The sequence below is a fragment of the Erinaceus europaeus genome, chromosome 17, assembly GCF_950295315.1.
Source record: "Erinaceus europaeus chromosome 17, mEriEur2.1, whole genome shotgun sequence".
NCBI lineage: Eukaryota > Metazoa > Chordata > Mammalia > Eulipotyphla > Erinaceidae > Erinaceus > Erinaceus europaeus.
In genome coordinates, this window is record NC_080178.1 from 15,261,584 (window position 1) to 15,384,879 (window position 123,296).

Here is a 123,296-nt window from a genome sequence, read left to right on the forward strand (position 1 = left end):
CATCTTATTTATTTATTTTACCAGAACCCATTATTTTTACCAGAGTACTGCTTGACTCTGGCTAATGCCGGTGCTGAGGATCAAACCTGGGACCTCTACAGCATCAGGCAGGAAGTCTTTTGTATAACCACTATGCTGCCTCCCCAGACCAACGCAACTGTACTTATAAGAATTACACTGGGGAGTCGGGCGGGTTAAGCGCACGTGGCGCAAAGCGCAAGGACCGGCGTAAGGATCCCGGTTCGAGCCCCCGGCTCCCCACCTGCAGGGGAGTCGCCTCACAGGCGGTGAAGCAGGTCTGCAGGTGTCTGTCTTTCTCTCCCCATCTCTGTCTGCCCCTCCTCTCTCCATTTCTCTCTGTCCTATCCAACAACAACGACGACATCAATAACAATAGAAACAATAAAAACAAAAAGGGCAACTAAAGGGAAAATAAATTTAGTAAAAAAAGAATGCAAGGTTTAAAAAAATAAAAAATAAATAAATTAAAAAAAAAAAAGAATTACACTGAAGAATTCACAAAAGATGAAATGAGCAAAGTACTAACAATCACTGTTTACACAGTAGAGATCGCTTTAGCCTTCTCAATTTCTGTGTTTAATTCCTTAATACGTGGAAGCTAGTAAATAAATAAATGGTCCAAAAAGGATAGTCTCCATGTTTTCTCCAATAAACAAGACTACACCTACCCTCTCAGCTTTTTACTTTCTATTTAAATATTTAATACAAAATAAAAAAATTTTTTAATCTTTATTTGCTGGAAATTGAGAGGTCAAGGGGGTGATAGAGAGGGAGAGAGACAGAGAGACACCTAGACACCTTCGGCACTGTTTCACCAGTTGTGAAGCTTTCCCCCTGCAGGTGAGGGCCAGGGGCTCGAACCTGGGTCCTTGCACACTGTAACATGTGTGCTCAACCAGGTGCGCCACCACCTGGCCCTTATTTAAATATTTTTATTGCCACCAGGATTACTGCTGGCATCCTTCTTCTTTTTGACAGAAACAGAAAAATTGAGAGGGATGGGGGAAGATAAGAGACACCTGCAGCACTGTTTCACCACTCCTGAAGCTGCCTCCCTGCAGGTGGGGGCCAGGGGCTTGAACGGGGGTCCTTGCACATGGTAATGGGTGTGCCCTACAGGGTGCACCACTGCTCAGCCACTGTGCTTTGTACAGGGCCAAGAGCAGCTCTTTGTGAAAATGGTTATGGAAGGCTTCCAGCGTTCTGTCAGACCAGCGTTAACACCACCACGGGTACAAAGCTGAGTACCCCCTTTCTTCAGGGTGCAAACCCTCTAGCCTCCAGAAAAGCATTCTCCTTGAAACTCTCCAGGACCAGTGGGGACCATGCAACTAGCACACAGGAAGTGGTCAAGAAATGTTTTGTCAGGTGAGTGCTTCTGTTTCTCTGCATTTCTGCTACCACCCCATTCCCAACCACCTCGGTGTCCTCCAAGTTGACTTCCCCACAACTGCACTCCACCTGCCAATCCATTCTCCAATGGTATGATGTTGGTGCCAGGGACCTGAACCCAGAACCACATAGGAGCAAAGCCTTTCCTCTACCACTGAACCATGGAGCCATGACCCCAGTGTGGGACTATGTGATAGCTTGGTAGCGCATAGGGGAGCTCTCCCATCCTTGGAGGTCTGGATAGACACCCCACTTGTAAGTCTCTCTCGTCATAGAGGTGAGCCAAGAGGGAAAAAGTCTCCCAGACTAAGCTTGCCTTGTTAGTCTCTCAAGCCCACAGAAACCCCAATACTTCTCTCCATTAACTGCAGGCCACATGGCCGCCTACCTGAAGATTCACTTACTCAAAGTTCACAGAGGAGAACACACCTTATCACACACTCCTAGCAGTGCCCTTTGATGTCCTTAATTTGCTTATCTTCTATCTTGCTTTAACTGGTTCAACCCCTCCCCTCCCATCAAATGCCTTTGGGTAATTAAATGCCTGCATCAGGAGACTAATTATCTTGACCTTTATGTATCTGCATCAGTTCTTGTCATACCAGCCCCCTACCATAGGGGCAAGCTGACCTTTAAGAAACCTGTAATTTCTGACATATTTGAATAATGTTCCTTGTTTGGTTTTCTATTTAAACCCTTGCCCACCTGCTAATAAATGAGATCTGAGGTCTGAGCACGCTGCAGTCTCCCCAGTGCCTTTTACTTCGTGTCGTCCCTTGCGTGAGTGAGAAAGGACGGGTCCGTTACCTTTCTCCTGGAGATCACCCCACCAGAGACCCCGACACCCTAGCCCCTCTACTAGTCTCTTCAAACACAAATCTGATGAGGTCAACCCTGCTCAAACCTCCTCAGAAAGCTCTTCAGTGTCCTAAGAACAAGGCAGGCCTAGTGATCTGGTCTCCCCCACTCGTCATCCTCTGCTCCAGTCCTGCTGGACTTAGTTGCTCACACCCCACTGTGCTCCCCACATGGAGTTCCTCATGGCCGCCCCCCCCCCCAACCACCACTACCCAAAACCATCTATCCGGTCATAGCTGAAATGAGGGGCCTCGGAGAACAGAGGGTGGACCCTAACCCTAGTGCTGGGCTATGTGTATTTACTTATTTATTTACCAGAATACTGATCAGTTCTGGCTGATGATGGTGCAGGGGACTAAACCTGGGGCTTTGGAGCCTCAGAGCATAAGTCTCTTTGCATAACCATTATGCCATCTACCCTGGCCCTGAGCTATGTGTTTTTGAGTCTCAGCCCTGCTGTCTGGTTTAGTTGTCTTGGATAGGACATTTGAAGACCAGTACCCATCTCACAGGGTTGCTATGAAAGGGACGAAAAAAAGTGTGTGGGGGGGTGTCAGGTAGTGGCACACTTGGTTAAGCACTCACATTATAGTGTGCAAGGACCCAGGTTCAAGGCCCTGGTCCCCACTTATAGGGGGAAAGCTTCACGAGAGGTAAAGCAGAGCTGCAGGAGTTTCTCTGAAAGGGAAGAAACACACACACATTCGCATAGTCACAGGGCTGGGTGGTGGCACACCTAGTAGAGCTCATGTTACAGTGCCCAAGAATTCAAATTCAAGCCTCTGGCCCCCACCTGTAGGTGGAAAACTTCATAAGTAGTGAAGCAGTGCCACAAGGCTCTCTCCTCCCTATCTCCCCTTTTCCTTTTGACTTCTGCCTCTATTAAATAAATAAATATTTTTTAAGAAATAATAAACTCAAATAAAGGATTGGTGAAGGGGGTTGGGCGGTGGTGCACTGCGTTGAGTGCACATAGTACAAAGTGCAAGGATCCCGGTTCAAGCCCCTGGCTCCCCACCTGCGGGGGGAGGGTCACCTCACAAGCAGTGAAGTAGGTCTGCAGGTGTCTCCTTTTAAAAAAAAAAAATAGAGACACCTGCAGCACTGCGTCACCAACTGTGAAGCTTTCCCCTAGTAAATGGGGACTGGGAGTTCGAACCCTGGTCCTTGAGCATTGTAACGTGCACTCAACCAGGTGCGCCACCACCCAGCGCCCTCTCTCACTGTCTCCCCTCCCCTATCAAATAAAATGGAAGAAATGGCCGTCAGGAGCAGTGAATCTGTAGAACCAGCACCAAGTCCCAGTGATAACCCTGGAGGCAAAAACAAACAAACAAACAAGTAAGACTGGTGAATAAGAGTTGATTGTTTACTATCGCCATTCCTCCTTGGGGAACACCTGACCTAGAGACCCCATCCACAAGCTCCATTTGGTCATAGCTGTACCTCAGGGACCCCATACAGTCTAGACCCACAAAACCCACACAGATGGATTGCCCACTCCTTCCTGGAACAGGACCGCCCGCCTATCGGTGTGGCCCCAGGTGCCTCTCAGGAGGCTGACGTCCTTCAGTGCAGCATCACCGACTTCACAGCCTTCAGCTGGTGAGAAAAGACGCCAAAATAACCTACAGCCGGAATTAGCAATGTGTGAGCTACGAGCCTGGCTTAGCCACTATTTTTTTTAACCCTTGAGAATCATCCCATTTGCTCCCAGATACAAGAGCGCGTCCTTCAGGTCTACAGTATCACCACCAGCTACCCCACGACCTCCCTGGCCAGGGTCACTTCCACAGCATTCACGGAACAGGCACCTGTGTAACCCCCAGGGAGACAGGCAGAACAGGCTCTCCTGGAGCTGAGTCAAAAGGCCTTAAATCCCAGAGAGGTTTCTCAGGCGACTATTTGACGGTTTCTGAGCAGGAAGGGAAGTCCTTGACCTGCTCCTCACAGTGGACTCAAACCTCCACCAGGCAGCCCAGAGAGGAAGAAGGTGTAGACATCTAGCCATTGGCAAGCACAGGACTAGAACCCCACAGGGGCAGGAGGGGTCAGGTGCCTGACTCCACCTCCACCACTTCCACCCAGGTGCTAAAGCCCATGTCCTTCCGGATGAGCACCAGGCTGGGGCCAGGGCCGGGCTCCTCTGGCACCACAAAGCACTTCTGGCTCTCAGAACCAGTGACCTGGAAGATGTCCCGGGGGAGGCGAGAGGTCCTGCCGGCTGCCTGCATCCAGCAGCTCTGGCTCAGTCTGCAGCAGCACCACGGTGGGCTGGGCAGCGGCCAGAGGCTCGCAGGGTTGCCGGGGCTGGTGGCTGAGCTGGTGGCGCTTGAGGCTCTGGGGGAGGGTGTAGCCCATGCCACAGACGGGGCAGTGGTAGGGCTTGTCTGCCAAGTGGGACTTGAGGTGGCGCCTCAGCTTGGTAGCCAGCGTGTAGGCGCGGCCACACTGCGGGCAGGGGAAGGGCCTCTCCCCCGAGTGCAGGCGCTCGTGGGCGCGCAGGGTGTGGGGGTCTCGGAGTGCCTTCCCGCACACGGGGCACAGGTGGGCCTCCCCCGTGTGGGAGATGAGGTGGCGCCGCAGCTCGGGCAGCTGGGGGAAGGACTCGGTGCAGTGTGGGCAGCGGTAAGGGCGCTCGCCGGTGTGCAGCCGCAGGTGCCCACGCAGGTTGCCACGGTGGCGGAAGGCCCGGCCGCAGTGCGGGCACAGGAAGGGCTTCTCCCCTGTGTGGAGGCGCATGTGGTTCCGCAGGGAGCCCTGGCTGGCCAGGGGCCGTCCGCACACGGGGCAGGGGCAGGGGCACGCGGCGGGGGCAGCTGGCACCTGATGGGTTTTGCGATGCAGCCGCAGGGAAGGCCGGCGGGAGAAGGCCTTGCCGCACTGCTCACAGGCAAAGGGCCGGGCGCCCGAGTGTACCACCTGGTGCTCTCGGAGGTCTCGCCGGGTGCCGTAGGCCTTGTCGCACTGTGCGCAGGGGAAGGGCCGCACGCCTCGGTGGCCCAGAGTGTGAGCTTTGAAGCTCTCCTCAGAGCTGTAGCTCTTGCCGCACTCGGTGCAGAGGAAGGGCTTGTGGCCCGTGTGCACAAACGTGTGTTTCTTCAGGTGGCACAGCTGTCCGAAGGCCTTGCCACACTCCCCACACCTGTACCGGCGCCCCTGTGTTGGGGGGTTTCCTGGTGGGCCAGGAGGGCTGTGAAAGAGTGCAGGGCGGCCAGGGTGCTGGCGCTCCCCAGCCTGCTGGGCGCCAGGCTCTGAGGTCTTTGCTCTGGGTGGGCACTGGGCACTGGGAGCGTGCGACTCCTGGAGCAGGTCAGAATGCAGCTGGGTGTCCTGTGCCGAAGCCGGGGCCCTGCTCTCCGGGCGAGGTGGTGTCTGCGTCTGGACTGGGCCTTCCTTGTTCCCACTGCCATCCTGAGGTGACGGATCAAAGGGTTGACTCTCCTCAGAAAGTTGCTCCTGGATTTGGGTCTTAAGACCAGGGCCCAGCACCCTCTCTTCCCGGCTGCTGTGGGGTGACTGGTGAACAGGATCTGCAAGGTAAGAGCGGGGCACTGGGGTTAGCACAGCCGACTAATTTTAGACATTTATTTGATTGTTTTCATCAGTAATGTAAATCGCCTTAGACATTTATAATTCTGAACAGAAAAATGTTTAAAATTAATAAATGTTTAGTACAGCCTACTAACCCCAGTGGAGCAGCTGCTGCTGCTGGTGGTGGTGCCAGGGATCTGTGGGAATATGTCTCCTGCTCAGTCTTCGAGCAAGGACACTCATCTGTTCCCTGGAGTGAGTCTTGCTCTTGGCTACATTCCCATCTAGTCCGGGTCCTGAACATCTGGAGAACCCCTGGACTCAGTCCCCTTACCTTCCTTCTAGAGACACATGCTAAGGGTGAGTGGAGACCGTTTTTCACCTTTGCGCACTGGTAATACTGGGGACATGGCTCGGTGGTAGAGCACATCCCTTGGATTTGCTCCTCAGCACGCTACTGGGGAAGGAAAGGGGGGAAGGCAGGGGCTTCTGGTGAAAGGGCCAAAGGGAGTGCTGGCAGGAACTGTGTCAGGCTATGCAGGTGAAGAAGCTCCAGAAACAGCCTGAGAAGCAGGCCAAGGAGGTAGATGAGGGAACAAAGCAAAAACAGAAATATGAGCCATGGACATTTGAGAGGCAAACTGCAAAGCCACACTGCAGGGCAGGGTCCCCTGGTCACAGAGAAGATGAAGAAAACCAGCAAAAAATCGGGGGGATTTTGTGCCTGAGATGATGCCGATAGTAAGTTCCATTCCTCTCTAAATACACATTTTTAATCTTTTTTTCTACTTTTTATTGATTATTGGATAGAGACAGATAAATTGAGAGAGGAAGAGGAGATAGGGAAAGAGACAGACACCTGCATCCCTGCTGTACCCATTTGTGAAGCTTTCCCTCTGCAGGTGGGGATCAAGGGCTTGAACCCGGGTCTTTGCACACTACCGCCTGGCCCCACTCTAAATATTTACATCCCCTGCCATAACCACTGGCTGCCACCAATACATGGCAGCTTGTTGTAAATTCAAGAATAAACTTTAGGGCTGGGGAGACAGCATAATGGTTATGCAAAAGCCTTTCAAGCCTGAGGCTCTGAGGTTCCAGGTTCAATCCCCAGCACCAACATAAGCCAGAGCTGAGCAGTGTTCTGGTAAAATAAATAAATAAATAAAAATAAACTTTAAAAAGTTATTTTATTTATTTCATGAGACAGAGAGGCCAGAGCATATGTGGTGCCTGGGACTGACCTTAGGACCTCATGCTCCAAAGACCAAAAATCTATGCCCCAAGGCAGGGCAGTGATGCACCTGGTTGAGCACACATTACCATGCGCAAGGACCCAGGTTCAAGCTCCTGTTCCCCACCTGCAGAAAGGATGCTTCACAAGTGGGGGAAGCAGGTCTGCAGGTGTCTCTTTTTCTATCTCTATCTTCCCCCCTCAATTTCTCTCTAATAAATAAAAATAAATAGATCTATGGTCCCACCCCACTGTCTACAAAAGTAAATGTTCTGTAGGGGGAGTGGATTCACAGGCAGTGAAGCAGGTCTGCAGGTGTCTATCTTTCTCTCCCGTCTCTATCTTCCCTTCCTCTTTCCCCTATCCAACAACAATAATAACTACAACAACAATAAAAAACAAGGGCAACAAAAGGGAAAATAAATAAATAAATAAAAATTTAGTTATTATCTATGAAAGAGAGTCTTAATATGAGGTAGAGAGAGAGAGACAAGCCAGTCCTCTGTATATGCAGCACCAGGGACCAAACCAGGACCCTCAGCTAAGTAAACATGATGCTCTACCAGTCAAACTATTCCCCTGGCCGCAAGAATCAGCTAAGGGCCAGGCAGTGGCACACCTGGTTAAGCACACACATTACAGTGTGCAAGGATGCAAATTCAAGCCCCTTGTCTCTATCTGCAGGGGGGAAGCTTCACGAATGGTGAAGCAGGGCTGCATGTGTCTCTATTTCCCCTTCCTCTCTCAATTTCTCTCTGTCCCTATCCAATAATAATAAAATATATATATATATTAACATTTTAATTTTAATTATGAGAGACAAAGAGAGCCCAAGCATCACTCTGTCTGTCATATGTGGTGCTGAGGATGGAACTTTGGACCCTCGCATGCAACTCTGACACTCTACCTGCTGACCACCACCCAAGCTGCAAAAATAAACTTTCTTCTTCTTCTTTCCTTTTTTGCCTCCAGGGTTATCACTAGGGCTCAGTGCCAGCACTACAAATCTAGTGCTCCTGACGGCCATTTTTTCCATTTGTATTGGATAGGACAGAGAGAAATTGAGAGGAGGGAGTGATAGAGAGGGGGAGTGAGAAAGACAGACACCTGCAGCCCTGCTTCGCCACTTGTTAAGTGTCTCCCCTGCAGGTGGGGACCTGGGGGCTCAAACTTTGACCCCGCATTTAGTACAGGGTGCACTTAACTAGGTGCACCACCACCCAGCCCCTCTTCTACATTTTTTTAAGGAGGGTTGGGAGATAGCATAATGGTTATACATGACGCTCCAAATCTTAGGTTCAACCCCTGGCACCACCATAAGCAAGAGCTGAATAGTGCTCTGGTGAGGGGGAAAAAAAAAAAAAGGAATCCTTTTCTCATTACAGTTATATAGACTGTAAGAAATGAGAAACCTTAGGGAGCCGGGCGGTAGCACAGTGGGTTAAGGACACGTGGCGCAAAGCGCAAGGACTTGCGTAAGGATCCCAGTTCGAGCCCCGGCTCCCCACCTGCAGGGGAGTCGCTTCACAGGTGGTGAAGCAGGTCTGCAAGTGTCTTGTCTTTCTCTCCCCCTCTGTCTTTCCCTCCTCTCTCCATTTCTCTCTGTCCTATCCAACAACGACGACAACAATAATAACTACAACAATAAAACAACAAGGGCAACAAAAGGGAAAGTAAATAAATAAATATTTAAAAAAAAAAAAGAAATGAGAAACCTCTCTTCATTGTCAAAAACTTTTATCAGGAAGATAAAAGGCACAAACATCTTACAGCTTGGGAAATAATAGTTTAGCTAGTAAAGCCCAGTACTTGCATGCCTGAGGCTTCTGGCTAGATCCCTGGCACTGCATGAACCAGAATGCTACTCTGACACCTCTCTTTCTCTCTCTCTCTCTCACGAAGCGCTATCTCGTGTGAAACAAATCTTTTAACAAATTACAAATATCTCCATTGTTTGCTCATTCCATGGAAAATAACCATCACTCTGCAATCCAGGAAGTGGTACAGTGGATAAAGCACTGGACTCTCTAACAGGAGGCCCTGAGTTTGATCCCTGGCATTTAACGCGCCAGAGTTAAATTAAAGGTTTTATTTATTTATTTATTTATTAATGACAATGATAAGAGGAGAGAGGAAGAAGCAGACATCACTCAGTGTTGCCGGGGACGGAACTCAAGAGCTCATGCTTGAGCGCCTAATGCAGCATCCACTGCACCACCTCCTGGACCACTATTCCAGGTCTCACTACCCCCGCCTCCAAAAGATAGCTATTGAAAAATAATCATCACTCTTCAACTGAAGACATCAAGTGAATTTATACCCCAGAACTCTGTGAAACTTTTCTCTTCCTGAAAAATTCTAGCCTTGCAGGAGGAGGGTAGATAGCATGATGTTTATGCAAAGAGACTGCCATGCCTGAGGCTCTAAAGTCCCAGGTTTAATCCCCCACACCATTACCAGAGCTGAGAAACGCTCTGGTAAAAAAACGAAAGAAAAATTCTAGCCTTGTTGAGTCCATCAGTCCTTTCCCATAGCACCATCTTCATCTGTCCTAATCAAACCCCATCCTTTACTCCACACCGAGAGATCCTTTTTACATCAAACTTCCACTGCCCCACCTTCCAAGCCGCCAGACTTCACGCTTTGTCTTTCTCCCTTAAAAAAGCTTACACCCTGTAGTCTTGGCCCCTTAAATCTTCTTGATCCATAAGCTCTGTTATGTCTCAGCAGTGGGATGTCTTGGTGACAATGTGGGAGCCGGCATTTATCTGACACATACCTGCGCAGGGGTCTTGTGTATCCGCCTCAGGAGAAGCCACTTCCTGTTGTAAGGGGAACTCCTCTTCCTCTAGCCTGGGCTGGGCAGGGCTCAGGCCTTCAGAGGGAGGCCCAGACCCCAACAGCAGTTCAAAGCCCGGTAGCACAACCCGATACACCTGCAGGTGGAGCCTGTCGCTTATCCTCACGAGGGTCACATTTCCCTCATCCTCCTGTCTGCTGTGCTGCACTAAACTGCAAAGCAGAGGAAGAGTGAGCTCAGGAGACCTCCCTGAAACCGCCCCCCCCCCCAGTGGGATCTTCGGGCAGGAAGAAGAGATACACTGAGGCTCTCAAACAGGAAGGAACGTTTATGCCAGCGGACCCAGCCAGACTCGTGTCCAAAAACTGGGTTGTAAGCACTGTGTAGTTTTGCTTTATCTTTTTTCTCATAGTCATCAGCTTAAACAGTTAATTTCTTTTCTTCTTCTTCTTTTTTTTTTTTACCTCCAGGGTTATCACTGGAGCTCAGTGCCCGCGCTATGAATCCAGTGCTCCTGATGGCTATCTTTTCCGTTTTATTGGATAGGACAGAGAGCAATTGAGAGGGGAGGGGAAGATAGATAGGAAAAGAAAAAGACCTGTAGACCTGCTTCCCTGCTTGTGAGGTGTGCCACCTGCAGGTGGGGAGCGGGGGATTCTTGCGCTGTGTACTATATATGCTTAACTGGGTATGCCCCTCACGGGGGGGGGGGGGGGAGGGGGGAGGTAATTTCTTCTTGACAAGAAGAGAGTACACTTTGTTTTGCTTATCAGTGGAGTTTGCTAACAGACCCTTCTAGCAGGCAGGATAGAAGATTCTCAGGCCGCTGTCCAAGGTCAAGTTGATTACTTTTAACAGATGGTCAATCCCTCTATGCTGAGGGGAGAGGGGGGTTACCTCCAGCTGTGTTCTCATTCAGCTTCAGAAGTTAACTCTTAGCTTCTCTCTTGACATTTAGCTTTGCTTGCCTCACGGGACACTGCAAGTTCTATTGGATCTGTAAACATTCTCTGCAAAATATCTAGTGGGGAATTATGCCTAGCCTCTATTTCTTTTTTTTTTTTTTTTTGCCTCCAGGGTTATTGCTGGGCTCGGTGCCTGCACCATGAATCCACTGGAGGCCATTTCCCCCCTTTTGTTGCCCTTGTTGTAGTCTTGTTGTGGTTATTATTGTTACTGTTGATGTCGTTCGTTGTTGGATAGGACAGAGAAATGGAGAGAGAAGGAGAAGACAGAGAGGGGAAGAGAAAGACAGACGCCTGCAGACCTGCCTCACCACCTGTAAAGCGACTCCCCTGCAGGTGGGGAGCCGGGGGCTCGAACTGGGATCTTCCCTCCAGTCCTTGTTTTTCATGCCACGTGCGCTTAACCCACTGCGCTACCGCCTGACCCCCCTAGCCTCTATTTCTATCTCAAGTCACAATAGACAGCCTTAAAGAATCATCCCCAATACATGGGCTTTTGTAACTTACCTGGTCCAGCCTGAACTCTGCTCACAAGCATGCACATCTCCCCACGGACCTCGTGATATATCCTGAAATAAGCCAATAAAAATTGATCCCACATGTTATCATGCATAAGGACCTGGGTTCAAGCTCCCAGTCCCCACATGGGGGGAAGCTTCATGAGCAATGAAGCAGCTCTGCAGGTATCTCTTCGTCTCTAACCCCCACTCAATTTCTCTGTCCAATCAAATCAAATAAAAGTTTTTCTGTCATGTGTTTAAGGGGGGGAGGTGGGGGAAAAAACCAAAAAACAGATGAGACCACTCTGGAAAAAGCTCTAAGATGAAGTCCTCGGGTGGTTAGTGATCTCTGCTTTGGCCTCTAGAGCACCATGCTCTGTGCAATTCCACTCAGTAAAAGACCAAAAGGCCTGTACCCACATTTCCCTCCCAAGGCCATGAAGAATTACTAAATCAAACACACCACTGCTTTCCAGTAAGCAGTAAACAGAAAAACGCCCTAAGAGGTATAAGGGTTTTTGTACTGACTATGAAACAAAATGCTGGAGTCACTTCATCTATTCCTCTAAACAATTCCAGAGGGATAAAATAAGGGGGGAAAGCCATGACAGTTAAATAGAGAAGAACATAAGCCGAATGGGGCAATGTCACTATTAACTAGCTAAGTGACAGGACTGGGATTTAATTCTGCTTTTAAATCTCAAAAACTTTAGGTCACGGTCTTGCTCAAAGCTGTCACTAAACTGCCCCCACTTCTAATAACTTTCTGCACCATGATTCCTAGGAAGAAGGACCAAAGCCATTTGTCACTTGAAATACCCTGCTTCTCCTAACAAACTGGAGAGCCCTACACAATGGATCCAACCTATTATAAAATTTTAATCTCAGGTGGGGGTAGATAGCATAATGGTTATGCAAGAGACTCTCATGCCTGAAGCTTCAAAGTCCCAGGTTCAATCCACTACACCACCATAAGCCAGAGCTGAGCAGTGCTCTGGTAAAATAAACAAACAAAATTTTAATCACGGATAGGGGACATAGCCCTTAATACCTGCTCCTTTTGTGGTTTCACTATCTCACACTGGGACTGGGAGACAGACTCCTCTTGCAGCGGCCCCCAGAGTAGTCCTGGCTGCAGGGGCTCCCCGACACACCAGATCCCCAAGCGTTGCTCCTCGACGAGGGAGGGGCCGAGTGCCAAACCACGGGGGAGGCTCTTTAGAGCGAAGGTGGTGAGGGTAGGCCCGATGGGGAAGTCTTTGCTGCTCCCTGCACAGCCTTCTCCTGATGGGCTCCATCCTGGATCCCGGTCCAGGTGCGGTTCTGGGGCTGCAGGCAGAACAGGAGGCAATGAGGGCGCGACCCAAGAAGAAACCACAGGTCCAACTGGGCCCACGAGAAGAGGGATCTATAAGGGAGGGGGCAGGTTCTTTTTTTTTAAAATGTTTTATTAGTGACTTAATGACTGACATGATTGTTTAAAGATAACAGGAGTATAATTCCATATAGTTCCCACCACCAAAGTTGTGTCCTATCCCTTCCATTGGAAGCTTCTCTACTTTAAAAAAATTTATTTATTGGATAGAGACAGCCAGAAATCAAGAGGGAAGGGGTATATAGATATAAATAGATCTGCAGCAAAGCTTTCTCTCTGCAGGTGGGGACCCGGATTTTAAACCTGGGTCCTTAAACACTGTAACATATGCTCTCAACCAGGTTCGCCACCATCAGGCCCGGAAACTTTGTTATTCTGTATCCCTCTGGGAATACGACTAAAATTCTACCTTTTTTTTTTTTTTTTTAAACCAGTCCACTGATCAGCTTTGATTTATAGGGAATTGAACCTGGGACTTCAGAGCCTCAAGCATGAATCTCTTTGCAGAACCATTATGCTATCCACGCCTACCCAGGACCAAAATTCTTTTTTTTTTTACCAGAGCACTGCTCACCTCTGGTTTATGGTGATGCGGGGGATTGAACCTGGGATTTCGGAGCCTCAGGCTTACAGTCTCTATGCATAACCACTATGCAAAGAGACTACCCCCGCCCCCAAATTATTTTTTAATATTTATTTATTTATTCCCTTTTGTTGCTCTTATTTTATTGTTGTAGTTATTATTGTGGTTATTGATGTCATCGTTGTTGGGTAGGACAGAGAGAAGTGGAGAGAGGAGGGGAAGACAGAGAGGGGGAGAGAGACACCTGCAGACCTGCTTCAACACCTGTGAAGCGACTCCCCTTGCAGGTGGGGAGCCGGGGCTCGAACCGGGATCCTTCAGCCGGTCCTTGCGCTTTGCACCACCTGCGCTTAACCCGCTGCGCTACCGTCCGACTCCCCCCGTCCGAAATTCTTTATGGGGTGCAGAAGGTAGTTCTTCTGAAGTGTCTAGACACCCAGAGGGCACCGGAGAAGGATTCCGGGCTCCGGAAGGAAAGGGTCGTAGAGAGTTGACCAGAGAACATCAGGGATATCTGGGCCAGGGCCAAGGGTGGAGAAACCTCACAGATCACTCACCCAACTGCAGCCTGTGCCTCTCCAAGAACTGGTCCCCCGCCTCCTCCATTCCAGATTGGGAAAAGCTCCCCCTGCCGGAAGTGAGCATGGTCTTCTCAGCTCCCCCCGGAAACAGTGTTAAGTTTTAAATTTCCTCTCAGGAAAGAAGTGTAACAGTCAGAGCTCACTGGGGCACAGGACCGGGGGTTTGAGAGGAGTGGTGGAAGCAAAGCTCTGCCCCGGAACAATAAGGACCTAGGGTCCAGGAACTCCTTTCGAGACTCAGGTGAGGCGGAACTAAAGGTTCTCACCCCCTGCTTTCCGGATGCATAAGTCGGACAGTTGTGCTTGCTCTCCTCCCGGCGTGTACTCGGGTAAACAGTCACAAGAAGCGGGCGGAGCACCTCAAAAGGCCATGTTTGGTCCTGGCAGAGGGCCGGAAGTGGGATGGAGGTGTGGCGGAAGTGGTTAAGGAGCGAAGCAACAGGGAGGGGGCGGTTCCCGTTCCACCGCGCAGCCGGATGTTATCCGAGCTTTGACAGGCGTGGCCGTGGGAGCGCTGCCCGAGCGCTGTGAGCTGCTGGGCGCGGGGTCTTCCTGGTGGTGCTGGGCGAGTGGAAAAAACTGGTAAGATCCCTTGGAATGGAAGGTTGAGGCCCTGATGGGGACACCAGAGCAGACCCGAGGACCGGAGCAAGGGTGGACTGGGGCCTGGGAGCTCGGCCTTCCCACTGTGACTCTGCTCCACTCCCGGGTCTGTAATGAGAGGACTTCTGCTCCTCCACTGCCCCCCTTCTCTCCTCTCCAGAGCAGAATCCTGGTCAGACTCTGCTGTTGAACTGACCCGTGGGGAGGGGAAATCGGGGTTCGATCTGACGAAGCACAGAGAACAAGAACACTCCACCGTGCCAGGCTTTCATCTCTTTTCCCTCTCCCTCCTCCTCCCCCTCCCTCTCTCCCTCCTCCTTTCCCTCTCTCTCTTCCTAATTTGTGAAGTGGGGATAGCGACACCCAGTCAGGGGCTTAGAAACTCCACGCAAACAATGTGATTGTAGTTGTAAGTCTTGTTGTATTTTGGAGGTTTGTGTTTCCCCAGTTCTGGACTCCAGATCGCAGAGCAAACCCAAATACCATTTCAGGTTTTCTCAGTTTTCCAAAAGAAGTGAAGGGAGAAGCTTTACCATGCTCTTTGATAGCACCTCTCTGGAGCTTGAGAACCTGCTAGCGTGATTTAGAGAGCGCCCAGGGATTGACCTGCACCAAGAGAGAGCCTCAGATAAACTCAGATTCAAATCTTGGCTCTGCTGTATGGCCCTAGGCAATTTGCTGATTTTTCCTGTCTCTCACTTCCCTCAAAAGGTAAAACGGGCTCACAGTGCATACCTCACTGGTGTTGTTGTGAAATTAAAAGATAAGTTGTGTCCAGCTAATGGTACTGCGCAGGCCATCAGCCAGTGTTGCTCCTTTCTCCACTTAGGAGATGAATTGATTCGTTCATACTACAGGTGACTGAACTGAATGCGCAGAATCAATTAGAGATTCTTACAGAGGGATTCTCAGAGGGCGTGTGGGCCCTAACCCCGTTAAAACTGCATGCAAGATTTTGTGCATGTGCTAATGTTTCTTTAGGAAAACAATCCACAGATGCCGTCAGCATCATACAGGGTTCCAAGAGTTTCCAAAGTCAAAGCTTTATTTTTGGTAGTGGCAGGGGAGCAGGCCCAGCAATACCTTGTATGTGTGAGGCTCTAACGTCACATGAAATGTAGAAGCAATCTGGTCTCTGTCTCGTTTGCTAAGTTACTAATACTACTACTACTTCTCCTCCTTAATTTAGTTATCTTTCTACCAGAGTTATTGATTGGGCTGGGTGCCTGCACAATAATTTCACCACTCCTAGATGCCATTTTTTTCTTTTTTTTTCCTTTCCTTTTTTTTCTTTCTTTCTTTTTTTCTTTTTTGCCTCCAGGGTTATTGTTGGGGCTCAGAGCTGGCACTATGAATCCATTGCTCCTTGATGCTGTTTTTCCCACTTTGTTGCCCATTTTGTTGCCCTTGTTGTGGTTGTTATTGTTATAATTGTTGTTGGATAGGACAGAGAGAAATCGAGAGAGGAGGAGAAGACAGAGAGGAGGAGAAAAAGATAGACACCTGCAGACCTGCTTCACCGCTTGTGAAGGGATCCCCTGCAGGTGGGGAGCTGGGGGCTTGCCTTTTGCACCACGTGTCTTAAACCCGCTGTGCTACCACCCAGGACCCCCCCACACACACACCTTTCCCCTTCTCTTTTATTTGATAGGACAGAGAGAAATTGAGAGGGGAGGTGCAGAGGGAGAGAGAAAGAAAAATACCTGCAGCATTACTTCACTGCTTATGATGCTCCCTCCTTGCAGATGGTCCTTGTGCATGGTAATGTTTGCACTCAACCAGTATCCCACCTCTCAGTCCCGCCTTGCTTGTTTAAGTGTCTGGGGAAACAGCTCAGCTAGCAGAGAATCAGACTCTCACAGCAGAAGTCCCCAGTTCCATCCCTGGCATCACATGTACTAAGTGGTACGCTGGCTTCTTTTTGTCTCTCTCTTCTCTGCTGCATGTGAAGCTCATGAGTTCTCTTTAAAAAATGTTTTAAAACAAGCCTTTAGCAAAGGTAGGTGTTTGACTGACCATGAAGGGAAAACTCTGAGCTCCGAGCAGAGTATTTTGCACTGAGTGGAGCAGAGTTTATAGATGCCTGTGGTCCCAGCAGCCAGGGTAGTTTGTCTTCATGACTTTTTGTTCGAATTTCCCTGCACTAGCTGCCCTTGGACTTCCTTGTGCTCGCTTCTCTTGCCCTCCCACTGAATGGAAGCTAAGCTTCTGGGTTCACAGGGGCAACAGCTGTGCTTGCTGGGTAACAACTGTGTCCTAGAGGCTGGTGAAAGGCCTCTGGCTGGAAGGTGAGGACAACTGTGATTAGTTATACTGCAAATGGGGTTATGGGGTGGGGGAAGGGTCAGCTCCAGAATTGACAGACTAGAGAAGTTGTCCCTGGAAAAAGAGGTGGAGTTCAAGTATGGCTCCCTTTGAGAGGGTGTCCTGACCCCTCCTCCACACATTCTTCAGCTCCCAGCTGCTCTTTCTAATCCTGTTGTTTGCTTCAGCACAAGTATTTTAGAATGCGGGCAAATTACATTTCTGGGAGGAGTCCGTGCCACTATACATGAGGAAATTTTGGCCCAGTTAAGAAAAGGACTTGGGGTGGTCTGGGAGGTGGTGCAGTGGATAAAGCACTGGGTTCTCAAGCATGAGGTCCCAAGTTTAATCCCCGGCAGCACGTGTACCAGAGTGATATCTGGTTCTTTCTCTCTCTCCTCCTATCTTTCTCATTAATAAATAAGTAAAAATCTTTAAAAAAGAAAAGGACTTTGGTTAGCATCTTTGCAACTCCTGGTTTAGGCAGGACCATAACCCAGTCCTTCACTGTCCCCCTCCCCATGTTTTTCATCAGATCCAGCCCCCAGTGTGTGCAGTGAGGCTCCTGAGGTGGCTGCTGGCAGGGCCAAAGGAGCACCTGGTGCCTGGTGGCAGAGTAGAAGGGACAGGGAGAGAAGGCTCCCACCTGGAGGGGGTCACACCTTTCCCAGCTTGGGATGTGATGAGAGGTCTCAAAAGCGAGTCAAGGTCATTCCCCAATGCTGCCTGCTTTGGAGGGCTGAAAGCGAATGAGGGAGCCTGGTCAGGGACACTGAGAGAAATGCATTTTCTGCTCGGAGAGGGTCCTTAAATTTTTAAGGGTAAGCAGACATCTTGATGAGGGTAGCAGATAAGGTCAGAGAGGAGGAAGAGGAAGAAGATATTATGTGTGTGGAGTGGCCATTTAGTGGTTCGGCTTTGACTCTTCAAACAATTTTTGCCAGTGAATCAGTGTGGTTGCCCTGGTAACAGGGTGGTTGTTGCTAGGTACAGGGAGCCAGTCTACCATCCAGTGGCCTCAGCTGTGACTTATGCAGGAGGTTGTCACATTCACTCAGAGCCCAGACATGTTCAGGGTCTGGATCCCAGCTGGCAGCGCAACCACTACCCCCCACGCCGCTTCCCACAGGCTCCTGGGTCTCATCTACACTCCTCTTATCTGCCCTGCCAATTCTCTGACCATATATGTCAATTTTGGGGCTTTAGGAATGCAGCTGGCTTCAAGCAGCAAATCGCACCTCCCCTCCCTCACCCATGAGGGGAGCTCTGATGGGAGGCCCCAGTAGGGCTAACGGTAGAGGGTGCTGCTGCAGTCTGTGTCAGCCAGGTCCTTAAGAGACTTCAGGGGGCCGAGGGTAGACAGCATAATGGTTATGCAAACAGACTCTTATGCCTGAGGTTCTCAAGTCCCAGGTTCAATCCTCCACACCACCATAAGCCAGAGCTGAACTGTGCTCTGGCTAAAAAAAAAAAAAAAAAAAAAAAAAAACCTAGTGGTCCGGGAGGTGGCACAGTAATAAAGCTTTGGACTCTCAAGCATGACGTCTTGAGTTCGATCCTTGGCAGCACATGTGCCAGAGTGATGTCTGGTTCTTTCTCTCTCCTCCTATCTTTCTCATAAATAAATAAAAACTCTTTAAAAAAAAAGAGAGAGACTTCAGAGCTGAGTGAACCTGGTTTCAGCGCCTGGCTCTTATCCCTCCCCACCTGCTGTGACAATCCTTTCCACTTCCTGTTTCTCAGCTTTCTGGATGTCCTGGGCTTCCCTCCACCCCTTCTTCATATGTGCCCTTTGACCCTTAGCGTAGGGTAGTAGTCAGTTGGCCTCTCCCACTTGGGAACCCATGTCAGGGGTTTCCCACAGATTGGAGTGGACTTGGGGAGCTTCGGGAACCCTCAGGAGCTGGCAGGCAGATTCCATGCTCTGCTTCTGGTTCCTGGAAACCCAGCCAGGCCTCTCAGCCATGGCCTTTTTTCTGGGATCCTGTGGTCTCTGGCCACCTCCTCTTCCTTGGACCAGTGGGCAGGGATGGAGTAGCTGAGCCCCTTCTCAGGCTAGGTGTGGAGCAGCCCTGGTGTGGAGCAGCCCCAGGGATTCCTGGTGCTTGCAGTGCCTCTCCTCTACAACATCCATAACTGACCAGCTGGGTGATGGGCCGCAGGGGGCCTGGCACGGCTCTTCCCTTTCCAGCTGGAGAACCTACAGGCAGGCACTGAGCTGTGCTAGCCTCTGCCCCAGCTGCCATCTCTGGCAGCAGGCCAGACATCTGGGACCAGGAGAAACAGCTGCGTGGAGCCCTTGGCAGGATGAGACTCACAGAGTGAGGGACCAAGGAACCTGGAGGTTGGGGGTAGGCAGGAGGGCTCATGGGAGAAGATAAAGTCGAAGGAAGGCGTGTCACTAAGCTGCTCCTTCCCCCCCCCCCCCCAGGTTTCTCTTCAAGTTCTGCAGGGTGAGGCTGTGCGGGACAGGCGTGGCCATGGACCCGCTCTCAGAGCTGCAGGATGATCTGGCCGTGGAGGACACCAGCCAGGCTCTGAAGCAGCTGAAGCTAGCCTCTATCGACGAAAAGAACTGGCCCTCAGATGACATGCCTGACTTCCCCAAGTCAGGTGGGCAGTGCCTAAGGGACCCTCAGAAGGGCGGGATAGGGGGAAACCTAACCTTCCCCCACCCTGGGGTGGGGCGCTGGGAGCATCAGCCTGAGGACAGGGAGGGCCAAAGAGTCCCCCAAACTGTCCCCTGACTTGGCCATGTTCTGCAGATGACTCCAAAAGCAGCTCCCCAGAACCCATCACACACCTCAAGTGGGACGACCCTTACTACGACATCGCCCGACACCAGATTGTGGAGGTGGCAGGTGAGCACGCCTGGAAATGCAATTCCTGGTTTAAGGAAGCCAGCTCCTCCCCACCCTTCATGACCGTAAAGGGAGGGGCAGTGCCCACTCCGTGGCTGACCCCTGACCCTGGGGCCGCAGGTGTCCTCTAAAACCACAGGTTCACTTGGGGTGGTCCCTGGGTCTGTCCACTTACAACCTCACCCCAGCCCGTGACCCCCCCCCCACACACTTGTCTCCACGCCCAGGGCATGTAGGGGGAAGTGTGGTCTCCTATGACCTTTTGAAGTCAAAGCTGTGGGTTTGATTCCCAGTTCTGCTCTCTGCTCTCACTTTCTCCTCACAGGGAAGTGGAGCCAGCACAGAGTTGACCCAGAATAAGTGCTTGTTTACTTCCTTTCTCTCTGTTTGATGAGAGAAACTTTTGTACCCCGGGAATTACTGTGGGACTGGGAGGTGCCTGTCCCTGGGAAACCCTCCCTCCATGGGAGTAGGAATGGCAGAGCCTCCTTCCAGAAGTTAGGGACCGCATGAACCCAAGAGCAGTGGGTTCCTTGTAGATGGCCCTCTCTAGTGAGAATGTCACTTGGGTCTCAGTGAGTGCCCACGCTTCTGTGTAGCCAGAGCTCAGAAGACCCCAGCAGCAGGGGTGCTGCTGCCCTGGTTGTTGCCTTCAGGCTCCTGCTGCTCCAAGAGAACATTGAATTTCTAGGCTGTCTTTTCCTTCATGCTTGTCTGAGGGCAGGGCTGATTGTGGGGGCAAGGGGAACTCAGCCTAGTGCTGACTGAGGTGCCCGACAATAAGGGGGCATCTCCTGCTGACTGCTGAGCTCAGAGCAGAAGAACGGCATTGCCCTGAACCTCAGAGATGTTTGCATGGCTGCATGTGTGCGCCTGGAACCTGTCTCCGTCTGCTTGGGTGCCTCTGACAGAGGCCAGGCAGAAAGTGCTTTTCTGGTCTGGCTCCGACCCTCTCTGATCACTCCCAGAGATGACCCTAATCAGTGTGTGTGTGTGTGTGTGTGTGTGTGTGTGTCTGTGTGTGTGTCTGTGTGTGTGTGTGTCTGTGTGTGTGTCTGTGTGTGTGTGTCTGTGTGTGTGTGTGTCTGTGTGTGTGTGTGTCTGTCTGTGTGTGTCTGTCTGTGTGTGTGTGTGTCTGTGTGTGTGTCTGTGTGTCTGTGTCTGTGTGTGTCTGTGTGTGTGTCTGTGTGTCTGTGTGTGTCTGTGTGTGTGTGTCTGTGTGTGTGTGTGTATCTGTGTGTGTGTCTGTGTGTCTGTCTGTGTGTGTGTCTGTGTGTCTGTGTGTGTGCGTCTGTGTGTGTCTATGTGTGTCTATGTCAGGGGGTCTAATAGGAAGGAACCTCTGTCCTGACTTTCCTCTGTTCTATGTGACTAACCCCCAAGGCAGTGCTCAGGTGCCCTCTGCCCTCCTCACCCCAGGCAGAGCTGCAATCTGTTTCTGTTTCCCCAGGGTGTGATGAGCCTGAGGGGGCCCAGCCAGGTAGGTGTCCTTGCTGGCTCTCTTTGTGTGCCCTGTGCGTGCCCTCTCTGGACTGAACTGTAAATTAGGAGGGGCTCTTGGTGGAGGCCGGGGGGTGGTGGGGGCAGCTTAATTGCAGCCCCACTCTTGGAGCTGGCCTTGGCGGTGCCTGGGAGCCGGAAGTAGTGAAGGACTTAGGGGTGGGGTGATGGGAAGGACACATCTAAAGCCCAAAGGGAAAGGGACCCCAGGGGCGGGAAAGGGGAGTGAAAAGCACTGGAGAGGCACCAGGCCTGATGCTAGTTCAGAGCCCTTCTGGCAGGGTGTTCCCACGTGTGTGCCTCTGACCACTGAGAGAAGTTAGTAGAAACAGGCCCATTTGGAAAGGAAGGTGGGATATCCTCCCCCAACTCCTCTGCAGCCTATGTACCTCCTGACCCCCCCCCCACCCCACAGTATTGGTTATCACATTCCAGTGTCAAATTTGACCCCGTCCAAGTGTTCTTCCCAACTGGTATGCCAGCAGACATTGAAACCCAGCTATTACTTGCAGATCTGCAACTTCTACAGCAGATTTCAGGCCTCCAGCATGCTGTCAGCCAGCATGCGATATCCCAGACAGGTTAGCCAGTGTGCAAGCCAGCTCCTGCAGGCTGCCCAGCCCCCACTGCCTTCTCTGGGGCTACCCTGCAGGTTGTGGGAGGGACAGGCTCCCAGAATGCCCTGCGAAATCCAAGGAGCTGCACTGTTTCTGATTAACACCCTGGCCACCCCAGAGGGGAGTTTAGTATCTGGGGAATGCAGAGGCCACATTCCCAGGCGGCTAGGCTTTTCTCAGTGCCTTCCACAAACCCTGTGCCTCTTCTCACTGAGACAACACAGCTTCTCTGCCTCCAGACAGAAGCCTGATCTCTTCTGAGATCAAGAGAATTCTGGGCCTTTTTAAAATACACTCCCTGTCACAGAATCTTCCCACCTGCTAGCCAATGCCTGAGCCACCCAAAAACCTGGGTGTCGGTACTCTACCCCAGGAAGGGCAGGGCAAGGGCTTAGGGCTAGGGTTGCCTGTGCCTCATTCCCTGTCTGGGAGTTGTGTCCCCCAGTCACAGCCTGGCTCCATTCAGCTTGCAGCGTGGAGCAAGTCCTGCAATCAGTTTTAAAGGTTCAAGGAGGAAAAACACCTCGCCTCCTTCAAGGAGTCATCAGTCAGTCCCATAAAATGGTTCTTCATGTGGTCTGGGAGGTGGTGCAGTGGATAAAGCATTGGACTCTCAAGCATGAGGTCCTGAGTTCAATCCCTGGCAGCACATGTACCAGAGTGATGTCTGGCTCTTTGTCTTTCCTCCTATGTTTCTCATTAACAAATAAATAAAATCTTTAAAAAAAAAAAGTTTCTTCAAACTGGTCATAGTCCTCTCTGAGAATACAAGAGGTCTGGCCCTCTCCCTGTAGGAAAAAATAAATGTGTGTGCATTGGCAGTATTTTCTTTTTTTTTAATTTATTTGGCAGTATTTTCATATAACATCATGCCATTGGAGAACCTTCTGAGGCCCATCGGTGGAGCCATGGCTGAACACCCAAAGCAGAGAGAGGGAAACCAGCCCTGACCCCTCACTCCATTACTCGCTTAACCAGTTAGTTACCTGCTCTCCACATTCCAGCCTGTGAGCTCCGACTTTCTGCCCCATCTAAGTCCTCAGCCCCACCCACCCACCTGCCCTGGCAGGGATGGAAAGAATCTTTTGGAGTCCCTCATTCTTTTCCCCAAGCCCCCCTCCCACATCCTGGGTATTTTCTCCCCTGTGAGAGGCAGAGGCAGAGACAGAAACTGCTCCCACCCTCACAGACTGGCAGTAGGAAGCCAGGGGGTGTGGAGACTCCAGGTTGTTCATGTGGTGTGAGGTAGAGTTGGCCAGCCTGACCCTTCGTTCCTGCACCCTACCAGTGTTCTCTTCAATCTGTCAGAGCCTACGGGTGAATCAGGACAGGTCCCAAAGCTGAATGCTGCTGGCCTGTGGGGTCCCAGGATGTTGGGACCTAGGCAGGGACTAGGAAAAAAGCAGGGAGCAATTGCTCCTTCAGAAGTAAGCCTGTTGCCGGAGGCAGCTGGACTTTTACCGTAGACAGATTTGCCGAGGGATCTCTGCTTATACAACTGGAGGAATTCTGCCTTGGGCTTTGGGAAAACTACTGTCTAAAGCACTTTGGGCACCTAGCTATCTCTGTGAACATTCTGGAACAGATCTGTGCAGACCATGTGGTGCTGACCTGTGACTTTGATCAGCCTATCAGCATCTGTTGCTCAGCCACCCCGTGCTGGGCTCTGCGCCAGTGTGAGAAATCCAGAGACGGAGGAGACACCCTCTCATCCAGCCACTCACAGCCAGTTGGAGACAAGCCCATAACCAGTTACACTGAAACGTCATGACAGAGATGAATAACAGCTCCTGCTGAGAGCATTAAAAGGGGCAGCTAACCTGTCTAGGAGGAAGAGAATGCACAGGCTCCTGGGAAGAGATTCTGTGGAATGACTCTTATGGGAGTCAAAGGTGTGAACCCAGAGCCATCTAGAGCAGAAGGCTCTAGGGAAAGTGGTGTGTGGCCTGAGAAACAGCAGAAGCTCAGAGCAGCCTGTCATGGACAGGAGTGCCAGCGTGGCTGTGTCGTGGGCGTGTAGCCTGTGGCCCTTGAGCCTGTCTGAGGGACATTCACCAGGCTCTGGACCCTAGAGCAGATCTGGGGCTGGGTTTAGGAGGAAAAGAAAACTCAAGACAGGGGTCTTGGGTGTGTGTGTGTAGGTGGGTATGAACATACAGTTCTCTAGGGCTAGAAGTTGGGGCAGTCTAGAGAGAACAGCCTCACCGTAGGCTTGGTGGGCTGACCTTCAGAGCTTCAGCAAGGGAGTCCCAGAGGGACCTTCTAGGGCCAGTAGAAATCAGACAGTGCATGGGGTGGAGATGGGAGGGACGGAGGGCTTATTCAAGAGGCTGGACATGGTAGTTAGGTCGCTGGGGAGTAAGATACTAAGTGGGACCAAAACAGGGACCGAGGCCACATCCATCCATATTCCAGAAGCCTCTTTCAGTCCCCTTCCTTACCCCAGGCCCAGAGAAAAGGATCAGAGAACATCTTTGGAAGAGCACTGGCTCCTGGCTAAGAAGTGGCAAGATGATGTCTTTGTTCAGTGAGGGCGTGGGGGTCCTCAGGCAGAGGTAGGGCCAGCCCACTGCATCTCACAGGCTGTGTAAATTCTTTCTGTTTGCCTCTGACGTAGTGAGGGTTAGCTAAGTGTGGCGTGGTTTCTTGGGAGAGGCCTGAGGGTAGAGATGGAGAGCAGACCACTGGGGCGTGGTGGAGTGGGGACCAGCCTGTCCCCATTGTTCTCTGCTCAGGGTCCCTGATCCATGATGACCCTGGAAGGACATCTCTCCTTGGAGGGGGGCAATACTATCTGTCTCAGGAGCTCCCCAGTTTTATGACAAAGTCAGGTGGTCAGACCATCAGAGAGGGACTAGTTTGTTTTGTTTTTGAGTCACTAGTTTTGGACAAAGATTCCTGAGAGATTATACCCAAAGCAATACAAATTCCTCATTCTTTAGAATATCCTTAATGAGAAATCATGTGATATATATATTTTAGAAATATCCAAAAGTCATCTGAACCAAGTGTAATAAAACCAGAAAGTTTTTCCAGTCATCCAAACTGAGGGAGTTGGGTTAAGCACAGGTGGTGCAAAGTGCAAGGACCGGCTTAAGGATCCCAGTTCGAGCCTTCGGCTCCCCACCTGTAGGGGTGTCACTTCACAAGTGGTGAAGCAGGTCTGCAGCTGTCTGTCTTTCTCTCCCCCTCTCTGTCTTCCCCTCCTCTCTCCATTTCTCTCTGTCCTATCCAACAACGAGGACATCAGTAACTACAACACTAAGACGACAAGGGCAACAAAAGGGAATAAATAAATAAATATTTAAAATAAGTAAATAAATAAAACTGAGACTTGAGCAGTTGAGGAGGCAGCTCAGGAATGCAGGACAGGAATTGTACATGGGTTCGATCCCCGGCACCGCACATGCCAGAATGATGCTCTAGTTCTCTCTCCTTCTCTCTTTCATTAAATAAATAGATAACTAAATCTTTTTAAAAAATGAATCATGACCAGGGCTAGAGAGATAGCTCACCTGATAGGATGCATGCCTTGCATGTTTGAGCCTCAAGACCACACAGGAGGTGCTGCGATATCTCTCCTTCTGTATCTCCCTCTTTAAATCTAAGTAAAAAAAAAAAAAAAAAGTGGTTTGGAATGGTGAAATCTCACGTGTTTGAGGCCCTGGTGCTGCAAGAAAAAAAAAAAGAATATTAAATAACTAGACTGATTTCCTCAGTGGCCTCAGACTTGTTGAGAAGCTTCTCGAAGTTTATCAAATAGAAGCTGCTCAGAGGGGGTGCTTCCGGAATAGCCTGGACTTGTAAGATGATTGTTTGAGCAAATAACAATTGGCTTGGTGGGCATGACTCTCTTTTTCAGTTAAAGTGAAATTCACAAAACATAAAACTAACCATTTCAAATAATACAATCCATAGTCATTTTGTGCACTTAAAATGTGAAGCCACCACCTCTACCTACCTAATTCCAAAATCCCATCCATAGGCATCCCAAACCCCTTTACCCACAAGTGGACATTCTGCCTCCTCCTGGCACCTGGCAGCCATGAATTTACTTTGTTTCAATGCACTTATCCGTTTGAGACAACTCACAGACATGGAATCACACACCCACGTGGCCTTGTGGGCCTGGCTTTTTCACTTAGCGCAATATTTTCAAGAATCTTTCACAATGTAGGATGTCTTAGTATCTCATTCCTTTAATTTTATTTTTCTGGAGGCTGTTGGCCGGGGATCTTACCAGGGTTTCACAAAGCAAAGTGTACTCTGTGACTGAGCTATGTCCCCACCCCTTTATGCCTTTAAATGACTGAACATGGAGGGCTTACTCGAGGCTGGACATGGTTGTTAGGCACTAAATGAGGCCCTTATGAGGAAAGACTACTTTTTTTTTTTTAATTTTTGCTTTCTTCCCCCTTTTGTTGCCCTTTTTAAAAATTGTTGTTGTAGTTATTATTGTTATTATTGATGTCATTGTTGTTGAATAGGACAAAGAGAAATGGAAAGAGGAGGGGAAGACAGAGACAGGGAGAGAAAGATAGACGACTGCAGACCTGCTTCACTGCCTGTGAAGCGACTCCCCTGCAGGTGGGGAGCCAGGGGCTCGAACCCGGATCCTTATGCTGGTCCTTGTGCTTCACGCTACGTGCACTTAACCCACTGTGTGCCTGACCCCCGACCACATTTTTTTTTATATATATTTCTCCAGTGATAAGCATTTTGTGTCATACTTTCTACCCCAGCTCAGTCACACTAAGTGTAGCCTGTCCCTCTCTCTTTGGTGACATGTCCCAAAGGCAGTGCCCACTCTGTGTTTGGCCTACCTGGCACCTACCTCAAGCCTGGCACCTTTCAGTTTCTTGTTGCACTTATCTCTTCCTCCTCCACCCACTGTGCTTCCTCTTTCCCCACACCTAGGAGATGACAAGTACGGACGCAAGATCATTGTGTTCAGTGCCTGCCGGATGCCTCCAAGCCACCAGCTGGACCACAGCAAGCTGCTGGGGTGAGTACCCACAGGTAGGGTGGTGGCACCAGTGGCCAGATCTCCATGTGACCTGATGCCATTCGCCTTCCTGTCCCAGGTCCCAGGCCACCTCTGTCTCTGCTCCTGAGGAGGCTGTTTTGCATTTGGGTGGGGAGTCAGGCCTGGTTTCTGGTGTGCTGGACACTGTGCCACCTGGAAACAAAAGCCCCTCTCCTCTTCTTCACTCCTCAGAGGAGATAGTCACACAGCTCGCCCTCCTTGCAGGAGTGAGAACGCTACGTGTGAAAATGCTGGGAAAAGTGAATCTTGCCAAATATCCGGACTGATTACTCTAATTACACTGCACTCAACTCATTCACATGAATATTCAGTGTTCTTTTGGGTCACATGTGGTGCTAGTAACTTTTTTTTCTCTTTAATATTTTGTTTGTTTTGATGAGAGAGGAGAGAAAGAGAGACCAGCGCACTGCTAAGCTCTGGCTTATGGTGGTGCTAGAGATTGAACCTGGGACCTCAGAGCCTCAGGCATGAAAGCCTTTTGCAGAACCATTGTGCTGTCTCCCTAGCCCTGCCAGTGACTTAGGTGCAGTCGTTCAGGCTACTCTAGAAATAGCCCGGTGCAAGTGGCAGGCTGATGGGCAGCCGGAGCTTGACAGAACCCCCTGCAGGACAGCAGTTTATTAGTGAGCCTTTGCTGAAGCCTTGCTGAGCATGCAGAATGTGGGACCTCCATGGAGACCGTCCTGGGAGGGAGTGTTGCTGGGTTACCACCTCATACCTCTCTCCCGGCCAGTTGGAAGCTCCCCACACTGAGGACATCTGCACTGCCCTCTCCAGCTCTGTGGGATCTGGACTCCGTGTGTGTGTGTGTGTGTGTGTGTGTGTGTGTGTGTGTGTGTGTGTGTGTGTGTGTGTGTGTGTTGTGATGGGTGGAGAGGAGTCAGGGACAGGCCAGGCCAGGGGTGCGGCAGAAGAAGGGGAAACACTCTCAAGTCTGCAGTGTCTCTGACCAAGTGAGTTCCTGCTCTCTGACCTCATGAACCCTCCCCTCCCTGCTCCTGCCATGGCTTAGCCGGGCAGGCAGGAGCTGGCCTAGGAGCTCTGCCAGAAGAGGACTGAGTCACACACTCTCCCCAACCGCCACCAGACAGGGGATAGACTCTTGGCCAGGTAGACAGTAGTCTGCGTGGGAGGAAGTCAGCATGGAGGTGGGAAAGCACCAAGTTTCCAATGAGAGAGCTTGGTGAGTGAGGCTTCACCCACACTCTTGGGCTCCCAGAAGCCTAGTGCCATCTGTCCTGCCTGTCTCCTTGTCCTCCCTAGAGTGCCACTGACTCCCCAGTCAGGCCTGGTCTCATTCCCTGATGTCTCCTTCAAGGATCAGTCATGTTACCTTGTTTGCAGTCAGGTCATTTCAAATTGGCTTCTCCCTACTGTCCCCTGTGATGTGGAGGGTTCACACAGAAAGTGCCTGAAGAAGGCAGGGTAGTAGCATAGTAGCTATGCAAAGAGACTCTCATGTCTGAGGCTCTGAAATCCCAAATTCAACCCATGCACCACCATGAGCCAGAACTGAACAATGCTCTGGTAAAATAAATGAAATGAAATTTTAAAAAAATATATAAAAAAGGGCAGGGGTAGATAGCATAATGGTTATGCAAAGAGACTCTCATGCTTGAGGCTCCAGAGTCCTAGGTTCAATCCTCTGCACCACCATAAACCAGAGCTGTGCAGGGCTCTGCTATTTCTCTGTGTCTTTCTCTCTCTGCATCTCTCTCAAAAATAAAATAAATAAAATACTAAGAAAAAAAAGTGCCTGAAAACTTGGATTCAGAAGACCTCATGAAACTTCAGCTCTGCTCAGACCTACTGTCAGCTGGAGGGATGGGAGTAACTCTTTTTTTAATATATAATCTTTTTAAAAATTTATTTGTTGCCCTTGTTGTTTTATTGTTGTAGTTATTGTGATTGTTGTTGATGTCATCATTGTTGGATAGGACAGGGAGAAATGGAGAGAGGAGGGGAAGACAGAAAGGGGGAGAGAAAGATAGACACCTGCAGACCTGTTTTACCGCCTGTGAAGCGACTACCCTGCAGATAGGCAGCTGGGGGCTTGAACCAGGATCCTTCCTCTGGTCCTTGTTTTGATGCCACATGCGCTTAACCCACTGTGCTACCACCCAACTCCCAGGAGTAATTCTTTTCTGAGCTGTATAAGTCTCAGAAAAATGGAAATAATGAGCTGGGGAGATGGCATAATGGCTATTCAAAAATACTTTCACGGCTGAGATTTGGGGGTTCTGGGTTCAGTCCCCAGCACCATCACAAACCAGAGCTGAGTAGTGCTCTGGTGGGGGGGTGGTGCAGAGAGAGAAAGGGAGAGAGATTATGCCAGAGAGGTAGAGGTGGAGTACCTGACCTACGAGCGTGAGGTCCCAGGATTGATCCCCAGGATCAAATATACCAGAGGGATTTTTGTTTTTTCTTTCTCTCATTAATCATTTTAAAACATTTTTTATTATCTTTATTTATTTATTGGATAGAGACAGCCAAATTGAGAGGCGGAGGGGATTTAGGGAGAGAGACAGAGAGACACCTGCAAACCTGCTTCACCACTTGGAAAGCTTTCCCCCTGCAGGTGGGGACTGGGGGCTTGAACCCAGGTCCTTGTGTACTCTAATATGTGTGCTTAGCCAGGTGCGCCACTACCCAGCCCCTTGTTAATCTTTTTCTAATTTTTTTTTACATTTATTTATTTATTTTCCCTTTTGGTGCCTTTGTTGTTTATTGTTGTTGTTGTTATTGCTGTCGTTGTTGGATAGGACAGAGAGAAATGGAGAGAGGAGGGGAAGACAGAGGGGGAGAGAAAGACAGACACCTGCAGACCTGCTTCACTGCCTGTGAAGTGACTCCCCTGCAGGTGGGGAGCCGGGGGCTCGAACTGGGATCCTTATGCTGGTCCTTGTGCTTTGCGCCACCTGCGCTTAACCCGCTGAGCTACACCCGACTCCCGTTAATCTTTTGCAAAAGAACTGTGCCCACCTCACTAGGCTGTAGTAGGCATTAGGTTCTATAACAAACACAAAGTGCATTTGACTACATTTATAAAGTAATACACATTTCAAGAACTTAGCAAAACAGCCAGTGGGCCAGGTGGTGGCATACCTGGCAAACACTACAGTGCTCAAGGACCCGGGTTTGAGACCCCAGTCCCCACCTGCAGGAGGAAAGCTTTGCAAGTGGTGAAGCAGTGCTGCAGGTATCTCTCTGTCTCTCCCTCTCTGTCTCCCCCTTCCTCTTGACTCCTGGTTGTCTCTATCCAATAAATAAATAAAGATAATTTAAAAAAAGAAAAGAAAAACAAGAAAATATTTTGGGGTGGGGCTAGATAGTATAATGATTATGCAAAGAGACTCGAGCCTGAGACTCCAAAGTCCCAGGTTCAACCCCCAACCCAGGTAGGGGTATAGCATAATGGTTATGCAAAGAGACTTTCATGCCTGAAGCTCTCAAGTCCCAGGTTCAATCCCCCATACTGCCATAAGCCAGAGCTGATTTAAAAAAAATATATATATATATATATATATGTTTTTTAATATATAATATGTTTTTTTTCCTACAGTTTAGAAAATTTAAATTTTCTATGGCAAGATAGTTCTACTAGGCAGGTGTCTTTTCCTGTTTTGTCAGGTTCAAATCTAGCACCCATGCTTTTCAGTGCTATGGGATGTCTGTCTGTCTGTCTGTCTGTCTCTCTCTCTCCCTCAAAATGTTGATTCAGCAGAGCAGTGAAACCCCAGTGATTACAAAAAAGAGAAAAATAATTTAGTTTACCATACACTCATCACTTAATGAGAAATTACTGTATTCGTATCTTCATGTATTCATTTCCTATCTTTTTTCTGTAGCATATACAGAGCTCTCTACTTTGCAGGTTTTTAAAGGCTTATTTTATAAGAGGGAAGGAGGTCAGAACACTTCTCTCCTCCTTTCTGGCTTCTGCAGTGGCAGAGGTCAAACCAAGGCCCCACGGATACAACCTGCTCTCTACTTGCTGAACCACTGCCTCATCACAGCCAGCCCTGTATTCTTAGATGTTATCTTGATCTTCTTAGCAGTAAACATTCTTCAAGGATATTCTTAAGAATATATTTTTTAGGGGGCCAATGGTAGCTCAGCAGGTTAAGCACACGGTGCAATGCACAAGGATCCGCGTAAGGATTCCAGTTCAAGCCCCCGGCTCCCACCTGCAGGGAGGTGGCTTCACAGGTGTTGAAGCAGGTCTAGAGGTGTCTATCTTTCTCTCCCCTCTCTGTTTTCCCTTCCTCTCTAGATTTCTCTCTGTCCTATCCAACAGCAATGGCAATAATAACAATACCAATAGCAAGGGCAACAAAATGGGAAAAATGGCCTCTAGGAGCAGTATATTCATAGTGCAGGCACCAAGCCCTAGCAATAACCCTGGAGGCAAATATATATATATATATATATATATATATTAATTAATATTAGGGGCTGGGTGGTGGCATACCTGGTTGATTGTACACACTGCAGTGTGCAAAGACTCAGGTTCAAGTGCTCAGTCCCTTCTCTGGGGGCTGGGGGGAAGCTTCATGAGCAGTGAAACGGTGCTGCTTTTCTCTCTCTCTCCTAACTCTCCCTTCCAGTTTGTCTGTCTGTCTTCCTTCCTTCCTTCCTTCCTTCCTTCCTTCCTTTCTTTCTTTTTTTTCCCCTTGTCTCCAGGATTGTCTCTGGGGCTTGGTGCCTGCACTACGAATCCACTGCTCCTGGAGGCCATTTTTCCCATTTTGTTGCCCTTGTTGTGGTTGTTATTGCTATTGTTGTTGTTGGATAGAACAGAGAGAAATTGAGAGAGGGGAAGACAGAGACATCTGCAGACCTGCTTTGCCTCTTGTGAAGTGACTCCCCTGCAGGTGAGGAGCCGGGGGCTCAAACCAGGATCCTTACACAGGTCCTTGTGCTTCTCATAACGTGTGCTTAACCCACTGTGCTACCACCTGGCCCCCCTCAGTTTGTTTCTCTTTTATTTTTTAAAGATTTATTTATTTATTTATTATTGGATAGAGACAGGGAGTAACTGAGGGGAGGAGGAGATAGAGATGGAGAGAGACAGAGATACACCTGCAGCCCTGCTTCACCACTTGTGAATCTTTCCCCCTACAGGTGGGGACCAGGGGCTTGAACCTGGCTCCTTGCGCATTGTAGTGTGTGCACTTAATCAGGTGCGCCATCACCTGACCTCAGTTTCTGTTTCTGTCCTAAGTAAATGTGTGAAAATATTGTTTAGAAGCCGATAAAATGGCTCCTCCGGATAGTGCATCTACTTTGCTTGACTACAGGCTTGCTCTGGGTCCCTCACCGCCCTGGCCAGCGGTGGCAAAGGGTCACAGTGGCCCCCTGGGAGTCCTGAGGTGGCTCTGCGTGGCAGGGGCAAAGTGCTCACAACAGTGAGCTCACTTTGACACTCACAACTGACAAGCAGTCAGCTCTGAGAGAACCTCCATGGGCCACTCGTTTATTGGGGAAACGACAGGCAAATATACCCATTGCTTGGGGGGGAAAGTTGAGGTAATTTTTTAAATTATACTTTTTAAATATTTATTTATTCCCTTTGTTGCCCTTTTTTTTTATTGTTGTAGTTATTGTTGTTATTGATGTCGTTGTTGTTGGAAAGGACAGAGAGAAATGGAGAGAGGAGGGGAAGACAGAGAGAGGGAGAGAAAGACAGACACCTGCAGTGCAGACCTGCTTCACCGACTGTGAAGTGACTCCCCTGCAGGTGAGGAGCCGGGGGGCTCGAACTGGGATCCTTACGCGGGTCCTTGCGCTTTGTGCTACCTGCGCTTAACCCGACTCCCAGTTGAGGTCATTATTAACCCAAACACAGAGCAACACAATGCATAGTCACATTTTGACCTATAGACTATTTGATCACAAGTAAAAGGTTACCACACAAGGTTTGATCATAAGCTTCACAGTGTACATTTTTCTGGAGATAGATTGCAGGCACTTCAGGGCAGGGGGGAAGAGAGGCAGCTGAGCAATCAGGATGTTTGCTGGCGGTTTTCAAGTTAGCCATACACAGTCATTTATGGTCTTTGTTTAAAAAGGGAGGAAGGGTGGCATGTGTAGAGAGGCGCCCATGTCCGGGGGTCCAAGTTATAAATTCCAGAGGTCAGGAGGGACCTGCCTTATCTCAACCCGCAGTGGGGAGCGTCTGGGGTCGACCCGCTCAGACTCTCATGGGAACAATGGCCGCCTGGACTTCCCGGGCAGTGGGCCCGGCCCCCAACACTTGACGCAGCTTCGAAACTTCAGTGCTAATTCTTTGCCTCTCTCACATGCTGTTTCTCTATCTGAAAAGTCAGCCTGGAGCAGTGAAGCCCAAACAACAACAATACAAGTATCTTCTAGTGTGGATTACTACCCCTATTACTACCCCTTCCTGTCACAAAAAAAAAAAAAAATCATTGTGAAACACTGTATGTTCAAAAAATGTGAGCAAATGTAGCAAGTAGTCTAGTGAATTTTCAAAACCTGAACACACCCATGACACCCACAAACTTCCTTTTGTTCTCCCAGCCACTACCCCAAAGGGTAGCCACAGCTTTGAGGTCCGACTGCATAGGTTAGCTCTGTCTGCGGAAACATCCTGTGAGCTGGTTTATTTATAGGCATCCTATGATTTACTTAACCGGCTCCCTGTCTCGGGACAGTGTGCTGCGGCTCGACCCTTTATGATTCTCATTATTAAACAAGCCTCAGTGAACAGTGGTCTGCAAGAATGCTTCTGTGTATCTCTCTTTCCTTCAGATCAGGTCTTGTAAGATTAGTTTACTTTTTTTTCCCTTTTGTTGCCCTTTTTTATTATTATTGTTGTAGTTATTGTTGTTTTATTTATTCTCTCTCTTTTTTTTTGTTACCAGAGGACTGTTCAGCTGTGGCTTATGGTGATGTAGGGGATTGAACCTGGGACTTTGGAGCTTCAGGCATAAGAGTTTCTTTGCATAACCATTATGCTATCTATTGAAACAGAAATCAAGAGAAGGGAGAGAAAAATAGAGACACCTGCAGCAGTGCTTCACACTCTTGAAGCTTTTCTCCCTGCAGATGGGGGCTTGAACTTGGATCCTTATGCTTTGTTACATGTGTACTCAACCAGGTGCCCCACCACCTGCCCCTCCTTCTCTTTTTTTATTTTAGGCAGAGGATGAGAGACAGAGAGAGAGACAGAAAGATAGGAGAGACAGTACAGCAGTGCTCCATAACCTGGGATACTTCCCCCCAGGAAGATGCTTCCATGAAGCGGCCAGGGGCTCAAACCTGGTCTGTCTGCATGGTGGAATGCACTCTGCTGGGTGAGCACCTCCTGGCCCCTTGAACACACACACACACACACACACATATATATAATTTTTTTAATATTTATTTATTCCCTTTTGTTGCCCTTGTTTCATTGTTGTAGTTATTGTTGTTGTTGTTAATTGATGTCGTTGTTGGATAGGACAGAGAGAAATGGAGAGAGGAGGGAAAGACAGAGGGGGAGAGAAAGACACCTGCAGATCTGCTTCACTGCTTGTGAAGCGACCTCCCTACAGAAGGGGAGTCGGGAGCTCGAACTGGGATCCTTATGCCAGTCCTTGTTCTTTGCGCCACCTACCGCCTGACTCCCCCTTGCATATATTTTTATGGTGAATACTTTGTAACTTCTGGTAAACATGAGTTTATTTTATTGCCTTCAGGGTTTATCGCTTGGGTTCAGTGCCAGCACTATGAATCTACTCTGGCATTTTTTTTCAATCTTTTTTGGATAGAACAGAGAAAAATTGAGAGGAGGGGAAGATAGGAAGGGAGAGAGAAAGATAGACACCTGCTTCACCACTTGTGAAGTGACTCCCCTGCAGGTAAGGAGCCAGGGGCTCAAACCAGGATCCTTGTGTCAGTCCTTGCACTTCTTACTGTGTGCGGTTAACCTGGTGTGCCACTGCCCGACCCCTTAAACATAACTTCGTATATCCATCAAAGGGTATATGTATTTTCACTTCAGTTTTTGCCATTTAATTTAGGTTTTTTTCTCTTTCCCCACCATGGCACCACCATTCCAAATAGTGATTTTCTTTTGATAGGAAGGGTAAGAGGGAGAGAGAGAGTCATGGAAGAGGGACACCTGCAGCTCTGCTCCACTGCTCGTGAAGCCTCCCCTCTGCAGGCATGTCCTTGGTTAGAGTGATTTGTGAATTCTACTGAATGAGTCACTACCCAGTCCCCATTTTTTAAATTTATTTTACAGTTTATTTATTTGTATTATATTTACTTATTGTATAGAGACAGCCAGAAACCAAGAGGGAAGGGGGTGATAGAGAGGGAGAGAGAGACACCTGCAGCTCTGCTTCACCACTCATGAAGCTTTCCTCCCATAGGTGGGGACCGGGGGCTTGAACCTGCATTCTTTTTTTTAAAATTTATTTATTTATTTTCCCTTTTGTTGCCCTTGTTTTTTTATTGTTGTTGTTATTGATGTTGCTATTGTTATATATGACAGAGAAATGGAGAGAGGAGGGGAAGACAGAGAGGGGGAGAGAAAGACAGACACCTGCAGACCTGCTTCACCACCTGTGAAGCGACACCCCTGCAGGTGGGGAGCCGGGGGTTTGAACCAGGATCCTTAAGCCAGTCCTTGTGCTTCGCACCACATGCGCTTAACCTGCTGCGCTACCGCTTGACTCCCTGAACCTGCATCCTTATGCATTGTAACATGTGTACTCGACCAGGTGTGCCACCACCTGGCCCCTAGTTTATTTGTTTTTGAGAAACCAGAGCATCACTCAACTTTAGTACATGTGGTACAAGGAACATCCTTTATCCATTGAACCACCACCTCCCTGAGGGTAACCTATTCCTGCCATAGTTTGAAAATGTCTTCTTCATACTCTGTCCCAAAAGTTTCAGATCAAGACAGAGGGAGAAAAGGAAGGAAACCACAACACTGAGCCTCCTCCAGTGCGACAAGGACTGGACTTGAGCCTAGGTTGTGTGCATGACAGAACAGGTGTGCTATCTAGGTGAGCTGTCTTGCCAGCCAGAAACATTATTTTATCCCACACCTATAGACATGTAATCTTTGACAAAGGTGCCCAGAATATTAAATGGGGAAAGGTGAGTTTCTTCAACAAGTGATATTGGAAAAAATGGGTTGAAACATGCAGAAGACAGGCGGTAGTGCAGTGGCTAAGCGTGCGTGGCACAAAGTGCAAGGACCGGCATAAGGATTCTAGTTCGAGCTCCTGGTTCTCCACCTGCAGGGGATTCGCTTCACAGGCAGTGAAGCAGGTCTGCAGGTGTCAAAAAAAAAAAAGAAATATGCAGAAGAATGAAACTGAACCACTACATTTCACCAAACACAAAAGTAAATTCCAAGTGGATCAAGGACTTAGATGTTATACCAGAAACTATCAGATATATAGAGGAAAATATTGGCAGAACTCTTTTCCATGTACATTTTAAAGACATCTTCATTGAAACAAATCCAATTACCAAGAAGACTAAGGCAAGTATAAACCTATGGGACTACATTGAATAAAAGAGCTTCTGCACAGCAAAAGAAACCACTACCCAAACCAAGAGACCCCTCACAGAATGGGAGAAGATCTTTACATGCCATACATCAGACAAGAGGCTAATAACCAAAATATATAAAGAGCTTGCCAAACTCAACAACAAGAAAACAAATGACTCCATCCAAAAATGGGGAGAGGACATGGACAGAATATTCACCACACAAGAGATCCAAAAGGCCGAGAAACACATGAAAAAATGCTCCAAGTCTTTGATTGTTAGAGAAATGCAAATAAAGACAACAATGAGATACCATTAAAAAAAAAAAAAAGAAAGAATTTTTTTTTAATTAATTTATTTTCACCAGAGCACTATTCAGCTCTGGCTTATGGTTGTTGCTGGGGACTGAACCTCAGGCTTTGGAGCCTCAGGCATGAAAGCTTTTTTTGCATAACCATTATGTTATCTTCCCCCTCCCACCAGTCCATGTCTTTTTATGTGACAGTTCTTTGCAAGCTACAAAGTGTTCAGTGAGTATAAAGGGCAAGTTACTGTAGTAATAACCCAGCACTAGTCATACGTCACACACCCAGCACCTAGCTCTCTAGTTAGAAAAGGAAGTGTGGTAGCCTAGGAGGTGGTGCAGTGGATAAAGTATTGGACTCTCAAGCATCAAGTCCTGAGTTTGATCCCCAGTAATACATGTACCAGAGTGATGTCTATTTCTTTTTCTTTCTCTCTTCCTAGCCCTCTCATTAATAAATAAATAAAATATTAATAAAAAAAGAAAGGGAGTGGGACTAGAAAGAGGACTTTGCACTAGACTCATTTCCTTTTTTCTTTGTAATATGTGGGCCTAGTATGTAACTGAATCAGTTAAAATATTTTATTTTAATGAGATGGGGGGGGAGATAAAGACCAGAGCACTGCTCAGTTCTGGCTTATGGTGGTGCTGGGGATTGAACCTGGGACCTCAGGCATGAAACTCTTTTTGCATAACCACTATACTATCTCCCCAGCCCTTTTGTTTCCCTTTCCAGGATTCTGGTTCATATTTCTCCACTTAAAGTGAAGTGTGTGTGTGTGTGTGTGTGTGTGTGTGTGTGTGTGTGTGTGTGTGTGTCTAGAGCAGGGGAGGGGCGCACCCCTGGGTGAGTGCTTTCCAGCATGTCCCTGGAGCTTAAGTGTACAGGGAAGTGCTGTCATACAGTCCAGAACACAGCTCCAGACTCAACCTCGGCGCCCTCCCGTGTCAGACAGGATGAGTACTGTCAGCCTTGGTTGTTATGGGGAAGGTGAGAGCTACTGTACAGAAAGTGCTGGGCAGACACTAAACATTCAGTGTGGATAGATGGTGACCACCCGTACTTGGGGGTGCCCTGTAAGGAGAACCATCATGTTCACTTTCAGGCGCACGAGAGGGCGCAGCTGGAGTCCTGGGCTCCTGCCTTCTAGTCAGTGCTCAGAATCATGCTCAGAATCACTAGCTGCCTTCATTGATGTCCCAGCAAATTCCTCCCTGCTGCCCAGTCACTTCCCTGCCTCTCCTTCACAACACGCCACAGTGCAGGGAAGGAAATGGGGTGCTGGGGAAGGGTGATGTGAGCAGATCTGCTGTCTGACTGAGGCTACTGTGTGGGAGGGGAGCCAGGGATGGGGCCCATGGCCTCATACCAGCTGTGTTACTGAGCTCCGTCCTGGCCTCCTGGGGCGATTTTCTCTGAAGGTACCTGAAGCACACCCTGGACCAGTACGTGGAGAGCGACTACACACTGCTCTACCTGCACCACGGCCTGACCAGCGACAACAAGCCCTCCCTCAGCTGGCTTCGCGATGCCTACCGGGAGTTTGACCGCAAGTGGGTTGGGGGGAATGGAGTTCTTCCTTCCTTCCTTCCTTCCTCCCTCCCTTCCTTCCTTCCTTCCTTCCTTTCTTTTTTTCTTTCTTTCCTTTCTTTCTTTCTTTCTTTCTTTCCTCCCTCCCTCCCTCCCTCCCTCCTTCCTTCCTTCCATCCTTCCATCCTTCCTATCTATCTAAATGAAAAAGTGGCCTAGAGTGCGGAAATCACATATGTGTGAGACCACAGATTGTTCGAGAAAAGAAAGTATATTGAGAAGCTAGCCTGCCCGCATGAAGTCCTGAGTTCTATCCTTGACAGCACATAAGCCAGAGTGATTCTATTGTGTGTTCACTGCCACCCTTTCATATATATATATATTTATTTATATAATTTTTAAAATAAAGGCAGAAATTGAGAGGTGAATGGGGAGATAGAGAGAGACAGAGAACCAGGTGGTGGCGCATTTGTTTGAGCACACACGTTACCATGCACAAGGACCCAGGTTCAAGCCTTCCATTCCCCACAACAGTGGGCACACTTCGTGAGAGGTGAAGCAGTGCTACAGGAGTCTCTTTCTCTCTTTCTTTCTATCTCCCCTTCCCTGTTGATTTCTTTCTGTCTATACCAAATAAATAAAAATTTAAAGAATTAAATGAAATTTACAGTAAGGGGAGTCGGGCAGCGACTTAAGCGCATGTGGCGCAAAGCGCAAGGACCGTTCTAAGGATCCCGGTTCGAGCCCCCGGCTCCCCACCTGCAGGGGAGTCGCTTCACAGGCGGTGAAGCAGGTCTGCAGGTGTCTGTGTTTCTCTCCCCCTCTCTCCATTTCACTCTGTCCTAGCCAACAACGACGACATCAATAACAACAACAATAAAAACAAGGGCAACAAAAGGAAAAATAAATATAATTAAAAATTTTTTTTAAAAAGAAATTTATAGTAAGGGGGGGGGGGAAGAAAGGCAGCCACAGCACCACTTCACCACTTGTGAAGCTTCCTCCCTGCAGGTGGAGCCCAGGAGCTCACACCAGCTCCTTGCGCAGGGTAACGTGTGCTCAAGTGGGTGTGCCACTGCCCAGCATCTGTGTGTGTACGCTTTAAAGGCTGCCCTCTGCCTCCACAGGTACAAGAAGAACATCAAGGCCCTGTACATCGTGCACCCCACCATGTTCATCAAGACACTGCTCATCCTCTTTAAGCCCATCATCAGGTGGGCAGGACCAGGGTCTGAGGGGGCCGGGGGGATCTTAAACTCTGAAGCCCACACTCAAGGGGTCCAGCCGGCTCAGACAGACTGGCCGGGGTCAAGGCGCCTGGTCTGGACTGTAGCTGAGAGGTGAGAGCAGGTGCACCTCCTGACCCACCCCTCTCCTTGGCAGCTTCAAGTTTGGGCAGAAGATCTTCTACGTGAACTACCTGAGTGAGCTGAGTGAGCACGTGAAGCTGGAGCAGCTGGGGATCCCTCGCCAAGTGCTCAAGTGAGGCCGGGGCACGTGTGTCATGGGAGTCGGGTTTGTGGGGGAGGGGCTCTTCAGCCAAGGGAAGCGGCACAGTTGAGAATCCAGGATGGGCCAGGTAGATAGCATACCAGAGGCCATAGGTTCACAGTCCTCAGGGGTGGGGGGTGGATAGCATAATGGTTATGCAAAGAGACTCTCTTGCCCAAGACTCTGACGTCTCAGGTTCAATCCCCCACACCACCATAAGCCAGAGCTGAGCAGTACTCTGGTAAATAAATAGATAATTAATTAATTAATTAAATCCCCAGCACCTCCACCTGCCAGAGCGGAGCTGTGCTTTGGTCACTATTTTTCCGTTTGATGACCTCTCTCAGGAAACCAAATAATTTTATTTATTATAATTTTTATAGGACAGAGAGAAATTGAGAAGTGAGTGGGAGAGGGAAAAAGAAAGACACTTGCAGCATTACTTCACTGCCGATGAAGGTTTTTTCCTGCAGGTGGAGGCCAGGGCTTGAACCTGAGTCCTTGCACATGGTAATGTGTGGACTCACCCCAGCGCCTTAGTGAAACTAAATATTTTTTTTTATTTATATATTTATTTTCCAGAGCACTGCTCAGCTCTGGCATGTGGTGGTGCCAGGGATTGAACCTTGGGAGCCGCAGGCATGAGAGTGTTTGCATAACCATTATGCTATCTCCCTTGCCCCAAATTAAATTATTTAAAAAAGAACAGGTGGCCAGGGAGGTGGTGCAAGAAGGTTTGATGTGCAAGCATAAATCCTGAGCTTGATCCCCAACATTGCATATGCCAGAATGATACTCTGTAGTAAATAAATAAACAAATAAATAAATAAATAAATGAAGGGTTTTTGTTTGCTTGTTTGTTTTCAGAGCACTGCTCAGTTCTGGCTGATGGTAGTGCTGAGGATTGAACCTGGGACTTCAGAGTTTCAGACATGAAAGTCTTTTTTTTTTTTTTTTTTTTTGCCTCCGGGGTTATTGCTGGGGCTCGGTGCCTGCACCATGAATCCACTGCTCCTGGAGACTATTTTTTCCCTTTTGTTGTTGTGGTTATTATTATTCTTGTTATTGATGTTGTTGGATAGGACAGAGAGAAATGGAGAGAGGAGGGGAAGACAGAGGGGGAGAGAAAGATAGACACCTGCAGACCTGCTTCTCCGCTTGTGAAGTGACCCCCCCTACAGGTGGGGAGCCGGTCCTTGAGCTTTGCGCCATGTGCACTTAACCTGCTGCACTACTGCCTGACCCGCCAAAGTCTTTTATTAATATATATATATATATTTATTATTGAGTAGAGACAGAGATAAATTGAGAGAGGGGAGAGGAGATACAGAGGAAAAGAGACAGAGACACCTGCCATACTTCACCACTTGCAAAGCTTCCCCCCTACAGGTGGGGGTTGGGGACTTGAACCCGGGTCCTTATGCACTATAATGTGTGTGCTGTACCAGGTGCACCACCACCTGGCCCCCATGAAAGGCTTTTTGTATAACCATTATGCTGTCTTCAAACTCTCCCTTTTCTTTTCTCTTCTCTTCTTTTCTTTTCTTTTTCCTATTTATTGGATAGAGTCAGCCAGAAATCAAGAGGGAAGGGGGTGATAGAGAGGGAGAGAGTAAGACAGCTGCAGCCCTGCTTCACCACTCACAAAGCTTTTCCCCTGCAATTGGGGACTTGGTGTTTGAACCCGAGGCCTTGCACATTGTAACATATGCACTCAGCCCGTTACCCCCCCCAATAATTGTTTTTAAAAAAGAAGAACCCCAGGACCAACCCAGGAAGTTAGCGTAATGATTAGGAGGCAGCATCTGAAGGCTTCTGCCCCTTAAAAGCTGAATGATCGGGAGTCGGGCAGTAGCACAGCGGGTTAAGTGCATGTGGCGCAAAGCACAAGGGCCGGTGTAAGGATCCCGGTTCGAACCCCGGCTCCCCACCTGGAGGGGAGTCGCTTCACAGGCGGTGAAGCAGGTCTGCAGGTATCTATCTTTCTCTCCCCCTCTTTGTCTCCCCTCCTCTCTCGATTTCTCTCTGTCCTATCCAACAACGACATTAATAATAACTACAACAAATAAAACAAGGGCAACAAAAGGGAATAAATAAAATTAATTAAAAAATTTAAAAGCTGAGCGATTACAACTAAGTTAAAGCCTTCGCTTCTGGGAGTGTGTGAAGCAGGGCGATGTAGGGACTGGATAAAACAGCGTGTGAGGTAGCATGTTCACTGCTCAGCAAACCAGGCCTGACCCTTCCTTCCCGCTGCTCCTCCAGGTATGATGACTTCCTCAAGTCCACACAGAAGAGCCCAGCCACTGCCCCCAAGCCCATGCCACCACGGCCGCCTCTGCCCAACCAGCAGTTCGGGGTCTCTTTGCAGCAGTAAGTATCTGAGGCACTGGGCAGTCCCTGCCGGGATGCTGGACATGGTGGGGGGGGGGGGACGCTGCAGCCAATTTACTGTCCCTGCCCCCACAGCCTCCAGGAGAAGAACCCAGAGCAGGAGCCCATCCCCCTGGTGCTCCGGGAGACCGTCGCCTACCTGCAGGCCCACGGTGAGTACAGGACGCCCTTCTTCCCTCGGGAACCTGCCAGGCAGGCAGCACCAGCACCTCACTGGCCCCGCCTGGGGGTCTGAGGCAGAGGCCGAGTGGGGACTCGGCACAGGCCCAGAGCCCCCAGACTCACCAGGCCCCACTGTTCCCAGCTCTCACCACAGAGGGCATTTTCCGGAGGTCGGCCAACACCCAAGTGGTACGAGAAGTGCAGCAGAAGTACAACATGGGTGAGTGGGTCTGGAATATATGCCCAGCTCCTGTGTGTGTGTGTGTGGGGGGAAACATGCAGGGGAATGGTATCAAGTGTGTGTCTGTTGGGGTGCCTCTGCCTTCTGTGAACAAGCACCCCAGGTTCTGAGAGGTTTCTGTGGCATTCCGGGTAATCTCCTGGCCCACTCTTGCCTGGCCCGCTGCCTCTCGAGTCAGGCTTCCAGGCCCTGGGTTCCAGTTCATCTAGAGGTGAGGAGTAACCAGAGTGTGTGTGAGGGGCACTCAACCCACGTGGTCTGCAGGAGCCCAGGGAGGCATGCGGGACTTGTGCAGTGGCCCAGGTAGAGTCAGGCAGCGGGGCCTGGGCTCTCATATCCTCCTGTGCTCCCTCCTGCCCTGCTCCTCCCCCAGGGCTGCCAGTGGACTTCGACCAATACAATGAGCTGCACCTGCCCGCTGTCATCCTCAAGACCTTCCTCCGGGAGCTGCCGGAGCCCCTGCTCACCTTTGACCTCTACCCCCACGTGGTCGGCTTTCTCAGTGAGTGCCCTGCACTTCCTCCCAGGACACTTCCCTCATTTCCTATCTGGGCTTCCCTGGCCAGCCCAGGACCCCTGTAACCAGCTTACGGCATCCCCACAGATATCGAAGAGAGCCAGAGAGTGGAGGTGACGCTGCAGGCCCTCCAGGCACTGCCTGAGGAGAACTACCAGGTGCTTCGTTTCCTGACCGCCTTCCTGGTACAGGTGAGACCTGGCCTCGGCCTCAGCAGGCGCTGCTGCTCCCTAGAGACGATGGAGGGCAGAGGGGTTCCTGCTGCTCGCCTTGTGGTTGTGGGCTTCCTGCTATAGCCTCTCAATTCCCTCCACAGATTTCTGCCCACTGTGACCAGAACAAGATGACCAACACTAACCTAGCCGTGGTCTTTGGCCCCAACTTGCTGTGGGCCAAGGATGCTGCCATCACTCTCAAGGCCATTAACCCTATCAACACCTTCACCAAGTTCCTGCTGGACCATCAGGAGGAGTTATTCCCTTGCCCTGACTCCAAGGGACTCTGAGCCCTGCCCGGCCCCTCTACCCCGTTCTCTGGTAGCCTGTTGGGAGTCTTCCTCCTGGCTTCCATCAAATAGGAGCCTGGGCCTCCTGTCCAGGAAGGAGCCATGAGGTACTGGGGAGACAGGAGCTGGAACCAGCCTGTGGGCAGCACCCGCTCCCCCTTCTGTGAGCCCCTCTGGCCCTGGAGGCTTCGAGGTTAGGTCACCACCTCCTTCTTGGCCTTACTCTTCTCACTGCCTCCTTGGGTCCCTGGATGTGGCCGGCTCTGCAGAGCTGGCCTTGACTCTTTTCCCTGGAGAAGGATGGGCCCCAGCACCCCCTCCTGCTTTCTCCTGCCTCTCTCTTTCCCTGGCAACTGCAGATGCCAAACCCCTGCCAGCTGGGCTGGTAACTGGGGCTGGTCCTCCCCCCTACCCTTCCCCCCTACCCGGGAATGAGAGGCTGGGCTGGCTCTGCCATGCGCCTCCCTGTCTGGGTGAGGGCCTGCCCGCTAACTGCTCAGCCTTGGGGATTTCCACAGCTGAGGAATGGAAAGGCCGGAACCTCAGCCCTATTCCTGCCTCCTTGTCCACATTCCAGGCAGCCTTTCCCAAGTGCTCCTGCCCCCAGAGTACCTTGAGCCCTGGTTCTGCTAGGTATCCGGAGTGACAGGGCCAAGTCCTGACATGCACCCAGACGCTCCACTCCCAGCTCTGAGCTGCCCTGAGTGTGTGGTGGGACCAGTGACAAGCAGCCTCAGCACACCCTACCTACTGCCTGCCCCCTACCCCCATGGCCAGACCCTCAGCCCAAAGGCACCCGTGGAATCACTGATCCCAGCTCCAGCCAGGAATGACTCAGTGCCACAGGTGAGTTCTGGCAACTTCCTCCAGCGAGCACGTGGCTCCAGGGCCCTGTTTTTTTTTTTTTTTTTAGGAAACCTAGTCCCCTGATGACTTATCCCAGCTGTGTCTTTTAGAATTACCCTCACACTCCCACCCCGTGAATCCGGGCAACCCCTTTGCTGTAGCCTTGTGCCCTGGCAGCAGGGAAATACCTACCCAGCGGCCCTGTCCTTGCAGGCTTGGCCAAATTCTGGCCTCACTAGCCAGTGTGTGTGGGGAAGGGGACTGACCTCACTGGGCTACCCCACACCCCCACTCCCGGGCACTGGCTCATTAAGATTCCTGGGGCCAGTGTGACTGCTGGTTCTGTCAGTCTGTCCATGTGCATAGTCTGGGCTGGGCCTCTGCTTTCTGTTCCCCTTTGTATAGCAGGTGTCCATGCAGTGGGGAGCTCTGTGGATCTCTTTGGTCTTTCTCTTTGTCCCCTTCTCCACTGGCCTCTAGCTGGGGGGGGGGGGGAGGGGCAGGGCCTGTACTGTGAATCAGCTGTTCACCTTCACTTAATGACTTGCTCTGTCAGCACCAATCATGTATGTCACCTTTGCACTTTTTGTATGCCAATAAAAATGGAGACGAAAGCCGCTCATCTGACATGAAGGAAGAGGGTGTGGAGGCTCAGAACCCGGTGGGGAGCGCATGGTGGCCAGGTTGCAGACAGGGCCTCAGAAGTCCCCAGCCCACAGGTCCCCTTCCTCATCTGTTCGCCTGTGAGCAGGTGTGAGGCCAGCTTCCAGGCTCAGAAGTGTGGCCTCACTACTCATTGTTGTGCGTTTCAGCTGGCTGCCAAATGCTGGATCCTAGGACCAGGGCCTCTTTTGTCCCTAAGACAGAGAGGACAGTGGTGGACAGTGGAATGGGATTCGGACTCAGCCCAGGGTCCAGCCCTAGTACCACAGCAGCTGTCCAGTAACTTGTCATATACCCCATGAAACCACTTCCCGATCTCTGCAGATCAAAGGTGTATGCGGTGCATTGAGTGCCCGTGGCAACCGATACGACCACCATCTCACAGATGAACAAAGTGGCGGTCCAGACCTGGTGGCGCACCTGCCATGGGCATCACGTGGCCATTCAGCCCACCCTTCCCTTACCCCCTCAGCCCAAGGGCCTGGGCTGTCCCCACCTGTCCCCTAGCCATGTGAAGGCAAGGAAACAATCCTTTTCCTTTTTTGAGCAGGTTTGCTGCAAAGGCTACAAAACTAAATTTGCTATGTGAATCTTGGGAAGGCTGGCCAGCAGGGCACTTGGCACGCCGGGCAGATCAAGTTCCAGCTGTGTGCTGTTTGCCTGCTGACTGCACCCTGGGGATGCTCCTCTCCCTTCCCTGCTGCCTGGGCTGGGAGAGCCAGGCTGGAGCTGTGGGGCAAGCTGTGTGTTGCTGTTCTTCTTCTAGCATTTGCCCTTCTTCCGTAGCCAGTCAACAATGTCAGGTTGAAAGCTGTCAGGAGCTGCTTGTTGCTGGCTTTGAAAGTGACTGGGATCCATGTGGATTCAGTCGGCTAGGAAGGATCGTCAGTTTCCCCAATGAATGGGTACTCACGGGATGCACCACGAGGTCGATCCAATGTGTTGCTGTAAACACAGCCATCACCTTGGGCCTCACCAGTGGCCTTTCTCACTGACTCAGCTCAGCTCCAAGCTGGGTGATGGTAGGAGAGAGAGAGGCAGTGACCCAGGAAGACAGACAGGGGGGGAGGGAGGCCAGGCAGGGAGAGCTGTTTACTTGGGCAGGGCTCCTGGCAGGGCTTGTGTGAGTGACTCAAAAGCCGCTTTGCCCCTGCCTTAACAACAGTGGGTCTGGGGGTGGGGGGAGAGTGTGAGGAGGTGCTTTAAAGGGGTACTGTCAGGATTTGGGCCAGCTGAGCGCTTGGTTTAGGAGGGACTCCAATCGAAGGTGAGGACAACAGGGGCAGTTTCTGACCCAGGGGAAGGGTGACTGTCCTGCTTGTGTGGTCAGTTAATGGGACAGCACGTGGTTTATTAACAAGAACTCGCAGGGCTTCGTTCTTGTCGGCCCAGCTGTGGGCCGGGTTGGGTCTTCTAAGCAGCCCTGTTCTGTCCTGGGACTGGCTTCCCAGTGGTGCAGGCCCATCAGGGGGCCAGTCTTCAGTGTCTAGAAGCCCCTATATCTTCTAGAATGCCGGCTTCACCTTCCACTCCCTCCTCCCACCTCAGGCACAGGCCAGAAGTCCAAGGCGAGCCAGAGAAGCCTGAGGAGTAGCCCCAGGGGCTCTGCAGAGAAGCCCCCAGTGCCCTGGCTCCTGCTACCTCACTCGACGCCTTCCCTCCTGTCTTGTCTGCTCAGTCACTTCAGACTAGATCAGCAGACAGACCCCTGGCAGCTTGGGCAGCCCCACATGGCTGCTGGAAACTGCTAGAAGTTGCTCCAAGGCATTTCCCCATAGTTGCTAAGTGGTCCCGCGGCTCAGAGAGCCTGCTGACTCTCCCACAGAGCCTGGCAGGTCTAGACCTACAGAGAATGTGTTTGGGGAGAGTGAGTGTTAAGGTTTGTACACAAGCAGCAGGACAGGAAATTGTAAAGTACAGAAAAGAATTTTATTGGAAACCTCTTGAATATATTTTTAAAGAACAGTTCAGTATTTCCAAACCAGATAGGCTGGGGGAGGGATAGGGGCTCTGCTATTGGCTGATGGGCAGGGCCAGCCTTGACAACACTCTCCTCCCAGCTCAGCCTCTTGGGGATGGGCTCCTGGAGAAAGGCTGCTGCCCGCCCACAGGGGCCACAAACAGGGAAGACGACTGCTTTGGATGATGGCTAAGGGTCCTTTCCATGCAAGGCCGCACAAGGAGGGCAGGGGCTAAAATTGTACGTATGGGGGAGGGGGCGCACTAAGGAGAGGAGTAATTTACCCAGGGCCTTAGGGGTAGATCTGGATTGATTTAGCAAGCCGTGGGTTTTGCTCTGGCCCAAATGGAGAAGGCAAGTTGGACCCATCTGCTGGGAGGTGGTTTTTTTGTTTTTTTTTTTAACACAACAGGAGGCACAGGCTAAGCCTCACCTGAGATTCATCAGAGCCCCTGCGGCCTCCAGAGTCGCCCTGGCAGGTGGGGCAGAGTCACACGCAGTTTACTGAGGGCCGCCTGGTCCACTGAAGAGCAGCTGCTGCCAGTGAGCTAACACCCCAGGCAGGCCAGAAGTGAAGAGGTGAGGCCTTGGCTGGGGGAAGGACAGATGTAAGTAGAGGGGAGGCTAGGCACTTGACTTATTTAAGTAACAGTACCTATAGGGTTAAGTCAACTCTATGCCCAGCTCTGGTTTCTCAACAAAGAACCAATCCAGCCAGAAAACCTCTGGGCAGGGTACAGACCCCATGATGAAACGAAAGTGGTGGCTGGGCTCAGGCTGCAGGAGGAACTCATCCAAAATCCAGGCCTAAGAAGAAAGAACGAGAACCACAGGAAAAGCAGCCTGTCTAGCCTTCCTGGGGCCCTAAACAACCACACGCAACACTCCTGGGGCATGGCGTGTGACAACGCTGGGGTGTCACCCCATTTAGCTCCCAAGACTTCCTGGGCTGCTGGAACGGTCAGCAGAAGCTGGTGAGACTCGGGGCTGTGATCTGAGGGAGAACCACTGTCAGTTGCAATGCAGCCTTCCGGAAGGCCGGCCCTATTCTGGGCCCACACCTCCCACCTCTGGGGAAAGAACGCCTCAGCGTAGTCATCTGGGGGCTTCCCTGCACCAGAAGGTGGCCCTCCACCTTCTCCAAGTGAAAACACTTAGCCTCAAACTTATTTTCTCTATAAAATATCTGATTTCTCTGAAAGTAATAAATATTTAGTATGTTCTACAACCAAGGAGCAGCGAGAGTGGGGGACCTGGACTGTGAGTCCTGGCCGCAGGATCCTCCATTCTGCTCGCAAGCCTCCAAGGAGCTGAGCACGGGCAGCCACCAGGGCTGCTGGGACACGCTGTCACAGGATGGGCAGGAGTTCTTGTCACCCTGGGCAGGAGACTCGATAGTATTGCCAAAAGTGCAGGCACGGGGGCAGAGAGAGAGTGGAGAGAGGAGAAGCAGATAGAACTACAGGGAACAGCAAAGGGCCTGAGGGATGCTTCCTGCTCCCTCCAGAGCGGTCTCCTTCCTCTTTCTGCCTCCACACAGATCTGGGCCAATGGCTGGAATGTCAAGTGGTTGATGGGAAGGGCAGGCAGGCTAGGGCCAGCTGCATGGCAGAGCCAAGCAGGAGGTGGGGGCAAGGAGCAGATGACAGCCTCTGGGAAGCAGCCTAGTGAGGCCCATGTTACCAAGGGCCTTCCCATCGCCAAGGCCTGAGGGTGAGTCCTCTCAGACGCTACTAGGGCAAGTGCTTTGAGGCCTCCCCTGAGAAACCAGCCTCCCTTGCACCCAGCTAGGAGCAGGACAAGGGATGGGAGCAGCTGATGAGTGGGAAATTCTTCATCTCCTAGACTGCAAAAAGGGGCTCCTGCCAGAACTCCGGGGCACCGACTTTTACTGCAGGGTTTCTACAAAGGCATCAAATTCTCGGACATTCTTCTCGTGCACAGCCAGCTTCTCTTGCAGGGAGTCCTGTGGGAGACAGCGGGGGAGAAACACTTGTTCAGGCAGGATCTGGAAGGGGCAGACAGGCCAGCCACCCTGAGAAGAGCTGGGCTAGGAAAGCAGAATGGGGAGCACCGGACAGGCCTTAGGGTAGCAGACGGCAGTGGGATGGGGTTGGCAGAATGTCCCAGGGAACCCAGGTGGGCCAGACACTCAGTGAAGTAGGAAAGGACCATGACAACATGATGACACAAAGGTGAAATATCTCAAAGACAGATGAGACTGGAACTTACAAGGATAAACTGAGTGCTAGAAATGAAAAGTGGGGCTCTATAAGTTAAGAGAAAAAAAGGGGGGAGTGGAAGACTATAGCTCAATTTGTGAAGGCATGCCTGAAACCCCAAAGCTCAAAGGTTCAATCCCCAGCACCACCTTATACCAGAGCTGAGTAGTGAGTGCTCTAGTCTTCTCTTTCTCTCCTCCTAATTTTCTCTCTCATCATAAATTAATAGTGTTTTAAAGAAAAATTTAGTGTTGGGGGGGGGGTAGATAGCATAATGGTTATGCAAAGGGACTCTCATGACTGAGGCTCCAAAGTCCCAGGTTCAACCAACATAAGCCAGACCTGAGCAGTGCTCTGGTAAAAAGGAGAAAGGAAGGAAGGAAGGAAGGAAGGAAGGGAGGAAGGGAGGAAGGAAGGAAGGAAGGAAGGAAGGAAGGAAGAAAAAAGAAAGAAAGAAAGAAAGATTGATTTAGGGGCCGGGGAGATAGCATAATGGTTATACAAAAGACTTTCATGCCTGAGACTCCAATATCCTGCGCCATTATAAGGTCCAATACCCTGCGCCATTATAAGCCAAAGCTGAGCAGTACTCTGGTCAAAGAAGGGAATAAAGAAAAGGTTTAGGGGCCTGAAGATGGCTCTCTTAGCGGACTGCATGCACGCCTTCCTGTGTAGTGCTCATCTGTTTCTCTCTCTGGCCTTTAAAAAGGGGGAGGGTAGGCGGGAAAGCACTCACCCAGGAGGATGTTTACTTTAGCATGCGAGGGAGCCAGGTTCAAGCTCTAGGCTACCACAAGGGAGCCCCTAAGTGGGGGAGGGCCTACAAACTGGAGAAATACTCAGGCTTCTCTTCTTTCTGTGTCTTCCTCTCTCACTCTCCACCCAGAGAAGAAAGCATAAAGTCCACCTGGAGCAGTGGAACTGTGCAGGTGTGGGGGCTGGGCAGAGGCACACCCAGTTAAGCGCACACAGTACAAGGACCCCGCACATGGATCTGGGTTCGAGCCCCCGCTCTCCACCTGTAGGAAGGTCTGCTTCATGAGTGGTGAAGCAGGTCTGCAGTTGTCTTTCTCTCCCTCTTCTCTCTCTCTCTCTTTTTTTTTAAATATTTATTCCCTTTTGTTGCTCATTTTATTGTTGTAGTTATTGCTGTTGTTATTGATGTCTTCGTTGTTAGCTAGGACACAGAGAAAGCAAGAGAGGAGGGGAAGACAGAGACAGATACCTGCAGACCTGCTTCACTGCTTGCGAAGCCACTCCCCTGCAGGTGGGGCGCTGGAGGCTCAAACTGGGATCCTTAGGCCAGTCCCTGTGCTGGTCCTTGTGCTTTGCGCCATGTGCACTTAACCCGCTACCACCCAGCCCCCAAATAAATGAAATTTAAACCTTAATCTCTGAGCTCCCAGGTTCAATCCCCAGCACCACCATAAACCAGAGCTAAGCAGTATTCTGGTTAAAAAAAAAAAAAAAGGCTTTGTTTTGCCAGCTCAGGGTCACTGTGGTCACATTATTTGTTCAGTGTTGTTTTCTCATCTGTAAATTTAAAAAATAAGCAAACATACCTTCAAGATTCATATTAAATCACTCAGAAAAAATGTTTAGCACCTAGAGAGTCTCAATAAATGCTGTTAGTAGCAATGGCATTACTGTATTATTATCATCACTGAGCATGGTTTTCTCTTTAAAGCAGACAAGTACTCCCAGATTTTTATTCCTGGAGTTTCATTTGTTTGCTTTACAAGAACACTGCTCTGGTTTAGGATGGTGAAGGGGATTGAACCTGGGCTTCGGAGCCTCAGGCATGAGTGTCTCTCTCTTTTTCTTTTTAATTATCTATTTGTTGGATAGAGACAGCCAGAAATCAAGAAGGAAGGGGATGATAGAAAGGGAAAAAGAGACACACCTGCAGCACTGCTTCACTCGCAAAGTTTTCCCCTTGCAGGTGGGAGCCAGGGGCCTGAACCCCAGTCCTTGTGCACTGTAACATGTGCACTCAACCAGGTGCGCCACCACTTGGCCCCATGACTGTCTCTGCATAACCATTATGCTATCTACCCCCTCCACCTGGAGTTTCACTTCTTATGGCCAAATAGGAGGCAACATTCCCACCTCAGGCAGAGAGACTCTGGTATCTCTTGGCATGCAGTACCCGATTTGTGGCCCTGGAGGATGTTCCTCCGTCCTTTAGAGGCAGGAATCGAAAACAGATGTGGCAGTTTTGGTCACTATTAAGTCATCTGGCTTAACATGAGAAGTGCTGGCTGAGGAAATGAGCTCTCCAAAGGACGAGAATGGTCAGGCTTAGGACTGGGCTTCTTTTGTCCTGTACCAGCGGCATCTGCAATTTAAGCTGAGCCATGCAAGAGCTGTTTTAGCAGCCTGGCTTAGTGGCATCAGTGGGTAGTGAAACATCAGGCGCAGAGCAAAAGGAGTGTGAAAGTAATGCTGAAAAATGTGTGGAAGAAGAGGAAGGAGCAAAAGCAAATTCAAGATCAGGATGGCCAGGTGCAATGCAAATCCGGAGTGTGATTAAAAGATGATAAGGGCCCATGAGTCTCTGTTCTGTTCAAGGGTAGATGGGAGGTGGGGAGGGGGTTCCATACCAAGTCCTCCGCCATGGATTGTGCTCCGATATCAATGGAGAGGCTGCTCAGTTGAGGGGGATTCTGAAATTCACGATAGAAGGTCCCCAAGTCCATTGGAAGAATGTCATCTTTAGAAAAAGCCGGTTTCTTAAAAACAACAACAAGAAGACAGACTCAGTTTAAGTTTCTTGGGCCACAAAGGGAAATCAGAGCTCAGCTGTGAACCGATGGACATTTGTTCTGTGTACAGTACAGTAGTCTGAACTTTCCTTCCAGTAGTGATCAGAGAAGATTCCTCTAGGCTTGTTTCAGGGAGAGGAAACATTACACCTTTCTCTCCAGAGAGCTGCACTTCTAACCCAGCTGCCATCAGTCATCTACTCTGACTTACTGATAGCTGATGGCCCTGTCCTTCAAACTTCTTTTCTTAGCAAAAGGCCATCCATGCAGGCATGAAAAGGAACTAAGCGGTGGGGAGAGGGGAGGGGGGAGAGGTGGTACACCTGGTTGAAAGCACACATTACAGCACGCAAGGACCCAGGTTCAAGCCCCCGGTACCCATCTGCAGGGGGGAAGCTTCAGAAGTAGGGAAGCAATGTAGCAGGTATCTTTCTTTCCTTTTTTTTTTTTTAGCTCTAGAGTTATCGCTGGGGCTCAGTGCCTGCACTATGAATCCACTGCTCCTGGAGGCCATTTTTCCCCCTTTTGTTGTAGTCTTGCTGTGGTTATTATTGTTATTGTTGATGTTGTTCGTTGTTGGATAGGACAGAGAGAAATGGAGAGAGGAGGGGAAGACAGAGAGGGGGAGAGAAATACAGACACCCGCAGACCTGCTTCACCGCTTGTGAAGCGACTCCCCCGCAGGTGGGGAGCCGGGGACTTGAACAGGGATCCTTCTGCCGGTTCTTGCTCTTTGCGCCACGTGCGCTTAACCTGCTGCGCTACGCTACCGCCCGACCCCCTCTCTTTCTATCTTTCTATCTCCTGTTTCCCTCTCCATTTCTTTCTCTCACTGATAAATTACAAAAATTAAAGATAAATAAATAAAAGAAGAAGAGAGGCACCAAAGTGGACATCACTGGAAACCCCTACTCAGCACTGCGTTATGATTCCAACCAAGACATGGCACAAAACGCCTCCAAATTTCTCTCCACATAAAACTGTGCAGTTGGGCGGGCACCTGCCTGTCCCACCCAGTCTCTGCTACCCACTAGACCCTGGTGAAGAGAGTCCTTTAGCAGATGCCTCTCAGTTGTTTCCCAGGAGGCGGCAAAGGTCAAGGAAGGTGCTGGCAACTTACGAAGTCAATCATGACAAAGTCGTCGTGAGCGTTGCTGTTGCTGCCCCCGCTGGAGCCATCAGAGTGCAAGCTCCCTTGGAGAGGCGACTCAGTCTCTGGGGACTCAGGAGGGTTCACCTGTGCACAATAAGGCAGAGGAAGGGGCTGGATCTGTGCACAGGTGAGAGTCACTGTCCTCATCAAGGATTTTGTAAGGGACCTAATTAATGCCTGAGCCCAGGGGTCCAAATAACGCCTGTGAAGGGGTAGTGCATCACTCAGGAGAGATGACCACTTGCTGTACTGGGGACTCTAGCCAAGGGAGGGCTCACCATAGGGTCGGCATCTTCCAGCTCTAAATTCTTGGGCGCAAACATGGCAAAGGGTATGTCCAAACTGGTCAGGGTCACCTGAGGAGACAGGAGAAAGCATTAGTGCCGTCCTCTCTCCCAGAGTATGTGCTTCCTGAGTGCCGGCCTACAGCATAGAGGTCCACACACCATGGAGGACCGCTCTGTCTCTCACTTTCTGTCTTGTTGGAAACCCCCTCCCCCAACTTCCTCTATCTCCCACAACACACCTACATCACAAACGGGTTGGGGCTTCCCAGACTCTGAGAATTCAATTGTGGAAGCTCGGCCCACAGAAAGTCTGTAACAACTGTACAACTGTGTCTGTACTGAATGGTGAAGAGTCTTACGGGGAGGCTGACAAGATCAGAAAACAACACTTTGTAATGTTTTCTGGACAGGTTTCATGGGTCGTTAACCTCTGAGGAAAAATTCTCGTGGACACACACTGCATGCAACTTGCCAGGTTCCACAGATTCCAGTTAAGAACCCTGCCCACAGGGTCTCCCTTGAGGCACTCAAGACATTCTCAGAGGAGGTGGCAGTGGCAGAAAAGTCACCTGGTTGATGGGCTTATTCACGAAGGCCCCTACTTTTCGAACAAAGATGGTCTCCAAGACATCGTGGGGGGAGGCCCGGCCCTCGCTGCTGTTTGATACAGTCTCGGTATCCTCGCTGGAAAAGAAAGGAGATGCTGGTACCTGTTCTCCAACCACCAACAGCCCACCTAGTTTTCCCATTAATCTACCATCTTGTGGGGCCACAGCTGAGGGTGGGAACTGCCACCCACCAGCCCTCCAAAATGAGGAAAGGGGTCTGTGGTCTAGTTGTGCTGTTACCCTTCCTTTAGCGTTCAGAGCAGAAGACTTCATTTCCCAAAACCACCCAAAAATTATCCTTAGGTGAATGACAGCTTCTTTCACAAGCATGGGAAGCTTACATAAAATTTAGTCAGAAATAGTGAAAGCCTCAGTGACCATGTACGCAGCCAGCATAGACCCCAGCAAGCAACTCTCATTAGAGAGCTCTAATAATGATCATCTATCATGTAACCAGGCTTATGTCTTTTACTTTTCTTTTTTCTTTTTTGCCTCCAGGGTTATTGCCAGGGGCTCGGTGCCTGCACCACGAATCCTCTGCTCCTGGAGGCCATTTTTTCCCTTCTGTTACCCTGGTTGTTTTACCATTGTTGTGGTTATTATTGATGTCGTTGCTGTTGGACAGGACAGAGAGAAATGGAGAGAGGAGGGGAAGACAGAGAGGGGGAGAGAAAGACAGACACCTGTAGACCCTGCATGTGGGGAGCCGGGGGCTCGAACCGGGATCCTTACTCCGGTCCTTGTGCTTTGCACCACATACACCCAACCCACTGCACTACTGCCCGACCCCCTTACTTTTCTTTTTTATATTTATGTAATCTTGAAGATACCCTAAGGTTGGACACTTTCTATTATAGTGGCAAATCGAAACTATCTCACATGGGATACTGTCACTGTTTTAAATCAATAGTCCCAAATTTGTTTTTTTTTTAATTTTTTTTAATATTTATTTTATTTATTTATTCCCTTTTGTTGCCCTTGTTGCTTTATTGTTGTAGTTATTATTGTTGTTGTCGTTGTTGGATAGGACAGAGAGAAATGAAGAGAAGAGGGGAAGACAGAGAGGAGGAGAGAAAGATAGACACCTGCAGACCTGCTTCACCGCCTGTGAAGCGACTCCCCTGCAGGTGGGGAGCCGGGGTTCGAACTGGGATCCTTATGTCGGTCCTTGTGCTTTGCACCACCTGCGCTTAACCCGCTGCGCTACAGCCCAACTCCCAATAGTCCCAAATTTGACTCCTTGAAGGGAACTCTCTCTGCCCTTGACAAATGGCCCAGGCTGAGGCCCCCTGAGCTCCAAACCATGTTTTGTCTCCTCATGCCAGTCAGACCTCCATCCCACACGGTACTTGAATGACACATTCTGTCTGACTGCTCTTCCTCCCTCCCCAGTGCTCCTGACTGACACTGAATCCTGGGTAATAGGGGGCTCCAGGCAGCAGAAATGAGGGTCTGTGTTGTGACAGTTCTACAAGCTACAGGGGACAGGAAAGGTCCTCTGGTTCAAAGCAGAGGCTCAAGGTGGGGAGCACTGTGCAGTCCAAGAGACGTCTGCATTCCAACCAGTCAGAAGACCAAAACGGAGGAAAGGTTGCCACCCTGCACGGAAGGATCCTAAACACAGAGTTCTGCCTTCAGCTGCTCCCACACATGCCCCAGGGGTCGAGACTCAGAAAACCAGGATGTAAAATGACTAACGGAGCCTTCCTTTGGTCATCCAGTAGGCGGAGGGATGAGAGGATGGAAATTTGGGGAGCCAAGAATCAATGTGATTATTTTTCCTGACAAATAACACTAAGAGATCTCCCGTGGTCTGGGAGGTGGCGCAGTGGCTAAAGCACTAGACTCTCAAGCATGAGATCCTGAGTTCAATCCCCGACAGCACATATACCAGAGAGATGTCTGGTTCTTTCTCTCTCTCCTATCTTTATCATTAATGAATAAATAAAAAATTCTTAAAAAAAAAAAAAAAAGAGAGATCTCCTCCCACCACTCCACCGTGGGAATGAAAAAAAAATCTACCAGAATTTTCTATTATCTGCAAGTCCATTTAGGATGTGGGCAAACAACGTCATTATCTCTGGGGCCTTCCAGCCAAGGGAGGGTAAGGCAGGTCAAGACAGCCTCTGCTTCCCACGGAAGAACACTGGAAGTACTGGAGAGATAGAGTGCGGGGCTTTCCAGTCTGGGAAGCTGGGCTTGTGCTCGGCTATTTTGTGAGCCAAGTACTCTTAGGCACATTACTTAATCCTCTGAGATGCTCTCATCTTTCATGAGGAAGTAACAGTGGTGTGATTTCTGCAGGGGTAGGTCAGAAGAGCTTTCATTTCTACCTTCCCTACCTTTCATGTCTATGTCTCCACAGTTTGAGTTTACAGAGAGTATCACTTCTGTAGTCAGAAAAGACAAAGGAAAAAAAAACAAAAAAACTTTTGATTCTAAAGGACCTTGTGAGTCTCTTACATAGAAGAAACAGAAAAATCGGGAGTCCGGCGGTAGTGCAGCAAGTTAAGCGCACGTGGCGCAAAGCGCAAGGACCGGCGCAAGGATCCCGGTTCGAGTCCCCGGCTCCCCACAGGCAGGGGAGTCACTTCACAGGTGGTGAAGCAGGTCTGCAGGTGTCTGTCTTTCTCTCCCCCTCTCTGTCTTCCCCTCCTCTCTCCATTTCTCTGTTCTATCCAATAACAATGACATCAACAACAATAATAACTACAACAACAATAAAAATAACAAGGGCAACAAAAAGGAAATTAAATAAATAAATATTTTTAAAAAAGAAATAGAAAAATCAATCCCAAGGGCCATCACAGACACACTGTCAGGGTGTCAGACTCAAGCCTATGGCAAACACTGATCTGATTCGGATTCTCAGGAAACACAGAGGACAGTCTCCAAGGGAATAAGTTTAGGGGCAAGGAAAAAAAAAAAGATCTGAAACCCCCATTGCTGGATGACAGCGATGAGAACCAAAGCCCTGTTGTTTGCTGTTAGCAGTGAAGCCCCGGGTCAGCTTCCTTACATACCAGCTACAATATGAGATTCTTATCGGGGACACTGAGGATTTCACATTTGAGGTGCAAATGTCCAGCCTGAGCCAATTCTGAACATTACTCTTCATTGATACCAAATAAGCACATGTAGCTGGGAGGCCCCGGTCCCTGGCTGGCCTGAGAAGCAACAGAGCCAAGATGTGAACTCACCTGCTGGAAGGTGTGGCCATACAGTGGGCTCCGTCTGAAGGGGTGTACAAGGCCAGTCTCTCCTGGTCAGCTTGGGCACCGTGTGTAGGCTGGTTGGGAGCAAGGGCGATCCCACCTTCCTTCCCAGGAACCATGAGCTTTGGGGGAGGGTGAGAATGACAAACAAAAAGAGAGAATCACAGCACTGTCAGCAGGAAGGGAACCTGAGGGGCTAGCAGGCCCGTATCTGCTCACAAGCTTTTCCATCACAGATGCTGCCACCAAACGGGCAGGAAACCTAGGGCCCTTCTCTCTTCTGAGATCTGGTTAGGGCAGACATGCATGGCAATGACTACAGAGGAGCAGGGAAGAGAGAGAACATCTGGGAGGTTCTTTCTGTACTGAAGTCTAAGAGGTCTTTGCTGATTCATATGAGTTCTCCAATGTTACAGGAGAGCTTTGCTTTAGAACAGTTAGGAAAATACAGAGGCTCAAGAGACCCCCTCAACGGCCTCAGGGCAGAAGAGGCAGCATGGGAAACCCCAGGATCCTCCCCATCTTTAAAGCTACCTGGTGAGGGTGGGTGGCATTTAGGCCCGCAGCAAACACTACTGGGTAAGCCAGGTCAGCTGATCCAACGCCCAGGGCAGCAGGCTGATAGGAAAGGCGAGAGCTTGAGAGCTAAGCAAGAGAAAAACAAAGGGGCAAAGGAAAGGAGGAGGAAAAAATAGGCAACCCCAGAGCATGACTGATGATCACAAGCAGCAGACTTAAGGGAGACAGCCCAGCCCACATCTTCATGGGACAGGGGGCCTGAGGTTAAAGGCAGATCTGGCCACTCACTACCTTTTAGATAAGCAGATTTGAGTACAATTATGGAATTGGGGGGGGGGGGCAATGTGGAGCCTCACAGTGGCCTCAAATGAGCTCTTTACTCCCCCTTTTCCCAGAGGCTCAGCTAACTGTTACAGTTTCCAGCCCAGCAGATCTGTCGAACACAAGCCTGGGCAAAACTTGGAGCTAAAGTCCTAAGTTGTTCTTGGGTCATTCTATTTTCTCCTTTGTGCCTGTCCCTTTAATACAGAAGGTATCTTCTCAAATCACATCCTCCATCACCCCTGGCCATGGAAGGGATCCTATTTATATATTTTAAAAGAAATAATACCACTCTCAGATTGTTTATTTGGAAAATTAAGATATAAATAACCGTATATTTTTGACATCAATGCGGGAAGGAGGAGGAGGAGCAATTGAAAAATCCTATTTTGGGCTGTAGTGCTATGGCTGTGTCCTGGTTGGAAAAAAAAAATCAATTACTAAGCCTCAAGATAAACCCACAGAAAGCTTAGGGCAATTCATACACTTTATTTACAACTTTTAGGTAGAAATATGCCATCTGATTATATCCCCTTCTTCCCATTTGAACTCACTTGATGGGAAAATGCCAGTCCTGCCACGGGGACCCTCAGGGTGTCCGTCACCACAGGAGTAGGGGTCTGAAAATGTGCCTTTGTGACAGTAAACACACACTGTGCACAGACACACACAGAGACAGGAGAAACAAGAGAAAAACAAAAGGAACTTCAGAAAGAAGTGAAAAAGTAACTCTGGATGGGGCAGGAGGAACAGAGGCTAAAAGGCACAGAGGTTCAGTCAGGAGTGAAGCAGGGAGAAGCAGCATGGCTACCTTCCCAAAGGGACAACTTGGAAGGGTTTAGAGAAGTGATGTTCACCCCATGGTGTGCTGCTACATGTCTGTCTCCTTGACAAGCAAGGAGAAAACAAAATCAAGTCAAGCTAGTGTAAATTGGCAAGACCTGAAGCATAAATCTGCCTTTCTTTCTCTCTTTCTTTCTCTTCTTTCTTTCTTCCTTTTTTAATAAAGTGTAGGAGGGCATTGCAGAACCGTCTCCAATGGGGAGAGGAGGAGGAAAAGGGAAAGGAGGAGGATGAATGAGAATCAGGACGTTGAGCTTGTGAGGTTGAAGGCCTTTTTCTGGGGATTTACAATTTGCAGGTGTAAGTTTCAACAGCTGATATTTGCTGGTTAAACCACTGAAATACTCAGGTATACTGTTACACATCATTCCAGGACAGATGAGTGGATATACACGGGTGTAGAGGTGTGTGTGTGTGTGTGTGTGTGTGTGTGTGTGTGTGTGTGTGTGTGTGTGTGTGTGAGTGAGAGAGAGAGACAAGCTCTAGTGGTGTAGAAGAGTTGGATGGAATAGAAGTGGGAGGACTTTCAAAACTCAGGACTCTAATAAACATGAGCCCATGGTTATTGTGCGTTTTGCTGTGCATCTCTGAAATCTCAGCAATTTGCTAACTAGTAGTTTGCTTGGAATAAGAAGCAGGATTGTAAGACACAGTAGTAGGTTCAGGATCACAACTCTTCCTTGACTCAGCTCTACCCAGTGATACAATGATCCCTATTTTCTCAGCAAAACAAGCAACCACATTAACATGTATTTTCTGGATTCTGGCTGAAGCTCGAGTAGAAGGTGTTAAAGATTATGCATGTCCCTGGGATAAGCGAAGTGACTGATTCCAGTTTTATAGGAATAACAGGACTGATGACGGCAAGCGGTCTCATCTTTCCACTCCATCGTTAAGGTTCAGGATGGCTCTAGCTGCACTGCACTAAGCCAGCCGAGATCAGAGGTGTCAAGGAGCAGTGACAGGGCTCGTCCAGGGGTGCTCAGTACTGCTAAGAACTACTTTTAAATGGTGACAAGACACAAGAAGCAATTGCTACCATGAAAGAGAAAGTATCTCCTTAAAAGTCCACAAACTTCCCCCCACCAACCCCGACAAACCTCAGGAACAGAAACTTTAACTTCCCCTTACTTTGGGAGACTGGTAAATTTCTACTATCTCGGAGAAGAAGGCCAACTGATTTGTTACAGCCTGGCTTCCTCATCCCTCCTTTCAAGTCACAGCTTTATTTGTGGCCTTTCAATGTATCTATCACCTGCAAAGTAAAACTGTCTAATGACTATTAGACTCAACATATTCATATTTGAATTGTAAACAAAAATCTGCTTCCTTTTAGTCAGGAAGGTGGCCCAGCACCACATACACTCTGTCTCTCCCTCTCTCATAAACAATTAAGTAAATATATTTGTAAGTATTTTTATTTATTTATTATTGGATAGAGACAGAGAAATTGAGAGGACAGGGAAGGTAGAGAGGGGCAGATGGGGGCATTATAATGTCCCAGTTCAATCCCCAGCATCCCACGTGCCACAATGGTGCTCTGATTTTCTCTTTCATGTTAATAAATAAAGAAAAAAAATTTTCTTTTTGTAAACGAGAGTACTACTCAGCTCTGGTTTATGGTGGTGCCAGGGATTGAACCTGGGACTTCTGGAGTCTTAGGCTTGAGAGTCTCTTTGCATAACCATTATGCTATTTACCCACCAGAAGTCTTTTTGAGAGTGGACTTTCTTCCTTAAGCCCATGTTGTTTTATGTCAGTAAGTATATGAGAAGTTACTTCCTCACAAAATAAGGGCAAGATATTTCTGAGAAGGGAAATAGTTCCCACACCCTCAAATCAAACAGTCTAAGCAAACTTTCTAAGAGGCTACTTGAGAGCTTATTTGGAGGTTCTAGCAGGGAAGCACAGTTCCTCAAATACCCTCGACCAAAGACTGGTCTGTCTCTATTCGGGGAAGGCCGTCCTCTTCAACCGAGAGCACAGCTTCAGGAGGGACGCACATGGAGCAGTGAGGGAGGAAGGGGGCACCTGCCTAGCCAGCCAGATCAGCCGAATCAACCCTGGTGATCAATGGGGTGACAGATGTCGCAGCCAGATCGTCCTCACATCCTCCAAGAGCCTACTTAACTCCACAGTAAAAGCAACAGCAGTCTGTGCATTTTTCAGTATCACTCACAGAATTTAGGTGTTTGGTTTTTTTTTTTTTTTTGCATAATTTCTAATTTTGAAACACATTAAAACCGTAATTTTAACCTAGTATCTGATTAAAATTTAGGACAGATTTTCTTCATCCAAAGCCTGAGGGCTTGGGCAGTGGTACCTGGTTAAGCACACGATACTATGCACAAGGATCCACGTTCAAGCCCCCCACCCCCACAGGGGGATACTTCACAACCAGTGAAGCAGGTCTGCAGGTGTCTGTTTTTCTCTCTACGTGTCTATCTCTTCTTCCCCTCTCAATTTCTCTCTGTCCTATCAAATAAAATGGGGGTGCGGGGAGCCTTTGGGAGGGCCAGTTGAGGCCCCAGGTTTGACTATCAGTGCCACATATGCAACTGTAGTGCTCTGGTTCTTCTCTTTCTCTTTCATATGAGATAACTAATTTATTTATTTATTTATTTATTTATTCCTTTTTGTTGCCCTTGTTGTTTTATTGTTGTAGTTATTATTGTTGTTGTTGTTGTTGGATAGGACAGAGAGAAATGGAGAGAGGAGGGGAAGACAGAGAGGAGGAGAGAAAGATAGACACCTGCAGACCTGCTTCACCACCTGTGAAGCGACTCCTCTGCAGGTGGGGAGCCGGGGTTCGAACTGGGATCCTTATGTCGGTCCTTGTGCTTTGCGCCACCTGCGCTTAACCCGCTGCTCTACAGCCCAACTCCCGAGATAACTAATTTTTAAGAAAAGTTTTAAAGAAAGAGGGTATGAGTGGTGGCGCACCTGGTTAAGTGCGCATGTAACAATGCACCACGGGTTCAAGACCTGTAGGAGGAAAGCTCTGCGAGTGGTGAAGCAGTACTGTAGGTGTCTCTCTCCCTCTCTATCACCCCCTTCCCTCTCGATTTCTGCCTGTTTCTACCCAATAAATAAAGATTTAAAAAATTTTAAAAAGAGAAAAGAAAAATTAAAAAAAAATTAAAGAATGACCCAGGAGGTAGCACAGATTAATTATTAAACTCTCAAGCACAGGGTCTTATGTTTAATCCATGGCATCACCATGTGCCAGAGCGATGCTTTGATTCATATTCTTTCTCTCATAAATACATCTTAGAAACAAAGAGAAAGAACTAGGTAACACCAGAGCCGAGGCTTCGCCCAGTGCCACAGTACTCCCAGGTACTATCCCAAGGCCACACACATCATAGAGCAGCCCCCACTCCCATCCCGGTTAATCTATCTCAATAGTCCTGAGTAGCTAACTACTTCTCTAAAAAAATATTTTTTTATTTATTCCCTTTGTTGCCCTTCTTTTATTTTTGTTTTATTTTTGTAGTAGTTGTTGTTGATGTCATTGTTGTTGGATAGGACAGAGACAAATGGAGAGAGGAGGGGAAGACAGAGAGGGGGAGAGAAAGACAGACACCTGCAGACCTGCTTCATTGCCTGTGAAACGACTCCCCTGCAGGTGGGGGGGCCAGGGGCTCGAACCTGGATCCTTACCCTTGCGCCTTGAGCCACCTGCACTTAACCCGCTGTGCTACTACCCAACTCCCAGTTGCTAACTTATTGGTGTTTTATACTAAAGAATTATTGGGTCCTTTTTTTTTTCTCTCCCGTTTCTGTTGCCCTTATTGTTATTATTGTTATTGTTGTCATTGCTGTTGAGAGAGAAATGGAGAGAGGAGGGGAAGATAGAGAAGGGGAGAGAAAGACAGACACCTGCAGACCTGCTTCACTGCTAGTGAGGCGACCTCCCTGCAGGTGGGAAGCCGGGAGCTCAATCCAGGCTTCTTGTGCTTCTGGTCCCTGTGCTTTGTGCTATGTGTGCTTAACCCTCTGCACTACAGACTGGGCCCTTCTTTTCTTTTTGTTAATTATTAAATCTCATTTTTGAGAATAATGATGATTTACAAGACTGTTGTCACGTGCTGTGCGACTGCCTGGCTACCTATTGGCTCCTTTCGTGTTTTTTCCATTAGTATGAGCCAGATTAACACTTCAAAAGAGAAGGAACTACCGAATGAACAAGCAACATTAGAATAGCTCCCTGGCTTTCCAGCCTCAGAGCACATTTGGAATTTGCGTGGTTGGGGAAGTGGCACAGTGGATAAAACATCAGACTCTCAAGCGTGAGGTCCTGAGTTCAATCCCTGGCAGCACACCTACCAGAATGATATCTGGTTCTTTCTCTCTCTCCTATCTTTCTCATAAATAAATAAATAAATAAATGAATAAATAAAATTTTTTAAAAAAGAAAAAGGAATTTGGTGACTGATTTTCTAGGAAGTTCCAAGATGTTCCCAGAAGGTAAAGGTGACAGGTAATCTTGAGAGTGCTGGTGAGAAATACTGCAATATGACCTGACGGAAAAGAACGCTCTCCCTCACCCCCTCAAAACAACCTCCTTGAAGCTATCACCAGCACCACGACCACCACCACCATAAAGTCCATACGTGTGCTGGTCATCACTACCTCAACATCCCTTCCCCCTACCTGTGACGGAGGGGAGGTGGAAAATGAAGTGGTACACACTTCTTGAGAGTCTTCCACAGAAGGATATGTCACTCCCGTATCCTCACCAGCAGTTCTAAAAAGAGAGGGAGAGAAATCATGAATGGGATAGTGACAACCACAGAAAGGATGCCAAGGGAGGCTCAACAGGTACACAGGTTGTTTCAGGCAAAGTTCATAATGCATGCTCAGTTCTTGGTGATTCTGAACCTGACTGGAAGAACAACTGGAGAAATGGCTCAACTGGTAGAGCGCTGGGCCTGAATGTCTGTAGTTCTGGGTTCAATCCTCAGCACCGAATGTACCAGAATATGCTCTGGCTTCTTTCCCTCCTGTCTCTGTCTCATGTGAAACCTCTTCTCATATGTGATCAATGTATGTATTTTTAATAGTTAATAACGTAAACTAATAAAAAAATGAGGGGACTGGGCAATGGCGCACCCAGTTGAGTACACACTTTACAGTGTACAAGGACCTGGGCTCAAGCCCCTGTCCTCACCTGCAGGGGAAAGCTGTACAAGCAGTGAAACAGCACTGCAGGTGTGTGTCTGTCTGCCTACCACCTCCCCCATCAATTTCTACCTCTATCCAAAATAAATAAAATATTTAAAATGGAAAAAAAAGTCTCATCATGGGCAGGGATAGATAATATAATGTAGTATAATGGTTATGCAAAGAGACTCTCATGCCTGAGGTCCCAGGTTCAATCCCCCTGCACAACCACAAGCCAGAGCTGAGCAGTGCTCTGGTAAAAAATAATAAGGGAGTCGGGCGGTGGCGCAGTGGGTTAAGCGCACGTGGCGCAAAGCGCAGGGACCGGCGTAAGGATCCCGGTTCGAGCCCCCGGCTCCCCACCTGCAGGGGAGTCGCTTCACGGGCAGTGAAGCAGGTCTGCAAGTGTCTATCTTTCTCTCCCCTCTCTCTCTGTCTTCCCCTCCTCTCTCCATTTCTCTCTGTCCTATCCAACAACAAAGCAACGTCAACAATGGCAATAATGACCACAACAAGGCTGCAACAACTAGGGCAACAAAAGGGGGAAAAATGGCCTCCAGGAGCGGTGGATTCATGGTGCAGGCACCGAGCCCAGCAATAACCCTGGAGGGAAAAATAATAATAATAATAAAAGTGGTCTGGGAGGTGGCGCAGCGGTAAAGCTTTGGACTCTCAAGCATGAGGTCCTGAGTTCAATCCCTGACAGTACATGTGCCAGAGTGATGTCTGGTTCTTTCTCTCTACTCCTATCTTTCTCATAAATAAATAAAATCTTTAAAAAAAAAAATGAAAAAGAAAAAGCAACCTTCTGCAGTGAAATTCTACATGCTGGAGACCCAAGACCTAAGGGGAAAACTAAAGAGATAAATAAATTAAATAAAGTCTTATCACTAATTAACAAAGTTCCCACCTCCTTTAAAAATGTCACCAGAAAAGAAACATCTAGGAATTTGAAAAATTATAAAAATTTTAAACTGAAATATATTACATGCCATGTAATTTAAGGGATTATTTTCTTAAGTCTAGCCAGTTTTGGAGGTTAGGCCTGGGACTTAAAGAATTGTCCGTAATAGGAATTCGGTAAAACAAAGCCTAGGCCTGAAAAATAAACCTCTTTAACTTAATAAGTTATTTATTTATTTAGGATAGAGACAAAGAAAAGTTGAGAGGAGAGGAAGAGATAGAAAGGGAGAGAAAGAGACACCTACACTACTGCTTTACCACTTCAGAAGCTTCCCCCCTGCAGGTAGGGACCAGGGACTTGAACCTGGATGAGTTCTTCACTTACAAATGTAGTGCCTTGTGGCCTGGGAGGTAGTGCAGTAGATAAAGCACTGGGCTCTCAAGCATGAGGTCCCAATTTCAATCCCCGGCAGCACATATCCCAGAATGATGTCTGATTATTTCTCTCTCTCCTCCTACCTTTCTTATGAATAAATAAAATCTTTTTTTTTTAAAAAAAGTAGTATCCATTCTGGTACACATCTATCTCTACCTTACAGAATTGTCTTTTCTGGGGGCTGGGAAATAGCATAATGATTATACAAAGAGACTCTCATGTCTGAGACTCCAAAGTCACAGGTTCAACCTCCCCGTACCACCAGTGCTCTGGTTAGAAAAAAAAAGTCCCAGGTTCAATCTCATATACTACCATAAAGCAGAGCTGAACAATGATACCATGGGGAAAAAAAATTAAATGGAAACATTATGAAGTTATATCCCTATTATCTTATAATTTTGTAAATCACTATTAAATTACTAATAAAAAATTAGAAAGAATTCTTTTTTTTTTTTTAGATATTTTATTTACTAATGAAAAGGATAGGAGGAGAAAGAGAAAGAACGAGATGTCACTCTAGTACATATGCTGGTGGGGATTGAAGTTAGGACCTCATGCTTGAGAGCCCAATACTTTAGCCACTGTGCCATCTCCCGAACCACCACAAAATTGTCTTTTTTGAGATCCAGGCCCAGAGACATTTGATTTTGATGTATAACTAATTGATGACTATGATCTAAAACCCATTTATTTAGCCAAGAACATTTCACAGATTATTGACATTCTTGTAGTCCCAAAGTAACTTGCTACTAAGAAAACTCAAATCCCTACTATCAAGATCCAAAATATCCAAGACTTTTCTGAGACATTTCAGAGTCCAAGTTTCAGCAAAAAGGAAAGCTACAGCCATTCCATTTGTCTCCTTGTGGGGTCTCCATCAGTGCCTGCTGCCCACTGGGGAGGATTAAGTGCCTGTTGGCATGGATGCCTCTGCCTCCCTGCAGTGTGGGAGAGTGCCTCCCACATTCCTCACCTGTAATTGCAGGGGTGCATGGGAGAGGAGCTGGGATAGGGACGGTCCACAAAGTGATCAATGATAATCCCCATGATAGGTGGGGTCCTTTCAAATTGCCTGTAATGCAATAAGCAGATTGCAGTATCTGTTAGAATGCCTTGCCAGCCCCTGCCCCATAAAGTCCTCAGAGGACCCCTCAGCTTGGATGTGTTTATTTGTTCACGGGAGCCGCCACAACCCTGATTACTGAATCGCTAAATATAAATCACCACCTCTAGATTTTAGACAAATTGACTCTGGGACACTTAGAGACTCTCCAGTCTGAAAGGTGCTTTTCTTTCTCAATTTGATTCTTCAGGGGACTGATTTTGTCATTAGCAAAGCAGAATTGCAGGTTTAGCTTTAGGGGGAAACAAAAAACTAAGATCTTTAGAAAAATTCTTTTGCCTTCTAAGGCTCTTCCTCACCTGGTGGACATGAATGCCAGGTTAATTCTGTAAGCACAAGAAAGAGTGATGGTTCCCACTGGAGTGCCCACTGTTCCAACACGAACTGTCTGGAAGCCTAGGAAAATAGATAAATTATGTATTAGCTTTCCCCTAAAGTATAATAACAGTGCCTGCCCCTAGTCTGTCTTTCCCTGGACCACTCAATCCTCTGTACAATAGTTGGCATTTCCCAATTAGCACCTTGAGTACAGCTGTCTCAAATTTATACTTAGATGTATGTACATACATGCATTTCTCTTTTGATTTATTCTATACTAACCTAATATTTCTAAATTAAACAGACTTGGAAAAATTAAGAATTATTAAATCTGTGGTCTGGGAGGTGGCGCAGTAATAAAGTTTTGGACTCTCAAGCCTGAAGTCCGAGTTCAATCCCTGGCAGCACATGTGCCAGAGTGATGTCTGGTTCTTTCTCGCTCCTCCTATCTTTCTCATAAATACATAAAAAGAATTTTTTAATTATTAAATGTAATGTTTGAGCAAGTCCTAATCAGCCTGAGACTCATTCCCAGAACCAGGACCCTTAGGTCTGTCCTTGTGCTTTGCACCACATGCATTTAGCCCACTGCGCTGTCGCCCGACTCCCCCACTCTCAATTTCTTTCTGCCTCTATCAGACAAAAAGTAGACAGAAAAAGGCTATCATGCACCAAGCCTAGTGATAGCCCTGATGGCAAAAAAATAATTAAGAAAGAGAGAGAGAACATAAATAAAACATAATTATCTAACAAGTAAGAAATAGTAGGCGGGGGAGTAGGGCGGTAGCACAGCGGGTTAAGCAGAGGCGGCAAGAAGCACAAGGACCAGTGTAAGGATTCCAGTTCAAGCCCCCAGCTCCCCACCTGCAGTGGGGTCGCTTCACAGGCAGTTGTCTATCTTTCTCTCCTCCTCTGTCTTCCCCTTCTCTCTCCATTTCTCTCTGTCCTACCCAACAACAACATCAATAACAAAAATAATAACTACAACAATAAAAAAAAAAACAAGGGCAACAAAAGGGAATAAATAAATATTTTTTTAAATGGGGTCCTAATTGGGCAGTCCTGAGATTCCCAAATAGACTTGATGGGCCTAGAACTCGAATAAATCCCTCTCTCCATTGTTACCGGTCATTTCTTTTCTTTTTTTTCTTTTCTTTTTTTTTTAACCAGAGCATTGCTCAGCTCTGGCTTATGGTGGTGCTGGGGATTGAACCTGGGACTTTGAAGCCTCAGGCATGAGAGACTCTTTGCATAACCATTATGCTATCTACCCTCCGCCGGTCATTTCTGTCAGGAACAACAAAATAGACCCCTTTGTGGGCCCCCATAGGACCTTGCCCTTGTCAACTTGGATCAATAATGACAGAGAATGTTCCATCCTCCGAAGGATCTCTGAAGGATCCTGAGGAAGATGGGTCGATATTAGAGCAGCATGGAATGTTCCTACTGATGACCAGAGACTGTGAGCTCAGATCTAAAGGGATTCAGAGGTCACATAGGCTCCTAAGCTAATTATGGGCCCCAGATCACATGAAATCGATGGGGTTTACAGTCAACAATATTTATACCCCTTTCCCATTTTAGGGAGCTACTCTCTTCCCTGATCCAGCTTTCTGGTCCTTTTCCCAGCCATGACATCATTTCCCCAGACAATAACTTGGATCCACTGGCATATCAGATTTCAGGCTCATGGCCAAAAAGGAAAAAAAAAAAAAAACAACTAGTATAGCCATAGGCCCTTTGGAATTTAACTAAAATATGCCTACTAGTTATCTAAAAAGTGGAGGACCCCCCCAACTCTTCATCTGCACTATTCCAGCCTTTAGGTCCATGATTGATTAACAATTTGTTTGGCTTTGTATGTTAACTCTCTTGTCAACCACCAGGTTCCAGATGCTAGCATGATGCCGACCAGACTTCCCTGGATAGACAACCCCACCAATGTGTCCTGGAGCTCCGCTTCCCCAGAGACCCTCCCCACTAGGGAGAGAGAGAGACAGGATGGGAGTATGGCTCGACCTGTCAACGTCCATGTTCAGCAAGGAAGCAATTACAGAAGCCAGACCTTCAACCTTCTGCATCCCATAAGGACCTTGGATCCATATTCCCAGAGGGTTAAAGAGTAGGAAAGCTATCAATGGAGGGGTTGGTATACAGAGGTCTGGTGGTGGGAACTGTGCGAAGCTGTACCCCTCTTTTTTAAAATTTAAAAAAAATATTTATTTCCTTTTTGTTGCCCTTGTTGTTTCCATTGTGATTGTAGTTATTGTTGTTGATGTCATTGTTGTTGGATAGGACAGAGAGAAATGGAGAGAGGAGGGAAAGACAGAGAGGGGGAGAGAAAGATAGACACCTGCAGACCTACTTCACCGCCTATGAAGCGACTTCCCTGCAGGTGGAGAGCTGGGGGCTCAAACCAGGATCCTCATGCCAGTCCTTGCGCTTTGTGCCACGTGTGCTTAACCCGCTGTACTACCATCCGATTCCCAGATGTACCTCTCTTATCCTATGGTTTAGTCAATGTTTCCTTTTTATAAATAAAAATTAAACAATATATTTAAAAAAAAGAAATAGTGGATGGGGGCCAGGTGGTAGCACAGTGTTAGTTAAGCGCACACGGTTTAAAGCTCAAGGACCACCATAAGGATCCCAGTTCAAGCCCCCGGCTCCCCAACTGCAGGGGGGTTGATTCACAAGCGGTGCAGCAGGTCTGCAGGTGTTTATCTTTCTCTCCCTTTCTCTGTCTTCCCCTCCTCTCCCAATTTCTCTCTGTCCTATCCAATAACAACAGTAATAGCAATAATAACAAGGGCAACAAAATGGAAAAAATAGCCTCCAGGAGCAGTGGATTTATGGTGCAGGCACCGAGCCCCAGCAATAAGCCTGGAGGCAAATATATTTATATGGGCAGAGGTAGATAGCATAATGGTTATACACAAACACTCTCATGGCTGAGGCTCTGAAGTCCCAGGTTCAATGCCCCACACTACCATAAACCAGAGCTGAGCCGTTCTCTGGTCTAACAACAACAATAAAGAATATTGAATTACAAGGTCTTTTGGAACAATTATTTGGTTATTTTGGGGGAGTGCCTTGTATTACTATATATATTAATATATAGGGAGATATTAAATAATAATGTAAATATCCACATTCATCACTGAAAAAACAGGATTCATAGCACTATCGATGTTCTAAATGTCCTTCTCTCTCTTTTTTTTTTTTGGCACAGGGAGTTTCTTGCCAGCACAATTCCATGTGAACACCTTTTTCCCTTCTAATTAATGGGAGAGAGAGCGGCCCAGGAGGTGATGCTGGGTATTCAGCTTTGGGTCCTCAACTTTGATCCCTGGCATCAAATCTGTCAGTGATACTCTGGTTCTTTTTGTCCTTTCCCTCCTCTCTCTCATAAATAAACCAATTAAAACAAAATTTAAGATAGAGGTAAAAAGAGAGAGATTGAAACCACAGCACCCACTGTGCATGGCACGCCTATGCGGTACATACAGGGGGCTCAAACCCTGGCCCTCTGCATGGGAAAGTATGAGCTCTGCCGGAGGATCTATTTCCTGGTCCTGATATTCTTCCGTCTTCGTACATACCTTCTCCTAGGCCATTTAGTTGAACTTCCCCAAAATATATCCTAGAGGAGGAGGGGGAAGATATTACCAGATTATTTTAAGACACCTGGGCAAAAAATGAACAAAAGAAGACTGAGGTAGACAGCATAATGGTTCTGCAAGAGACTTTCATGCCTCAGGCTCAAAGTCCCCAGGTTCAATTCCCCACTCCACTAGAAGCCAAAGCTGAGCAGTTCTCTGGTGTAAAAAAAAAATCCTTACCCAAATAACTTATTGCTTTATTATTGCTCTATTGATGCAGCACCAATTCTACTAGATTAAGCTGCAGGCATGGGATGCATATGAACAGAATTAGTTAAGAAATAAGGAGGGGGAGAGATATTTCAGCATCCGAGCATATAAGATCTGCATGCCTGAGCTTCCAGAGGTCCCAGCTTCAATCTCTGACACTACCACATTGCAACCCAGTGACTTTGACAACCTGAGCTCAGGCTCCACCAGACTCTTCTCTATGCCTTGCCACCTGTTCTATGGCCCAACCTGGGATAATCACCCTCAGCTTCACCTGTTAGAATCCTCACTCAAGGCCTACCTTAATGCTACTACCTCACTAAAGGCTTTTATTTTCTCCTACCCAGTACAAATTTATTGTTGTGTTCTGTAAGTTCTTCTTTACATTTCAATGAAGTTTTCAAATTCTGCTTTTCATTATAATTATGCATGTACCAAATTGTTTCTTTGACTAGATTAGAAACATGTTTATTTTTTGTTTGTTTTGTTGTTGTTGTTGTTGTTTTTATCAGAGCACAGCTCAGCTCTGGCTGATGGTGGGGTAAGGGATTAAGCCTGGGTCTTTGGAGCCAGCCTCAGACATGAGAGTCTCTTAGTATAACCATTATGCTATTTACCCGCTGTTCGATTAGAAACATCTGTAGGGTAGAGCTTCTGTCTAGTTCTTCCTTACAACTAGCACAATATGTATGCTTACAAGATAGACAGCCTGAGAAGTGGTACAATGGATAAAACACTGAGCTCTCAAGACTGAGGTCCAGAGCTCAAACCCTGGCATTACATGTGCCGGAGTGAAGCCCTGGTATTCTCATTCTCGTTCTCATTCTCTCTCTCTCTCTCTCCCTTCTTTCTCACTGCCCCCCTTTCCCTTTCCCTGTCTTCTCATTAATAAAATCTTAAAAGCAATACATGGGAGGCCAGGCAGTGGCGCACCTGGCTGAGCGCACGTTAAAGTGTGCAAGGACTTGGGTTTGAGCCCCCAGTCCCCACCTGCAAGGGGAAAGCTTCATAAGTGGTGAAGCAGGGCTGGAGGTGCCTCTCTCCCTCTCTCCCACTCCCTTCCCTCTAAATTTCTGACTGCCTCTATTCAATAAATAAATAAATATAATTAAAAATTTTTTTTAAAAAAAAAGCAATACATGGTTCGAGCTGAAATATTCCAAGAAAATACTCAAAGAACTGTTAACTGGTCCTTTATATCCACTGATAACTAGTTAAAAACTGAAGTTGCATTAGAGGTTTGTTAGACAGAAGTTTGAATTTAAGCATGGAATAACAGAAAGCTGTGGAATCTTCTCAGGATAATCTATATTTTGAAGTACTAAGCTCGTTTTCCAATTTTTAAATCTGTTTAGTATGACCTCAGAACCCATCCCACAGGACTCATGAATGTGTCCAGAAAAGAGGACAATGAACCTGGTGGCTTTGGAAAACTGAGTTTCATAATGTCTGCATCTTCTCTTCAGGGAGGAGAGATAGCTATGCAAAGTAAGACTATCGCATAAACTATCTAACTCAACCATCTGTTCGGAAATGGGTCACAGAATACTTGGATGTCAGTGAGACAGCATGCGAAGTAAGGAGTGAGTTAAGTGGACGAGCAGCCTTGCCGTTTACCTATACAAGATGACAAATTCATGCCCTTGCTTCCTGGAGAGTCTGTAGGCTGGTGTCACTCTAGTTATAGCAAGAAGGGACTTCAGCAGCAATGACAGTCTGTTGTACACTGTGTAGGAAACTTTGATTTCTTTATCACACCTGAGGAACACAGACAGTATCAGCTCTATCCCATTCCACTGACGTGAAACAAAGAACAGAAACGCGGTGGACAGAGAGATATTAACTGTGTTTTGTCTAATGCTGTGATACATTTGGTGACATTTTTTCCACAAATTATTTATTTATTTATTTATTTACTTACTTTCCCTTTTGTTACCCTTGTTTTTTTTTATTATTATTGTTGTAGTTGTTATTGATGTCATCATTGTTAGATAGGACAGAGAGAAATGGAGAGAGGAGGGGAAGACAGAGAGTGGGAAAGACAGCCACCTGCAGACCTGCTTCACCACTTATGAAGTGACTCCCTTGCAGGTGGGGCATGAATTTTTTTTTTTTAATATTTATGTTATTTATTCCCTTTTGTTGCCCTTGTTTTATTGTTGTAGTTATTATTGTTGTTGTTGTTGGATAGGACAGAGAGAAATGGAGAGAGGAGGGGAAGACAGAGAGGAGGAGAGAAAGACAGACACCTGCAGACCTGCTTCACCGCCTGTGAAGCAACTCCCCTGCAGGTGGGGAGCCGGGGTTTGAACCGGGATCCTTATGCCGGTCCTTGTGCTTTGCGCCACCTGCGCTTAACCCACTGCGCTACAGCCCGACTCCCGGGGCATGAATTTTTATAGAATACAATCTGCTCTGTAATACAATAAACCATTTAGAGAATATGACAGTCAACACAGTCAACACAGCAAGTTAGACAGTAGAACTATGCGAGATGAAATGTATTGATACATTGATAAATTTACATGTATGCCAAAGGTGCAACTGGAGTTGTCCGTTTATTTAAAAAAAAAAAATATATATATATATATATATTAAAGTAAGCCAGTGTCACTTTTCCATGCACTAGATACAGACAACAAAAGGCACCTATTATTTTCTAGTTTGGCAGTAGTTACCTAAGAAATAAAATCATGTATGTAAAAAATAGTAGTTCAATACTGTTATTATATGACTTGAAGGTATAAACATGATTTCAAAGTAGTATCTTGTTAGCTGTCTAACTGCACATCTAACAGGAAATCTGAAGAAGAAAAGTCTGTTTGGTACTAAAATCTTAGATTATAAGAAAGGAAGATAACACCCACACCACATATACTTATTACTAAAAGTTTTAGTTTGATTTGTTGCTACCTCTTCAATTTTCATATATACTTTTTGAAAAACCAAAAGCTTCAGGAAGGAAATAAGCTAATCTGCCTTGAAAGAAGAAAATAAGGAAGGGAAATAACATGCATTTTCCAGTTCACGACCAACACAGTATGTGAAAAGGAGCAGTGAAGGAAATCTTATTGGATGCCTGCCACCCAGTGAACAGACAAAACAGAGTCAGGTTAAGAGAGTTCACCAGGGATTTAATCAGAGAACTATCTGTACTCTGGGAAAACAACAATCCCTTTCAGCTTTATTTCTGCTCCATTCCCAGTGGTGGCTAAATCTCTCTGGACTGACCCTCTGAAGGTCATCTCTGTTTCTCCACTGCAAGTCAAGCATGAAGCAAATTGTAGCAAAGATTGGCTGGCTTTTTAAAGTGGTCAGAAACCCCTCCAACACTGATAACAAATCCCTGTTTTCAGGATGATATATATTGTGTCCACAGACACCACAACCAAGGACCCCAAGACAGAAGACAGAATACTTACTTTTCATTCATTTCAAGACACCAGATTTCTAGCTCCATGGAATCCCCCTGTAGACAAGACAATTGGAAGATATTTCAGAGTTGTAGTCTTTCTTAATTATCTTCTCTCTTTTCATAATACAAAGCACTAGTCATTGTAAATAAATATATTAGGAAGTATAAATAGCAGAAGTGATAAGATATAAACTTAAAATCCAGATACTTTTATAACTAGTGAATGGGTTCACACTATATAATCTATGTTTGTGGGGCCAGGCAGTGGCACACCTGGCTGAGGGCACAAGTTATAGTAACACAAGGACCCAGGTTTAAGCCCCCCATCCCCACCTGCAGGTGAATGGCTTTGTGAGTAGTGAAGCAGGGTGTCTCTCTGCCTTTCTCTCTTTGTATGTCCCCTTTCCCTCTCAATTTCTCTCTGCCTCTATCCAATAAAAAACAAAGATAATAATAAAGATTAAAAAATAATCTGTGTTTGTTACCTATCTTTTTCTTACATCACAGAATTTTTTTTTATTTATAAAAAGGAAACACTGACAAAACCATAGGATAAGAGGGGTACAACTCCACACAATTCCCACCACCAGAACTCATATCCCATCCCCTCCCCTGATAGCTTTCCCATTCTTTATCCCTCTGGGAGTATGGACCCAGGGTCATTGTGGGATGCAGAAGGTGGAAGGTCTGGCTTCTGTAATTGCTTCCCAGCTGAACACGGGCGTTGACAGGTCGATCCATAGTCCCAGCCTGCCTCTCTCTTTTCCTAGGGGGGTGGGCCTCTGGGGAAGCGGGACTCCATGACACATTGGTGGGGTTGTCTGTCCAGGGAAGTCAGGCTGGCATTATGCTAGCATTATGGAACCTGGTGGCTGAAACAAACTGTTGACCAATCATAAACGTAAAGTCTGGAATAGTGCAGATATAGACTTGGGGGGGGGGTCTCCGTTTCGTAGATGGCTAGTAGGCATATTTTAGTTAAATTCCAAAGGGCCTGTGGCTATACTAGTTTTTTTGTTTTGTTTTGTTTTGTTTTGTTTTGTTTTCCCTGAGCCTGAAATCTAATATTTCAGGCTGGATCCAAGTTATTGTCTGGGGAGATGGTGTCATGGCTGGAAAAAGGACCAGAAAGCTGGATCAGGGAAGAGACTAGCTCCCACATATGGGAAAGGTGTATAAATATTGTTGACTGTAAACCCCATCAATTTTATGTGATCTGAATTTTTATTAATTAAAAATTCTACATTACTTAGGCATACCTGACTGAGTGTACAAGGACCTGGACTTCAGCCCCCAATTCCCAACTTTCTGAGTGTTGAAGGAGCAATCCAAGTGTCTCTCTTCCTCTCCCCCTCTCTATGCAGACTTTCCTCATGATTTCTGTCTCTATCCAGTAAATAATTTTTAAAATTCTACATTATTTATAGTGATTGTAAGTATTTTATAAGGTTACTACCATTTTATAAAAATGGTCCTCCTATTCTTGGTTATATAGCTGATTCCAATTTTTCACTACTACAAACAACACTGTGAACAAGAAATTCCAAAGCAAAAACTTTGTAAGCAACCTTCCTAAAAAAAAAAAATGTGGGTGGGAGTGGGTGGGAGGGATGGGTCACAGTCTTTTGGTGGTGGGAATGGTGTTTATGTACACTCCTAGTAAAGTGTACTCATCTAAATCACTAGTTAATTAATATGAGAGGGGGAAAATTAATTGTATGTCTCGAAGTTTTTAAAACACAAACTGAGTCTTTTTAATATATAGGCTGTGTATTTGATATGCGGACTCTCTCAAAAGCCTAGACCAAGTAGATCAGAAGCAACCAATAGCACAGCTATATACAAGATACTGGGTACTGTACAGCAAACCCTAACAAAAGGACTTTTCAAAGTTAACCCAATTACCAAATAATGTGATGATAACATTAACTCTCGATTATCTTTTTGAACCCTAAGACAGCAGGAACCTCACATCTCCACTTTAGAGCCTCTACTTCCCCCAGTCCTGGAACCTTAGGATAGGGCCCACTTTCCCGCATGCCTCTCCCAATCCATATCAAATAATATTGCATCTGCCGATCGCAACCTAATCAACGCAACGAGTGCCACCTCAACATGCTTCAGCTCAGACTGTGTCCAGAGACTTCAGGTGTGGAATGACAACCCTTCAGCTTCATTACTCGGGTGAGACCTTTCCTTTCATAGTATTCTCTAATTCCATCCCAGGTGGTTCACTTCCTAACAAAGTCCCAAAACCTAGATATACACCAGTTTCTGTGAGAGAGAGCTTATGTTCACACGCATCCATAAACTACTGCAAAATATATACCTAAAAGCAGAAGTACACTAGAGTTTGCAGTGAGTACCCCCCTAACACTTCCTCTCCACTATTCCAACCTTTGGGTCCATGATTGCTCAACAATTTGTTTGGCTTTGTATGTTAACTCTCTTTTCAGTCACCAGGTTTCAGATGCCATCAGGATGCCAGTCAGGCTTCCCTGGACTGAAGACCCCACCAATATGTCCTGGAGCTCCGCTTCCCCAGCGACCCACCCTACTAGGGAAAGAGAGAGGCAGACTGGGAGTATGGACCGACCAGTCAACGCCCATGTTCAGCGGGGAAGCAATTACAGAAGCCAGACCTTCTACCTTCTGCAACCCACAACGACCCTGGGTCCATGCTTCCAGAGGGATAGAGAATGGGAAAGCTATCAGGGGAGGGGGTGGGATATGGAGATTGGGTGGTGGGAATTGTGTGGAGTTGTACCCCTCCTACCCTATGGATTTGTTAATTTATCCTTTCTTAAATATAAATAAATAAATAAATAAATAAATAAATAAATAAATAAATATGTATTGGGAGTCAGGCAGAAGGGGAACAAACCAATATGAAACATACCAACACAGCGGGTTAAGTGCACGTGTACAAAGCGCCAAGGACAGGCGTAAGGATCCCGGTTCGAGCCCCCAGCTCCCCATCTGCAGGGAAGTCGCTTCACAGGCAGTGAAGCAGGTCTGCAGGTATCTTTCTCTCCCTTTCTCTGTCTTCCCCTCCTATCTCCATTTCTCTCTGTCCTATCCAACAACAATGACATCATCGACGACAACAATAAAAAACAGGGGCAACAAAAGGGAAAATAAATAAGTAAAATACTAAAAAATGTATTTTGGGCAGGGGTAGGTAGCATAGTGGTTATGCAAAGAGATTCTCATGCCTGAGGCTCTAAAGTCACAAGTTCAATTCCCCACACTACCATAAGCCAGAGTTGAGCGGTGTTCTGGGGGGGGGGGAGGGAATATATATTGTTTCTAGAAAGAGACAGCGATCAAAGAACCACTCAGTTCTAGCAGATGCATAGCAGGGAACAGAACCTAAGTTCTTTTTTTTAATACTTATTTATTGGAGAGACACAGCCAGAAATTGAGAGGGAAGGGGATGTTAGACAGGAAGAGAGACAGAGACACCTGTAGCACTGCTTCACCACTGGTGAAGCTTTCCCCCTACAGGTGGAGACCGGGGACTTGAACCTGGGTCCTTGTGCACTGTAACATGCATGCTCAACCAGGTGCGCCACCACCCGGCCCCTGCTTGAAACTAAGTTCTGATGTATGCAAGTTCTACCACTGAGATCTCTCCCTATCTCTGAATTGATTACTTAGCAAATTGCTAAAGAGTATATGTGCTTCAAGGGCTTTTAATACATATTTCTGAACTTCTCTTTCGACAAGGCATTTTTAGGGCCTCGTAGTGGTGCACTAAGTAGACACATGCATTACCAACTGCAGGGAGGAAACTTCCGAAGTAGGGAAGCAGTGTAACATGTCTGTTTCTGTCCTAGCTCACAAAACTCAGAGAGAAAGCCAGGTGGTGGCGCACCTGGTTGAGCATATGAGGAAATGGGTTCGAGCCTCCAGGCCCCATCTGCAGGGGGGAAGCTTTCCAAGTAGTGAAGCAATGTTATAAGCGTCTCTCTTCCTATTACGTCCCTCCCTCTCAATTTCTGGCTGTCTCTATCAGTCCCTGGCACCACCATATGGCAGAGATGAGTGGTACTATTGTTGCATTCTCTCATTCAAGCAATAAACACTGTACTCAGGGATCACAGTGTGAAGAGCTATTGAGTGCCAAGACTTCATTCTGGCCATAACCTTACTTCAGAAGTCTTGAGTGAGATCTCCACACACATAGACCTCCCGACAGCAGGCAATTGCCCTGCCAGTGCTTTCTTTGCTTCATGTGTCACCTCTGGGATGTCTTTGATTGCCAAATTGAACTGGAAAACAAAAGGAGTGTTAAACAGTCACACAGAACATTATGGGGGGGAAAAAGTATGTAGTGTGAGTGTGTGTTGGGTAATGCAAGTATTCATTTCTTCCTTCCCCGTAAGTACTATTCTGATCAGAGACCCATATTTCAGGTTTAAAAAAATCTATTACAAAGATTAGTTAACAAAGTATTATTTTTGTCTTCTAAAGACTGAAGTTCTGGGGGCTGGGAAGTGGCTTAAATGCACATATCACCATGCACAAGGACCCAGGTTCGAGCTCCCACTCCTCACCTGCAGGGGGGGCTGCTTCACAAGTGGTGAAGCAGCAGGTCTGCAGGTGTCTCTTTCTCTCTCCCTCTCTATTTCCCTCTCTCTTCTCAATTTCTCTCTGTCCTGTCAAATAAAAAATAAGTAAGTAGAAAGGGGAGAAAGTGGCCACCAGGAATGGTAGATTTCTAGTGCCAGCACCAAGCCCTAGTGATAATACTGGTGGCAAAGTAAATAGATTAAATAAATAAAATGAAAGTAAATAGATAAAAGTTAAAAAAAAAAAAAGACTTCAGTTCCTTCATCTATCACAGAAGACATCCACAAATTTAGGAATGATATTTCATATTGAACATACTTCCCAAGGAGTAGATCAGATGGCAGTAGTATAATGTTACGATTTAGTAATATTACAAACTGTATTCCTTTTGATGCCTTAGGAGAAACACCACAGCCCTCTCCTTAGCTAAGAATAGAACTTTACCCAATCGGAACCCGTTGGTGATGAAGATGAACGAGTACAGATCTTCTCACCAAGTCGAGCCTGGACAATCACTTGGACAGTCTGAAACATGAAAACAAACACACACACACACACACAAAAAAAAATCAAAATCTTCCTGGTTAAGTTAAAAATAAAACTCCCAAAAAAGAATTAAAAGATGTCAATTATCAAGATTCAAATCAGATTTTTAGACATTCAAGAAAAAAACACTACATAAAAATATACTATTGTAAACATTTCTTCAGTCTAACACTCTCCCAACTGGCCTATTTCGGCAGGCGTATTGTAAACATTTCTAAGGGCAGAGTCAACCAACTGGAGAAAGTACAACTGATGCTCAGAATATGTGATGTCCTCACAGGGCTGAAGGAGAGATGCACATGGTGGTTCCAGTTTTCATAGAGAAACAAGTGCAACCATAGGTTTAAATAGTCACTGCCATATACTTGCATAATCATAGTAGATTTAAACTAAGAATTCCACAATTATTCATATCATTTGGCCCATATGGCAAAAGTCTTCCAACTAATTTTACCAACAGAATCTACTGCATAGATTGTTCTTGCTTGGCAATGGTTGAGAAGGAGTGGTAGAAGTGGAAATGATTTTTAGGCTTAGAAAAATATAATTTTTAAAGCACTCAAAATTCAGCTTTAATTTCTCATTGACTTAGAAGGGAACAATCAACGAAAGTTAGACACTTCAGAGTCAAGTGCCTAAAAGGCCATCCATTCCAGTCTACAGGCTTTGTTCCATCCCAAAAGAATATTCTTTGCCAATAACCTGACATAATAGCTTGACATTTCTGTAAAGAGCCTTGCAAAAAAATTTTTTTTAAAACAAGTAGCTGTGGAAAATTGGAAGTTACTTTTTAGTTACACCCCCAGGACCGCCCCCAAACTTCACAGTTTAGTTTACAACAGACAGAAGTATCCCTTAAGATGGGCAAGCTGCAAGCTGTTATGCTGTATTTCCAAAAATGGAGAAACATGGAAGTTATTTCTAACAGTTCTAGGCAAAAAGAATGGGTGTATTACCTTGAGAGCAAAAAATTTAATGAACTTGTCCAGGTCCTTTCTGTCCTGGGAATTGAGGTCAGTTTCCATTGCCTATAAGAATCTAAAATAGAGGGAGGGAAAGTATTTAAAAATATGACATATTTTAAAAGAGAAGTCTACACCAAATCATACAGAGATGGCATTATCTACTACCTACATGAATAGTCATGGAGGAGAAAGAAAATTCCCTGACTAAAGATATCAAAGTGAAAAATATTAAGATACTATATATAGCGATATATATGCTTTTTTTTTTTTTGTCACCGTAGGGGTTTCACCACCCTGGGCCAACATTTTCAGATAGACCTAGGAAAAGAGAGGCAGCTCCCTCAGTGTAGTGAGGCCCTAGCTCAAACAGGATGCAATGCTAAAGCCTGATCAGCATCTAATGTACTAGAGAAATGGGAGCGTCCTCAAGACTTTTGAGAAAAGGAAGTGACAGTATCAAAGTGCTAGCGTAATGCTTTAAAGAGACTTTCTTTGTTTGTTTGTTTTTGGCCTAACATGGAGTTGTGGAGTACAAAAAGCAGGAAACCCAGTTAGATCACTGACAACAATTCAAGATTGTGGTCAAGGCTAAAATAGTTTGGATGGAAGACATTTTAAATGAAGAGCTAACAGCATTTGTGGACTGACTACAGAAAAAGGGCAAGAGTGTCAGGCTTTTAAACTGGGGTGCATGACAAGATAACAAGATTTCAGTGAACAGAAAGCTGGGCGGAGGGTAGATAATGGTTATGCAAACAGACTCTCATGCCTGAGGCTCCAACATCCCAGGTTCAATCCCCAACACCGCGATATCTCTGATATCTTATCTGTAATCCGATATCTGATTACTGTAAAAAAATGGCGACTAATCCCTAGCACTGCAAAAAACGGTATCATCTGTTTTCCATCTACACCATGCCTCGACCTCGCATGAGCTTAATGTGCAGCTTGGCGATACGAGAATCCGGCATGAAGCCCAGCCAATCTATCTTGGCGTTACTCTCGATCGCACCCTGTCATTTCACGAACATCTCATAAAAACTGCAGCAAAGGTGGGTGCGAGGAATCACATCATTGCAAGACTGGCCAGCTCCTCATGGGGCGCGAGCGCTTCCACACTACGATCATCATCTCTGGCATTATGCTATTCCACTGCAGAATACTGTGCCCCAGTATGGTTCCGTAGCCCCCATGTCCACTTGGTCGATTCCAAATTATATTCCTCCATGAGGATAATTTCTGGAACCATCCGTTCCACCCCGGTTCCATGGCTGCCAGTTCTTAGCAACATCGCCCCGCCAGATATTCGTCGGGATGCGGCATCATCTAAGTTCATTTCCCACGTCTACGCTCGACCGGACTTGCCAATATACGCGGATATCTTCGCCCACCCTGTCCAACGCTTGACGTCTCGTCACCCAATCTGGTCCCCTACACCTACACTGAACTTCTCTGTTCCAGACTCTTGGAAACAGAGTTGGCAGTCAGCTGAGGTCAAGAACAAACACCTCATCACAGACCCCTGCAAGCGTCAACCCGGCTTTGACCTAGCACGTTATGATTGGGCCCTCCTCAATCGCTATCGAACAGGCCATGGCCGGTGCGCCACTATGTTCCATCGCTGGGGAGCCAGAGACGACCCGAACTGCCCCTGCGGCTCCAGACAGACTATGACCCACATAGTCAACGACTGCCACCTCTCCAGATTCAAAGGAGGTCTCGAAACTTTACATCAGGCTCAACCTGACGCTGTTGACTGGCTACGGAAGAAGGGCAAACGCTAGAAGAAGAACCGCAATAAGCCAGATAAAAAAAAAATTTAAAAAAAGGAAGAAATAAAATAAAAATAAAAAACAGGGGGAGCTAGGGGGACAGACAGCTTTAAGTAAAACTATAAACAAAAGGAGAAATCTAAAAACAAAAAGTAAGGGCAGAGGTACAGCACATAATGTAACATTATGCAAAAAGATTCTCATGTCTTAAGGCTCTGAAGTCCCAGGTTCAGTCCCCTGCACCAACATAAACCAAGACTGAACATTGTTCTAGTAATAAATAATAATAATCAGAAACTAAAGGGGCCAGGTGGCAGTGCACCTGGTTAAGCACACATTACAGAATTTAAGGACCCAGGTTCCCCCACCTACAGGGGGAAAACTTCACAAGTGGTAAAGCAAAACTTCAGGCGCCTCTCTGTCGCTTTCCCTCTCTATCTCCCCCCCATGTCACTATCCAGTAATAAATTTAAAAAATAGTAAAATTAGGAAATAATAAATTCAAATTAGTTAGAGAAACCTACTATTCTCTACTGAGGTATAATTTATATGTAACGAAATGCACAAATCTTGGCTGTAGAGTTCATTATAAATGCCAAACACAGCCATAATCCAGACTGAGTTATAGGATATTCCCAATAATCCAAAAGGTTTGTAAATAAACAAAAGGTTCCACTCAGTTAATAAACACTCCAAGGGGTCAGCAAGAAAGCTCACCTGGTAAGGTGGCTCCTCTGTAATGCTCACAATGCAGGTCTGTGTCCCCAACACACCACATGGGAGCACTATAGCCCTGAGGAAAGTTTAGTGCTATGGTGTCTGTCCCTGTCTGTCTCTTGCTATCTGAAAGTCACCATGGAGTGGTGAGAGCCTAGTATGTCCCAACCCCCAAAACAATCCCCCCCAAAAAGGTAAGCATTATTCTTTTTTTTTTTTATTTTAATTTTTATCTTTTTCCCCGTTTGTTGCCCTTGTGGTTTACTGTCGTTGTTGTTATTATTATTGTTGTTCTTGGATAGGACAGAGAGAAATGGAGCAAGGAGGGGAAGACAGAGGGGGGAGAGAAAGATAGACACCTGCTTCATTGCCTGTGAAGTGAACCCCCTGCAAGTGGGGAGCTGGGCCTCGAACCAGGTTCCTTCACCGGCTCTTGCACTTCACCATGTGCACTTAACCCGCTGCATAACCGCCTGGCTCCCAGTAAGCATTATTCTGACCTCTATCACCAGAGATAAAGTAGTAACTCTTTTGAGCAGTTTTTTTTTTAATTTAACATTATATCTGTAAAATATATTGCTGCATGTAGCATTTTATTATTCCATTATTTAATTATCAACACAAGATGGAGAGAGGACCAAGGCATCACTCTGGCACATGGGACTAGCAGGAATGGAACTCAGGCACTCATGCTTCCAAGGCCAGAGGCCTACTCATTGGACCACCTCCTGGGCCCCTACACTTTTTTTTTCTTTCTTAAAGATTTATTTTATTGATTACATATCATAGAGAGAGCATCACATGAGAAAGAGAGACAGAGAATGAAGCCAGAGCACACCCTGGTACATCCAGTATGGGGATGAAACTGGGAACATTAGGCATGGGAGTCCAACAATCTAGCAGTTACGCCATTGTTATGTAGAATTGAATTTTATGAATACAGATTCATAACAATTCTTATGAATTACAATTAACAATTCTTAACAATTCTTCTGCCAGAGAAGTGGCTCTCTCAATAATGAGTAAGTCTAAGAAAGAAAGAGGAAGGAAGGAATGAAGGAAAGAAAGAAGGAAGAAAAGAGAAAATTCTTTCAGTTTTAATAAAAAATAATTCTTTCCTTTGGTATCACATTTTCGTGTAAAACATTTTTGCCGATCTCAAAGACATAAAAATATTCTATTTTTTTCTAGAAACATTATTGTTTACCTTTCGTGTTGATATTCATAGTCTATATCTCAAGTCAGCCTTTATATGTGATACATATTTGGGATTCAGGTTCATTATTTTTAGCCAACTGACTTACTTTATGATACAGATTGAATCAGAAATACCAGCAGAGTCACCCAAAAATGCCAAGTCTGGAATTAACGGACAAGATTAATGCTCAGGTTAAATCTTTGTTTTATTTTAGTCATAGGGCTTTACCACTCCAGGGAAACTTTTTCAGACAGAAAGAGAGACAGAGGGAGAGAGGGAAAGACACCACAGCACCGAAGCTTCTACCAGTGAGGTGGGTGCACTAGAACTCGGGCCACTCAAAAAGCAAAGCGGAGACCCTCCCAGGTGACCTATCATGTAAGTCCAAGGCTGGTGATAAAGTTGAGGACAGAAAATTCTTTCTTTGAGTGTCCCAAGTAATATAAGGGGAAGACTGGCACAAATGATTTACAATTGAATTTACAATTGAATTGTAAAAAGATTTACAATTGAATTCTTCTCCTGTTATACTTGCCAATTACTAAATACTTCAAGCTAAAAAACAAAATTTATGAGATAGGACGAACACACACACACACACACACACACAAGCAGCATTCTGGCACAAGTAATACCTGTGTTCATCCTCAGGGCCTCATATATACAAGTCACACACTAGACCACTAAGCCACGCCCCCTGGCCTCGTCCTTTAAACTCTTCCCCCTCCTTCTCGGTAAATATTTATTTATTTTGGATAAAGACAGAGAGGAATTAAGAGGGAAGAGTGAGACAGAGATAGAGACCCCTGCAGCTGCTTCACCATTTGTAAAGCAGGTGGGGACCATGGGCTTGAACCTGGGTCCTTGTGCACTCTAATGTGTGCACTCAACCAGGTGCACCATCATCCAGCCCCTCTTCTTTAAACTCTTGTTCATATAAAAGTCTTATATTTATTACATTTTTGTTCCCACAAATACCACCTTAATCAAGGTCTCATCCCTTATCTGGAAGAGACTCACTTGGTGAATTACTTGATCTTTGAAGGAGATCTGGATATGCTATCTCAAAGTATGCCACTTTGGCATAAAGATTATTTTAAACTGAAGACATTTGAGATCCAACAGATGTAGAAAGAAGCCTCTGAGTTTCCCTTATCTGACTAAAAACAGTACTTCTAGTGAGAATACTGTCATAAATAAATTCTACCCCAAGAAGAAAGATCAAGAGTAAAAGTAAACCAGCTGTAAATCTCCACCCAGCGAAGTTTCAAGGTCATGAAGAAAGAAAGCAGCTGCGGGGGGGGGGGGGGGGGCGTCAGCAGGTCAAGCTCAAGAACCTGCCTAAGGATCCTGGTTTGAGCCCCCGGCTCCCCACCTGCAGGGAAGTCACTTCACAGGCAGTGAAGTAGGTCTGCAGGTGTTTTTCTCTCCCCCTTTCTGTCTTCCCCTCCTCTCTCCATTTCTCTCTGTCCTATCCAACAACAATGACATCAACTACAACAACAATGATAACTACAACAATAAAATATAAAGGCAAAAAAAGGGAATAAATAATTTTTAAAAAAGAATGGTGCTCAGGTCTCCTGTTCACTAAATATATGTGTGTGTGTGTGTGTGTGTGTGTGTGTGTGTGTGTGTGTGTGTGTGTATAATTTATTTTTGAGAAAGATAGGAGGAGAAAGAGAAATAACCAGACATCACCATCACTCTGGTACATATGCTGTCAGGAATTGAACTTAGGATTTCATGCTTGAGAGTCCAATGCTTTAGAGTCCACTGTGCCATCTCCAGGACACACACACCACTACCAATTTTTTTTACCACTACCTATTTTTAATGGAAAAAACCCACTGAACTTATATAAACAAATATTATTGTAAACTTTTCAAAATCTACCATTAGTAAGACCCACCTGGTTCTCCTAAAGAAATCTCTTCGGGTTTAGAGAAGAAACTAAGCTTAGTAGAGCTTAGTTTGATTCCTAGCACTGCATAAAATGGCAGAGCAATGTTCTGGTCTTTCTCCACTTTTTTTTTTTCCTAAAAAACAAAAGAAAGCAAAAAAAAAAAAAAAAAAAAAAACCTATTTGTTTTGTTTTTTACCAGAGCACTGCTCAGCTCCAGTTTATGGTGGTGCAGAGGACTGAACTGGGATTTTGGAGTCTCAGGCATGAGAGTCTCTTTATAACCACAAAGCTATCTCTCCTGCCTTTAGCCCACTCCTTTCTAGTACTGGATTAGGCATATAAATCCAATATCCTAAATCATTTGGAATGACTGAGCACTCCTAGGGTAAATACTTTGTAGTTAATAGTCTTTCTCTTGCTAATCTGTTTGTTTGGTTGGTTTAATTTGCAGGCCCCTAGATACTAAACTAAAAGGATACAGGAACCTCCACCCTAACATTTTGTTCTGGATTATTCTATAAACCTCAGGCAAACTACTGAAAAGGCTAATCTTAGTGAAGCATTATGTAAATCACATTGCTCCTGCACTCCAGACCTGTAGGCATACTCCAGGCTGACCTTGGAGATTCCTCATGCAAAGTCAGCAGTGAAAATAGGTGAAGTAATTCGGAAAAGGTGATGAGGCCTGCTGGCAGTTTCAGCACAGTGCTTGGTCACTGAAGCTAGCAAATGAATAGTGAGATAAATTTTACTAGTTCAGTCACTTTTATGAGCAACTTCAGTTATAGGAGAAAACTTACAGGGAATCAGGCGGTAGCACAGCGGGTTAAACACACATGCTGCCAAGCACAAGGACCTTAGTAAGGATCCCAGTGGAGCCCCCGGGTCCCCACCTGTAGGGGAGTCGCTTCACAGGCGGTGAAGCAGGTCTGCAGGTGTCTATCTCTCTCCCCCTCTCTGTCTTTCCCTCCTCTCTCCATTTCTCTCTATCCTATCTAACAACAATGACAACAATAACAACTACAACAACAATAAAAAACAAGGGCAACAAAAGGGGAATAAATAAATATAAATAGTATATATATATATAAAAGAAAAAGAAACCTTACAGCATGTAAATCCTATTTACTAACAGAAAAAACGGGGCCGTGTGGTGGCAGACCTGGTTGAGCACACATTACAATGCTCAAGGACCGAGGTTCAAGACCCTCAGCCCCCACCTGCAGGGGAAAGCTTTAGATGTGGTAAAGCAGGGCTGCAGGTGTCTTTTTTTTCCTCTCTATCTTACCCTTTTCTCCCAATTTCTGGCTGTCTCTATCCAATAAATAAATAAAGATAATAAAAATTTTAAAAAGAGAAGAGAGAAAACTAGGGTAGGGGGTATATAGCATAATGGTTATGTAAAGAGACAAGGTTTCAAAGACCCAGGTTCAATCCCCCCGCACCACCATAAGGCAGAGCTGATGAGTGCTCCGGTGGTAAAAATAATAGTGAAAAAACTAAAACTGGCAAGAAAGAAGATCATCAAGTGACTGGTGTATTGTCTTTCCTAAAATGAGACTTTTTTGAAACTAAAATCACATCAGAATAAACTGGTAAGAATTTCTTAAATCCTTCTCTATCTCAGAGGCAAGCAAGTTGGAATTCTGGAACAAGAGTCTAGAAACAAACAGAAAAAAAAACGGGGCAGGATAGATAGCATAGTGATTATGCAAAGAGACTCTCAAGTCTGAGGCTTCAAAGTCTCAGGTTCAATCCCCTTCTCCCCCACACCACCATAAACCAGAGCTGAACAATGCTTTGATTTAAAAAAAAACAGCTCAGGGTTCAGGTCTCAGGGCTAGGGCTGGGGAGATAGCATAATGGTTATGCAAAAGACTCATGTCTGAGACTCCACAGTTCCATGTTCAATCCCCAGTACCACCACAGGCTAGAGCAGAGCAGTGTCATGGTTATCGCTTTCATTAAAATAAAAATAGTGGTCGGGGAAGTGGAACAGTGCATAAAGCATGGGAGTCTCTAGAATGAGGTCCTGAGTTCAGTCCCCAGCAGCACCTGTACCAGAGTGATGTCTGGTTCTTTCTCTCTCCTCCTATGGTTCTTATTAATAAATAAAAGGTTTTATTTATTTATTTATTCCCTTTTGTTGCTCTTGTTGTTTATTGTTGTAGTTATTATTGTTGTTGGATAGGAGAGAGAGAAGTGGAGAGAGGAGGGGAAGACAGAAAGGGGAGAGAAAGACAGACACCTGCAGACCTGCTTCACTGCCTGTAAAGCAACTCCCCTGCAGGTGGGGAGTCAGGGGCCAAAGCTGGATCCTTATGCGGGTCCTTGCACTTTGTTCCACCTGCTACTGCCCAACTCCCATAAATAAAAATTTTAAAATAAATAAATATATTAAAAAAGAGAAAGAAATAGGGGTCAGGTGGTGGCACACCTGGCTAAGTGCACATACTACAGTATGCAAGGACCCAGGTTCAAATCCCTGGTCCCCACGTGCAGGGGGGAAGCTTCACAAGTGGTGAAGCAGGGCTACAGGTGTCTCTCTGTCTCCTCTATCACTCCCCTCCTCTCAATTTCTCTGTCTCTATCCAATAATAAATAAAAATACTAAAAAATTTTTGAAAAAATTAAAAAAACAAAATAGCCTTCTTAACGGACAATTGTAATATGTCAGCTGCTAGAGCACTAAGCCAGAGAGGGCTTTCTGAGGTTAATACTTAGTCAAGTCTGAGCATTCTGGTCACTCAATTATGCTGCAATCTTCTACAAGCTTTCAGATTTCCTGCCCCTTTTTTGATAGTATGAGAAATATGTAAGCTTATCAGAGCTACTTACTATTATTACTATTATTATCCCTAGAGACATAACCCAATTACCGTGTATACTTTCAGATATTTATGAAAATTTCTGTGTGGTATCTACTCACATAAATTTAATTAAATTTATCAAGTGTCACCTTTTCTAAAATGGCTCAATTAGGTCAAATATATTTATATATAATGTTCTCACAAACAACTACTGTCCCTTCAAGTTTCATCAACACCTACCTTCCCCAGACTTCATAGCTTTTCTCATTAGAAACAGCCTTACTTAATGAGTTTGTTTGTTTTTTTAATGACATAAAGCTTTTAACAGGGCCAGGGAGATATCTCAGTGGTTGATTACCAGACTTGCATGCCTGAGATCTGAGAGGTTACATGTTCAATCCCCCTGCATCTCCTTATGGCAGGGCTGAGGAATGCACTGGTCTCTCTCTTTCAATCTTTTTTTTTTTTTTTTAAACCAGAGCACTGCTCAGCTCTGGTTTATGGTGGTGCAAGGGACTGAACTGGAACTTGACAGAGCCTCAGGCATGACAGTTTGTTTGCATAACCATTGTGCTATCTACCCCAGCCCTTTCTCTCATTCCTTATCTCTTTCTTTCACAAAATAAATAGGTACAGGAGGTGGTTCAGTGTGTAAGGCCTTGAACTCTAAGGCATTAGGTCCATTCTAGATGCTCTGGTTCCCCTCCCATAAATAAACAATCTTTAAAAAATTATAAAACATTTAACAAATAATGAGTTATTTACTGCACTGTAATTCTATTTCAGTGGTAATTCAACAGTAATATTTTCTTATTTATTTTGTTATTTTCTTTATTTTTTATATTTATTTATTTATTTTCCCTTTTGTTGCCCTTGTTTTTTATTGTTGTTGTAGTTATTATTGTTGTTATTGATGTCGTCGTTGTTGGATAGGACAGAGAGAAATGGAGAGAGGAAGGGAAGAGAGGGGAAGAGAAAGATAGACACCTGCAGACCTGATTCACCGCATGTGAGGTGACTCTCCTGCAGGTGGGGAGCTGGGGGCTCGAACCAGGATGTTTACGCCAGTCCTTGTGCTTTGTGCCACATACACTTAACCCGCTGCGTTAGCACCAGACTCCTTATTTATTTATTTTTAACTAGAGCACTGCACAGCTCTGGCTTATAGTGGTGCCACGGATTGAACCTGGGACCTCTGAGGCTCAGACACAACAGAGAGTTGTTTGTGTAACCATTATGCTGTTGCCCCAGCTCAACAATAATATTTCCTGCATAACATTTTCATGGACAGAAATCCATAACTGAAGTTTCCTGAAAATGTTAGGAAATGTTCATAGATGTACCACAGTGTACGCATGTGTGTGTACTTTTCCCCATAAAGCAGAGTATGGGGCAGGGGCAGATAGCCTAATGATTATACAAAGTGATTCTCACATCTTAGGGTCCCACCTACAGGGAAGTCACTTCACAGGCAGTGAAACAGGTCTGCAGGTGTCTGTCTTCCCCATCTCTCTCCATTTCTTTCTGTCCTATCCAACAACGACATCAATAACAATAATAATAACCACAACAAGGATAAAACAACCAGGGCAACAGAGGGGAAATAAATAGCCTCCAAGAACAGTGGATTCCTGGTGCAGGCACCAAGCAAAAAAAAAAAAAGAAAAGAAAAAGAGGGCTGGGGTAGATGGTGTAATAGTTAAGCAAAGAAACTCTCATGCCTGAGGATCCAAAGTCCCAAATTCAGTCCCCTGTGCCATTCCCTGTTCAAGGCGCCATTTGCCGGGCTGGGCTAGCTTCACGGGCAGGAGACAGACAACCAGGGACTCATGGCTGAGCTGGGAAGCAGTATCTCGTTTATTAATCAGATACGTCACCTTTTATGCATCTCTTCACTAGAAGAAGACAAGGGAAAGGAAATGACTAAGAGAGGGGGCAAAAAAAAAGAGCTCGAACGGAACATAGAAAGCTTCTATCTAACCAGTGGGGATTAAACCAATACTCTGCAGGCAGGGCAGGACCCAGGTAAAACAGTGATTATGTAAATAGACCACATTGTAAGTAATACAAGGGAACCCAATGTGATGATCAAAACAGAAGGTCTTTTAAGCAGAATTTAGAAGCATACCAACACCCTGCACCACCATAAACCAGAGCTGAAGAGTGCTATGGTATTTAAAAAAAAAAAAAAAAAAAAAGCAGAGTACCGTGGGCTGGAGATATAGCATAATGGTTATACAAAAATCCTTTCATTTCTGAGGCACCAAAGATCCCAGTTCAATCCCAAGCACCACCATAAACTAGATCTGAACAGTGTTCTGTAAAAAATAAAAACAAGCAAATGAGAACACTGTTCAGCTCTGTTTTATGGTGCTGGGAACAGAATCTGGAATTCTGCAGAACTATTATGCTATCTTCCTAACTCCACTAAAATGTTTTTAAACAATTATTTGAAAACTTAGTGGATAAACAAAATGTAACATACACTTACATGTATGTATGCATATGTACCCAAAACAGAATATTATTCAGCCCTAAAAAGAAAGTTCTGAAGGCCAGGTGGTAGCTCACCTGGTTAAGTGCACACATTACAGTGTGCAAGGACTCAGGTTCAAGGCCCTAGTCCCCACCTGCGGGAGAAAGCTTTACGAGTGGTGAAGTAAGTGTCTCTGTCTCTTTACCTTTTTATCTCCCCCCACTCTCTCAATTTCTCTGTCTCTAGCCAATAATAAGGAAAAATATTATATATAAAAAAGAATCTGGTGGTCCAGGAGGTGGTACAGTAGATAAAGCATTGGACTCTCAAGCATGAGGTCCTGAGTTCAATCCCCAGCAGCACATGTACCAGAGTGATATCTGGTTCTATATCTCTCTCCTCCTATCTTTCTCATGAATAAATAAATAAAAGCTTTTTTAAAAAAAAAGTCTTAATAATTTATCTTTCTCCTAACTTATGTCACTTAGCAAAAGCCCCTCCAGTTGCATCCATGAAGCAAAAAAAAAAAAAAAGTTCTGTAGTGACCTAGTAGGTAAAATGTTAGACATTCCAGTATGTGGTTCTGAGCTCAGTCCATGGGACCAAATGTTCCAGAGTGATGCTCTGGTCTTCTCTCCTCTATTTCTTTCTCATTAATAAAAATAAAGTTTTCTAGGGGTCGGGCGGTAGCTCAGCGGGGTAAGCGCGCATAACGAGCTCAAGGACTGGGTTAAGGATCCCAGTTGGAGCCCCCAGCTCCCTGCAGGGGGGGGTCACTTCACAGGTGGTGAAACAGGTCTACAGGTGTCTGTCTCTCTTTCTCTACCCCTCTCTCCATTTCTCTCTGTTCTATCCAACAACAACAGCAATAATAACCACAACAGTGATAAAACAAGGGCAACAAAAAAGGGGAAAAATAGTCTCCAGGAGCAGTGGATTCATGGTGCAGGCACTGAGCCTCAGCAATAAGCCTGGAGGAAAACAATGTATATATTAATTAGTTTTTTCTTTCTTTCTTTTTTTTTTTTTTTTGCCTTCAGAGTTATCACTGGGGCTTAGTGCCTGCACTAAGGTAAATCCACTGCTCCTGGAGGCCATATATATATATATATATATATTTTCATTTTGTTGCCCTTGTTGTTGTTGTTGGATAGAACAGAGAGAAATTGAGAGAGGAGGGGAAGACAGGGAAGGGGAAAGTACTACTTTGATTTCATACAAAGTATGAAAGATTTTTAATGTACAAAATCAAAGCAGTACTTTCTCAGCTCAGAGGGAGCATAGTATTTACATTAAAAATGTACCAGGTTTGGTCCTGGGGATAAAAGAATAGCCAGAGATGAGCAATGTTCCGGTCAAAAACAAAACCAAAAAAAAAAAAAAAGAAGAAGCAGCAGCAGAGAGTATTTGCCAAAATAACACTAAATGATTACTTCAATTCTAGATTTACCCTTACTTTCACTAAAAAGATAGTCAAATATGCATGTCAATTAAACTTTCTATAAGCAGTAGTGATTCACAATCTTATCTCTTCTATGGTAATCAAGGAGGACACCACTAGGACAAAATTTCCTACCACACCTCCAGGGACCCGGAGACAAAATGGCCCATATTTATACCTTTAGAAGAAACTACTGGGCAGCGCAGTGGATTAAGCGCATGTGACGCACTGGTGTAAGGATCCTGGTTAGAGCCCCAGGCTTCCCACCTGCAGGGGAGTTGCTTCACAGGCCGTGAAGCAGGTCTGTAGGTGTTTATCTTTCTCTCCACCCTGTTTTCCCCTCCTCTCTCCATTTCTGTCCTATCCAACAACGACGACAGCAATAACAACAACAATAAACAACAAGGGCAACAAAAGGGAAAATAAATAATTGGGAAAAAAAAAAAAAGAAGAAACTACTAGTTTCAATAGTCAATTGTAGGCTGCCTCCCCTGTAGAGACAGTCCATTCCAAGCCCTTGGGAATGTATACCTTTTACTTCTCTGATCTCTATTTTCCCATCCAGGAGTAAATTCTTGTTTGTTTGTTTTTTGTTTGTTTGTTTGTTTGTTTTACAACTTTAAGAAGTAAACAACTAGGGCTGAAGAGATAGCATAGTGGATATACAAAACAACTTTCCTACCTGGACACCAAAGGTCCTACCAAGAGATAGCACCACCGTAAGTCAGAGCTGAACAGTGGTCTGGTGAAAGACAGACAGAAAGAAAAAAACAAGGGAAAGAGAAAGAGGAGATAAAAGAAAGAATTAAATCTAAATCATTCTAAGACTCAAAACAGTTTCTTAATTCCTCCAGGGCAAAGAGCACTAAATAGGTCCTTCTTCTCGCTTTCAAATTGCAAGGTTTTATGATACTTGCAGTTTGTTTTTATTTTTGGCTTCCACCAACTAAGAAAGCAAGGGCCAGCACATTTTCCTCTATAAATCACTGTATGAAAACAATGGTGCCTTGTAAAAATTCACCTTACTCAGCTTGACACCCAAGAAGATTACAGAATTGGAATTCCAAATAAGTTACACATGAAGTTTAGGTCAGCTTTATTCAAGGATAAATGTAAAGTAACACTATGTAAGACTCACAAGTCAAAAACAATTATAGCAGTACAAACAGTAGCTGAATTGTTTGTATGTCATCAAAGAGTGTCTAGACTTTTTACCCACTAAAAGAAAATGAGGGGGCCAGGCGGTGACAAATCGTTAAGTGCACATACATAGTGCTCAAGGAACCGGGTTTAAAGCCCCCGGTCCACACCTGCAGGGGGAAAGCTTCATGAGTGGTGAAGCAAGGCTGCAGATGTCTCTCTCCCTCTCTCTTGACATTCTCCTCCCCTCTCAATTTCTCTGTCTCTATCCAATAATAAATAAAATTTTAAAAAAAGAAAATTAGGCCTCAGAGATAGCTCACTGAGAAAGCACAGGTCTCAGATTCCATCCCCTTCACCAGATCAGAGCCAAATGGTACTCTACTGTTCTCTCTCACCTCTCGCAATTCATGATAACAAATGAACAAGAATCTTTTAAATGAAAAAAGTTGAATAATCAAAATAGAAATTTTTTTTACATACTCTTCAATTTCTGTAATCTAAGCAACACTCCAAACACATAATTGTGACTACAATTACTCATCTTTTCTATAATAAAGTAAAATGTGTTTAAAAGGGAAAAATAACTATGCAAGGGCTTGCTTAAGGATCCTGGTTCGAGCCCCCGTTACCCACATGCAGGGGAGTCACTTCACAGGTGGTAAAGCAGGTCTGCAAGTGTCTATCTTTCTCTCCCTGTCTTCCCCTCCTCTCTCCATTTCTCTCTGTCCTATCTAACAATGACATCAATAACAACAACAATAAGAACTATAACAATAAAAACAAGTGCAACAAAAGGTAAAATAAATAAATATTTTTAAAAATTTTTAAATGGAAAAAATACTTAAAAAATGCAATTTTAGAAATCTGTTGATAGTGGTCCGGGAGCATTAGACTCTCAAGCATGAGGTCCTGAGTTCAATTTCCAGCAGCACATGTAGCAGGGTGATGCCTGGTTCTTTCTCTCTCCTCCTATGTTTCTCATTAATAAATAAACAAAATCTTTTTTTAAAAAAAAAAGAAATCTGTAGATATTTTTATGATTACAAAACCTCCCCAGATAGAGTCCAAAATAAATACTTTTCCATTCCAACTTGAAAAAATGTAACTGCAGTGTTTAGGAACACACCTCATAAGTCCTGTAATAAAATCGAGGGTGTGTGTAGCACACCCTTCTGAGCAGTCAAAACCTTAAAAAGCCACATATGGAGCAGGACATCAGTGTCTGGAAGTTGAAAAGTTAATTTTAGCCTCTGTTTTGCATTTAGGCTATATGGGATATTCTGCTCCAAGTTTCTCATGATTAATACTCAGTTAATATACTTAAGAGTGTAGGGTAAGAAAGACAATGAGAAAGAAGAGATTTCTTCCCCCCACTTGCATATAAGACAGTTGCAGTATGCAGTATCCTATGCATTTAAAAATTATTTTATCTTTTTTATAAAATTGTTTAAATATTTATTTACTCCTTTTTGTTGCCCTTGTTGTTTTATTGTTGTAGTTATTATTGATGTCATCGTTGTTGGATAGGACAGAGAGAAATGGAGAGAGGAGGGGAAGACAGAGAGGGAGAGAGAAAGAGAGAGACACCTGCAGACCTACTTCACCACTTGTGAAGCTTTCCCCCTGCAGGTGCAGACTGAGGGCTCGAACCGAGGTCCTTCCACATTGTAACATATGTGCCTAACCAGGTGCGCTACCACCCAGCCCCTCAAATAAAACTATATAATTTGAGACGTGTAGTAGCTGAAGACCTGCAGTTTGTGCTTTTTTTTTTTTTTTTTCAACCAGAGCATTGTTCAGCTCTGGTTAATGATGGTTTATGATGGTGGAGAGAACTGAACCCGGGATTCTGGAGCCTCAGGCATGAGAGTCTCTTTGCACAACCATTACACTATCTACCCCCACCTGTTTCATATATATATTTATTGTTGTAGTTATTATTGTTGTTGTTGTTGATGCCGTTGCTGTTGGATAGGAAAGAGAAATGGAGAGAGGAGCAGAAGAGAGAAGGGGAGAGAAAGATAGACACTTGAAGACCTGCTTCACCATCTGTGAAGCGACTCCCCCGCAGGTGGGGAGCCGAGGCTCAAACCAGGATCCTTATTCCGGTCCTTCAGCTTTGTGCCACATGCACTTAACCCGCTGTGCTACCGCCAGACTGTATATATACATATATAAAAAAATTTTAATACAGCATAAGAGAATGAGCCCAGTTTGGTGTCACATTTAAAACTACTACTGAGTGGCCACCTTCCATGAGCCAATTTTTAAAAAATTATTTATGTCATTAGGGGGAAGAAAGGAGACACACCACAGCACCACTCCACCATTCTTTGTGTCTTGGAGCTTCCCTGGTACCATCTATGGCACTTCCATGTGATGTCAGGGCTTGAACACAGGCTATCACAACTACCTGGCCTCTTTGTTCTACTGAACTAGCTATCTCCCAGTTGATTTTTTTTTTATTTTAATAACTACTATTGAGGAAAATAAAACACAGCATAGCAGCAGAAACTGTTAGACTGATACAGAGGAAGATACAGAAAGGCCAGACTACAGCTCAACTCTGGATTATGTTGGTGCTAGGGATTGAACCTGGGGCCTATCTCCCCAGCCTCAGGCTGTTTTTCACTATTTCAGAGGAATTAAGGCAGCATAGTTCCCCTCTGCTGAGTCATGCTTATGTGGTACAGATTTCAAATGCAAATTTTTCTAAAATGTAAATCTGAAAAGCCGTAACTGTTGTCCTAACTTTATAGCCAAAGAAGTACAAACGGAAAATAGTACATTTAATTACATGCATTTTACTATACAGATCTGTATGTGTGACACTTGATTCAGTACTCAGTCATCATTCTCTATGTATTAAAAAAAATAATAATGGGGAGTCAGGCAGTAGCGTAGCAGGTTAAGTGCACATGGCGCAAAGCCCAAGGACCGGAGTAAGGATCCTGGTTCAAGCCCCCGGCTCCCCACCTGCAGGGGAATTGCTTCAAAAGCGGGTGAAGCAGGTCTGCAGGTGTCTATCTTTCCCCCTCTGTTTTCCCTTCCTCTCTCCATTTCTCTCTGTCCCATCCAACAACGTCAATAACAACAACAATGATAACTACAACAACAATAAAAAAGGGCAACAAAAGGGAAAATAAATAAATGTAAAAAAAAAATACTGTTAGGAATCAGGTTTCCATTCCACAAGCACTTAAAACTCCTGTTTAGATGAAAAATGAGGCAGAAAAGAAACAAAACAACAAAATTTCGTTGAAGTCACAATATTCACACATGAAAAGGGCTAACATAATAAAACACACAAAATCCTGGAAGTTAATTAAGTTTCTGGTTTGTATTGCATAGCTCTCATTAAAGGTGTATAATAAATTTTATCAGTTTGGGAAGTTAGTTTTAAAATAAGGACAGAGTAGGGGACAGCAATAAGGACAGCATTACAACACATCACTTGTATGTCTTGGGCTCCAAAGGTTTCAGGCACTGTCATATGCCAGAGCTGAGTGGTCCTCTGTTCTCAAAAGAAATTAATTAATTAATTAATAAAGATAACGAAAAAAATAAAACATTTTCTTTTACAGCAGAGCACTGCTCAGTTTTGGCTTATGGTGGTGCTGGAGACTGAACACAAAACGTCTAGGATCTCCGTACGAATGTCTGTAGGACTACCAATGGCACTAGTCCCCACGGTCCATACTTTTCCCTATTTAATATCCTCTCTTAGGTTGTCAACGAAATTGTCAGAGTAGGATGAAATACTACAAGTGAAAGGCTATTCTGAATTGACCGGCCTATGTGGGAATTGACTGGAAAAGTGAAAACTGAGATGAATTAGTGAGGAACCCGAGATGTTTTGCCACTTACCTAGAAATGTATTTAATGAGAATGAATCGCAGGTTTCCACGGGTTCTTCCACTGCCAGTAAGAAGACAGTCGTGAACTTTGGGTCTCTTTTTTTTTTTCCTAGTCAACAGTCACCCTCACCTACACGCGGAGTACATATTTGGCACTCAACAAATCTTGAATGAATGAAAGCCTACCTCATCTATACTGATACCCAACCTAGGAGTTGGGGCCCCATAAAAAGATTACTCCCATAAAAGTCTCACGACTTGGCCCACCGAGTTGAGAAAGTAGATAGGCAAACTCTAGAGATCTTTATATTATGAAGACTGGGGGTGGGGGTATAGCATAATGGTTATGCAAAGAGACTTTCATGCCTGCGGCTTTCAAGTCCCAGGTTCAGTCCCCCACACCGCCATAAGCCAGAGCTTATCAGTGCTCTGGTAAAAAAAAGAAAAAGAAAAAAAAAAAAAAAAAGACTGGGAACAATCAAGGACCCATGGGGCCCACACCATCTTCACTTCATAGATAGAGATCAGGGGCTGCACTGGGGCTATTTGGCTTCCACTACACCTGGGGGGACCCGAGTGGACCTGCAGATTCGTAGCCTCCCAGCCGGGGGCACTGAGAAATCTGGGGGTATCCCAAGCCTAAAGTTCGTACCTGCGATGCTGGGGCAGCTGAGAGGAGCTCGGAACTCTCATTACGGGGGCCGGGGCCTGGGGCCAGCCAGCTAAGCCTCCGGGTTAAGGGCTCCGCGCTGCGGGGCAGCAGTGACAGCACGGGTCACGGACAGACAGACACCTCACGTCTTGACTGGCTCCTGGCTGACAAGGCCCTGGGTGTTCCCTCCCAGGACTGAGCGAGTTGTCGCACTCAACGTCGAGCCGTTCTCTTTGAAAATCCTCGCTGTTGCACGGATCACTTCTGCCTCAGTCCCCGCAGCCGGTCGCTGCCCGGCGCCGCCATCCTGAGTGTTTGTTTTCATCCGCTTCAGTGAACGCGGGGGGAGCCCGGGGAGCCGGAGAAAATCTCACCGGCGAATCGGAACCGCACTTTCGCTACAGCGCGGACGTCGTAGCTTACTTCCTCGGTCTTCTAAATACCCCCCGGAAGTTCATTTAATTTCCTTACATATTCTTCACCAGCTTTGGACGAGAGTCTCGGGAAAAATAAAGACGGGAAAAAGGGGTCTTTAAAAGAGCCAAGACAGGGGTTGACGTTTGTGTGGAATGTGCGGCAGCGAACCGCGGGCGGCGGCGGCGGCGGCGGCGGCGGCGGCCAGGACGCGGCGGGGGCGGGGGGGGGGGCGGGCGCTGACGCAAAAGAGGCGGCGCCACGGCCGGGCTCCGTGGCGGTTCGTGTGCGGCCTCAGGTTCCCCGCGAGGGCCGGACCCGGCCGGGTGGGTGGGGAGTGTGGTTGAGAACCTGGCGGCCGCCGAGAGGTGGGTGACAGGCCCTGGCCGACTTGTAGTGGCCGCCGCAGTCGGACCATGATGGCCTCAGTGTCCCTTTGGGAAGCGGCGGACTGGCTTCCTGATTCTCTTCTTTCACGCCTTTTTTCCCCAACCCGTTCCGTCTTCTTCACTTCCTAACCCTCAGCCTCATGACTGGGATTTCTTGGGGTGAAGGCAAACCTGTCATTCGAGCTTCTAATCGGCTGGATTGTGGACGAGCGGGTTCCTCCCCCTTTTACCATCTCTCCTGTTAGACTGGTTCGACCACCCACCCAGCCCCCGCAACACACACGCACATCTGCCCCGCACTTAGCAGGAGGAGCCAGAGAGTTTGGGGTAATGAAGCCCGACTAACCCCTGCCCGGGGTAGTTAAGACTCATGTCAGCTGCTTCCTGGCCTGTATAGTTAGGAACAAACTAATCTGGCCTTGTGGATAATTGTGTCATCCCCTTCATTCAACTTTGTTCCAGTTCAAATGCCAGTCGCGGGGCAAGCCACTGATATTCAACTCCCACTATCTATCGAACCAAAGTGAGTTTCTTTTCCCATAAATTACGGGAGAAAAGCTCTAGAATTATCAGGCTAGCTCCTTTTGCTTGAACAAAATGGAAATTTGAACGCCAACAAGACAGTTCGCCTGGACAGTGCGCCTGCTTTTTCTTACTCACGGTCCGGGTTTCAATATGCCTTCCCCGCCCCCGCCACCCCCCTGCCACCCCCAGCTGCGCTAGGGGAAGCTTTGGTGTTGTGATATCTTTTCTTCTCTCCCTGTCTGTCTCTACTGGAAAAAGTCAATCTGGAGTGGTAAGCCCCAGTGATGATACACACACAAAAAGGCAAAGTGGAAGTACGAGGAAAATAATTGTTGCCTGTGAGTCACTTTTACGTCTTTGGAAGATTTCTAATTTATTTTTTCTTTTAACTTTTACAGAGAGAAGATTATAATCAGGACAGAGCCATTTCACCAATGCTTAGCAGTTGACTTCTGACACTTAAATACCTTTTTGCACCAACATCTTCACTGGGAGGAATCCACCAAAAGTTAAGAGGAGAGGACACTTACATGCACCATGGCTATTCCAATAACAGTGCTTGATTGCGATCTCTTGCTGTATGGTCGAGGTCACCGCACCTTGGACAGATTTAAGCTGGGCGATGTGACTGACGAATACTTGATGTCCATGTATGGGTTTCCTCGACAGTTCATCTATTACTTGGTGGAGCTCTTGGGAGCCAGTCTTTCTAGACCTACTCAGAGATCCAGGGCTATTAGCCCTGAGACACAGATCCTTGCAGCATTGGGCTTCTATACCTCGGGTTCCTTCCAGACTCGAATGGGAGATGCAATTGGAATCAGCCAGGCCTCTATGAGCCGTTGTGTTGCCAATGTCACAGAAGCGCTTGTGGAAAGAGCCTCCCAGTTCATTCACTTTCCAGCTGATGAAGCCTCCATGCAGGCTCTGAAGGACGAATTCTATGGGTTGGCAGGGATGCCCGGGGTGGTAGGGGTGGTAGATTGCATACATGTGGCTATCAAGGCACCGAATGCCGAAGACCTCTCATATGTGAACCGCAAAGGCCTGCATTCATTGAACTGCCTGATGGTGTGTGACATCAGAGGGGCACTGCTGACCGTGGAGACAAGCTGGCCAGGCAGCCTCCAGGACTGTGCTGTACTGCAGCAGTCTTCCTTAAGTACTCAGTTTGAAGCTGGAATGCACAAAGATAGCTGGCTGCTTGGTAAGTTTCTGTGTGTTGCATTTTTGTAGCCATAGAGAAATTATAGAGCTGGGGGGATAGCATGATGGTTATCCAAAATGACTTCAGTGCCTTCAGTCCTGATGTCACCATTTCAGTCCCCAAAAACAACATAAGCCAGAGCTGAGAAGTGCTCTGCTAAAAAAAAAAAAAAAATTATATAGCAAAATGAAATAGAGCAACTGTATAGCTGAGACTCATACCTGCCCCCCTTTTAAAATATTTATTTATTCCCTCTTGTTGCCCTTGTTTTATTGTTGTAATTATTGTTGTTATTGATGTCGTCGTTGTTGGACAGGACAGAGAGAAGTGGAGAGAGGAGGGGAAGACAGAGAGGGGGAGAGAAAGACAGACACCTGCAGACCTGCTTCACAGCATGTGATGAGACTCCCCTGCAGGTGGGGAGCTGGGGCTCAAACGGGGATCCTTACGTTGGTCCTTGCGCTTTGCGCTACCTGCACTTAACCCGCTGCGCTACCACCCAACTCCCAACCTGTCCCTTTCTATATGAGAGCTCAGAACTCTCTGACTCATCTTTTTAAAATGATTATTGTTGTTGTTGTTATTTATTTTTTACCAGAGCACTGCTCAACTCAGCTCTGCCTTATTTTGCTGCTAGGAATTGAACTGGAGACTTTAGAGCCTTACGCAAAAAAGTCTTTTTTTTAAATTTTATTTATTTATTCCCTTTTGTTGCCCTTGTTTTATTGTTGTAGTTATTATTGTTGTTGTCATTGTTGGATAGGACAGAGAGAAATGGAGAGAGGAGGGGGAAGACAGAGAGAGGGAGAGAAAGATAGACAGACACCTGCAGACCTGCTTCACTGCCTGTGAAGCGACTCCCCTGCAGGTGGGGAGCCGGGGTTCGAACCGGGATCCTTAAGCCGGTCGGTCCTTGGGCTTTGCGCCACTTGCGTTTAACCCGTTGTGCTACAGCCCGACTCCCTTTTTTTTTTTACATAACCATTATGCTATCTCCTGACATAGACCCTTAATTTTTTGTAATCACATAAAAAATCCATTAAATTGGGAGTCCAGCGGTAGCACAGTGGGTTAAGCGCACGTGGCACAAAGTGCAAGGACCAGCGTAAGGATCCCAGTTCGAGCCTCTGGCTCCCCACCTGCAGGGGAGTCGCTTCACAGGCGGTGAAGCAGGTCTGCAGGTGTCTCTCTTTCTCTCCCCCTCTCTGTCTTCCCCTCCTCTCTCCATTTCTCTCTGTCCTATCTAACAATGATGACATCAATAACAACAATAATAACTACAACAACAATAAAAAGACAACGGGCAACAAAAGGGAAAATAAATAAATAAACATTATTATTTTTAAATCCATTAAATTGGGGGCCAGGCAGTGGCACACCTGGTTAAGCGCACACATTACAGTGCACAAGGACCCAGGTTCAAGCCCCTTGTTCCCTCCGGCTGGGGGAAAGCATCATGAGTGGTGAAGTAGGGCTGCAGGTGTCTCTCTGTGTCTTTCCTTGCTTTTTCCTCTCCTTTCTCAGTTTCTCTCTGCTTATATCTAATAAATAATTTTAAAAATTGAATAATACATTAAATTGAAAAACATTATTTGAACCAACTCATCCGTGTCTAAGACTTTATTCTGGAGGTTTATGTGCAGAAATAAGTAAAAAGCTGGGAGTTGGGCTGTAGCACAGCGGGTTAAGCGCAGGTGGCGCAAAGCACAAGGACCGGCGTAAGGATCCCGGTTCGAACCCTGGCGCCCCACCTGCAGGGGAGTCGCTTCACAGGCGGTGAAGCAGGTCTGCAGGTGTCTGTCTATCTTTCTCTCCCTCTCTCTGTCTTCCTCCTCCTCTCTCCATTTCTCTCTGTCCTATCCAACAACAACAACAATAATAACTACAACAATAAAACAACAAAGGCAACAAAAGGAAATAAATAATAAAATTTTTTTATTAAAAATAAATAAATAAATAAAAGAAATAAGTAAAAAGCTTGTATCTAAGAAATTGCTTTGCAGCATTGTTCTGTAGTTACAGACAGCAATAGCAACAATAGCCCATCTTTGGCATTTAAATACGGTTAAAATACTTATGGGAGTCGGGCGGTAGCGCAGCAGGTTAAGCGCACGTGGCGCAAAGCGCAAGGACCCAGTTGGAGTCCCCAGCTCCCCAACTTCACGGGAGTTGCTTCACAGGTGGTGAAACAGGTCTGTAGGTGTCTTTCTCTCTCCCTCTCTGTCTTCCCCTCCTCTCTTAATTTCTCTTTGTCCTATCCAACAACGACATCAGTGGCAATAATAACAATAAGGACAACAAAGGCAACAAAATGGAAAAAAAACAAATGAAATTTTTTTTAAAAAAAGAAATAAATCTTGTTAAATGCATTACTATATCTAGCCAGTCAAGTCTTAATTATGTTATCTATAAAATAGTCTTAGTGACAGTAATGCTTATTAATATATATCTATATATTGCCAGAGCACTGCTCAAAGGCTTTTTTGCATAATCATTTTTCTATCTCCCAGCCCTATAGACATTATTTCTACCAGATACTTATTATTTATACTTTTTCCTTGAAGTAACATAAGCTTCAATTATATTGCATTAGTGGCCAGGCAGTAGTGCATCTGGTTGAACACACATATTATCATGTGCAAGGAACGGGATTCAAACTCCTGGTCTCTACTTACAGGGGAAAAACTTCATGAGTGGTGAAACAGTGCTTCAGATGTCTTATCTTTCCCTACCTTCCCCTTCCCTGTCAATCTCTCTCTGTCTCTGTCCAAAATAAATAAAAATAAAGAGATTATAGCATGCTAAGTGAACAGTTCATATACTATACTATAGTATGTTTGCCACTAAAAGTCACATAATTGGCCTGCACAGTCTATAGTGGATTCCACCTCACAAATGTGCCTGAGTGTATTAGAAAGTTGGGGAGGGGGAGATAGCATAATGGTTATGCAAAGCGACTCATTCATGCCTGAGGCAAATATAAAATAGATACAGACAGATAGATAAGGAGGCAGTTAAGACCTCTAACAGACCCCTCTCTCCACCATCACTGGTCATCTCCATCAGGAACAGCATCATAAACCCTCTTGTGGGCCTCTACCAGACCTTGCCCTCAATGTAGAACCACAGTGGTAGGAATCTCCCCACTCTCTAAAGGGAGGCTGGGTCAACACGCTCTGCCACTCATGGAAGACGGGTCCAGAAATGAGTGCAGCCTAGAATGCTCCCAGCTGTGACCATGGACTGCGAGCTCAGACCTACAGGGATGCAGAGGTTACACAGGCTCCTGTGCTGAATATAAATAGACATGGGCCCCAGATCAATCCCCCACAAAACCAGAAAGAAAGAAAGAAAGAAAGAAAGAGAGAGAGAGAGAGAGAAAGAAAGAAAGAAAGAAAGAAAGCAAGCAAGCTCGACTTGAGGCCAGGCAGTGGCTCATTCAGTAATGCACATGCATTACCGTGCTTAAGGTCCTGGGTTCAAGTCCCCACTCCCCACCTGGATGAAGGGGAAGCTTAACTAATGGTGGGGCAGTGCTGCAGACATCTCTCTGTCTCTCTTCTGCTCTCTTTCTCCATCTTTTGTCTAGAGGATAGAAAAGGAAAAAAAAATGGCCATAGGGAATAGTAGACTTGTGCAGGGACTGAATCCCAGTGATAACCCTGGTGACAAAACATAAATAAATTAGTAAATAAAATCATGTAAAAAAAATGCTAAGGTATGGATGACTCCCATACCTTGTCAGGTAGCCTCCAATGCAATCACAGTAAAATATTACTGACTCTGGCTGGGTCATAAGAGGCCCACTGTGACTCCCACACTTACTCTTCTGAAGATGGAAGGTAAGTAGTGCAACCCTGCCCCTTGGGTAGTGTGTTTGCTTTGCGGTGTATGCAACCCAGGTTCGAGCTTGGACCTCACTCCATTGGAGAATGCTTGGGTTTCATGGTGTCCTTCCGTCTGTCTGTCTCTCTCTTTTTAAGATTTTTTAAAAAGATTTTATTTATTTATGAGAAAGATAGGAAAGAGAAAGAACCAGACATCACTCTGGCACAAGTGCTGCCGGGGATCGAACTCTGGACCTCATGCTTGAGAGTCCAAAGCTTTATCACTGCGCCACCTCCTGGAAAGAAAGAAAAGTGGGAATCCTATTTTTCAAAACTGCTAATCATGTCTGCAGTTCCCATGTTCAGTATCTGAATGTAGGAGATGCTCAAGAATTATTTGTCTGTGGTCCAGGAAGTGGTGCAGTGGTAAAGCTCTCCAACTCCCCAATAAAGTCGTTTTTTATCCTGTTTATAAGGCATAGCTGAAAGCTTAAAAATGCTAACACATGGGAGTCGGGAGTTAGCGCAGCAGGTTAAAAACATGTGGGGCAAAGTGCAAGGACCAGTGTTAAGGATCCCGGTTTGAGCCCCCAGCTCCCCACCTGCAGGGGAGTCGCTTCACAAGCAGTGAAGCAGGTCTGCAGGTGTCTCTTTCTCACCCCCTCTCTCCCTCTCCCGCTCTGTCTTCCCCTCCTCTCTCCATTTCTCTCTGTCCTATCTAACAATGATGACAACAATATTAACTACAACAATAATAAAAAAAAAAAAACAAGGGCAACGAAAGGAAATAATTAAAAAAAAATGCTAACACTTTTTATGTACTTTCCTGATTCCCCTCTTTACAGGAAGAGTGGAAGTGAAAGAGATGGATATTGCAAAACCACTTAAGAAATGTTTAGTACTGCCAGTTTTTGGTTCCAGGCCCCATGCTGGCCGTTACTGATGCTGGCAGAGTGTGCCCACAGAAGTCGATGAAGTGGAATTTGATTCTTTTAGGACTGTCAGCTCTGTCAACACCCTTTGGAAAGTCTCTGTGAGCTCCGCAGGAAAACTAGGGGCTGTTTGTTTGTTTGTATGTTTCTTACTTTCTCATTTTTAATTGTCCTCAGGGTTATCACTGAGGCTCCTTGTCAGTACTACAAAGCCACTGCTCCTGGTGGCCTTTTTTTTTCTTTGATAAGACAGATATATTAAGGGGGGTGTGCTGGAAGGTGGCTCACCTGGTTGAGCACACAAGCTTCAGTGTTCGAGCACTCCGGTTAGAGCCCCTGATCCCCACCTGCAGGGGGAAAGTTTTGTGAGTGGTGAAGCAGTGCTGAAGGTGTTTCTCCGTCTCTCTCCCTATCTCCCCCTTCCCTCTTGATTTCTGGCTGTCTCTATTCAATAAATAAATGAAGATAATTGGAAGAAAGAAAGAAAGAAATTAAGAGGGGAGAAGGAGTTAGAAAGGCAGACAAAAGATACCTATAGGGGGCCAGGCGGTAGCGCAGCGGGTTAAGCACATATGGTGACAAGTGCAAGGACTGGCTTAAGGATCCTGGTTTGAGCCCCTGGCTCCCCACCTGCAGGGAGGGCGCTTCACAAGTGGTGAAGCAGGTTTGCAGGTATCTCGCTTTCTCTCCCCCTTTCTGTCTTCCCCTCCTCTCTCAATTTCTATCTGTACTATCCAATAACAACATCATCAATGACAACAATAATAAAACAACAAGGGCAACAAAAGGGGAAAAAAATAGCCTCTAGGAGCAGTGGATTCGTGGTGCAGGCACCAAGCCCCAGCAGTAATCCTGGAGGCCAAAAAAAAAAAAGAAAAAGAAAGAAAGATGATGCCTATAGACCTGCTTCACCACTCATGACGTGTGTCCCCTGCAGGAGGGGAGTCATGGCTGGAACCCAGATACTTGCACATAACACTGAGCTCAACCAGTTGCATGACTGCCTGGCCCCTAAAAGCTAGTTGTTTAATATAATTACTGTAAATTCCTTATTATTATTATTTTTTAATGAGAGAGATACAGAGAAACACAGAAATACCAGAGTACTGTTCAACTCTGGCTTATGTGGTGCTGGGGATAGAACCTTTTCATAACCATTATGCTGTCTTCCCAGTCCTAAAAACTATATTTTTTAAAATGTGTTTATTAATGAGTGAGAAGGAGAACCAGAGCATCGGGGCCCTGGTGGAGGCGCACCAGGTTAAGTGCACAGAGTATGAAGTACAAGGATCAGCTCAAGGATCCTGGTTTAAGCCCCGAGCTCCCTACCTGTAGTGGGGGATTAGTTCACAAGTGGTGAAGCAAGTCTGCAGGTGTTCTTTCTCTCTCCCTCTCTACCTTTCCCTCCTCTCTCAATCTTTCTCTGTCCTATGAAAAATAAAAGTTTTTAAAAATTGAAAAAATGACCACCAGAGCAGTGGATTCTTACAGCAGGCACTGAGCCCCAGCAATAACCCTGGAGGGAAAACAAACAAGCAAACAGACAACCCTGATTGTGCACCCCAGGCGGTGGAACAGCACCTAAATCATTGGACTCTTTTTTAATCTTTTTTTTCCTCTAATTGTTGCCAGGGCGGTAGCACAGCTGGTTAAGCGCAGGTGGCACAAAGCGCAAGGGCCGGCATAAGGATCCCTGTTCAAGCCACCAGCTCCCCAGCTGCAGGGGAGGCAGTGAAGCAGGTCTGCAGGTGTCTTTCTCTCCCCCTCTCTATTTTCTCCTCCTCTTTCCACTTCTCTCTGTCCTATCCAACAACAACAACATCAATAACAACAACAATAAAAAATTATTATATGTGGCACAAAATGCAAGGACCAGTGTAAGGATCCCGGATGGAGCCCCCGGCTCCCCACCTGCAGGGGAGTTGCTTCACAGGCAGTGAAGCAGGTCTGCAGGTGTCTGTCTTTCTCTCCTCCTCTGTCTTCCCCTCCTCTCTCCATTTCTCTCTGTCCTATCCAACAACGACAACATCAATAACAACAACAACAATAAAACAACAAGGGCAACAAAAGGGAACATAAATAAATATATAAAAATAATAATTATAAATAAAAAGAAATAAACAGAAAACAAAATATAAAAAATAACTATAGCAATAAAATAACAAGGGTAAAAAAGGGAATAAATATTTGAATAATTGAAAATATATGTATATATATATTAATGAAAGATAGGAGAGAGAAAGAGGAGCAGACATCTCTATAGCTCACGTGCTGCCAGGGGTCAAACTTGGAGCCTCACGATCGAAGGTCCAGCACTTTATTCACTGTGCCATTTCCCAGATCACCCTGGCCCTCTAAAGCATTATTTATTTATTATTTTTATTTATTTATTTTTATTGGGGAATTAATGTTTTACATTCAACAGTAAGTACAATAGTTTGTACATGCATAACATTCCCCAGTTTCCCATATAACAATACAACCCCCACTAGGTCCTCTGAATCCTTCTTGGACCTGTATTCTCCGCACCCACCCACCCCAGAGTCTTTTTTTTTTTTTTAATTTATTTATTTATTTATTTATTTTTTATTTAAGAAAGGATTAATTAACAAAACCATAGGGTAGGAGGGGTACAACTCCACACAATTCCCACCGCCCAATCTCCATATCCCACCCCCTCCCCCGATAGCTTTCCCACTCTATCCCTCTGGGAGCATGGACCCAGGGTCATTGAGGGTTGCAGAAGGTAGAAGGTCTGCCTTCTGTAATTGCTTCCTCGCTGAACATGGGCGTTGACTGGTCGGTCCATACTCCCAGTCTGCCTCTCTCTTTCCCTAGTAGGATGGGTCTCTGGGGAAGCTGAGCTCCAGGACATATTGGTGGGGTCTTCAGTCCAGGGAAGCCTGACCGGCATCCTGATGGCATCTGAAACCTGGTGACTGAAAAGAGAGTTAACATACAAAGCCAAACAAATTGTTGAGCAATCATGGACCCAAAGCTTGGAAAAGTGGAGAGGAAGTATTAGGGAGGTACTCACTGCAAACTCTAGTGTACTTCTGCTTTCTTACTTTGGTGCCATACTCCAAACTCAGTCAATTTCTGCTTTGCGTTTCTACTTCTTTTTTTTTTTTACATGCATAACATTCCCCAGATTCCCATTTAGCAATACAACCCCCACTATTTCATTCATCATTTTTCATGGACCTGTATTCTACCCACCCACCCCAGAGTCTTTTACTTTAGTGTAATACTTATATTTTTTAACCAGAGCACTGTTCAGCTCTGGCTTACGGTGGTACGGGGGATTGAACCTGGAACTTTGGAGCCTCATGCATGAGTCTGTTTGCATAACCATTATGCTGTCTACCCTCCGCCCCCTCTAGAGCATTTTTTTTTAAAAAGATTGATTGCTTGTTTGATGGGAATAGGGTGGCGGGAAGCAGAGCATCTCTGGCACATGCAATGCCAGGGTTTGAACTCAGGACCACCATGTCTGAGAGTCTTAATGCATTACTCTACCACTTCCTAGGCTGCTTAAGGTTTATTTTTACCATCATATCATTCTCAGCTGTTCCTTCAGAAGGTAATATCTAACTCCCCATCTGTAAATATACCTGTTTCAGCAAACAATTCAGTCCGAGGTCTTATTTCTTTAACTTTTGGCCTAGTCTTGTTAAGCAGCTTAGGTAAGATCTGCCAGAATGTCTTGTGGATAACTAATCATGTAAGCAACTGTAATCTGTTTAGCAATTCTGATCCTAATCCTCTTCAGAGTGTCTGTCTTCCTGTGGTGCCTGTATTGTAACTTGTTACTGATGATGGAACATTTTATAAAAGACCTACATCAACTGGCTTGTTGTCCCCCCCCCTTTTTAAAAATATTTATTTATCCCCTTTTGTTGCCCTTGTGTTCTTGTTGTTGCTGCTGATGTCATTGTTGTTGGATAGGACAACGAGAAATGGAGAGAGGAGGGGAAGACAGAGAGGGGGAGATTAAACAGACACCTGCAGACCTGCTTCACCGCCTGTGACTTCTCTGCAGGTGGGGATTTGGGGCCTAGAACCAGAATCCTTACGCGGGTCCTTACGCTTTGAGCCACCTGCGCTTAACCCACTGCGCTACCTGCCGGCCTCCCTTGTTGTCCCCTTTTAAAGTATTATTGTTTGTTGGGGCCAGGTGATGGCACACCGGTTGAGTGCACACATTACAATGCTCAAAGACCCAGGTTTGAGCCCCCAGGCCCCCCATACATAAAGCTTTGCAAGTGGTGAAGCAGTGTTGTAGGTGTTTCTCTGTTTTTCTCCCTCTCTATGAAAAAAAAAACCAAAAAACTATAGTCTTGGGAGTCGGATGGTAGCGCAGCGGGTTAAGCGCATGTGGCACGAAGCACAAGGACCTTAGTAAGGATCCCGGTTCGAGCTTCCGGCTCCCCACCTTCAGGGGAGTCACTTCACAGGCGGTGAAGCAGGTCTGCAGGTGTCTATCTTTCTCTCCCCCACTCTGTCTTCCCCTCCTCTCTCCATTTCTCTCTGTCCTTTCTAACAACAACAACATCAGTAACAACAACAATAATAACTACAACAACAATTTAAAAAAGGCAACAAAAGGGAAAACATATAAAAAATTTTTTAAACTAGGGCAACATAAAGGGAATAAATATTTTCAAAAAATTTAAAAAACTAAAGTTTTATTGTTTATTAGAAACAACATTATTTAGCAAACATCATTTAGTTTCTCTGTGTTTTGGTATTCACCTTAAGATTTTATTTATTTTATTTAGGGGTAAGGAGAGGGAGAAAGAATCCAGAACACTACTGAATTCTGGCCTATGGTGGTGCTGAGGATTGAACCTGAAACGTAGGAGCCTCAGGCATGAATGTCTGTTTCATAGTCATATGTTATCTCCAGAGTCCCAGGTTGAATCCCCCTCACCACCATAAGCCAGAGAGCAAAAAAAAAAAAAAAAAAAAAAAAGTAAGTTCCATTAAAATAAGTTGTATTTAGAAAGAAAAAAGTCAACTATGAAATTTGAAATTTTTATGAGAGTTCTTTCTTCTGTTTTCATATATATATATACTGAGACAGGGAGGCAGAGAAAGGGAAAGAAACCACAGCACAAAGCTTTCTTCAGTGCAGGGGGCACCTAGCTTGAACCTAGGTCTTAACATGGTTCACTGCAAACAGTACAGTATCCAAGGACCCAGGTTTAAGCCCCTGGTCCCCACCTGCAGGGGGAATGCTTCACAATCAGTGAAACAATGCTGCAGGTTTCTCTCTCTTCCTCTCTATCTCCTTCCCCCTCTTTTTTAAATTAATTAAAAAATTTTTTTTCATTATCTTTATTTATTTATTGGATAGAGACAGCCAGAAATTGAGAGGGAAGGATGAGATAAGAGGAAGAGAGACAGAGAGACACCTGCAACACTGCTTCACCACTTGTGAAGCTTCCCTCTGCAGGTGGGGACCGGGGACTTGAACCCGGCCCCTAATTTATTTATTTTTATTATTTTTTAATTTTTTTAATATTTATTTTATTTATTCCCTTTTGTTGCCCTTGTTGTTTTATTGTTGTGGTTATTATTGTTGTTGTCGTTGTTGGATAGGACAGAGAGAAATGGAGAGAGGAGGGGAAGACAGAGAGGAGGAGAGAAAGATAGACACCTGCAGACCTGCTTCACCGCCTGTGAAGCGACTCCCCTACAGGTGGGGAGCCGGGGTTCGAACCGGGATCCTTGTGCTTTGCGCCACCTGCGTTTAACCCGCTGCGCTACAGCCCGACTCCCTATTTATTTATTTTTTAAAGATTTTATTTATTTATTAATGAGAAAGATAGGAAGAGAGAGAAAGAACCAGACATCACTCTGGCATATGTGCTGCCAGGGATCGAACTCAGGACCTCATGCTTGAGAGTCCAAAGCCTTATCACTGCGCCACCTCCTGGACCACACCCTAATTTGTTTTTATTTTTAAATATTTTTATTGGCTTTTTCTTTTTATTATTGGACAGAGGCAGAGAACTTGAGAGGGGTGGGGGAGATAGACAGGGAAAGAGACAGACACCTGTAGCCCTGCTTCACTACTAATGGAACTTTCCCCTTGCAGGTGAGGACCACAGGCTTGAACCTGGGTCCTTGTGCACCTCTCCTTCCCTCTCAATCTTTCTCTGTCTCTATCAAAAAAAAGGGGGGTTGGTGATGGAACACCCATTAAATGCACATAGTATAGTGCAAAGGTAACAGAAGGACCTGGGTTCCAGCATAACCATTATGCTGTCTTCCCCCACCCCACCCCCATTTTTCTTTTTGTTTCTGTTCCCCTTACCATCACTTATGATTTCTTTGGGCCTTTCCCACCCACAGGCGACAGTTCCTTCTTTCTTCGTACCTGGCTCATGACCCCATTTCATATGCCTGAAACCCCAGCTGAATATGGCTATAACAGAGCCCATGCTGCCACTCACAGCGTGATTGAGAAGACTTTCCGAACCCTCTGCTCGCGATTCCGCTGCCTGGATGGATCCAAGGGGGCCCTGCAGTATTCACCGGAGAAGTCCAGCCACATCATCTTGGCTTGTTGTGTCCTCCACAACATCTCCCTGGAGCATGGGATGGATGTTTGGTCCTCTCCAATGACAGGACCCATGGAACAACCCCCTGAGGAAGAGTATGAGCACATGGAGTCCCTGGACCTAGAGGCTGACCGAATCCGTCAGGAGTTGCTGCTCACTCATTTTAGCTAATGTGCAAGGTGGGGTGGGGGGACCTTCTCCCTCACCACTGCCTACGCTGCTCCATTATCTAATCTGGGGTATGTGGGGGGGGGGGATCCTGCCAGAATGCCAGAATGCCTTGATGAACATACAAACCTAAACCAAAAACCAAGTGTTACCTCTTATCCACTGAACTCCAGTTGAGTGCTACTCGTTTTATTTTTTTTAAATAAAGAGGGGAGCAGGAGATAGACAGCGAAGGAGACAAAAGAGACTGAGAGACACCTGCAGCCCTGCTTCACCTCCTGTGAAGTTTTCCCCTTGCAGGTGGGGACTAGGGACTTGAACTTGAGTCCTTGTGCACTGTAATGTGTGCGCTTAACCAGGTGGGCCACTTCCTGGCCCCCGGGCACCATGCATTTGAAAGCTTGCTGGTTGCGGACACTGGTGATTGTGCCTACAGAGTAGAAGAAGCAAAGGTGGCATCAAGCCAGAACACATTTTTGTTTGTTTGTTTTTGTTTCAATGATCTGGAGATTTCAAATGGAAATATTATTCATTTGCCCTGAATTTATCTGGACGTCATTTAAGCTTTTCTAAAATAAATAAATAAAATTTTAAAACATAATTCCACTTTGAAGAGTAGATTTAAGTTGGGGAATGGCCTGATATATGAAAAGGGTTACTTGGCGACTGAGAGCCAGCACACCTGGTTAAGCACACACACGACAGTGCACAAGGACACAGGTTTAAGCGCCAAGAGGTAAAACAGTGCTGCAGACTTCGCTGTCTTCCTCTCTGTTTCCTCCTTCTCGATATATTTCTCATGCAGGCACCAAGACCCAGTGATAATCCTGGTGGAAAAAAAGGAATGAAAGAAAAACTTTTGCATGGTATTATATTGTCTTTAAGATCCTGCAGTTTTGTATTATGTAGGAGTGAGAGGCTAAGTGGGTTTAAGAACTCAATCAGCTTAAAGAAGAAGAGATTAGATAGCAAGTTTACTAGGGCTTCAAAGACCACGGTAGATTAAAGGGCAAAGGAGATTCGCCCAGGTCTAAACAACACAAGCCTGAATACCCATCTCTTTTTTTTTTTTTTTCGGTTCTTGGAACTTATGCACACACAATCCCACACTGCTCTTGGGCTGACTTTAGAATGTTTAACCATTCTCCTGTGAAATTCCTCATACAGAGGTCAAGATTTAGACAATAAGGAAGGTGTGTGGGGCAGACTCAATAATATAATGAGTGGTCCAGGAGGTGCTATAGTAGATAAAGCATTGGATTCCAGCATGAAATCTTGAGTTCAGTCCCTGGCAGCACATGTACCAGAGTGATATCTTTTTTTTTTTTTTTTAAGATTTGATTTATTGATGAGAAAGATAGGAGAGAGAAAGAACCAGACATCACTCTGGCACATGTGCCACCGGGGATCGAACTCTGGACCTCATGCTTGAGAGTTCAAAGCTTTATCATTGTGCCACCTCCCAGACCACATCTTTTATTTATTTATTTATTAATGAGAACGATAGGAGAGAGAGAGAAAGAACTAGACATCACTCTGGTACATGTGCTGCCGGGGATTGAACTCAGGACCTTATGCTTGAGAGTCCAGTGCCTAAGCCACTGCGCCACCTCCCAGACCAACCAGAGTGATATCTTATTCTTCCTATCTCTCCTATTTTTCTCATTAATCTAAAAAAAAAAAAAGATAGCATAATGGTTATGCAAAGAGTCTCTAATGCTTAAGGCTCCCAAGTCCTTGGTTCTATCCCCTACACTACCATAAACGAGAGCTAAACAGTGCTCTGGAAAAAAAAAAAAAAGGTGGGCAGTAGCACAGCAGGTTGAGTGCACTTGGCACAAAGCACAACGACCGGCACAAGGAACCTGGTTCAAGCCCCTAGCTCTCCACCTGCAGTGAAGCAGATCTGCAGGTGTCTTATCTTTCTCTCCCCCTCTGTCTTCCTGTCTTCTCTTGATTTCTCTCTGTCCTATCCAACAACAACAACAGCAATGACAACAACAATAATAACAAGGATAAACAACAAAGGCAACAAAAAACGAAAAAAAAAAGCCTCCAGGGGAGTCGGGCTGTAGTGCAGCGGGTTAAGCGCAGGTGGCGCAAAGCACAAGGACCAGCATAAGGATCCCGGTTCGAACCCCGGCTCCCCACCTGCAGGGGAGTCACTTCACAGGCGGTGAAGCAGGTCTGCAGGTGTCTATCTTTCTCTCCTCCTCTCTGTCTTCCCCTCCTCTCTCCATTTCTCTGTCCTATCCAACAACGACAACAACAATAATAACTACAACAATAAAACAACAAGGGCAACAAAAGGAATAAAAAAAAAATTAGCCTCCAGGAGCAGTGGATTCATGGTACAGGCACCGAGTCCCAGCAACAACCCTGGAAGCCAAAAAAAAAAAAAAAAAAGTGAAAGTGCTACAAAAGGAAAGGTAAAAGATGTAATATTTCTTCATTTAAAATTCATATTTTGGGGAGTTGAGCAGTAGCGCAGCAGGTTAAGCGTACGTGGCACAAAGTGCAGGGCACGGCATAAGGATCCCACTTCGAGCCCCCGGCTCCCCACCTGTAGGGGGGGGTCGCTTCACAGGCAGTGAAGCAGGTCTGCAGGTGTCTCTCTCTCCCCCTCTCTGTCTTCCCCTCCTCTCTCCATTTCTCTCTGTCCTAACAACGACGACATCAATAACAACAACAGTAATAACTGCAACAACAATAAAAACAACAAGGGCAACAAAAGGGAAAATAAATAGATAAAATAAAAAAAATAAAATTCATATTTTTGATTCAGAGATATCTCAGGAAGTAGGGTGGTGGTGCACCCAGTTAAGTACCTATATTATCAAGCTAAAGGAGCCAAGTTCAAGCCCCCACTCCCCACCTGCAGGGAGTTTGCTTCATGAGTGGTGAAGCAGGGATGCAGGTGTCTTTCTCTCCCTGTCTCTATCTCCCATCCTCCCAATTTCTCTCTGTCCTATCTAATAAAATTAGAGGGGAAAAAATGGCTGGTTTTTTTAATGTTTCCTTTCTTAAATAAATAAATATATTTAAAAGAATGGACACTGGGGGCTATGGATGCCTAGTTTTGGTATTGAGCCCCAGCAAGCAATAAAAAAAATTAATAATAAATAGCCTCCAGCAGCAGTGGATTTGTAGTACTGGCACTAAGCACCAGTGATAACCCTGGAGGCAAAATAAAAATGGAGTGAGAGATAGGTCACCTGATAAGGCATGTATTTATCTCAGCATGTTCAAAGCCAAAGTTTCTAGTCCTAGCACCAGTTGGGAGCACCATGGCTAGTGGAAGCTCCACAGATAGTGAAGCAGTGATCCCATTCTGTGTGTGTCTCTGTCTCTTATCTGAAGTTAAAAAAGAAAAGGAAAGCTCTAAAAAGAAAAAGAAATATAAGCAAGGTGGAGCCAGGGAAAACAGCTCAACCAGCAGATTGCATTAATTGTATGCATGAGGCTCCTGGCTTGATGCCACGTGCTACATGAGCTAGAGTGGTGCTCCGGCTTCTCTGTCTCGCCCTCCCTCTCCATCCCCTTCCTTTCCCCTTCCCCCTTCCCCCTCTTTCATGTGAACCTCATAAGTAACTCACATGAAATATTTCTTTTAAAAAAATGACTATTGGGAGTCGGGCACAGTGGGTTAAGCGCACGTTGCGCAAAGTGCAAGTACCGGTGGTTCCAGCCTCCTGCTCCCCACCTGTTAGGGGAGTCGCTTCACAGGTGGTGAAGCAGGTCTGCAGGTGTCTATCTTTCTCTCCCCCTTCTGTCTTCCCCTCCTCTCTCCATTTCTCTCTGTCCTATCCAACAAAGAAGGACATCAACAACAAGGCTACAACAAGGGCAACAAAAGGGAATAAGTATAAATAAATATTTAAAAAAAACCTTTAAAAATTGACTATCAGGGGGTCAGGTGGTGACAACCTGGTTGAGTGCACACATTACAGTGCTTAAGGATCTGGGTTAGAGCCTTCAGTCTCCACCTACAAGGGGAAGCTTTGCAAGTGGTGAAGCAGTGTTGCAGGGGTCTCTCTCCCTCTCCTCCTTCCCCGTCAGTTTCTGGTCATCTCTAAACAATAAAAGATTTTTTTTTTCCTCCAGGGTTATTGCTGGGCTCGGTGCCTGCACCATGAATCCACCACTCCTGGAGGCCATCCCCCCCCCTTTTGTTGCCCTTGTTGTTGTAGCCTCCTTGTGGTTATTATTATTGCCATTGTTGATGTCATTCGTTGTTGGATAGGACAGAGAGAAATGGAGAGGGGGGGGAATACAGAGAGGGGGAGAGAAAGACACCTGCAGACCTGCTCCACTGCCTGTGAAGCGACTCCCCTGCAGGTGGGGAGCTGGGGGCTCGAACTGTGATCCTTACGCCGGTCCCTGCGCTTTGCGCCACATGCGCTTAACCCACTGCGCCACCACCCGACCCCCAATAAAGGAATATTTTTTTAAAAGCTTTAAAAATAATAAAGAATTTATTTATTAAAAAAAAAAAGAAAAATTGATCAAGCATGTAGGAGACCCCCGCAGCACAAGATTAACAGGAATTTGGGGGTTAGATCCACTTGAGCATCTTGATGCAAAGTGATGGGCAAAATTTCTCAAGAAATAAACAATTTCCTACCAAGTCTTGTCCTAAAATTATACAAGTATAAAAATAACCTGATTGGAATAATGAAAGTGTGAATTAGGTTCACACATTGTTGCCTTTGCTGGAACAAAAAAGAGACTTCCCTGAGGACTGTCTTGTTCCCAGGGTTTCAGCCACTTACCCTGTGATCCCTCCGAATTGTCCTCTTAGGTCACTTCCGACCTGCCTTTGGCAGTGTTAATCTGGTGATTTTTCAAAGTAAAGAAGTGAACAGCTGATGACAGAAGACATTTGGAAATAAACTGAGGGTGACTCAGCCTTAAGATTAAAAACAATTATGGATTATTATCTGCTGTTTATTTCAACTCCAAATGCTATTCCCCATCGTCCTCCTGCTCTCTAGAGAGTTGGTCCATTATGCACGAGGCTGACTTTACTGTGCACAATGATATCATTGAGATGGGAGTGGACAGTCGAGAGGTGACTGGAAACTTTAGCTCTACTCTTTGTGCAACTAAAGTGCCTCCCCCAAAAATCAAAGCGCCCTGTTACATTTCTTTTGTTTTGTAAAGCTTAACAAGATCCAAGCTTGCTTTGTCAGCCTCATAATTTTAACTCACTGTCTTTTCATGTTTTCTAAGATGAGAATTTTCCCTAAGAAGTTGAGATTCTTTTATTTATTTTATTTTATCTTTATTTATTAGATAGAGACAGCCAGAAATCAAGAGGGAAGGGGTTGATAAAGAGGGAGAGACAGACAGACACCTGCAGCCCTGCTTCACCACTCGCAAAGCTTTCCCCATGCAGGTGGGGACTGGGAGCTCGAACCTGGGTCCTTGCACATTGCAACATGAGCGCTCAACCAGGTGCGCTACCGCCTGGCCCCTTAGAAGTTGAGATTCTATTAAGAGTATTGAATGAGGAAAAAGTTACAGCCATTTTTTTTGCCACCAGAATTTACACAATTCCACTGCTCCAGAATTCATTCTCTTTCCTCTCCCTCTCCCTCTCTCTCTATCTCCCAGACAGAGGGTAGGAGATAGGGAGAGAGAGAGAGGACACCACAATACTGTTCCATCATTCATGAAGCTTCCCCTTGCATGGTGCTTGCTCCCATGTGGTAGCCAGTGGTTTGAACCCAAGTCCTTGCACATAGTAAAGTGTGCGCTCTACTAGGTAAACTATAACCTGGCCAATAACCATGTATTATAAGCGGCAAACAGGGAGTCCAGTGGTAGCGCACAAGGTGCAAAGCACAAAGACCAGCATAAGGATCCTGGTTTGAGCCCCCGCCTCCCAACCTGAAGGAAGAGTTGCTTCACAGGCTGTGAAGCAGGTCTGCAGTGTCTATTTTTCTCTCCCCCTTTCTGTCTTCCCCTCCTCTCTCCATTTCTCTCTGTCCTATCCAACAACAATGACAGCAATAATAACAATAACAATAACAATGATAAACAACAAGGGATTGAACCTGGGACCTCAGGGGCTCAGGCAAGAGAGTCTTTTACATAATTATTACGCTATCCCCCAGCTTGTGTCTGACATAACCTTAAAAAATACCAAAGCGGGGGTTCGGGCGTAGTGCAGCGGGTTAAGCCCAGGTGTCTTTCTCTCCCCCTCTCTGCCTTCCCCTCCTTTCTCCATTTCTCTCTGTCCTATCTAACAACGACGACATCATCAACAACAATAATAACTACAACAATTATAAAAAACAACAAGGGCAACAAAAGGGAATAAAATAGCAAAGCGAAAGGACCAGCACAAGGTTCCTGGTTCAATTACCCTCCTCCACACCTACAGGGGGTGCTTCACAAGCGGTGAAGCAGGTCTGCAGGTGTCTGTCTTTCTCTCCCAGTGTCTTCCCCTCATCTCTCAATTTCTCTCTGTCCTATCCAACAACAACTGCAGCAACAACAACGGAAAAAAGATCGCCACCAGGAGCAGGAGATTCCTAGTGCAGGCACCGAGCCCCGACGGTAACCCTGGAGGAAAAAAAAAACAAAAAAAAACACTAGCAAGTGGCCCAGGAGGTAGTGCAGTAACTAGAACTCTGGACTTCAAAGCATAATGTCCCCACCATCCTGTGTGCCAGAGTGACTCTCTAGTTCTTTCTCTCATGTTAATAAACAATATTTTTAAAAGGGTGGGGCTTAATGTGTTATGCAAAAAAAACTCTCATGGCTGAGGCTTTAAGGTCCCAGGTTAAATCCTCTGTGCCACCATAAGCCAGAGCTGAGCAGTGCTCTGGTAAAAAAATAATACATTAATGACCCTGGAGGTGGTGCCCTAGAGAAATCATTGGACTCTCAAGCATAAGGTTCCAAGTTTGATTCCCAGCATCGCATGTATGAAAATGATGTTTTGGTTCTCTCTCCTCCATAAATATTGGGTTCTATGTTTTTCTGTATAAAAATGTATCGCAAAGCACAAAGACCGGCTTAAGGATCCCTGTTCGAGCCCCCGGCTCCCCACCTACAGGCAAGTCACTTCACAAGTGGTGAAGCAGGTCTGCAGGTGTCTGTCTTTCTCTCCCCGTCTCTGTCTTCCCCTCCTCTCTCCATTTCTCTCTGTCCTATCCAACAACAACAACATCAATCATAATGACAACAATAATAACTACAACAATAAAACAAGGGCAACAAAAAGGAATAAATAAAAAAAATAAATATTTGTTTAAAATGTATCATGACTTTTCTGACACCCCAGTAAATCATTTGCAAAGTATATTGGGGGGCAGGGGTATAGTTATATTTCTTAGCATAATGGTTATGCTAAGAGACTCTCATACCTGAGGCTCTAAGTCCCAGGTTCAATACCCTGCACCACTATAAAACTAGAGCTGAGCAGTGCTCAGGTTAAAAAAAAAAAAAAGTGGGACCAGGTGGTGGTGCACCTGGTTGAGCGCACATGTTACAGTGCATAAGGACCCGGGTTCAAGCCCCCGGTCCCCACCTGTAGAAGGAAAGCTTTGCAAATAGTGAAGCAGGGCTGCAGGTGTCTCTCTTTCTCTCTCCCTCTCTATCTTCCCTACCTTCTCAATTTCTTACTGTCTCTATCCAATAAATAAAGATAATAAAATTTTTTTAATGTATATGGGGTAGATAGCATAATGATTATGCAAAAAGACTATTATGCCTGAGGCTCTAGAAGTCTCAGGTATAATCCCCTACACCACCATAAGCCAGAGCTGAGTAGTTTTTTTTTTTTTTTTAAAGTATATCAGGACCAGGCAGTGGTGCACCTGATTAAGTGCATATATTACCATTTATGAGGACAGGGTTCAAGCCTCTGGCCCCTACCTGTTGGGCGGGGCTGCGGGAGGGAGGAACTTCACTAGAGATAAAGCAGTACTGCAGGTGTGTCTTTCTTTCATTCTCCATCCCATTTCCCTCTCAGTTTCTCTCTGCCCTATCAAATAAAATAAGCAAAGGTTTAATCCTCAGTACTGTATATGCCAGAACACTGAGCTGGCGTCTCTCTTTCTCTCTCACAAATAAATCTTGTAAATACTACATTAAAAGAAAATCACAGTTTTCCACAATTTGAGTCTTTAAGTGGTGACATGGGGTCTAAGTGGAAGGGACAATGTAGGGATTTCAAAATTGATTTAAAGTCTATTATTTGCTCACTTAAGATTATTTCTTTTATTTTTATTTTTATTTTTATGGGAGCCGGGTAGTAGCTTAGCGGGTTAAGTGCATGTGGTGCAAAGTGCAAGGACCTGCCTAAAGATTGGCACCTGCAGGGGAGTCGCTTCACAGGCTGTGCAGCAGGTCTGCAGGTGTCTTTCCCTTGCCTCTCTGTCTTCCCGTCCTCTCTCCATTTCTCTCTGTCTTATCTAACAATGACAACATCAATAACAACAACAATAGAAAACAAGGGCAACAAAAGGGAGAATAAACCAAAAATAAACATTTAAAGAATTAAAAAGATAATTTTAAGGTATTTTTTATTTATTCTTGGATAGAGACAGAAAGATTGAGATGGGAAGGGAAGATAGAGATGGAGAGAGACAGAGACACCTGCAGACCTGCTTCACCACTAGTGAAGCTTTCTCCCCTGCAGGTGGGGACCACCAGGGGCTTGAACTTGGGTCCTGGTGCACTGTAATGTGTGTACTCAATCAGGTACACCACCACCTGTCCCTCTTAAGATTATTTCTGTGGTCCAGGAGGTGGCACAGTGATAAAGCTTTGGACTTTCAAGCATGAGGTCCCAAGTTCGATCCCTGGCAGCACATGTGCCAGAGTGATGTCTGGTTCTTTCTTCTCCTATCTTTCTCATAAATAAATAAAATATTTTTTATATTTAATTATTCATTTTCCCTTTGTTTTTGCCCTTGTTGTTTTATTGTTGTAGTTATTATTGTTGTTATTATTGATGTCTTCATTGTAGGATAGGACAGAGAGAAATGGAGAGAGGAGGGGGAGATAGAGAGGGGAAGAGAAAGATAGACACCTGCAGACCTGCTTCACCGCTTGTGAAACGACTCCCCTGCAGGTGGGGAGCGGGGGGGGGGCTTGAACCGAGATCCTCTCGCCGGTCATTGTGCTTTGCACCACCTGCGCTTAACCGCTGTGCTACCGCCCGACTCCCAATAAATAAAATCTTAAAAAAAAAAGAGGGAGTCGGGTGATAGTGCAGCGGGTTAAGCGCAGTGGTGCAAAGCGAAAGGACCAAGGACCGCTGTAAGGATCCCTGTTCGAGCCCCCGGCTCCCCACCTGAAGGAAGAGTCTCTTCACAGGTGGTGAAGCAGGTCTGCAGGTGTCTATCTTTCTCTCCCCCTCTGTCTTCCCCTCCTCTCTCCATTTCTCTCTGTCCTATCCAACAACGATGACATCAGTAACTACAACAAAACTGAAAAGGGCAACAAAAGGGGAAATAAATAAATATTTTTTTAAAAAAGTATTTCTTGAACTAGGAATACCAAAGGAGACCACCCGGACCGAAACAAGACAGGACTAGAATGACCACAGGAACCCAGTAAATCACCCGAATACCAAAGGAGACCACCCGGACCGAAACAAGACAGGACTAGAATGACCACAGAAACCCAGTAAATCACCCGTGAGTACTAACACGCGTGGCTGGTGACAGAGAGGAGAGAGGGGCCTAAGGAGAGATTAAGTGACTGCTAACAGTTCAACAGTTTGTCAGTGGAGACACCACCTCCAGTCTGCTCCACCAACAAGGGGACAGCTGAAGGGAGGAAAGGACTCCCCAGAGACTCACCAAGTGCAACTCTAAGTCTCCATTGCTACTACCCTCAGAATCTGGAGCAGCAACAGGGAGGGACACCAGGGGACAGAGATCTAACCGGGAAACTCAGGAGAAGACCTATACCTCGGTGGCATAGCTGAGGGGCTGTGAAAGTCTCTTTGCATAACCACTGGATTATCTCTGCCACACCCTGCTTTATCTCTTGGTCAGGAGTCAGTGATTAAGCTAAGAAGCCTATTGATAGTTTAAAAGCCCTCAGGCTTTTACACCACTGAACTCCAACTCAGGGATTGAAAAAACTGTTAACTTATATAAAATGGTTAAAACAACAAGAAAAAATATTGGAGACTCGAACCAGGACAAGAGTCCAGCTAAAAGTCCTCCAGAGGGTGAAGCACAAAACAACGAGTTCAACATCCAAACATTAGCCAAGGAAATAATAACAGGAGTGAGTAAAGAATTTGAAAAAATTGTAATCAGAAATGCAGGAACAACAAATGAGAATATGGAAGAAAATTCTAATAATCTCATGGTTATTAGAGAGCTGAAAGCTGAAATCGCTGAGCTAAGAAGGCAACTAGCTGAACAAGCTAAAACAGTATCAGAGCAGGGCAACAAAATAGATGAACTCCAGAAAGCAGTAGAGGGCAGAGAGAATAGAATCAATGAGGCTGAAGACAGAATTAGCAAGATTGAGGATGAATTAGAGACAACTCAAAAAGAAGTAAGAGATCTCAAAAAGAGATTAAGAGATGCTGAAAACAACAACAGAGTCCTATGGGATGACTTCAAAAGAAACAATATACGCATTATTGGCTTACCAGAGGAAGAAAGAGAAGGGGAGGAAGAAAGCATTCTCCAGGCCATAATAGCTGAAAATTTCTCTAGTCTAGACAACACCAAAGACATAAAGATTCAAGAAGCCCAGAGGGTCCCAAACAGAATTAACCCAGACCTAAAGACACCAAGACATGTCATACTTAGATTGGAAAGGAATAAGGATAAAGAAAGGATCCTCAAGGCTGCAAGAGAAAAACAAAGAGTCACCTACAAAGGAAAACCCATAAGATTAGCAGCAGACTTCTCCATACAAACACTACAGGCCAGAAGAGAATGGCAAGATATCTATCGAGTGCTCAATGAGAAAGGCTTTCAGCCAAGAATACTATATCCTGCTAGATTGTCATTCAGACTAGATGGAAGCATCAAAACCTTCTCAGACAAGCAACAGTTGAAGGAAGCAACCATCACCAAGCCTGCCCTGAAAGAAGTTCTGAAAGGTCTCCTATAAATAGTCAGACCACCACAAATAGGACATATATCAAAA

General features: G+C 46.1%; 4 protein-coding genes across 16 annotated transcripts; 2 read left to right on the top strand and 2 right to left on the bottom strand.

The window, feature by feature from the left end:
• Positions 1-3,920: 3,920 nt before the first annotated feature.
• On the bottom strand, positions 3,921-14,057 carry ZNF408 (zinc finger protein 408). Its single transcript, XM_007519072.3, is given in 6 exon segments — positions 3,921-4,475; positions 4,477-5,804; positions 9,819-10,051; positions 11,312-11,373; positions 12,356-12,633; positions 13,820-14,057. Coding segments are annotated over 6 exon segments (2,142 nt in total). The 5' UTR covers positions 13,908-14,057; the 3' UTR covers positions 3,921-4,322.
• Positions 14,058-14,271: 214 nt separating this feature from the next.
• On the top strand, positions 14,272-44,899 carry ARHGAP1 (Rho GTPase activating protein 1). 2 transcript variants are annotated; one of them, XM_016186442.2, is made up of 13 exons: positions 14,272-14,425; positions 19,182-19,363; positions 19,516-19,611; positions 26,646-26,733; positions 38,018-38,149; positions 39,254-39,340; positions 39,510-39,608; positions 41,883-41,990; positions 42,087-42,163; positions 42,316-42,393; positions 42,788-42,916; positions 43,019-43,122; positions 43,248-44,899. In XM_016186442.2, the coding sequence occupies exons 2-13, from the start codon at positions 19,231-19,233 to the stop codon at positions 43,434-43,436; spliced, it is 1,320 nt and encodes a 439-aa protein (XP_016041928.1). In that variant the 5' UTR covers positions 14,272-14,425; positions 19,182-19,230; the 3' UTR covers positions 43,437-44,899. The 2 variants fall into 2 exon arrangements, with proteins under 2 accessions (XP_016041928.1, XP_060032470.1); XM_060176487.1 differs by having other exon boundaries at positions 14,414-14,552.
• Positions 44,900-46,852: 1,953 nt separating this feature from the next.
• Positions 46,853-98,494, bottom strand: ATG13 (autophagy related 13). 12 transcript variants are annotated; one of them, XM_016186435.2, is made up of 19 exons: positions 98,130-98,491; positions 97,488-97,607; positions 80,149-80,230; positions 79,091-79,171; positions 78,226-78,345; positions 74,079-74,125; positions 72,274-72,414; positions 70,387-70,427; positions 66,766-66,862; positions 66,317-66,415; positions 63,495-63,588; positions 58,550-58,648; positions 57,690-57,800; positions 57,141-57,277; positions 53,902-54,016; positions 53,324-53,401; positions 53,013-53,129; positions 51,731-51,859; positions 46,853-48,871 (listed from the first exon to the last, which is right to left on the bottom strand). In XM_016186435.2, exons 3-19 carry the CDS (start codon positions 80,215-80,217, stop codon positions 48,794-48,796), a joined length of 1,653 nt encoding a protein of 550 aa, XP_016041921.1. In that variant the 5' UTR covers positions 80,218-80,230; positions 97,488-97,607; positions 98,130-98,491; the 3' UTR covers positions 46,853-48,793. The 12 variants fall into 12 exon arrangements, with proteins under 12 accessions (XP_016041921.1, XP_016041920.1, XP_016041922.1 ...); XM_016186434.2 differs by having other exon boundaries at positions 97,488-97,538; positions 98,130-98,490; XM_016186436.2 differs by having other exon boundaries at positions 57,690-57,773; positions 97,488-97,538; positions 98,130-98,489.
• A 280-nt stretch (positions 98,495-98,774) lies between these two features.
• HARBI1 (harbinger transposase derived 1) lies at positions 98,775-113,533 on the top strand. Its single transcript, XM_007519077.3, has 3 exons — positions 98,775-98,911; positions 99,856-100,664; positions 111,784-113,533. Exons 2-3 carry the CDS (start codon positions 99,995-99,997, stop codon positions 112,161-112,163), a joined length of 1,050 nt encoding a protein of 349 aa, XP_007519139.1. The 5' UTR covers positions 98,775-98,911; positions 99,856-99,994; the 3' UTR covers positions 112,164-113,533.
• The last annotated feature ends 9,763 nt before the right edge of the window (positions 113,534-123,296 follow it).

Coding starts and splice junctions, on each gene's coding strand:
- ARHGAP1 (XM_016186442.2), top strand. CDS start 19,231: ATGGACCCGCTCTCAGAGCTGCAGGATGATCTGGCCGTGGAGGACACC. Junction 42,394..42,787: donor GCAGCAGAAGTACAACATGG/GTGAGTGGGTCT, acceptor CTCCTCCCCCAG/GGCTGCCAGTGGACTTCGAC. Junction 43,123..43,247: donor TGACCGCCTTCCTGGTACAG/GTGAGACCTGGC, acceptor TTCCCTCCACAG/ATTTCTGCCCACTGTGACCA.
- ATG13 (XM_016186435.2), bottom strand. CDS start 80,217: ATGGAAACTGACCTCAATTCCCAGGACAGAAAGGACCTGGACAAGTTC. Junction 79,172..80,148: donor TTAAATTTTTTGCTCTCAAG/GTAATACACCCA, acceptor TTCATGTTTCAG/ACTGTCCAAGTGATTGTCCA. Junction 57,278..57,689: donor ATGCCACCCACCCTCACCAG/GTAGCTTTAAAG, acceptor CCTCCCCCAAAG/CTCATGGTTCCTGGGAAGGA.
- HARBI1 (XM_007519077.3), top strand. CDS start 99,995: ATGGCTATTCCAATAACAGTGCTTGATTGCGATCTCTTGCTGTATGGT. Junction 100,665..111,783: donor CAAAGATAGCTGGCTGCTTG/GTAAGTTTCTGT, acceptor TCCCACCCACAG/GCGACAGTTCCTTCTTTCTT.